General features: G+C 39.9%; 3 protein-coding genes across 4 annotated transcripts; 2 read left to right on the top strand and 1 right to left on the bottom strand.

Annotated features, from left to right (window-relative positions):
• Nucleotides 1–9350: 9350 nt before the first annotated feature.
• On the bottom strand, nt 9351–18501 carry cckar (cholecystokinin A receptor; the record flags this gene model as incomplete). Its single annotated transcript, XM_083910379.1, has 5 exons — nt 9351–9922; nt 10743–10870; nt 11552–11813; nt 16534–16785; nt 18375–18501. 5 exons carry the CDS (start codon nt 18499–18501, stop codon nt 9351–9353), a joined length of 1341 nt encoding a protein of 446 aa, XP_083766505.1.
• Nucleotides 18502–20775: 2274 nt separating this feature from the next.
• tbc1d19 (TBC1 domain family, member 19) lies at nt 20776–39492 on the top strand (the record flags this gene model as incomplete). The annotated part of the gene is made up of 21 exons (XM_083885873.1): nt 20776–20871; nt 21588–21660; nt 22521–22566; nt 23677–23752; nt 24192–24266; nt 24633–24696; nt 25932–25978; nt 27015–27125; nt 27233–27305; nt 27674–27712; nt 28437–28549; nt 30675–30749; nt 31037–31099; nt 33763–33847; nt 33985–34029; nt 34691–34723; nt 34817–34926; nt 35027–35118; nt 35906–36021; nt 36133–36203; nt 39418–39492. 21 exons carry the CDS (start codon nt 20776–20778, stop codon nt 39490–39492), a joined length of 1578 nt encoding a protein of 525 aa, XP_083741999.1.
• A 6319-nt stretch (nt 39493–45811) lies between these two features.
• stim2b (stromal interaction molecule 2b) lies at nt 45812–82812 on the top strand. 2 transcript variants are annotated; one of them, XM_083910869.1, is made up of 13 exons: nt 45812–46487; nt 46584–46829; nt 65474–65604; nt 73958–74069; nt 76110–76221; nt 77475–77590; nt 77685–77862; nt 77957–78134; nt 78553–78714; nt 78940–79040; nt 79468–79706; nt 79802–80045; nt 80454–82812. In XM_083910869.1, the coding sequence occupies exons 2-13, from the start codon at nt 46694–46696 to the stop codon at nt 81076–81078; spliced, it is 2334 nt and encodes a 777-aa protein (XP_083766995.1). In that variant the 5' UTR covers nt 45812–46487; nt 46584–46693; the 3' UTR covers nt 81079–82812. The 2 variants fall into 2 exon arrangements, with proteins under 2 accessions (XP_083766995.1, XP_083766996.1); XM_083910870.1 differs by having other exon boundaries at nt 45812–46829; nt 79802–79991.
• The last annotated feature ends 24259 nt before the right edge of the window (nt 82813–107071 follow it).

Here is a 107071-nt window from a genome sequence, read left to right on the forward strand (position 1 = left end):
TAGTGGCTGTAATGGAATCTCGAGTCAGACTCGCTCCATTTCAAAAATCTGCTCTCCAAAAGAACCCAAAAAAACCTTTCTAAGATTCGTCTTTTTTCTTTTCTGTCTTCCGCCTGAATCCAAACGTCTAAACGCTCGTCGTGGACAAACATTCAAAGGCAATACTTCTGACCGTCGTCTTACAGTGTGACTGTAAACGCTTCCGTAAAAAAAACAAAAAGAAAACATGTGAATGTCTGATTTGATTGATGAAGAATTTTTCTAACAAACAAAAACAGGAACATAAAAGGATTCTCTTGCTCCCCCCCCCCCCCAGTCGCCACATGTCGATGTAAAAATAAGAATAATAAGTTATGCCCCTGATTTCACCACCTGTCCGTCATTAATGTAAAATATTTTATATTGTAATATTGATATTTTTTAAATTATTGGTACAAAGTCTCCCTCTTGTCTTATGTCAAAAAAGAAAAAAAAAAGTAAAGTGCTTTATTGCCCATGCTGCCTAGATTTGGCCTGGGAGTGTAATTTTGTTTTATTTTTATTTCCACTTCCTGTCTGCCCTGGATGTTGTGGACGAGTTGGTGCTTCAGCAGCTGTTCATGTAGCATCTCCAAAAAAAAAAAAAAAAAATGTTTTTTTTTTCTTTGGCGCTGAACTGAATGAACCCTTTACTCTGTCACAAAAAATGGCGATTTCTAACCCTTTTTATTTCTATGTTTACTATAACTGTAAATTACAGATGGCTCAATATCACTTTTTCACGTCCAATATTGATGTCAAAGCCTCGAGTATCTGCCCATATCAGTCCGATACGGTCTTGTTACGGAACAACTTTTTTGTTGTTGTTCTTCCATTTCACTGTGCGCTGTGACACAAAATCAAGGATTTAACCGACGTCGTGTCACTTGTCGTTTCTCTGCGACGCCATTTTCTACTTAACTTAAGACATTCTCCTCTGGCGGGAAATACATGGGCTTCCAAATTATACAGAAATGCGATGGATAGTTCCATGTGATCGCACGGTTTAAATCCGGATTTGGTGTTTTTACTTTTTTTCTGACGTCCAATCAGACCGATTGTAGCACGGCTCAACTCTACTCTGTTTGTTTTTGCTTTTCCATTAGCGCTAGTAGCTGGTGCTAATTTTAGTACCTGCTCTGTCGAGCTTCCAACGAGCTGAGGCGCTGATTGGTCAGAGAGTGTTGTCACCAGAAGAGTCATGAGCTCTGACACAAGAATCAAACCGAACAATGCCAAACTGTAGATCAGTTAAACAAACGTAAAAATCCTGAAAACATGCGCTAATCTCCAACAATTAGCACGCAAAATGTCTACAATCTCAATATTCTGGAAGTCTGATGTTTTTAGCGACAGCAGTGGATCACATGTTCAGCCGTCTGCGGACAACTAATCTTTTTTTAATTGACTGATTCTAATGATTCACTACACCGAAAATTTGGTTGTGTTGCGTGTGACATAACGTCACAGGTATTGTTGCGCAGCCGTGCTATGACGAACACCGCCCAATGGAAAACGACGTGACTGATACCAAACCGAGTTGAGCTCGAATATCGTATTGGACTGATACCGAATATCATATCGGCAAGTTTTTACCGTAGCCTCTATGTAAAAACGTCAAAACCCATCCCACCCTCCCCCACAAGCTTGGACACAATAGTGTTTAGTTTCTTCTACCTGTATTTTTTTTATTATTATTATTGTTTAGATGTTGAGCCGCTTCCTTCAAGCAAACCACCGCAGGCTTCTCGGGTCTGAACAGAGCAGCTTTTGTCACATTTACTCGAGCTAATAAAAGGGGGGGGGGGTGGTGATGGGGGAGGTGGATGCATGCGTCGCCTTGACAATCTGAGCTGGTTTACAGTTTTTTTTTTTTTCCTTCTCTTTCTTGAAACGTCTGGAATATCCAGAGTCTTGATAACAAACTGTCAACAAAACAAAAAACGGGGTCAAAAACGTTACATGCCTTCGAAAAATAAAACGTTAACCTGGCGACAAAGCTTTGAGAGAACGGGGAGGGGGGGATGCCATCACATGAACTTTTTCTCTCTCTTTTTTATCTCAACTGGTTTCTTTCTCTGTCTGGTCATCAATGTTTTACTCTTCCAAAAGCAGCTGGTTTTTTTGTTTTGTTTTTATAATGAGCTCTGAACAATGTATGTATCCTCTAATATGCCAAATGTCTTTTTTATAATGTAGTTTTCATGCACTGCTAAAAAAAACAGGGCAGAGTGAGAGGCAGCTTTAAACAAACTGAATAAACAAACGTGAGTGTGGAGCCCCTTCTCTGTCGCACTCAGCCTTACTTCTCCTTCAGACTATTTGGCTGTTTGCACTACAGAGCGCTAGAACCTTTCTTTTCTCTCTCTCTCCCACATTTCATTCTCACTCTTCATCACTCGTGTTTATGTACCTACATTTTTCTTTTTCTCTGGGTTTACCTGACAGCCTGTTATGCTTGGCTTTGCTTCAGTCGGATCACATTTGTTTTTTTATTATTGTTGTTGTTGTCATTCCCCCTTTTCTTCTCCTCCTCCTTCACATCCTCCCACTACCGTTCACTCTCACTGTATCTGTGTATTATTCTAGTAAGTGGTAAGCAGAGGTGTCATTGTGGTAGTATACTCAGTGCTCAAAGGGTTGCTGATGGTAGAAACCTGTGCCGTTTGTAACATTTAGCAATAACGTCAAAAAACAAAAAGGGGGGAGGGTTTTTTTGTTTTGTTTTTTTAAATAACATGCGTTAGTTTGGATTTTTTTATGTACATATTGCAGCTCCAGATCATGCTCAAATCTGTATGTCATTAAAAAAAAAGAAGAGGAAAAAAACGTGAAAAAAAACTTGCAATATTGGCATAAAAATGAGAAATAAAAAAAAAAGTGATACAAAATCAGGTTTTGTGTATTTTTTTTTTAATCAAAGCCAAAGCATGTACATTTTTATTATTGTTATTATTACACGTGAAACTCCAAAGCTCAAAGAGCACAAATGAATAAGCAGCGACATTTTCCTCATTCTTTCTTCTTCCCATTCACAGGTAAACCTTTCCTGGTGGCTGCAGAGTGAAGGCGCACAATGTTTGAAGTGAAGAGCGTCCACAAAGCCCAAATGGACCTCTTATCCACAGATTTCCCCCCTTTTCTTCCCTCCACTTTAGTAACCCTAATGCCTTCTGTCCTTCTGTTAAAAGCTCCACCTTGTTCTGCCCCCAGGTCTTAGCACAGTGGGCGTTCAAGGTCTTTAAATTGTCAGCAACATGTCGGTTTGTTCAGAGAAGAACACAATGCTGCCGTTTCCAGAACCGCTTTTAAAATGTGCACAGCAACTTAAATCGGCGGGATTATATTTTTACATTCAACAATGTTCCCACACGTCTAACAGGACTTTCTAGGCACATTATCACGCAGTAAAGCAGAAAAGGCCCAGTATGTGAGGAATAAGGACCTGATATACCGCACTTCGTACTGACCCTCTGCCCCACCAGTAGATGGAGTATAAGCCCCGCTCACCACGCAGAAAAAACATAGCGAGTAGTGAAGCAGGGTCCGCTTAGCGCGAGAAGTATACCAGGGTCCACACGGCGTGAGTAGTATACCCAGGTCCACTTAGGGCGAGTAGTAAAGCATGGTCTGCTTAGCGTGAGTAGTATACCAGAGTCCGCTTATCGCAAGTTGTAAACTAGGGTCCACTTAGGGCGAGAAGTAAAGCAGGGTCCGTTTAGCGCGAGTAGTATACCAGGTTCCGCTTAGCGCAAGTAGTATACCAGGTTCCGATTAGCGCGAGTAGTATACCAGGGTCCGCTTAGCGCAAGTAGTATACCAGGGTCTGCTTAGCGCGAGTAGGATACCAGGGTCCGCTTAGCGCGAGTAGGATACCAGGGTCCGCGCGGCGCAACTAGTATACCAGGGTCCGCAATGTGCGAGTAGTATAGTACGGCCCACGCAGCACGAGTAGTATACCAATTTAAAGAAAAGTTTTATATATTATCTCCGTGTGCCGCTGTTGTATGAGAATTCCTCAAATATGGTCTAACTCTTGTGTTCCTTCTATCTCCCAGCTTGCCAACAAGATCGCATGCGGATTTCTGACCTCAGTGTGGCCCTGTGTGCCTTGGAAAACTTTGCAGATGTCCTTGCTGTTGTTTCTGGTGACTTAATCAGCCAACCACTCTGTCTGCTCTGCGCTTGAGGTTACGCGAGGAGGTGAACACATGAACAAAATCCATCGCACCAACATGACAAAAACAAGGGCATAGATATCATACTATTGATTGTGACATTAAGTGACCTTCAATTTAGTATGAATGGAACAGAGTGGTCATGTATGTGTACACAAAAATACTGAAAGTATGCACACTGGACCTGTCTGTTCCAGCGTTGTCCATTAACACATCAAACCTAAAAGTTACATAACAATATTTGGGTCATGACAACATATAATATTGACACAACGAAAAACAAAGCTGTTAAAGTGACGCTGCTATTCTTAAACGGTATGATTAGGCGATGTGGGCGGGTCATGCCAGGAATCCACTCTTTGAAAAGGCAGCTGCAGGTGTTTAAGGTCCCACACAAAACGATAAGGCTGCTCCAGTTCCCACCGCGCACAAACAGAACAGGAGGTCAAGGATGAAGCGGAGAAGTTTGTGTGCGCCGCAGGACTGATTTGAAGTGAGGGTTACATCACAGCTACTGCAGGAAGTGAGTCCGTGTAAACAACCATACGAGTGATTTTACATGCTGTCGCCCATTTTCTGCAAATCGAGTCATTTATATGAGTGAAGACTGCTTTGTCCTCAGGTATCTTTTCTGCACAGAAAGGCAAATATTTCAGGAGTTGACTACACAAAGAGAAACAACTAATCTACACATTGCTCAAAAATCAAATATTGATATATATACAGTCAGAATATGAAATGATGCCTCTGGAGGTACAGTATGTGCTAGGGTTTTTGAGTTATTAACAGTGTAGGTTTCACAAGACTGGCTTTGCAAATGTTTTCTAATGAAGGAAAAGTACAGTACATTCAACAGGTGTAAAAAAAAAATACAAAAAAATAAAAGGAATGGTAAACAACATGAAATATTATGGTTTCATCACGCCACCTCTTTAGGTGCATTTCCACCCATAGGAACCAGGAACTAAATGTACTTTTGAGGAACCTTCTGGATGGAGCTACAGCACCTAACATACCTTGTTGTGCTCCAGTGCTTTTATTTCTCGTACCAAAACCCTTTTCCAGAACAGATCGAGTTTGAATTGATTATTTAAAGCAACAATGGTCTGCTGGAACCATTTAGTTCCTAGAGAAGGTTCATGGTTCACAGACTACAAGACCACCACCAGCACATCAGTCCTACAGACAACCTGCCAGAAGACCTCAACACTTTCTACACCAGCTTTGAGGCTACAATCAACAACACAGAGACACACACACACACCTGGACCACTGGACCCCCCTCACCACCACCAACAGTCTCCTCAGGTCAGGTACACAAAGTCCTGAAGAAAATCAACCCCCACAAGGCAGCAGGACCAGACAACATCCCTGGCTGACGTCTTCACCTCCATATTCAACCTCTCCCTAAGCCAGAGCACCGTTCCCTCCTGCTTTAAAACCACAACCATCGTCCCCCTCCCTAAGAAGAGCCCACCCACCTGCCTGAATGACTACAGACCAGTAGCACTCACTCCAATCATAATGAAGTGCTTCGAGAGAGTGGTGCTGGCGCACATTCAGAGCAGCATCCCGGATACACTGGACCCCCTGCAGAATGCCTACCGACCCAACAGGTCCACCAGCGACGCCATCACAGCTGTCCTCCACCATTCCCTGTCCCACCTGGAAAAAAAAGAGTCCTACATCAGGATACTCTTTGTAGACTACAGCTCGGCCTTCAACAAGGTCATCCCCTACAAACTCACCCACAAGCTGTCCACACTTGGTATCCACCCCACCCTCTGCGACTGGCTCCTTGACTTTCTGACTGGCAGACCCCAGACTGTCAGGATCAGCAATAGGACATCAGCCAGCATCATAACAAACATTGGCATTCCACAAGGATGTGTCCTCAGCCCCATCCTCTACACCAGGGGTCACCAACGTGGTGCCCGCGGGCACCTGGTAGCCCGCAGGCAGCCAATACGGTGCCCGCGGGCTCACTTCACTTCACCTCACTTGCATGTATCCTTATGATCGCTCAGTAAAATATCTTTGATATTGTTTATACAAACTGATAATCGTTAGGAGTAAGCACTGGAATGAATGTGTATGCAGTTGAATGCATAATATTAATCATTTAAATGGTAAACAAACAAAAAAATATTATATGGTAGCCCTCCATATTATTTTTTACCCTTAAGGTAGCTCTCTCTCTCAAAAAGGTTGGTGACCCCTGCTCTACACCCTGTTCACACATGACTGTGTCGCCTCCCACAAAGACAACACCATCCTGAAGTTTGCTGACGACACTGCAGTGATAGGATGCATCACCGCGGCAGACGAAGCGGCCTACAGGATGGAGGTGGCCAGTCTGGTTTCTTGGTGCGAGGACAACAACCTCACCCTAAACACAGACAAGACGAAGGAGATGATAGTGGACATGAGGAAGGAGAGGAGACCTCACCAACCACTGTTTATCTGGGATCTTGAAGTGGAGCGGGTGAGCAGCTTTAAGTACCTCAGGGTCCACATCACTGAGGACTTCACGTGGACCATCAACACAACACAGCTGGTCAAGAAAGCACAGCAACAGCTGTATTTTCTGAGGAGGCTGAGGAAGTTTGGCATGTCGACAAAGATCCTCAGCAACTTCTACAGCTGTGTCGTGGAGAACAGTCTGACCAACTGCATCACCGCGTGGTACGGCAGCACTACGGCCATGGACCGCAAACGCCTGCAGAGAGTGGTAAAGACAGCTGAGAGGATCACCAGGGGCCTCATGTACGAAGGTTGCGTACGCACAAAAACGTGGCGTACGTCCTTTTCCACGCTCACGTTCAGATGTATGAAACGTGAAATGACCGTGGAAATGTGCGGTGCCCACGCCAACTTCATGGCTGGCGTACGCCCGTTTCTTCAGCTATTGTTCCTTTGGCGACACTTACTGGTGATGCTGGGAAACTGTTAATAATGTGAAAACATGTAGTCATCAGAGTGATGTGCACATCAGAGACACATTTATGAACAATCTGACGTGAGCGAGTATTTAGGGAACGCGAGGATTTACTTGCAAACAATGATAATTGGCTCATAAGCCGATGCGGTCACGTGTGCCAGTCAACCCTGAGCCGAGCCATGCCAGCTGTGTGGGATGGAATCATCCGAATATCATCCAGGTACATCACACTCCCATACAATGCTGTTGAACAGGCCAACATTAAAGCGCAATTTTCAGCGAGAGCCGGTTTCCCTCATGTAATCGGAGCTATTGACTGCACACACATCGCTATAAAAGCGCCGTCACAGAATGCGTTTACGTTAATTGGAAACATTTTCATTGCATCAATGTTCAAATCATAATAGAATCACATATGTGATATGAATTTGCGCGTCACATAATATTATTATGTGATGCGCAAATTGAACAGGCTGGAGGCTGGAACAGTGCGCGATGGGTGGCTTCTGGGTGAGTAAATAGTTTATTATTTTAATTGTCCCGTGTGATGAAAACCAGCGCCATGCACATTTGGGCATGTGCGCATTCACATATCATGTTTTGGTTTACTTTGCTTTTTTCTGCTGGTGAAATAAGAGCTACAGAGCTTCCTAACAAGCCCCTGATTGTCTCTCTGTGTTCAGTATTCATGTCAGTAAAAGCGGGCGTAAAGTTGCAAATGTCAGCCGCGGCGCACTTCTGCATTCTTTAATTGTGCGAAATTAAAAAAAAAAATTAAACATGAGTCAAAGTGTTTAATGTCCTGCCATCTTTACGCATGAGCGATGTGTATTGTGAGTGTATTGTGTGTGTGTGTGTGTGTGTGTGTGTGTGCGCGTGTGTGCGTGCCTGCGCGTGTGTGTGTGTGCGCTGCTCTGATCCCACAGACTCACACACACTCCCACTTACGTCTTTTTTGTCACATTTAAACCTGTTGACAGGGTGTTAAACAAAATCTCCCTGCGCGTTTTCATTCACTTTTTTCATTCACTCTTGAATCTCTTGCTCAGACTGTGTGAAATTCCTTTACTTTTCTCTGTTCAGTGCGTTATTTGATCAAAGAGGTGAATCGCAGGACCTATTTAAATTGATTTGCATATGTAAATGGGGCGTGGACAGGGAGGAGTTTGGCACCTCTGCATGTGCGCTCAATTCCACGTTGATTTGGGATGTACAAAGGAAACGTGCTTGGATCCATGCGTACGCACATTTTGATACATCTGAATTTATTTGTGCGTACGACAGTTTCTGGGTTTTGGCGTACGCCAAGATTTAGTAGGAAATCCACGCAAGTCTTTGTACATGAGGCCCCAGGTCTCCACTGGCCTCTCTGCACAGCATCTACCACCACAGAGTCCACAGGAGAGTTGCCACCATCATAAAGGACAGCACCCACCCACAACATGGACTGTTTACACTCCTGCCCTCAGGACGGGGGTACAGGAGTGCCAAATGCAGAACAACCCGTCTAAAGAACTTGTTCTACCCCACTGCCATCAGAATCCTGAACAGCTGAGCAGGACTACAATTGTCACTTTAAACCTGACACATGTCACTTTAAATCTGTTGCAAAACATCTTGCACAACCAGTGTGCACTTTATGTACAGTTCTTCTTGCTCATGCACATGTTTATACTTATTTCATGCATATATATTATTTTAGTTTTTTGGTAATATTTATTTACTATTTTTTCTTATGTATATTATACTTTTTAAAACATTTCTTTCTACTTTATGCTGGTATTTTTGAGTGGACAGCAAAGTAAGAATTTCATTGTACAGGGAAACGTGTTTCTTTACTGTGCATATGACAATAAACACTTAGAATCTTTGAATCTTGAATCTCTGGTACTTAAGGTTCCAAGGGGTGGAAACGCACCTTTTGTCAGATTTGTGGCCCTCCACAGCGTTATGTGATCGGGCATTGGTCAGCCGCCCTGGATGCAGCAAGCTTTCGGGAAACATCAGGCTGTGTTGCTCTGCTGTGAGAGCACTACATGTACACTTCAGACTTCAGTTCACCGCTCTTGAACTGCGAAGCCCGTGTCATGTCGCTCTCCACGATAAAGCAACACAGCTGCTCATAAACTGGATCTACAAGCACTGCGAGGGCTTAGCTACGTGAAAACAACACTGCACAGATTCCCGACATGTCCTCTTTCGTACAGTCCGAGTTAAGTCAGCTCGCTCCAGGCTGACGCACGGATTCCGGTGTAGGTGAAGTGTGTGTTGGCCGTGCTCGGCGAGGTTTGACCGTTCTGCTTATTTGGCGCCGCTCTCGGTCGGCCCGCGTCCCCTTTAGGCGTCGCGATTTCGGCCGACGTCCCCGAGCCGCCGCTCCTGAAGCAGCTGCAGCAGCTGAAGGTGGCCAGCATGCCCTGACGGAAACGCTTGTTCATGAAACAGTAAATGATGGGGTTGACGCAGGCAGAGATGTAGGACAGCAGGTGGATGAAGGAGATGGGCGCACCGGTCAGGCGGTAGGCCGAGCGCTGGTCGAAGGCCTGCCACGCGTTGACCACAGACAAGGGCGTCCAGCACAAGAAGAAGAGGAAGACGATGACCAGCAGCATGCGGATCACACGTTTCTTGGCCATGAGGTTGGCTGTAGAGCTGGTGCCGCACACTCGGCCCACCACCATGGGCTTGCTGCTGGAGTTAGTTCTACTCATTGTGATGCTCTTCTTCTTGGACGGCTGCATGTAGCAGCCATCACCGTCACCTGGCTTGATGCTGCCAGAGTCTGCTAGGGTGAAGACAATAAAAAGAAAAGACTGGAGATTAAGAGTGAAATGTCAACGACATAAAAATCAAGGAGCAAAAAGCCTCCATGACTCTTAGAGCAAAAGTCTGGCGCTCGAGATCCAGCGATGGAAGACATCCAAAAAAAAGCAAGGGTACTTTTTAAATATTAGGATTTTAGTCAACGATAAAACTTATGAGGCCATAAGTCTGATGATAATTTATGTCTCTGTTATTGCCAAAAACCTAATGAAAAGAAAAACCCAAGGTGAGTTATTCTCTCGACCACGTACTGTCTGTCTGTGCAGCCAGAAAAAAAAACTGATTTGTACAAAAAGGAATTAAAATCACATCAGTGAGTCACAGCTCTGCTCTGACTGAAATGTTCCCTTTGTCCAGTGGACAGTGTATTTTATCTGAAGTTAATCTCTTCAAAGTTGTATGAAGCCACAGCTGGAACTAGTCCTCAGAAAATACATCCTTTATTGTTTTGCATTTTATTTGATAGTATAAAGATAGTATTTATTAGCAGAATTTGAATAGACCAACCATAAGTGTTCGTATACGCGCATTTGCAAATAAAGATAGTGAACCTTTTGTGGCCTTAGAGTAAGACTTTACAATGGCCACCATGTTTCTACAGTGGCCCAAATGGACAAACCAGCCAGCACAAGTTTTTATATCTTGAAGAAGAAGATAAACCAAGAATCTGCAGTCTTACCATTAGATGTCACTAATTCTTACATTGTTACATTCTCCGAGAGTATTGAGAATTGAATCTGTACATTGTTAACGTATTCTTGTTTGTTTATTTGCTTTCATACCTCGACTGGATTTCCTGCTGGACAGCTCAAACCGGATGCCCCTGTACAGCTCCAGTGAGATGAGTCCATAGGCGCTCAACATGATGATCCCGGGGATTAGGAAGAGCAGCAGCAACAGACACACATACCTGAGTAAGTGGAAATAAATCATCATCCATTGTATCTAATGTGAATCTTCACAGGCCAGAGACTTAAAGGTGCATTATGTAATAAATCTAAAGCAACTGGCCATACAATCCTCCTAATATGTCACAGAGACTCAGGAATAATGTTCATATAACAAACTGAACTCACCAACAACAACAGTACAGACAAAATATTTGCATTAAAAAAAATATTTTGCAGACTGCAAATCATGTTTATGTTTTGAAATCATGTTTTGGCATGTGGTGCCACCTACCGCCGTCTACCAATCATTGCAGTCAGTAGAGTCTCAGCTGCGGAGCAACCACGGGTTGCCATTTACGTCAGAAAACGAAACCTAAAAGACCTCTGTATTTTGAATTTGAATGTAGTAACTGTTTTAGGCCACATTCTTACATATGGCACCTTTGACTAGTCACGGCTGAGACAATACAGTATTTAGAATCAGTATGATACAGGTCAAATCCAATGGATAGGATATTTGTAAAACACTTAAAATCTGATAGGATCCAAAAATCACATCAATGATTAATTCAGCTCAATCTATATCAGTCCACTATACTGGACTGATATTAGTATCAGTATCGGACATGAAAAAGTACAATCAAGCCATTCCATTACTATTATTAAGGCAGATCGTCTCTGCTCGGCCAGACCAGACTCACCAGGACTGCTGGATGGTGGCGTTGGGCCACACCAGGCGACACATGTGCCCGGTGCTGTTGTTGAGGCGGGTAAACGGCTTGAGCGTGCTCGAGATGGGGTAGGGCAGCATCAGGATGAAGGAAACCACCCAGGTGGCCGTGATGACCTTGGCAGCATGGGACTTGGTCTGCCAGGTTCTGGAGCTCAGCGGGTTGCAAATGGCACTGTAGCGCTCCAGGGAGATGGCCACCAGGTTGAAGGTGGAAACACTGACCGAGACACCTGCACATAGAACAAAAACACAGTTATTGGCTGAGATTGTTTTAATGTGGTCAAAATGTTATGTTATAATATCACCAGAGGAGCAAATGATGTCCCTGTAAAGGTACACACAGGTGTGTGAGAATGTGGGAAATGATATACAACAGTGACAGTGACACCAGCCCCACAGTAGATGCCATTTTAGTTTTCGCCCCTGCCCTTCGTCTGCTGAAAAAAGCCACAGAAACCATTAGGCAACCATTAGGCAACCATTAGGCATATTCAAATGGTTTCTAATGGCTACATATGTTTTTCTAATGGGATTCTATTATCTCCTACACAGATATACATGACTTTAACTGGTCTCGGCTACTACTACTAACAATAATAATAATAAAGAGGTCCCTAATAATAATAACGCCTGACTCATCCATCCAAGAGGAGGGAAAAGAACACAACCTGATGGAGATGCTAACTATGGTAAGAGAAAGATACTTGCACACAATTACAATTACATAGTTATACATTATGTCTCTGGTGCCCAGTGTTAGGACTCTGCTATAAATTTGTTGGTTTCTCATTATGTTTTTCTAATAGTTTTAGATCCTAATGGGACCAGTTTTCTAATGCTTTTAGCTCCTAATGAAACCAGTAGCTTTCTAATGGTATCACATTCTAATGGGACCAGTAGGTTCCTCATGGGTTCTTCTTATGGTTCCTAATGGGGTTCCAATTCCCATTAGACCACTAGGAACCATTAGAAACCTAATGTTTCTTTTCTCATAGTATTCTACTGGATTTTTCACTGAATATCACACATACTGTACAAGCTATAAAAATACAAGTATCTTTACCAGAAAATGACTTTGGTGTAAGTTACTTTTTATAATATTACCAACGTAAATGTCTAAGTATATGACATTTACTGTACTTAAGTATCAAAAGTAATTTTCTGATATGTACTTAAAGGTGAAGTAAGTAGTTTATAGTGCCATCTAGAGGAGAGGCTGAAATTTACAACAATGAACTGCTCCTCTGCTCACCCCCTCCCTTCCCTGAGCGCTACGGTATCCTCAGCTGGTCAAATGTCGTCCTCGTCGTCTTTCTCCGTGTCAGCAGATGAGGTTCGTGAGGCGAGGGAGAGGGCGAACTACCGCGGCCGTAGCAGAAGAAGCAGAGAGAGAGGAGGCGGGACATCCGCTACAAGTAAAGCGACGCTTGATTTGTTCTCTCGCGTTTGTCTATACAGGCTCCCGTAGAAACATGGCGTCGTGGCCATGCAGTAGCGGCCCGCGACCATGTTATTTTACATGACTTTTTGAAACACTACGAAAATGAAACAAAGAATATTATACAGCGTCTCGACAATGCAGGAGCACATAATATGTATACAAATGTGGATTTTGGGTCATAAACCCATAAATACTACACAGTGTCCCTTTAAGCGTTTGAAGTAAAAGTATTAAAAAAGTGAGGGGTTAGGATTGAGTAAAAGTAAAAGTTTGTAGAAATACAAATAAAGTAAAGTAGTACAGATAGGCCTACGTGAATTTTGTATTTAAGTACTTTGTTACATTACAACAGTGGATAAATATGAAGCTAGAGCCTGTTAGCTTGCTAACTAACCTTAGCATAGTGACTGGAAACAGGGTGAAGCTGCTAGCTAGTCTAATTAGCAATGTCTCTATGGCCCACACACCAAAAATTAAAATTGTCTTCAGAGAAAAAAAAACAAAAAAATACATGGTGCTTAAGACATTTTGGTTAAGCTGGTTAGACTCGTCCTGGTACCTGACGCAAAAATATTATTATTATTATTATTAGAATAATTATTAACTTTATTATTATTATTATTATCGTCGTTTAGCTTAGCTTATCCTAGCTTAACAGCCATATATTAAGTCAATTGAATTACGTCCTCCTGCACTTTGTCTGTTGATAACTTAATAATACTCCAGAATGATCAGCACTGACAAAAACCACGGCCAGTTAACGTTTGGTGACATTATTTGGTCACTTCATTCATTTGCAGGGTCGTGACAGAGCGTATCCTGGACTATGTGTTAGCCGGACACGATTTACACGCTCATGAACAATAACAAGAGGAACCATTAATCCATTTGTGTTATTATCACTGTGTTCAATCCAAGTGCAGCCACACATATATAGATGGACACGTGGACAAATGAGCTAATAATCCCGTAAAGGACAGTGTGCTGATCTCATTCTGTGGCTAAAGTGAACGACAGGAAGTAAGAAGAAAAATGAAAATCATATTAGCCAGCGGAGTTGTAATTAAATGAAAATGAAATATCGGCAAAGGTGCAGCAGTGTCTCTAACGACTGCACTTTATTACACATCTCACATGAGCGAGAACCCTGGTGCATTTATCAAAAGCACGGGAAATAAAAATAGTAATAATAACCCAGAGAAGCTGTAAATATGGAGGATTTAGAATGTCTAAGTAAACGCAAATCAAACTGGAATAAAACATGAAGAAGAGGAGTCTGGACACAGTCGATATATTTCTCCTGAACAAGTTCATTTTGACCTTTGTCTACTCGATACGATTCTTAATTACTTGACTTAAATCTCTAATCTGCCACATATTTTCTGTGTGTCATATTTCAACCTCAACTGCAGGCCAAAGTTAAATAAAGCCTAAAATAAAAGCCGGCAATTTGATTTGCCATGTTCTGTTCAAATCTTCGCTATGTTTAAGACAATTATGCCTCTTCTTCTTTTTAAATGAAGGAAAGAGAATAGATTTTCCTCAAAATGGGTTTGTTTGTTACATTGAATGAAGTCACGCTGTTTGTCTTTGAATACATTTTCAGATCTGCTGCGGTTTTTCTAAGAAAAAAAAAAAACAATCAAAATGACATCTGCTTCTTTCTCACACACACACAAAAAAATCCAAACACAATTAATATCCAAAATGTAAAGTTTCCACATCTTACCTGTGTGAATCTGACCAAGACTGACCTCCAAATAGTTGCAAATGATTTGCAATGAGATTTAGGGTCACATCGGACAAGTTTTTTGTCCAGTTCACGGACAAATCCATAGACAGTCGATTATCACTCAATGCTCACTTTTCAAGATCCGTCCTTTCTGCACCCTGTAATTGTTTGTTAATGTAGCTGTTGGAAAAAAAAGAGAACGGCTTCTGCAAACACGAGCCTCGGGTAAATCAACATTTTCCAATAAGACGTTCGCCAACAGCTGCCGTTTTAGCTCATTTTGTGTCTTGCTCTCATTAAAGGGTGAGGACAAAATGAACATCCAGGGAAATTAACTGATTACAGACACAATAAAGCGCAATAATAATTCAACATGGACATTTTGCGGCAGGCGAGATGGAGATATTAGACGATGGAAATGAAAGTCCAACTGAGAAACAGTGCTGCTGTACTCATGACCAGTCTTCTCTCATTAAGGACTAAGGGTTTTAAACCCAGACCTATCAGGAAATCTATCTTCAGTGGCAGCCGCTAATCTACTGTAAGTAGACACTCTTAGAAATAAGGGTTCCAAAAGGGTCCTTCTACAAGGGCTGAGGTTCTACCTGGAACCATTTGCTTCTGAAAAACCCTTTCCAGAAGAAAACCCTTTAAAACCTCTTTCTTAAATAAAGGGTTTTAAAAGGGTTCTTGGTGGAACCCTCCAAAATGGTATAAAAAGGTTCTACCTGGAGCTAAAACGGGTTCTCCTATGAGGACAAGCCGAATAATAGCTGTCGGCCTCATTAGATAAATTAAATTGGGTTCATGGGAACAAAAAGACGCTGCATGTTTGTTTGGGAGGTGAGACGTCGCTAAATCATCTGTGACCACAACCACAAAGAATATGTAAAAGACAACACACGTGTACCACTCCCTCGCTTACGCACAACTCTGATTCTGTGAAACAATGGAGAGCCTTTCACTCAGGCAGATTGTAATCACGCAGCACATCACTCTGTTCTTGCTAATTCTGAGGCCAGCGACACAGTTACACCGCAAACAATGCAACCTTTTCAAATCCTTGTGTCCAATGCAATTTCAGGCCCAGCACGAGACGTGGACTTCAATTCTGTTCAATATTATCCTAACACTGTTACTGGACTTCAGTATATGAAATCCTTTTATGACAAAATATGAAAATGGCAATTTTTCCAAAAAAAAAAAGGATTGTGTTAATAAAAGATTACTGTTGATTTGTGAGAAATGGAGCTTGTATATTACATACTCTATGTAGTCTGGGCTTGTTTTGATCTTGCACTGCCCTAGTCTTGATTTGGGCCTGGTCCTCAAAGACCAGGCCCAAATCAAGACTCTGTCTTTATTCCTTAAATGTTCTTGACACAGTCTTGATCTCAGTCCTTTAAAGTCTTGGGATTGTTCTTGACTTGATCAAGTACTTAAAGTCAGTTAATGTGATTTTTACTATGAAAATATCAGACTGATGTGAGATGTTTTTGGTTTTAAAGAACTATATGTTACTGGTCATTTACAATTCTTCTGTTTCCAGTAACTTTTTTTGATTTTTACACAATAAAAGTGAACTGTTGATCAGTGAAAAAAAAGAGCCTGACCAATTATACTCTCTATACAGTGCAGTGATCTTGGATTTGACTTTGTCTCTGTTCCTGAAAGTGTTGGTCAGCTTCTTCTCCAAACTAAAACCAAGTCATTTAATCTGTTAGTTGTTTTTATGCCAGATTCAATAATAGCCACTTCTCTGTCTCCATTGACTCACCCATGAAATACATGACCAGCTTGCAAATACCGGCCCCAAAGATGAAGTCTCTCATGAGGTTGGGGATGAGGGTGAAGGGGATGCAGACCAGGGACACCATCAGGTCACTGACGGCCAGAGACAGCAGGAAAAGGTTGGTGACGGTCCTCATGCGCCGGTTCCTCACCAGGACGGCGATGATGAGGCTGTTGCCCAGGACGCTGAGGAGGAAGATGAGGCTGTAGAGGACGATCCTCACTGTCTGGTTGATGTCTGAGAGAAACACACACGCAAACTGGGTCATTCTTAAAACATGACCTGACTCATCCTTTCCCCTCTCCTCTCTACTCCCTCTTATTCTGATTATGCTCCTATTATTCATGCAGTATAGTTTGAAGTGTGTCAAATAACGCAGCATTTATTGGTGAAATTACACATTGCAGCTGAACGTCCCTCACCTCGTCTTTGTCGAGCTGACCCGTCTCCTGATGTAAATATAAAAGTCTCATTCTGGGCTGATGAGAAACAACAATTCATCAGGTCATTGTACTCACTTCATGTCTTTTGAACAAATGAACAGGCTGCTGGCTGTTCTCATGTCTAAAGGGAGGCTGCTCTATAGTTTAGGGGCATAAAAACAGAAGAAGAGATTTGAAAGAAAGGCAGTTAAAACTTAATAAAAAGAGAGATAGTCACTAATATAAGAAGGGGGCTGATTTAATAACAGTTTCAACAACAAGGACGTTGGATGACAGCAGTTTTCAATCCGTACACAAAGTTCTTATTGACAAAATGACAGGGTATCTGCCTCGTCTCCTTAGTAAAGAATTTCAAAAATGACACAGGAATATAGAACAGCTGGTAGAAGCATGCAATTTTGGACAAGTTGACTGCTTTCTAACACCTTTAATCAGTCCTGGAGAACCAGCTTTGTTGTTTCTGTGTCTGCCAAATTCTGTGCTCACTGGCATTTGGATTGGAATTCTATGGCTGAAAGTCCATCTTCTATGTAAGCAAACTGTCACAATGTACGTGTGTATTAAGCTCAAGCATGTCTTGAATAAATCTGTCGTGTTCAACCTTTTTTCACAGCAGATATTTGTTGACATGAAAAAGAAAGACAAACACAGGTTTTACAGGTTGTTCCACTCCAGGGTTGTGCTGTTGTTCAAGTTTAAGGGCAGGTTATATTCAATTCAATATATATTATTATTATTTTGCAGGACAACTATAAATGAGAGCGCTTGCTTTCTATGGATAATGATGATATACAAGTAAAATAACTAAAATCAAGTATGAAAAAGATCGTTTTGATAGAAAAAACAATAGATTTTATTTGCTCCTGTGTTCTTACTGACATGCAGTAAAGTTTGATGTTTTGTCATTGCGTAAAAATGTATTTTATAGCTTAGTTTTACGACATAAAAAAAAGCAAACATTGAAACTATTAATCTGTTGCCCGCTGATTTTTTAGTTTTATGCGCAAAAATGGAACAAATGGTAAAGTTCCAAAAATAACAAATTTAATTAGCTCATTTTGTGGCCATAAAGTGACAACATCGCTTAATACCTTAAGGCCGCTATTAACTGACTGTTTACTTGACATTAGCAGAGCGAGAGAGAACAGACGTAGAATCAGCCTCATGGAGGAGCGCCCGTGCCAGGTGCGTAATGCGCACTGACGCATAACCAAATGCCCAAAACGAGTCGCTCTTTTGGCACAAATGTTTTCATTTATATAAAAGCAACTCAAGCCAAAGGCAACTCATTAAAAATAACATTTCTCTAGTGCACAGCCGGTTTTTACTATATGGAGAGTTGCTTAAAATCATCATAATAACTGTTGTATGTAATACACTAACCTTGAGGCTCGGGTGATGGATCCTTCTCCACCTCGCACTCGGAAAAATTCTTGATCCCAAAATTGCACAGAATCTTGTTGAGATCAGTGGAGTTAATGAGCATGTCTTGGATGGTGAACGTCTCCATGTTCAGGTTTGTCTCCTACTGAGCCTCAAGTCTCAGCGCGCGGCATTCGTCACACACCCTTGGAAACACGCGCCAAAGGGAGAAACACATCCACACTGCACATTCACTGAGTTTTTTTTTTCTTTAAATAATAATAATAATAATAAAAAGAAGTAGAGAAGTAAATTGATAATTATTATTCTAACAGCAGCAGCAGTCTATTGCTTGTAAGTTCCCGCGCGATCTCAGTGTGTTGCGCTGCGCGCCAGAGCAGCATTTACAGCCACTGACAACATGTGGACTGCTCACATTCTTCAGAGCTCAGTCTCCTCCTCTCCTCTCCCCTCTCCCCTCCTCCCTCCTTTCTGTCTGTGCAAATCAGCATCTCACTTTTTCTTTTTTTTTCAACCATGCCATCATATATTATTGCGCAAATGGATGTCATAATTAACCTTCACTGACAATACAACTTATTGGGTGCACTCTTCACTTGGTCACTCGCTCATCCAATCAGACATTCATATTTCATATTCAACATTTATTTATCACACATCTAACAACTTTGGTTAAATTGAACCAGTGAACCACAGCTGTCCACTCAAATAAATGTGTTTACTTTTTTAAACATGATGACTTAAAGTGATGTGAAGCACTTTTGTCATGTTCAATTTGTGAAAACTGCCATACAAAGTAACGTGTTTACTTACAGAAAAGCCTGTCTCACTGTTACTTAAAGGTACAGTGTGTGAGAATTAGTGACATCTAGTGGTGGGAGTGCAGATCGCAACAAATACAGGCCTCCTACACTCACCTCGCCCTTAATCAAGTGCGTCAGGGAACGACAGTGGCCTTCACTTACCAGAAAGGATATTATTATTCTTTGTGTATTAACTCTTATGAGTTCCTTTAAAAAAATGACAAATTTGTTCCTTGTGGCAGAAAATGTCACCTTCCCAAAAACTATTTATTAATATTTTTTTCCACTTTAAATGAGTCGCCCTTTTAAAGCTACTTCAGCCTGAAATATACATATCAAATATTAATATTAACTAAAATGATAACCCTTTAAACTTCCATGCAGCATCCCCTGTAAAGCGAGGCCCAAGAAAAGGCTTATTCTAAACCAAACTATTTTGTTTTTAAAGCAATTATACACTTGACAAATATTCATATGGGTGGTAAATTCAAGTTCTGTCAGCAAACCCTCCAGCAAATGCTGAAACCTGATGTTCAAGGTCTACCCTAAGGCTGCTATGCCTGCAATGTTTGCAGCAATGTGCTAGTTGTCTCTTAAACGTGATGTTGTGAAAGTTCACATCATCATGTCGGCAGCAGTGTGAAAGCTTCCTTAATCAAACTGTACTAGTGAGATATTTGTGATGGCTGTATTGGGGCACGGGGCCCAAATCCAAAACGGCACCAGCTCCATCAGCCCAAAAATTGGAAGATTATCCTCAAGAACAATGACCTGTCACTTATTATGATTTTTTATTTTAACTATTTTAGCATTATATTAAGAGGCCAATGTGACGCAGTTGATACATAAACTGTTTAAATAGAATACAGTGCAAACGCATAGTTATTCATGAACCAATTGACGCCATTGCAGTCTAATATGAGAAAAATAAATAGCCTACATGCCAAAGTGCAGTATCACTCAATAAATCCCAGTCCTATCAGTAAGAAAACATACTGAAAATGTCACTAGCCGTTACTGATCATGTGGTTCTGTAATCACTGTAATCGTCCAAAATGGCTTTGCTCATGCTCCAATCCACTTTCACCAAACAAAACAATTTTGGGTAGAATTTGGATGATTTCCAGTTGAGTTTATGAGTCCAGAGAAAACCAGATGTGACTTTTTTCGTGAGTAATGTCAGGGACAAAACAGAGGCAAGAGGACACAGATTTGATTAGAAAAAAATATGATATAATTTTGGTATAAGGCAAGAATTAAACAGGTAGACGTATATAGCCACAGTATGAACTCATTCGGCCCCTTTGAGTATTTCATGTCTATTATTTATTAATTAATTTATTTATGTATTTATTTATTTAATTCCCCGTTGTGCTTGATTGTGCAGTTCGCTTTGTGGAATGAGAAACATATTTTCAGACCGGAACCATTACCAGGTCCTTTGTTTCCGCCCGCCGCTTCCCACCTGACTGTCCAGCGCAGTTGCTAACGGTTACTTTCTATGGGATCACTGTACTGCTGGATGCTGTGGATGCTGCTAACGTTAGCTGCGACACTGTTTTAGACTCGAAAGCCGTAGAAAACTTTTTTGTAAAAAGATGAACGAGGGCAGCGACTTATCACTGACCATCGCTCACATCGTGCAGCGACTCAAAGGAAGTCATTTACACTCTCAGATAGAGAGGCAAGCCAAAGTGAGTGGCTAACTATGTGGCTAACTAGCCGGATGTTGTCATTCTGAACTGGGATTGTGCTTCTACTGTAAAGGTCGAGTGTGTTTAGGATTTGCAGAAACTGAATAAACGTGTTTGTTTAAGGTTAAATCACAGTAAAGATAAGGATAATAAATAAATATACATTATCAAAAAAGTACAATACAAAAAGATATTAACACTGAGACTATATATATATATAAAAAAGTTAAAATAGACAATTTCCAGTATAGATACAGAATGGACTAGATATTTACATTATAAACAGAGATTGAGCATGATATTATATGTTGTAAGTCTAACATACAGTTACAGATTTTTCCAAATCAGTTTTTACTAGTCAGAATGATGTCACGTGCCATTCATGTGTTTGGGCTTCGGGCTCATTATCTACAATATCAGTAACTGAATTGTAGTTATCTCTAATACCACTTTCAGATATCTACCACAACATTAAAATGAAAGTAGAATTCGAGATGTATACAATATCTGCAATTGTATTGAATTAAATACTGAATTACATATATCTGTAACTGTAGTTTTCACTAGATCCTGTCTACCGATTCAATTGCCATGGGAGCGAGCAGTTGTATCCTTATCTCACCATTAGATGTCACTAATTCTTACACACTGGAACTTTGATGCAAGAAATGGCACCTAACATACTAAAACTGCTCTTTCTCCTCCTGTAAATTAAGGAGTGTTTACATCAGCCTGAGATTAAATTGGAGACTCTTAAGGAGGATGTGCGTAGTTTTCTCAAATCATCAGGTAGGCCTGTCTCTTACTTATATCACTATTTGTCAATGTGGTTTTAGTTTGGCTGCAGTTGTCTGTTTGTGAGCAGTTAAACTTAAAGTTTTAATGATTGCTATCCCCCCAAAAAATGTATAATTATTATTATTTTTATTCAAATTACATTTTTTTGCGTGTGTGTATTTTTAATCACTCACTGTAGTTGTAGATTTATTCATGTTTTTAATTCGAGTTCAAATTCCCCTTTGTAATAGATTCAAGACGATGATTGAGCATTACCGTGCAAAACCATAAAATTAATTAAAGGACCAGTGCTTCTTACACAATCGTTCTTACAGTTCAGGTGATGATAAATGAAGGAAAAGATAATTTTAAATGTTGTATTCAATGTCAGTTGATAAATCTCTCCTGAATTTTATGAATTGCACATATAATGACTTTATACACCGAAAAAAGGTTGAGAATTTAAGGATAGGAATTGTGTTCAACATGCGTATATAACCTTTTTGGTATTATGTTGATTTCCAGTCCTGTTTTTTGTGGTCAAATAGAAATTTGACCAAATGAGCATAAATCAGGCTGATGGAAACCCACTTAGTCTGTTTTTGAACAGCATCACTCAGAAAGTAAAGGACAGATTTCGATGTATTATTGTTTTACGGCCCAGTGAAGAAATTATTAGATTTAATCACAATCCACACACAGATCCGGATTCAGGATTTGATTAAATCTATTGTTAACCTCACATGATAGTGGAGTGTACTCACTGTCACTGTGGGAAACTGAGTAGCCGCCTTGGCAGACATTTGTGCTGACTGCTTTTACTGGTTGTTGTTTTGTTTCTGTGTTGATGATTTAAATGTCTTGTTTCACAGGCTGGGAGAGGAAGCTGCAGAATGCAGTGTACAGAGAACTTCATGTGTGAGTTATATTTTAAATTTGAAGCACTGACATCAACTGTCAACAAAGCATTTGCAAATGGGCTGTATTTAATTACTGTGGATCAGGTGATAATTGGTTAGTAAATACTGATGGGAATCTTCTGTGTGAGACAATAAGAGAGAAACCACACACGTGTACACATTTTATTTTAAAAGAAATCGTGGAAAACACTCATCTTGGTCATTAGTCTGTTATGTTAGATTATGATATTACTATACAATGCAATATTGTTTTGAATTATTGCTCCTGATAAAGTACAGCTATTTAAAAATAGTGGAAACTAAGGAAGATGCAAACTGCTCACAGTTTTAAACAGGGACTGGAGCACAGGTCCACCTCTGTGCTCCCACAGCAGTGCAGTCTCTACCGGACTTCACATCTTGTTTCGTTTACCCCCCTCTTCATTATTATTGGGTTCATCTGTTTTACTTTGTGACGAGAAAATCCACTTTACTTCTGACACTGACATTTGACCTGCAAACACAGCAACTGAGGCTCTCGAGAGATTGTGACACTGGGATTGACTTCAAACGTGGCTAATCGCTCAATAATAATCTGGATTTATGTTCCTTTTAGTTTGGGTCTTGTCTTTATTGGAATCAAACAGGTAAACAGCAGGAAAAGTCTTTGTTCTTCAGTAAACATAGTGTCTGTGTTCTCTTACTTTAAAGGATGACGTACCCTCGTTTCTCTCCTGAGGCTTACATTGAAACATATGATGAGCAAAGTATTCCAATTAAAGGATGACATTGACTAATGCTCCCTCTGTTTTCCATTAGTCAGCCATATGAGCACTTACAGGTGTTTAGATTAGGTTGAATGTGGTTGAGCACACTTAGTCCTTGAGTCATTCAATATGCCCTGAAAAGCTGAGAGTGAGGGGCAGAATTGGTGGCGTGTTTTCCATTAAAAAGGAACATTTAATTCTCTTTCCGTTTGACAGTGTACTTCTTTTAAACACCAATCTTGTCAGGATTAGCTGCCTGTGTCTATATTGGCTTCACTCCCCCTAATTTACTTGATCCATCCATTCTCCTTCTATTGTATTAAAATACTCCTCACTCCTGCTCTTGTGTTTGCTTATTCTAGCCAGCTGCCCCTGAGCCATCCCACAGCTCCTCCAGAGCATCTCAAAGAGCCACTGGCCTATATGCGCAAGGCACAGGTTGGTCTGTCTCATCTCATCTCCGTCACGTCTAACTCGCGTATCTTCTACTTCCATGACTCTTGACACAGGCCTCAGTTCAGAGAAAAGTAGTTCTGGGCGAGAGTTTTGGACACATAACTAACTGGTCTTAAATCACAAACATGCATGCATATGTTATGTTATCAGTTTGGAACTACTTTCTGGCCCGTATCACTACGCTGGGCAGCAGAAGTTGCAGCGGTTCACCTGTTTTAGTCGGAGAGATAGGGTGAAATTGAGGGAAATTAAACAAACAAACATGTCTGACTATGGAACTGGTGAAGATGAACTGTGTAATATATTGAATTTTTACGTTTTTAATATCTGATCTGGTAATTTATTTTTATTTTCTTACCAGGTATTGAACAATATTGTATTGGCTCATCCCTTGTGTGTGTGCGCGTGTTCTCTTCCACAGGCCAGCTGGGAGAAGCGTGTCCTCAAAAGCCTGAACAGCATGAGCTCAGAGTTGGGAGTGCCACTGGCTCGAATGGTAGCTACAACTTACTTACTTACTACATCAAGTTTTAATTCAGGATCTCTGCTAGCATCACACTGGCGTTTCTATCATTGTCATCTTTTCTTATCATATTTTGTTATTATGTCGTTTTGTTCGTGTTGCCGCATAGCATTTTCATCCTGAGCTGACTGATCTCAGAACTCAACTGTACAGTAGCAGAGTGAAGCCATTTGCCGCAAGAGTTAGCAATAATTTATTAGCTTAAACTGATTAAAAGCAGGCTGTATTTTTTTTATTTGGGTTGTGTGCACACATGATTGCCTCTATGACCATTTTAAAAAAAAACAAAGAAGCACTTTTTTTTGATGTGACATTTGTCTGCGTCTGTTTGCTCCACAGAGGCCTGCAGCAGAGCAGAAGGAGATCACTAACAAATGGAACGAGATGGGCACAGATGAACCAGGTCTGGAGACATTTACCCAGGGACTTTGGCCCTGAGCAATCTGCCTTTTTATTTTATGACAGATTTCTGTTTTAATAACTAATTTTTACTTGCACAAAGTAGGCGTTGAATTAGAGGTAGACCGATTCAGGTTTTTCTATGACTAATGCTGATCTTTAATAATCCTGATTTAGATTTTTATTTTTGACAGTTATGTCTGGCCACATTTAAATGAACCACATTTTTTGGCTAAGAATCGGCTCATAAATGAAACAATAATCAGTGCTTATTATGAAATACAATGGTACATTTTGTCTCCATAACTTGATCGACCTCTTCAATTTGCAGCTTTTGGGTGACAATAAAAGTTTCTTGCGTAGAGCAAACTAAAACCACAGTGCTAAATATTACCTCCCATTCTCCAGTGGTATATTCAGTGTTCCTCTTTGCAGCTGAGGTATTTTAAAGGAAGTTTTAAAATGGAGTGAATGCAGTATATTTATATCCTACCTTGCTGTGTAAATGCACTGGTCTTATCGACTTTAAACTAACTCATACAAAGGACATGATAATCTTGTTTCCTAGCAATGCTATCACGGGAGATTTGCGCAGAATAACATTTAGAACAGTGCGCTGTCTCGCGGCTATAAACACTGGGCTGTTAACATAGAAACTGTCCAGACTACTTGGACGTGGCTGCGATAATAATAAAGGAATCCTGCTTCCATCCAATCGTGCCCTCGCTCTGCACGGGGAAGACACGAAACTTGGTTTTACTGCCGCTTTACGCAGAAAGCAGATGGAGTGTCCCACTTCAAACAGGCTGAATTAGCCTCATCTGTTCTTTTGTTGAAGCTGCGAGCAAAACTTTGAAGTTAACTGTCACAAATGCTCAGTGCTCAAGTTCAGCCGGATGAAATGTATGTTGTGGTTGCATTATGTTTGTAGTTCTGACTTGAATCTGCTGAACCTGTTCTTTAAACCACACAGGTAAATTATATGAACATTGATCTGCTGTAGAACTGTCATGTTGTATAAGAATATAGTTAAGTGGAGGACACAGATGGATTTGAGGGAAAAGTGGAGCAAAGCAAAGGATATGATTAATGTAGGAAGGGTAAACAAGCGCTCACTGACCTTTTATTTAACTACAATTCTTGAATCCTGTCATTATTATTCATTCTTATATTGAATGATAATAACTTAAAAGGAGATTTTGGGCTCCGCTGTATTGAATTATTTGTGTCTCCCTGCAGATTTAAGCCGCTTTAGGCCCGTCTATGCTCCCAAAGACTTTCTAGAGGTAAACCCATCCTTTAATGCAGCTTTTTTCAGTTGAAATGTTAAGTGTTTGTGGTTGTACGTATTGACAGTCTTTCAATACTGATTTCGTGTTGCTGTTTCCATGCACCAGCCAGGAACCCGGACACTTGCACACTTCCAGCATTGACCGACAAAGAAACTTATTTTCACAATTTACTAAAAAGTGTCACCTAATTACATATTTGAATGAATGAATGAATGAATGAATGAATGAATGAATGAATGAATCGTTTATTTCGGGCATGACAAGTAATCAACATCTGCATACATCAGCATTTACATTCATACACATGACCGAAAGGGACAGCGGGAGAAGCAAAGCTTATCTAGTCCCGCCCCCATTACCCATACAATTTTATTACTTCTTTTTTTTTTTTTTTTTTCATGTTAACTTTCGACATTTTGGACGTCGCAGCAACAATAGCATAAGGCTGCAGTTCATCTCAAGTCAGTCAACAGACTACATGCACGGCCGTACATGTGTCCCTGTCGAACCATCACGAGCGATCACAGTCTCAAGTTGTTGCCTCGGTTCCGCCGATTTATTCATCCCTCTCTCGCATAGCTCTCACCACGCTTAGTTTCACCAGCTCATCTCGTTTGGCTGCATCCACTCCCATCTGCACCACGCAGTCTCGAATTTTGCCTGCTTAAAACTAAGATATCCTAATAATATTTATATAAAATAATATATTTTTCTCACTGTTTACCACCCCTTTCTGGCTTAAAATGTCTGTTCACTTTCTGCACCAAAGTCCACAGAGAATTTTACATCACAGCAGGCAAGAGAGTTATCTAATGACTTCATTGTTTGAAATCCTTTGTTTGAATTTACCTGTGTCACACAAACTTAATAAATGAGGCAGCAGTTAACCAGCAGCATCCCTGTGAGTTAAAATTCTCATGAGTAAAATTCTTCATGAGTACAAATACCTCTTACAGCCAGACAAACAGAACTAACTCTTCAAGTAAGAGAACTGAACTCTGTGATGCTTCATTAAATCTTCCCAACACAGGTGCTGATCGGTTTGCAGAACCCTAACTATGACAGTAGTGATGCTGTCAGCTCCAGGAGCCACTGGGGCCTCATACACTCTCCTCTCAACGTCAGAGACATCCCACAGCTGGTAGGGCTTATTCATCGTCTCCATTTTGTGTCCATTAGTGACTTTTAACTCAACTCTATAACCTACATATTGTCTGTGTTTTTTTTTTTTTTTTTTTAAATGAACAGAGACGTTCTTTCTCAGAGCTGAACCTGACCACAGGGCAGTTGGGGATTGACGACCACGCACACATACATCCAGGTAGTCTTTTAAAAGAAAAGTGCTTAAAATAACCTAACAGCAGCTTCTAATATTAAACCTGAACATGTCTTTAGCTGCCAGCAATTCTAAATAAACACAACAGAAATAAATGTGTTTACCTTACAATGACTGGATTTTATTGGTATATAAACCACACTCGACTCCTCAGCAGCGCTGTCTTCCTTTCCTGCGCCACATGGCTGTCTGGAGCCTCTGTGTTGAGTCCACGTATTAACATTTTTACAGTCTGGTGTTTGTGGCTTAAATAAACCAACATTATCTCTTTGATTTTACAAAAACAGAGTCACGACCAGAGCACAACTGATAAATCTGTTTTGTTCTCTCTCTTTTTTTTTTACTTTACACAGACTTATTTGAAAGTGACTACGTACAAATTGGGAAGAAAGGTAAGTGTGTGCCGCTTCTTTTTGAATTGTATTCATGTTTCTGTTTAAATTCTTTCATTTAGGTATTTAAATATAGAAATACATTTACTTCAGAACCAGAAGCTAACAGACAAAGTGCTACTCCATCACCATTATTATTAATTATTTAGTTAGTAGCATTGTGACATAGTACATTTGTGGGTGCTTTATTTAGTTACCTTAGTCAGTAGCTATTAACTGTAGCTATTAAGCACTTAAATATGAAATTGTAGAGTCGAAAATAGTGTCGGTTTATATAATGACTGTCTAGCACCTTAAATCAAGGACCGTGTGTTTTCAGCTACTTTCACTGCTTAGATTTGGGGTCAAATAGAGATGTAGTAGTTTTTGGGAAACTTAATATTGATGTATCAGGGTTAGGGTTAGGGTTAGTATCACTTAAATATTTTTTATCCAAGATAGACATTTTATTTTATTTTATACATTTTAGTGCAAGCACAACATGTAGGTTGGAGAGACAGAGCATTTGTGTTTTTCAATAAAGGTTTATTTCATTTATTAATAATCTTTTAAATGTTATTAGAGGGATCTGTTTCTCCATGCTTACAGTCTTTATGCCAAGCTAACTAAACCCGTCCCTCCAACTTCATATTTAATGGACAGACATGATCTTCTCACGTATTGACAGCAAAAAAAATACGATTAGGTTTCTCTTTCTCTCTGTGTCGCTTTCTCTGATATCCAGTGGTTGAAGATCAGGACAGTGCAGCAGCTCAGCAGTACAGCAGGCGAGGCTGCCCCACTGGGCTCAGAGCAGATCTATGGGCCCTCATTCTCAACTCCACCAACCAGCCACAGGTACACACACACACACACACACACACACACACACACACACACACACACACACACACACACACACACACACACACACACACACACACACACACACACACACACACACACACACACACACACACCCACACACACACCCACACACACACACACACACACTGTTCAGACCAGATATTGTCCGTCCCACACATGCCCACAGATGTTATCACAAAAACCATGTTTGAGGGTGGTTTGAGGACACACACGTGACCATATTCCAGAGCTGCATGAATACAAACACCCCTCAGCTGACGTATGTTTTTTACTCTAATCAGTATCGATAGGTTGATTTATTTATTGCCACTGCTACGTTATTAACACTGGTTGTCATGCACTTACTTTTGTTTAATAGTAAAAATCTTGTTTCATGTTTCAGCAGGGCGAGTAGAGCAGAGCTTTACACAGACACACACAAACACTGTGACATCACAAAGTCTTGGGAAGCCAGATCTGATCTCACGTGGTTGTAGGAGAGCACACATGTTGATAGCAGGTGTAAAGAGTTGTATTTAGCTCTGTTGACATGCGATCAGATCAGAGGACAGATGTGAATACCAGGTCTGAACTGGGGCCACAAATGCACGACTGAGTTGCAGCCTTGTGGCGTCTGTCAGTGTTTGTTAAAAAAAAGCAGCAGCCGTGCACTCACAGCTGCATCGATTCCCATGTCGCACTACAAGCCAAAGTTTTCAGCTGTAGCTACAGTTGCAAACATAATCAGACGGCTGAGATTTAGCACAGTTAGCCCAAACAGACCGTCGGCCGGCCAGTGAGGCAAAAGTGCTGTCTCCTGTTGAGGTCAAGTCAATAAAACAATACTTGAGATGGGAAGATTGATTTGTGAGGGAGAGAAACGTGGCAGCAGGCTGACGTCTGAAGAGTGTCAGCCTGGCTCTGAACGGCACAAGGGCAAAGGCATTAAACAGTCTGACACATCACAAGGAATTTAACGTGCAAACACTTATTTCTGCAGGCAATATCACAGAAAGCATAATATTTAATGAGAAGAAGTTTGATTTATAATCTTTTTTGTTTTTGTTGCATTTTTTTTTCATGCCTCAATTCATATTGACATTATTCATTAGAAATGCACTCAATTGTCACTGACACTTTATGATAAGTTTAATATAAAAAAGGTATAAAGAATTCAGTGTAACCTTGGTTATCATGATATTTGAGTTACTGTTGCCTTTTGACCATTTTGTGGACTGCTGCTCACTAGATATATATTTTTTTTGGTCCGTTCTCTGTTAAAACCAGAGATGGATGTGATTATAAAGCAGTTTCTGAAATACACAGACCAGCCTGTCTGGGCCAAGTTCAAAGTCACTTATATCTAGGGATGAGCCAATAAGATAATGAATGTCAGTCTCTCTCAGATACTGGTCAACATCACTAGATCAAGCTCAAAGTGCTTCACAATAAAAGGAAAATCTAATTTAAAAAGCAAATAGAACAATAAAAGACAACACAGGGTGGAATGAAAAGGAAATGTCTTAAGTTAAAAAGTAAAAAATCCTGTTTTAACTTTGAAAAAATGCAAATAAAACAATAAAATACGACACAGGGTGGAATAAAATCCCTACTTTTAGCACCTGCAGGTGTACCTAATAAAGTGGCCAGTGAGTGCATATCCACAGTGAACTGCTGTGACCCACATTTCCCTCAATAACAGCAAGATAGAGTTTGAGGTCAAATATTTCATCAAAGTTTATTTCATCCTCCTTTCATTTATTATTTTTTTTCCACAGTTGTTTTAATGTCAGCTGTCAAAATCTTGATCTCTGTTTCTGTTCTCCTCACATCCGCAGAGCTGATCATCGTCAGGCTGCTTCCCTTTTTTTAATAGCTCCATCCACACTGTTGCCTGCTCTTTAACTTCATTTACGATTACCTGTTCAGCTCCGGAGACACGTTTGAGTTTAACCAAGTGGTCGGAAACGCGACACTTAATTTTTAAAGCTCGGTATAATCCTGCTGTCATAACTGTCCGATAATGTTGACGTAAAAATGTGATTTGTTAAAGTAATAAATGAGGGAAAATTTAACATATTCTTCAAAAATCATGTTGGATTTTTGTCCTTTCTAGGATGTCATGCATTATGAACAGCTGAAGGCCGGAGTCATACAGCATGACCTGCTGGTGGATAACCTTATCTATAAGGTATGAGGTCATGTTTGTTTCACACACTGTTCTGTGCCCAGGGGAGGATATTACAGTCATACATAACGCTTATGATTTGGGGTGAATTGTGTCGTTTTACCACGAAAACATTTATCCTGCACGGCATAAACATCTGATGCCAAAGTTGTCCCGTGTTTCTTTTCAGAGCAACTTCACTGTGTTTTTATACATTTATAGTCACTAGTGAGTTATCAGCCGTACAGTTAATGTACTTGTCCTTCCATTATGAAATAATGAAATAAAATTACCCATATCCTGCCCACCAGGATGTGAAGCTCACCGCCAGTAATGACGACTACTACTTTGTGTTTGAAGACTTCCTCTATCAGGTGAGCGTCAACGTACTCTTGCTTTCAAATATTAGTTTTTCCATCAATATCGCAGGTGAAATGATAAACTCGGACAATTTTCTATAACGAGACTCTGTGGGTGTGGTTTTATTTGATTTTTATATCCGTCTATTATTCTGCCTCTGTTTGGCCTTTGTAAACAGAAATGATGTAATTGTGATAGTAGTACACAGCCTTATTTGTATGGTGCAACTATCAGACCTGACAGCAGCAGTGCAGGGATGGGTGGAGTCAAACTGCTTAATGACTGGGGTTTTTTGAGCAGTAGAATTCACTTCTGAAACGTTTCGTGGACACTTCTTTGTGTTTTTAGTCAAATCTGTTTGAAGCCGACTCGCTTTACTCGGTGAATGTTGTTGTTGCCGCCGTCTGTCTTGACATAAAATGAATCTCTTCCTGTGTGCAGCGTGGGAATATCGCTGGGCAATGCAAGATTTAAACACATCAACATTGTGTAAACCTATTTGACATGGTTACTCATACTTTTACATTTGTGTACACTTCAAAGTTACGCACAGCCGTTTTAATCGTAGTTTAAAATGGTGTAGTTGATTCTTGCTAAAGTGGAACTTTAACTTGACCTTCCCTCCTAACTTTGACTTTCATCAATTATGCTCATGGTTACAAATCAGCACTGGTAATACTCCGTCTCTGTAAACATGATATTTCTTACCGTTATCTTCATCAGGGAACAGTAATACATACAACCTTTGTTTGAAATAAACACTTTTAAGCTCTTGTCAGGTCACTGTCACCTCAGGGCAGTTAATGTATGACAGCATTCCTCTTTATCTACTGGTACATTTTCAGCCCCAGACAAGGATACGGATCCAACTTGTTATTATTAGTTTCTGTGTTAGTCACTGCTCTGTTTGCCTTTGGTGTTCAGCTGATAAACACATACATGCAGCAGGTTTATTCAGCAACTTTTAGCCGCGTCGTGCATGTTTGTGTGTGGCAGCTCCTCCGTTGGCCACGCCCCCTTGTGTCTCAAAGCAGAGAATTTTGTTGAATATTAATATGACTTGTTGAATCATTCAAATTTGGAAACCGGTTTATTCAGCGACTGTCAACAAGTCGCTGACCGATGAGTAACCAGGTGACGCAAGTGCAATACCCAGCCTTAGTAGTCAATATTGACCAACGGTAAACTCATTTGGAAGTGAAAGTATTCTGAAGAATTCTGGTTGAACGTTCAGCGAACAGGATTCTCACGGTTGCTGTTGTTAAGATGTTATCCAAAGGAAAATAAAGGGAGTTTCTTCTACTTTCTCATATTTGAAGAAACAAGGTCACTAGGCTTTTGGTCCCCACTGTGTGTGTGGCAGCTCTTCCAGAAGCCACACCCCCTAGTGTCTCAAAGCAGAGAATTTTGCTGAATTTGAAATGATTTGAAAACACTAAGTGAACCTTTTATTCACTCAAATTTCATCAGTTTATTCGATGCCTGTCCACATTTTCCTGTGGGGATGACAAAGTCAGAAAAATATATATTATTTTTATCACTTTTCAGGCACTTTAGAGTAAATACCCTTCAGTGCCAGAAGTCTGACAGTAGCATTGAGAGAACACCTTGTGGTATATAATCTATCCAAACAGATAAAACCTCTCCACATATGACTGCAGACCACCCACTTTTCATAACCAAGGTCAGATGGGAGCTGTTTGAAGCACACACTAGAGTCCTCATCTGCTGTTTGGCCAGACGGATGATTTTCCCCTCCTCTGTAATTCATCTTAAGAGGTCGGTGGAAATGGAATCTGTTCTTCAGAAAAAGACGGAGAGATTGGACTGTAATGGAAAGAGTCACCACTTACGTGGTCATTTTGTGAAACAAGAAGCCACTTGAGGCTCGGTTACAGCCTGGCTCCAGGTGTGCTGTTTTAATGGCATTCTTACCCCAAGAGGGAACTGTGACTCCTCCAGGCCTTGACTGACTTTGAGACAAATACGTCCATTAACTACTCTTGCTTCTGTCACATGTCACCAGACATTGATAATATTACCTGTTGAGCATGCAATCTATATGAAGTCAGAGGCGTTTTAATGACTTTTGGTTCCCCAGGTTAATGGACCTGACTGGATGGTCTACTGACAAACTACTTTCTGTTAACATTGAATTGGCAACCAACCGATTTTATTGTGCTAGTACTTATACAATTATCTATTTGTATAATAGTATAAGTACTATTAAATAAAAATGTTTGGTTTTAGCTAAGAAAAAGCCTTTTATATGCACTTTAGGCAAGGGCTTTGCTTTACAGATGTTGCCATCTTGCACCAACAAGTTTCTACATGTTTCAAATTTTGAAGCTGAATCTTACCACACAAACAATAAACAAAGACAACATTTATTGTATGTTAAGGACCTTCAACTTCCAGGTGATGATTCATTAATTTAAACAATGTTAAATATTGTGTTTCATTTGTTTGTAGACCCACACAAACCTCCACACACTGGACCTTTTTTTGTCTATTTTTAGGGTCTGAGTGCCCAAGGTGTGGAAAGACCCTATTGAAACTGAAGGAATAATTTGTGTTCAAAGTTAAAGAGAAGGGTCGTGTATGTAGCATGTAAAATCGTATACAATATGTGTGTTCATTTAGTTCAGAGCCTGTTTAATCCCTGTGTTTCTCCCAGGTGCTGCTGTGTTTCTCCCGGGACACCGCCGTGTTGGAGCACTTCAAATACAACAGCGCTACTCCTCCTAAAGCCTACGTCCAGGGTGAGATGATGCGTCCTTCATCAAGGACACACAACACGCACACATACATACACATCGTAACATAATCACATGTCTGTGACAGTGATGATTAAGAAAGCACACACACGATGCTGTTCTTCCCCCTGTTTGTCTCCCAGGCAAAGTGGATGACGAGGAGTGTGCTGTTGTTTATCCTCCCAACGGTGAGCCTGCACTTTAACATGAATGCGATTATCATTTAACCTCTTCTTCCCTGACCCTCTTATCTTGGTATCAAAATAAAGATAACACTTGTGATATTCCACCAGAGGTGTAAGTTTCACTGTAGATGCCACTGTGTCAGAGTAAATGCACATACACACAGCATAAATGACCTAAATCATCTAAGAAAATATTGCATTTTAAAATAAATATCACCTTTAAAATATGCATTAAAAGCTTAAAAACACATGGAGGTCATGTAACAACATGTGGACATGAGCTGTGCAAAGTCTGATGCTGCTGAAGTGAAGCAGAGTGAAATTACAGAGGTTTTAGTAAAGAGATGTCTAGGCGTTCTCTCTTTTGGCACAGTTTGGCACCATCTGTGCCATTTGAGATTTCTTAGGTACCAAATTATTAAAACCCATGTAATTTTATTTACATGTCACTATTGGTCTAAAAAGAACTTATAAACTTATTTATACATTCAATGTGAAGATAAGTAATGTGACTAGTACATACAGTACTAGTACTAATACAGCGCACTCTATGGTCTATTTTGACAGATATAGCAAGATATGGCTGGCAATTTGAACAAGACCTTATACATTTGTTCCTTAATGTCTTTCGATCACACTGATTTTGAAAATATCATTTAAACAGGTGTAATCCCGTTCCATGGGTTTTCAATGTATGGTGAGTACATTTTAATTCTCTATTAATGCTACCTTTCCAGGAAGAACACAGTGATGAACAGTGTGTTTGTGTGTGTACACGTTTGTCTCACAGTGGCACCTTTGTGTTACTTGTACAATGAGCCATCCAAGCTGTACAGTGTCTTCAGGGAGATGTACATCCGCTTCTTCTTCAGATTACACGCCATCTCCTCCTCTCCCTCGGTAAGCTCCTGCATCATTGTGCTCGGCTGCTAAACATCAACAAAATTTTAATTGTACCATGCGTTTTACTTACGTGTCACATGCACATGTGCTCCTGCAGGGTATAGTGTCTTTGTGTCTGCAGTTTGAGCGGCTGATCCAGACCCACCTGCCTCAGCTGTTCTACCACCTCCGACAGATCGGTGCACAGCCGTGAGTAGCTGATTCTGTAAAATGATACAGACATGAACTTAATCTTGCTCACAACAACATTATTGACAGAAAGCCAAAAGAGTAGTACATTTACTTTCATTGTAATGGGAAAAGTGTTTCTTTTTCTAAAGCTGCAGTATTGTTGATGTTATTCTGCCCCTGTTAAATTATTAGAACGATGGTTTGTCCTTCAAGTAGAAAAGGACTCAATTGGCAAACAATACTATCAGACCTGACTGAGCGAGCGTTTGTTTGTATGCAGCTAAAGCACGTTTATCCCATCAACTTTTTTTAGCAGTAGAATCCACTTCTGCAGTTTAATGTTTTTGACTGACATGTTAAATGTATAAAATAAAATAAAATAATGTTTAACAGTGAAATGTATTAGTTTCCAGAGGATCAGCGAAACTAAAAAGGTATTACATGTTGTTTGAGCAATTATTATTGCTATGGAAACTTTTCAATTCAATAAATGCATATACTCTGTGTTAAAAATACTTCTTTAAACTGTCTTTATCTCTCTGGGGCATATAGTTGTAGTAATATTTACATTTTTAGCTGTTGGTCGTATCAGGTATGACCCATAAACACATTGTACACAGATTTGTCTTCTGATACACTGCTGTTTTGTTTCAGTCCTGCAGTAAAGAGCTACTGCCATCATGTGGTGGTGATTGGAATCACACTTTTTCAAAACTGGCATTTCAGGCCTCTGTTATCTCTGTCAGAGTTTTTGTTAGAAATGAATGTGGACCATGAAAAAAAGACGTGCTGTTTTTGCTCGTAGATTGCGTATCGCCTTTAAGTGGATGGTTCGGGCTTTTTCTGGTTATCTGTCGACTGACCAGCTGCTCCTTCTCTGGGATCGAATTCTGGGCTACGACTCACTGGAGATAGTCGCAGGTGGGTTCGTATTTCACTCCCAATCAATTAAAACTGTAATAAGAGGTAACAAAATACAATTCATTCCTTTGTCTTTTACATGTCCTTCTCTATTCCGCACACGACATCCAGTCCTCGCAGCTGCTGTGTTTGCCTTCCGTGCTGAGAACCTGATGGAGGTGACGTCACTGGCCTCGGCTGAGGTAAGGCCATCTGACTTCTACAGAGTGTGTTTGAAACCCTGATTCTGGCCCCGTCTCGGTCCCCCACATACTCCCGATGTATAAGGCTGTAAATAGCTGTAAACAGCAACCGATTCCAGTAACCCAGTCTCTACTGCGTGTGTGTCTGAGAAAAACTAGACTTTTAAGAACCCTCGCCCTCTCTTACCCCGGTCCTGTGTGTCACCCCACCAATACTTACCAAGTCATCTGTGTGTGTGTGTGTGTGTGTACCTGTACCTGTACCTGTACTTGTCAGGACCAGTAGTTCTGATGGAGACAAAACTGACAACTACAGTGTTTTGTTTTTTCTCTATAAAACGTTTTGTTTTTGTTCATTTTAAATTGTTAGTACACTACTTTAACATGCAGTAAATTTTAAATAACTGCCAGATATTGAAAGTTATTCTTGAAAAATGGGCAAAGACACAGGCCCTTTTATGGTTAAAATAAACACACACAAAAAAAGTCCAGATAAACAATTAGGTGTTAAAGGGTTAATAATTAAAACAAGCTCCCTGGTTTCTCAGGTGCTTAAACGTGAATGTTTTCTGGTTTCTTTGCTCCATATAACAATAATAATTTTGTTTTGTAGACAAAACAAGACATTTAAGAACATCATCAGTTCAGTTTCTGACATTTGATGGCCTAAACAGGTAATCGATTAAATGAGAAAATAATCAACAGATTAAATAATGTGTGTGTGTGTGTCTGAGAGAGAGACTGGGGAGTGGCAGGGGAGGAAAAACTAGATCACTCAGGAACTCAGTGTTTTGCTAAGTTCACAGGGGGCGATAGAGGTTCTGTACTGGAGCTTGAACGTGACTCACAACACGAACAGCAGGTGGGGGGGGTTTGCACTGTAACTTGACTCACACACACACACAAGGAATGACATTATTACTCTTATCATGAGTCACTGAGGTCGATCAATCGTTGTGTTGCCTGCTGATGATGTCTCCTCCACTGCTTCACTCAGGTGGACCTAACCACTAAGGTGACAGTTGAGTCAGCACATTTCTTCCTTACTTTGCCTGAAGTACTTCCACACGCAACTTTTCAGAGACGCTTTGGTGTTGTTGTAATTGTCCACTCTGGAGGACAGTTTAGCTTGCGTCCTGTGTTTTCACAGAAGAACAACAAAACATTGCTGTCATATTTTTCTCATGGGCCAACCGGGCATTCAAAAGGGAGTCCAGACAGTCATCCAGTCTTGGAGTCGCCATAATAACAATGGCAGCCATATTTCTGCGACTCTGGGTTAATAACTGTGATATCTGCCACACAAATTATAGATAGACGTGTGCATCCTGTGTTGTGTCCCACACTGTACCTCGTGATATATTATTACAGTAATCAGTAATGTAATTCTTGAGCATGCCTGCACTTGTGTGTGTACTGAGGTCCTACTATCATCTGACCTGTGTAACCCATACAAAGACTGGCCTCTCTCCCTCCCCCTTTTCACCCCCACTTTTCCTGAGGGCAATGGGTTAAACTACAGTGTGACGCATGGGGCACATGGCTGTTCTGCTGCTCCAAGATGCTGGCCGGCACTATTTGCTCGCTCATTTGCCACCTGCCCCAGGAAAGCGAATCATAACACACTGCTCCTTATCTTATATTTAGAAGCTCAGGCCCAGTGTTGAAATATTAAGCCCCTTCTCTTAACATGATCGGGCCCCTAAATTTAATCCCCACTGATCTGAAATGGACAGGGTGGGTGAGTGGTGGACTCTTTAAGCACAGATCATCGCTTCCCAAGAATCCCGCATCATCATTTTTGCATTTCGAACGGTGTGTGTGTGTGTGTGTTCTTTTTTAAAATCCTTAAATAGCCCCTGTCCTGGACTTGCTGGGCAAAGGTAAGATCACTGTGGTCAGGAAGTGGCAGGCAGTTTACATGTCCACTGTAGTGCCATCTAGTGGTGAGACTGCAGTTTGGAGTAAACAGAGAACTTCCCAGCTCACCCTCTCCCTTTTCCTAGCATATCTGGGAACGATGTTGGCCTTTACGCACGAGAACTGATTATTATTATTATCCCATCCATCTCTGGTGTTATAACCCTTGGTTGGTTGCCAGGTTCGTACAGAAGCGTGCAAAATCAGGGACTCGATGTTCTCTGTGTATCCAAAGCAAATTGCAAAGTAAAGAGACACACCGACACAATCAGCAACACATGAGGCAACATTTTGCGTTTAAGGCAATCAGAGAAGAGAGAAAACATGAACATGTAAATTCACAGTCATTTTACTCTAAGTTGATCAACGTTAAGCAAGCAAGTCTTGAATCCTCAGATTTGCGACTTAAGTCGGACTCTGATTACAGTTACAGTTTGTTCACTAGGGGTAGGGAATCACAGGGTACCTTATGACACGATACATGGTCCACAATACCAGTAATATCACAATATGATGCTGTGATAATCAATTATAAGACAATCATATAGCGATGTATCAAAGTTTATGTATTGAACGTGGATGGGGTATCCTTTTACATAGCTTTCTCTGTCATTATCCCACTGTAAACTCCCTCTTCTTCGGGCCTGGTTTCCCTTTTTCCTTCATTTGAGCAGTAGTGACGCCCGGCGAGTGAAACTGGCACAGACTTTGAGCAATCGATATTTTACCTGGCATATTGATTATCATATTACATGAGGAAGGACAACGATATATCACCAAATCGATATTTTGAGCCACCCCTATCGTTCGCCATAGGTTAGCTTAGGGCTGGGCGATATGGACCAAAAGTAATTTACCAATTTATTAGCTAAATATGACATGTCACAAGTAGTTTTATTGAAACCGGCTATTTACCGGTGAATAAATAATAAACACAGGTTTCTTCACCTGGTTCATGAATAAATCCTCAGCTGCTCAAATAATAAAATGTAAACCATAAGGAACTATATCGATATATGCGATATGGTCCAATTCCATATCCTATTTAAAAATCGATCGATATATTTTTTATATCGATATATCCCCCAGGCCTAGCTTAGCTCCTGAGCTTTGGTCAGGTCTCCATTATACAGAGGATACAGGAAATGGCAAATATATATAAAAAAAGTTATATTTTAGCATTTTATTAACCAATCTTCCATATAAATAACAATATGAATGTGCAATTCAATTTTCCTAAATGTTATACACTGCACCTTTATTATGACTAATCTCTTTTGGGTTTTGTTTGCAGGCTGTCCTCGCTGACCTTTCCACTCTGAAGGTCATTCCCCTCATCCAGATCTTCCTATTTGCCACTGCCATCTGAGGAGCACCGGATCTACAGTATATGAGTCTGTGGTACCTACAGTACGTATAATATACCACACGCTGGAGGGTAAAGAAATTTGAAGAAATTGCCTCTTTGCTCTGTCATAAAAACCACATCCAGTATATGACGAATGATCTACAGGAAAGCACCAGATCATACTGTGAAATATCAGTGTTACGAAATTCACCCTGCAGTGATTCAAGCATTAGGCCAAACCTGTCTTTAGCATGTATGCATTCACAAGTAGTGAATACCTCATATCATGTTGTTAGATACAGTATTATACGTTTAAGTGCAGACGCTCACTCGGATCAGCTGGATCAGAAAATATCATTTCCTTTACAATGCATTTATGCTAAGAGATTTTAAAAAAAAAGTTCTCCTGCTGCCTCAAGCAAGTAAACTCAACTGCATGGTAATTTTACAGTACACGACATGTTAGTTTAAAATATGTAAATGTGCTCTATATGGAAGCACCAGATTATACTGTGAAATATCAAGGAGTAAATCCAACACTGGTGTTATGAAATTCACAGTGCAGTGATTCAAACATAAGGCTAAATCTGTCTTTAGCATGTATGCATCAAATATAGTCAGTGTTCAATATTATACATGTGTATACATAGTAAGTCTACAGCCTACAGGTGAAGCTAACCCCATATGCCAATCCAACTTTATTTGTAAAGCACTTTAAAACAACCACAGTGAACCAAAGTGCTGTACAGAAGAATAAGTAAAAGAGGTGATAACATGGATCTAAAACAACAAGACTTGAATGGAAATATCATCAACAACTTAAATTGTGTCAAAAGCCAATGAAAAGAGGTGACTTTTAAGAAGAGAGGTAAGGCCATGAAGGGATTTAAAAACTTCCTAAAATGTATGGCAGCCAGTGGAGTGAAACTAAAATGGTCCATATGCTCTGAAGGAAACTTGATCCACACACCAGCGCTCTCTTGGATCAGCTGACGCGCTCATTAGGAGAGGAGTTGTGTGAAGCAGTAATTATATTACAAGCGGGAGAACAACGCTAACGTCTCCGAGCTTGGCTAATGAAGTGTTCATGCAATTTATTTTGCTCTGTGGCTCCTGATTGTTATAAACCCATTAGGTTACCGATGAACGGGGAGATTAGGAGGTTTAGTCTGGGCCGGCATGTTGAGAGAAATATACTCTAAAGAAATAAAGTGTAGCTGGTGTGATTAGAAGCTGCCGTGTATAAACATAATTTATTATGAAGTTATGAAGGGAATGAATAATTCTGCTCTTTAAAGAACCTTCACGCACCTTTAAGCACCTTCAGTGCCACTATTTATTTCATTGTGAACGCTTCATGGTTGTTTTTTTGATTTTTAAATTATGAATTCAATGCCTGAATGTATTTATCTACTCATCCTCTTTTTTTTTACTTCTGTCATGTTGAATGAGAGCTGCTGAGTTTTCTGTTTTTGAAATAGTTGTTGATAATGTCTTAAAAACAGTTGTATGGAACTATCAGTATTGGCTAATACTCAAGGTTATGATATTGATATTCCCTAGTTTAACAGCAACAGAATTGTTATTTATTATTAGGGGAATGCTTTGCCAGTCGGTGCTAACGTCTTTCATCCCAACACATTTTCATGTTTGACGCGACCTCAAATAACATCTTTTTTTTTTTTTTAAATAAATAAATGATTCAAAATAAAGCTGCTCAGACCTTGACTTGTGCCACACTTTGGTGAGACATTCTCACCTGACTAGATGCTGCTTGATCTGTCTTTCTCTTTGTGTGATGCTACACTCGACCAACGACTCTACTTTTTAGTGGAGACAGCATTGGTAAATGACAGGTAGCAGCATTTTGGGTGTCGCCTGTCATGACTCTTTCCCCTCTCAGTCGTCCGCCTCCATGTAGCATCTGCTCTATTCCTCCCACGTTTGTTGGCTGCCTTCCTCCCTGCTGCCCCCTCTGTGGGCTCATATCGAATTCTGCTGCTCTTCTCTTTCGTCTCCCGGTTCCTGCTACATCTGCCACCTGTTTACTCCAACTCCCACGGCTTGACTCTTCTTTACTAGTCATGCACTGTCTTTGGTTCCTCCTGAGACAACTAAAACTCGCCGCATACTTGGCTCCTGCAGCGGTTCCTCCTGGTGGCTGATGTGAAACACTGCAGGATGACGGGACTTCACAGGCCATCAAGACTGCGAACTTGGCTTTCACATCGAAAGCTGTGTCAAACATAGTGGCCACAGTAGTTATTTGCTTTGGGGTACGAGCTATCATTGCTGCTGATATGAAATGGCACTAAAACCACGTCAAAGTTAATCTGTGCAGGACTCCAATGTATGTACTGTACAGTAGATGGCAGACATGGACGACTCAAGTTACACAACTTGAGTCCGACTTAAGTCGCAAATCTGAGGATTCAAGACTTGCTTGCTTAACGTTGATCAACTTAGAGTAAAATGACTGTGAATTTACATGTTCATGTTTTCTCTCTTCTCTGATTGCCTTAAACGCAAAATGTTGCCTCATGTGTTGCTGATTGTGTCGGTGTGTCTCTTTACTTTGCAATTTGCTTTGGATACACAGAGAACATCGAGTCCCTGATTTTGCACGCTTCTGTACGAACCTGGCAACCAACCAAGGGTTATAACACCAGAGATGGATGGGATAATAATAATAATAAGCTAGTACCTCTTCCCAGGCCCTTTTTGAGCACTGGGGATAATATGAGCGCTAACATCAACTTTGAGGTATGTTAGAATTGGCTTCAATTATGGATTTAACTAAAGAACATTTACTTACTTGGCTTTTATTCTCTCTGGTCTGAGTTATGAGAAATGCTACGAGAGATTAAAAACTGCCAAATGAGGGATATTAGCTTTTTCAAAAGTTAGGTGAAACTCATTGAACCGCAGTTATTGGACTTAAATACCGATGTGAAATGTGAAATTCTTAATTTTCTTACCTGAGTGTCTGACTGTTGTGAATAATGTCCCAGTAATATTGTCTGCAGTCCTCAGATTGACTGAAGCTATTAATAATATCTAATATTGGTTGGATAGGTTGATTGCTTTTATAAGTTGCAATGAAAATATGAGCACATATTTTTTCCTATTCTCTTTTGCTTAATGTTTGAAGTGTACATCCATAAAGCGACTTTTGTCAGCTTTAATCAGCCTTCAATCTCCCAATTTATGGAATGGAATGTTCAAAATGAATATAGTATAACAGTAAATAACAGTCTACACAGTGAACGCAAATATTTGCAATGCCTTTACCTTTTTATTTCACGGTTGTGTCTGGTTGAACTAGGGAAGAAAGGTTCTCCTGCCGCCTTAAGCGAGTAAACTGAACTATATGTTTGAAGTACTGTAAATTTCAATATAGAATGTTGAGTCGCTTAACATATGAAAATGTGCTGTTTGAACTTGCTACAGCTTACCAAGCAATCGTACGCTTCCATCTTTGTGTAAGTATATTCTGCGCCTATGTAATATTTTAATTCTATTATTTACAGGTTTGCCAGTCGTCTTAACGCCACGTTGGATTAACGTAACGATAACGTTTGTTTTACCTCCGTATATAGAGACCACTTTTAGTCAGGACAATAGATAGCTGTAATTTTATGGATATATTTGCCAGAGTGGACATGTAATCATGATCAAGAGCAGTTTCTCAAACTTTTTTTATTAGAGGCTCCCAGTTTGTGCATTATAAAATGTATACCACAAATATCATTTTGAATACAAGGCATTTCCAAGATATACATGTGAAATGAATGGATCACAACTTTTTTTATACACATTTTATTTTCATGGCGAATGACCAATGACTTAAAGGTGAAGTAAGTAGTTTATAGTGCCATCTAGAGGAGAGGCTGCAATTTACAACAAATAATTGCTCCTCTGCTCACCCCCTCCCTTCCCTGAGCACTACAGTGTCCGCAGCCGGTCAAATGTCGTCCTCGTTGTCTTTCTCCGTGTCAGCAGATGAGGTTCGTGAGGCGAGGGAGAGGGCGAGCTACCACGGCCGTAGCAGACGAAGCGGAGAGAGTGGAGGCGGGACTTCCGCGTTTGTCCTTACAGGCTCCGGTCGAAACATGGCGTCTCGCTGCTAACAGTGGCAATGCAACCGCGGCCCGCAACCATGTTATTTTACATGACTTTTTGAAACACTACGAAAATGAAACAAAAATTATACAGAGACTAGACAATGCAGGAGCACATAATATGTATACAAAAGTGGATTTTGGATAATATAAACCCATAAATACTACACAGTGTCCCTTTAAAGGCAACAATAACTCAAATAACCACTTGTTACAGTCAAGACCACCAGGAGACCATCTCTGAACGTCAAACCTGAAGCAGATGAGCTACAGACCACGCCAGGTTCTACTTCTGATACTTCTGAGGTGTCCTGTGTATATCATAAAATGGCCTGTAAGTGTTTTTTTTTTAATTCACATGTAAAAAAACAAAACAATTCATGCGCGAATACCCTCTGAACAAACCTTTGAACAAACTCTGAGCTTCCTGTGACACGAGGCTCCTTTATTTGTTTATCTCATTTCAACAGTAGGTCAATTCAGAGTTGTTTGCATAAAATAAAGGCAGCACAAGGAAACAAGACATCCAATATTGAAATAAGGCTTAACATAGTTTGCGTAGGATGTCCCAGACACATGGTACAAACGCAACACACACAAATAATATCATGGGGAACCCTGGTGTCGTGTGCAAAAAATAGCTAATAAGTGGGCCCTTGAATTATTATGTCTTTAAAAAAAAAAAAAAAAAGCCTTATCTTAAATCTTAAATGTTGTGTTCCTTACATTTGCTCAGTGATGCAACAGGAATATGATAAGTAATAAAATTAATATTTAAAAAAAAAAAAAATCATATTGTTATGAATAATACTTTTTAAAATTTATAGTTGTCTGTGCCTTTGTAGTAAAGAACATTCAAACAAGAGAGTTGCGACAAAAAATAAATAATTCCTAAAATATTCACAATCGTCCTTTAAGGTCATTTGATTTCCAGCTCTGAGCATCTTGAAGGGATGAAGGGAGGAAGGGCGGGTGTAGGCGCTGTCTGAGTCAGCCAATCAGGCTCTGCCATGTTGGGACAGCTCAGCCAATGAGAGCCCTGAGTCTGCAGGAGGAAAAATTCAATGACCCAGAGTGAGGAAGTGAAGGAACAATCTGATGTCATCCAGAACCCCACTCTCCTTTTACTGTTTTATACTGTATTGTTGTTGTTGAGTACAGTACATAAAGAGAAGTGGACTCAAAAGTACAAAAAATGCATTAATAAATTCAAGTCTTTCCTTAAAATAAATAAAACTATAGTACTATACCTGAAGATGAGAGATGAAACGTCTTCATCTTTGCTCAATACTCAGTATAGAACAAAATATGGAAATATAATGTAATTTAGATTTTTTTCAATATATAAACGGTAAATTGGTACATTTGTTTACCGTTAGGCCAACCTGCAGTACCACCAAGGGCCACACTGGAATGGGCAACTACAGTAAAATAAAAATAAAAAGATAACGATAGAAGGTGCAAGTATTTTCGTAGTGTTATGATTCCACAATGTTCTACTAGACTTTGCTTGTGTTCTAGAGTCTGATTTGATTGAGTTCATAAGAGGTCGACTGGTATGGATTATCTGTGGCTGATGCTGCTGATGTTAGTTTTTTTTTTAGTCCCCCCCAACCGTTAAAATAAATTAAATATTTATTGGCCCCCTCTTTTGGTCTGATTCTCCAATTTGGTTGTCAAATAGCTTTTGGATGGACAATGAAGTTTTAGTGCACTTGCCTACATCAAGGACGTTTTTCAGAATAAAACATTGTAAAATTAGTTTACTAAAATAAATGTATTTATTATTTTTTACAAAAATGTATTTATTTTATTATTAAATGAAATCAGGTGTATATATGTATATACACACACACACACACACACACACACACACACACACACACACACACACACACACACACACACACACACGCACACATATATATATATATATACACACACACAGTATATATATATATATATACTATATAACAGTATATATAGTAATCAGTCAGCTTATTTAATATTTATCAACTGTGCAAATTAGTTCAATAAATGGCTAAATTAATGGGTCATATCGATTAACCGGTGAGTTTTTAAATCGTTCTGTGAGATGTTATATTTTTGTATAGTCGTCTATCCCCCCCCTCCCCCCTCCCCTTCCTCTGTGTGATGTCAAACTGCCTCGCGCACTGTCTGACTTCCGCCCGGCTCGTGCTCTCCTTCCCCCTGCCGCTGGTGAGCAGCATCAGCCGGCGGAGCAGCAGAAATGACGGGGGAACCCGGCAGCAGCAGCAGCAGCAGCGGCTGACTGAGAGCCCACGACATTTTTCAACTCCCCCACGTCCACGGAGCAACGCAGACGTCGTCGTGAGGCGAAGGAAGAGCCTCGGAAAGCGAGAATGTGCGCGTTCTTCGACGCGCCGGGATTTGCTACTTTCGCGTGAAGAGGCGGACCCACAGGAGACGAGTTTCAGTATGCTGAGGCTGTCCCCGCTGTTTGTGTACTGTATGTGGAAGTACACGCACTATTTGCTTCCAACTCGCAGGCCCACGTAAAAAAGGAATTTAACAAGAGACTCTTCTGTGTCGGGGATTAATTTACCACGCTGCAACATTTGAGCTCTCAGTGTCTTTTTTGGGGTCTGTTTTTGTTTTGGAAGCAGGGGGAAATTCCTTCAGACGTGCTTTAGCCGCCACACATAACACCCCAGCGGTGTCGTCTTCTTATTATTTTTCTGCTACTATTTTCTGTTGAAGTAGTTTACCCCACGATGAACTCTTATTTAGTGGGGATTTTCCACGCTCCGGTTAGGTTCTGTGTTGTCACAAGCCTCTGCTCCAGCTGTTAGCCGCCGGTGCGTTTGCCAACAAGTCTACTGCGGGATTTTTCTAAGTTGCTGCAATTTCCAGGTGTCTCTTCAGCTCGTGACACCACCATTTCACTCTAAAAGGACTGATTTTCAATTAATTAATTTAATTTATAATTATCATTTTTTTGTTAATTAGATCCGCACCTGACGTATCTGCCCTGTCCGCTGCGCCTGTCGGATCCTCACCTTTCCCGGCAGAGACCCACGGATACGAACGATAAAGAAAACCCACTCCAGATTTTCACCATGAGTTGCGTCCACAAGGTGCTAAATGTGTTGCTACGTGGACTCGTCATCTATGCGGTACTGGGCTCGGGGTGCACTTACTCGAGTGGGCAACCCACCAGCCCCACGACTGATGCTGCAAATGTAGCCACCACAGGTAAGACACAGCCGCCACCACCACACTCTATGTTTTCAATTGATTCACGCGTGTCATTCCCTCCTTCCCATCCCTCCATCCCTCCATAGTCTTCCCCCCATTATTGGCTTCCACTGAGGGGAAATCCCTGCGTGCATAAGGGTTTAAACTGAAAGTGATGCATTTTTCACGTCCTCCTCTTCCTCTCCATCCTCCTGTATACGTTGCCAATGAATGCGTGACATGACAGGAATGCAGGAAGCACCAGGAAGTATTCACTGTAATGGTTGCACAATGTCATCATAGGGATGCTAAATAAAAATGCATCATTCATGCACACAGGTAGCCTTTTGGGGGAGACGTCACATTTGTGCATGCTGACATCAGGGTCACAGACTCCAGGAGGGGGTGACTGAAATATTGTTAGGAGGCGACTTATTTCATGGAATAAAATAAATGGATTTAATTGTATAATTAGCCACAGAAAGGTGTGATAACGTCTTCAAGTTAAAGCTGCACTTTTTAAATATAAACAAATGTCCCTTGCATTTAAACCAGTGTCAAATAAGTTCACACGATGCAGATCAAACCGATTAGCTCAACACGACTCGCTCTGTGTTTTGCAGTGTAGCAGTGTTGAGATCTTGTGTCACCTGGCGACATTCCCGTGCTGTCCACAGGAAGTGATTTTGATTGATGTTTATATCATAAACAGAGGCAACAGCAACATTGTAGTTAAATCCACAAAAAGTTTCAGAAGGCAATTCTGCTGCTCAGAAAACCTGATTGTTAAGCAGTTTGACAATATTAAGGTCAGGAGTTATTAGTTATTTCTGCACAGTGTTTTTTATTATTGTCTGTCCCCCAGATCATTTGAGTTTGAGACCCCTGAGATAAAGGGTTCTTTTCCCTGCCCATTCCTGTTCTTCCATTGTATACACACAAATGCTCCCTCAGTCAGGTCTGACAGTTTTGCTTAAGAAAGCCCGATTTAAGATGGAGGGTGCAGCATACAAATAATGTTACATCATGTCTTTTCATGAAGAATAAACAAAGCCAGAAGAACAGCAACAAAGACAAAACATGCAAAGTTACACTCTGCAGCTTCAAATGCATGACATGGATAGTTAAGACTTTCTGAAGTGTGGTTGTATGGAGTATTGACTGTACAACACTGAGCATGATGCCAAGTGTGCCGGTTTCATGAACCAGCCTGGGCTCACCTAGTATAATCTGTACTTGCCAAGATATCTCTAAAAATATTTTTGCAGCATTTTCTTGCCATTAGGCTGCATTTTCTGGTTGGATATTGAAGTTTGTTTACTGCTTGTTTGTTAAAACGTTGACACTCCAACAACAGTACTGCAGCTTGTATGTTGTTTCCTTCTACTTCCGTGTCAGTGACTGGGAAGGAAGTGTTGCTGCATGCGTAGAACACCAGGTCCAAGTAGGTATGTTAGTCCGATTAAGACTAGCTCGATTTTAGCTGGACTAACTTTAAGACAACCTAATTATTGTCTAAGTCTGACTAAAATCAGACTTTTAACATGCATGTGAGAGCAAGTGTCCAGATCCCAGGGTCTTGAGTGAGGAAGTAACAGCATAGCAACTTCATGAAAAAAAATGTGATTCCTAAGTCCTAACATACTACTGCAGTTTTCTTTTCTATAGTTAAATCAATATATTTTATTTTAAGAAAAATAAAAAGAGGCCAATATTCACCTATTTATGTTTTAAACCCACACAGTATTGAAATATAAATGATCCCTGAATTTTGATTCTGATAATTGGGATGTTACATGTTGAAGCTTTACAACAAACATATGGAATACTACGCAGCAGGTTATAACATTTTGTTGACATGTTGATGCATGTGTGTGTATATATGTAAGCAGTGGAGACTTTAAACACTATTTCAGTGTGCACACATTTGTAATGGTGGCATTTTTTTTTTACTTATACAACAAGTGATGTTTTCTGATTGGCTTCTTTTATATTTCCTCATGCTTTCATCCCAAGTCAAACCCTGTCACTAACAGACTGTGCAGCTGAGTGTCAATTTTGGATAAATTAAAGCGATAGTCTCTTTTCAGTGAAGGAGATGTTCATAGACCTATTATTAATGTAGCATTCTTATTTAACAACCTTGCAGGGAGTTTCCTTCTCAAGCCCTTCTCATGTACCTGACATTTTAGTTTTAAAGATACTTTTCCTGTAAATTCAAAGTAAGATTCTAATTTCCTGTTGAAAGTTCAAGTGGCCTGTGTTCGCTGTTTAAGCTCCAGTGTATAACCTCTGTTCCATGGCTACAGAGAGGGCTCCACATTTGCAGACTTTACGCTATTGTCTGCCCATTGTAGCTTCATTTTGTCTGGACAGATAATAGTTATGATCTATTTATTTTGCTGAAATGTCAAATATCATCCAGTCCAGTGTTGGGGAAAGGTACAGGCCAATTTGACAAAAAAAAAAAAATATATATATTTTACATATCGTAAAATGTCCCTAGTTCTCTGCTTGATCTCATGGCCTTCATCAGAGGTATAGTTTGCTCACTTTGCCTTGACAAATTAATATTCAGCAACTGATCTCCATGACAACAGAGCTAACTCCATCTGCTGATGAAGGCCCTGAAATGCTACAGAAAGCCCCACACTGTACCAAGTCCCAAAAGCTCAAACACATCCCGGTGTTCTTCCACTTACAACTTGCTTTATTTTGTAATGTCTGGTCGACAAATTAGCTTGGATGATGTAAACGAGGTTAACACTGATGATAATATTATCATTCATCTTCTATAAAACCCCCTGAAGAGTAATTTAAAATGGTTATTTCACAAATGTACTTTATCGCTTTGGACGTGTGCACGGCTTTGTGCTGGCAGAAGTGACTGAACACAGTTCTGCAGCTGAAAGCTTCAATGAAAGCCTGTGGGCTCATCGATATATTCATGTTCATCTAGCACATCCACCGCAGCTGCAGAAAGTAATCAACCTCTTGCTAGACAACAGTTAAGCATTCATGACTGTCTGTTAACAAGTGCTAAGCAGCGCCTGAAAATTAACTGCTGTTATTGAATAATAAGGCAAACGCAACACTTGGCCTTTTCCACAGCAGCAGCAGCAGCAGCAGCAGCAGCAGCAGCAGCAGCAGCAGCAGCAGCACACCAGCATGAAAATGAGCCAGGGGACGATGTCATCCCTCTCTGCCTGCAAACAATGAAAGGCAACTGGATACAGATACAGAGAAAGGGGTGACTTAATACAGTGTCAGTAAACATGACCGCAGCGTTGCCTGTTTCATAGGCATCTCCCTGCAAAGGTCAGCAGCCTTTTCACTGACACATGGAAAACACATGTCTGAGTGTTCATGCTGCTCCTGAATATGCTGCGTTTCTTTTAAAGAGGAACTGTCACTTAGGTGATTCATTTTAAGCTGTAATGAGTGATGTGTGATGTTCACACAAATCAGAATCTGAATAATTGGTCTACCTCTACCTCCTAAGTAACAAACATTCCTTGTTTTTGTCTGCACTTGCAGTTTTGAGCTTGTTATTATTTTACTCTATGAGCTGCATCTTCTGTAAATTTAGTTGAGACTTCTGGTCTTGTTTTTGACCATGAAATGAGATTCGTCATTCAGCTACCTATTTAAATGCGATCATTCAGCTCAGCTGCTGTTGCACAGCAACTCCACGGGCATTGTTTATATTATGTGCCAGCTGATGGTGCTGAAAGTGCAATGCAGCCAAATCAGATTTGTTCCTGATCTTTTTTTTTTTTACTAATATTTTACCAGAGGGGATACAGTGATTATATATTTTGATAGTATGATCATTGGCATTTCTGTTCACTACCAGCACTAGGTTCAATGTCACTTTGGAGGTCATTCGGTGCAATGCTTCTTTTGCTGCTTTTGGTTTACAGTGCTGATAATACGACTCTTAACTCATGCAATTTTAGCTAATGTAGATGGTAGATGGTGTAGCTCTGCGGCCATCAGCTATGATGCTAGAGTGTGATACTTTAGGGTGGTACACAAGATGTTTCAGTTTACTGGTTCTACCTGCAGTAACTTGTCATGTTCCTCACTGTCCTGTTGTTGTCTGTAGAAAAATACTGCACTAAAATCTATATTTTGAGAGTGGGAGCCGAACACTTAGTGTAGTCTTTCATGTTAAATAACAGACTTTTTTAATGGGGCTGGTGTAGTTGTGTGGTGTTAGCATGGCTTTGTTCATAGTTCTTATCATGGTTCAATTGAGGATCTTTCTGTCTGGAGTTCTAATTTTCTCCCCGGGTGTAGTTGAAGGTGTTCTCTGGTACTTCCACAGTCCAAAGACATGCAGTAGAAATGCCACTTTCTTTTGAAAAATCACGTTAGAAGAATATTTGTGACCTGTCTTCAGATAGCCTGATGTGCTACTAGGCTGTATATTGGGCTGACCAATGTGAACTGGATTTCAGATCACTTTTTGCACTTTGCATTTGTAAATCTCCCTAGTGTGTATTAAGTAGTATTACCATTGCTAGACATCTAAAAATTATTTTTGTTTACTCATTTTTTTTGTATTTACTCCCACTCCTGTAGCTGTGTGCTGTGCAATTTGAACAAGCAGTTCACCCACAGGATCAATAATATTGTTTTGATGCTCTGAATGTGAATCTAACAGTATTTGTTCACTGACGTTTGGGCTCCTCCATGTTCTCACTACTTTTACGGTTTCTTATAATTTTAGCTTAAAGCAGAACTCGACTTTATCAGGTATCTCATCAGTAATAGATTGTTACACCTTATGTTTGTACCAACGTGAAAGTTAAGATGTTTGCACATCAATTAAAGAGTTTACATTACAGACTGTAATGCTTGTCTATGGGAATGTAATTTTTTTTTTGCCTGAAGGTTTAAATGCCCATATGAACATTTTCCAGTATTAAGGCTTTTTTTAAAATAAGGACCCAGGCTGGTGTCGTTAACGCAGTCGAGGGTTCAAAGCTGTACAAACATGCTGTGAGCAGTTCCAGGGGATGAGACAAGGGGGTTGGTTTAAACATTTGACTGCTCATACGGTTCCCTTGTGATTTAGAGACTTCAAAGGACCATGTCAGAGTTAAAGAGGGGCAGGCATTTTAGTTTCTGAAATAAAGCAGGGGATGATGGTGGAGGATGTTTACATCATTTTTAGAATGTGAGCAGTCACCTGAGTCGTCTCTCTTTTCTACTCGGTTTGGATATAAAAATAGTCAAACAAAATATTTAAAATACAGTTTATAATGTCATTAGTTCTGACTGTTGACATCCCATTATTCATTATTTGCCGACCCAAGCCAGTTCTTATGTGAGGTTGAGGAAAGGTACGACGGTGTGAAGTTATTATTTTCAGACTTAAAATAACATCTGTCTAGTTTTCATCAACACCGACAAACACTTTTTTTTAGTGTTTTTAGTTGGTGCTGAGCTCCTTGTTTACTTGCATATGTATGAGGTTCATTATGAGCCTAATTCTTATGTAAATGGGTGCTTTTATGTGATGATCGGCACATCCTGTAGAGAATAAGTAAGTAATAAGTAAAGGAGGGATTGTGGTGTTTTGTAAAGGCCAACAGTTGAATGAGGTGACGTGAACGTGGTGGTCTCCTGTTTTAATTGTGTGTTAGCTTGTTTAGCATTGTAACAAACACAGTTCTTCCTCCTGGCTGCAGCATGCCGTTCTCTGCCTGAATGATAAGTGAGTGAGTAGAGGTTTGCCAATATGGGCTTTTCTTTGGCTGATGCCGATCTTTATACGTTAGTGTAGCGGATGATGATTATTTTATTTTATTTGTTCTATTTCATAACAAATGATTAACAAACTGACTTGAACAGCACTTGTGGTCTGTCGCGTATCTGCATGTTGTGTCTGATCTGCGGTGCACTTAAATAAAATGAATAAGCTGTATGTTAAATACATGAAACTGATGATCAAAAATATTTTACTTTGTCAAAAAGTAAAATCTAAAAAAAACAACACTTTACATTATATGCTTTATATGACTCGCATATGTGGCTTCTGTAGGTGAAACTGCAGGCCCAAATGTGACAAAGAACCTATATTTTTGTGTCATTTGTCTCCAGTTTTTGTTTCCTGTGTTGTCTGAGCCTTCCAGCAAGTTCAAGATTTGCAAAAGGTGCCTGAGTGTGTGTGTGTGTGTGTACTCACACATAATAGTGTCTCACAGTATCCTGCTTCTGTTGCACAACAGCTCAAATAGGCAAAACTCATTTCCTTTTCTGAGGATAGATAATTAAATGTAATTATGACTTTGTGTTTAACTAAACAAACTAAACACATCCAAACTATATGACATTTTTCATTTTTTATTACATGATTAATTGCGTTGTTTTTTTAACCATGCTCATATTTTTCCTCTTAAAGTGAATATTCTCTGGGTTGAAATGATTAAAACTTTCATTTTAGGCTGTGGACAAAACAAAGCAATTTAGGAGGAAATTGTTTCAAGGTTTGAGACATTTTATGGACCATGTTTGAATATTTCGGAAATATTATGGAAACAAACAATTACGTTAAAGCACAAACCGAAGACTCCAGGCGACTGTTTTGTCTATTGTCTGTTCCCATTATGTTAACTTTTATTTTCTCTCGTTAGTCGCCCTAGCTTGGCTCATTCCGTTTCTGTGATTGTATTGCTGTAGCTGCGTTACAGCACCACATACAGGCCTGGCATATGTAGTACAGCGTCACGAGTCGTTTTAATGTGCATGATGAGGACATATCTTGAAATGATTACCCCAAAAGAGTACATGTGCAGTGTCATTCCCTGCACTCTTACACTGTTTCCTGTTTATCCTCCACTGTCTCTGTTAAATAAATGCAGCCACACGCATGTTTACAGTTTAGTCTGTTGTCCTAACCCTGCTTGGAGGCAGTATTAATACGCTGCCTCCAAGGAAAACTCAAGTCTCCCAAAGGAGAGCATGGGGTCCAGTTGGACATCTTTAATAACCTCAGATGATAAGCTGGTGTTGCATCACTGTCCCCACTGACCCCATTCAGTTTCCTTGACAGTTTCCCCCAAAAGTGGACAGCTGCTGTGCGTCTCGGACAGAGGCTTTACGACTATGATCCAACCTTAATGAGCTCTGCCATCTAACACACTGACCCCCTTCAGTGTATTTATAAAGCGGCAGGTGAAAAGTTTCCATTTTTCCATTGCACGCTGCTGTTGCTGCTAACCCAGTTTTGACATTGATGCGGCAGTTCAAAGCCGTCAGTGTCTAGCGCTGGTAGCTTGGCTAATCAGGGAGAGAATGGTGCTTTAGTTTAACAGTTTACTCCTCTGTACCCATTGTCACCGGCCATGACTGAGAGAAGAGATGGGATTTTAAAGTGCTGAGGCACTCGATGACCTACAGTTTAGTTGTGCTTGCACGTATCGTTCTGGAATTTGAGTTTGAGCAGAATTGTTTATTTAGACCCACATTTTGTTTTCATCTTTGGAATTAAACTAGTTATCTAAGTAAGTCTTACAAATTTATATTTATTAAATAATTAATTGATATTTTTTTGTGGCTGATGCCAGTCTTTAGAAGTCAGTGCAACCAAAGGCAGATATGGCACTGTTTTTTTTCCAATCATCTGATAAATATAACTTAAATAATAACAAATAATACACAACATTGACTCATGGTCTTACCTTTCAGTCTGAAGTGTGTCTGCAGTGCACTTGCATATTATGAATAAAATGAATGCATTAAATGCGAAAAGTTTTATTGCGTTATCAAGTGTCTCAGAACAAATATTTGTAATCTTGTCATAATTGGCTGGTTAAATAAATAATAAATGGCCTCTCCCTGTTTCCATTTCCTCATGAGAAAAGTCAGCCTGTTTACCCTCTGTAATGTTTACCCTATCAAACAATCATACATATCCATTTTTTATTAATGATTATCACTCATAACGTGCACAAGTGAGCGTCAAATGCTGCACATTAATATACAAAAGACAAAAATTAACCATCTAAAATTATTATTTGGCCTTTTGATAGAAAACTGTTTTGATTTGAACGATCATGAATCTTGGCCTCCTCACGGACAAAGCGGCGCATCAGCATCGCTGCTGAATAAAAATTTTCGGGGGGGAAACGCACAATATCAGTACCTTCAAACTTGTGATGAAAGAAGCCTTTGTTTTACAATCTCGAATGGCCAGTGCACAGCAGACAACACTGGCTGTAACACAGTACGCTGATTCACTCATGCAGAAAGCACAGTCTGAGTAAGAGATGTAGGTCACTGTGCTCAGCTGTGCAGTGTTTCCTGCTGCGAGTTGTCTACAGTAGCAGAACTGTCGGCCCTCACCCAGCATAGGAGGGTTGGGAAGGGAAGGCTATTGTTGTCCCCCTCTGACACACTTGTAGGTGTTGATCCCCTCTGCTGGTAGTGCATGGACCATTGGATGTTAAGGCCTTTGTGACAACTGATTTACATGATAATTGGCAGAAAAATAAAGCCTTTTGCAGATTTTGTTCTAGTTTAAAATACTCGGGTACAAACCCTGACGCTGACAGAAGGTCAGTGGTATTGTTACTATTTTTCTAATTCAATTTTAAAGGAGAAATGCAAATAAAGTGAAAACCTGTTGCCTTTGTGTGATTTAATTAGATGAAAAGTCAAGTTTTTTGCTGTTGATTAGTTTAGTTTCATGCTTTTGAACTACTGACACTGTATCCCCAAACCATAAAAATAAATCCTCTCTTTCAACCTCCAACACAGTCAGAATAAAGGCTTGACACAGCGGAGTCCTTTTTTATGAGGGCCGGATCCCACTGCGTTAATACTCGTCACCTTAACACAGGAAGGAGCCAATGCCATGCCCTTCACAGAGGCCTAAATTGTCTCCATGTCGTTCTTCTCTCACGTTGCTCGCCATTTCCTACCTAATCAGATGTACTTATTTACAGGAGCATTCGTTTTCTCAGTGCTGCAGGGGTGAAATCACACATTTTATTTGCTATAAGCTTCCATGAAACTTGATTCTGGAATATGCTACTGCTGGAATCCAGTTACATTCTATGTAGTCATGTTTAACTATAAGTACAAAGTTGATCTCCCAGAGCTGTTAAGTCAAGATTTGTTTACAGTTGACTCTTAAATTAATTTAAGGCAAATATATTATCTATATATGTTTTGAGAGAACTTTCAAAGTTAGAGTTGAAGGTGAGGTGAAGCCCCCTCTATTTTCAGGGACTTTCCCTTGGTATTGGGGCACGTGATGTGGTGGTCTGGGCAAGCGGGGCAAGGAGCGGTGTGGATTTCTTTGGTATGCTGTCCCCGCTCATGTCTGTCTCCACCAACATCCATGCTCTGACCTGCGCTCGTAACAAACTAATTTACAAGTAATTTACAGCTAATTCAGGCAGACACAGGGGCAACTAAATGTAATCCATGACAAAAATTATTAAAGTAGCATATAGATATAAGAAATAACTACCAACTCCTTTTGAAACAAACTTGATGCTTGTGAGAGCGTTCTTTTGGATTTGAGACTTAATTCAAACCTGCAATCATTGGTATTTTTGTATCAACACAAGATCAAATAACAGCATGTAATATGAAAGGGGTCACTCATAGTGACAAAACTACAAAAAAAACATTCCTCAGCTTCCCTGGGAACTTCAGTCAGCATGTTTACCTCACATTAGAAAAAGGTATTATCTAGTTATTACTTCTGACTGTCTAAATCCGCACTTTAAAAATTTATGTAAACAAGTTAGTAATAAAATGGCGCCCTCCCCAGAGCTGTCCGAGGTCCTGATATAGATATAAAAGGCTTATTCTGTCTTCATTAAAAAAAACACATCAATATAAGTATCCCTGACATGTTAAATATTTGTGTTTAACCTAATTTGAAAATGGTTCGAAAATGATTAAAAAATTATAAAATGATTTCCATCTGTATGGATATATATATTATATGTTTTATTATTTTTATTTAATTATTTGTCCTAGAGTAAGTTAAGTGTTCAGTTGCTCATAAGTTACAGTGACTATTTTTTTTTTTTTTTTTTTTTGGTTTACCCATCTGGCTTCTGTTGTGTTACAATTATTTATTTTTATTTGTAACATGGTCACAGGACATGGGGAAATATACCAAAACATAGTGTTCACAAGCGCGGTGGGAAAGTCTTAACCCTTAGCTTTCCTTCCCTGAGGCCATGGAACAGGGACTCCTAGTCCTCCTTGGAGTTGCCCAATATGTATCTCCTGTGCACTGTTATTCTTTTATCGATGAAAATATGTATATTTCTTTTCATGTTCATCAGATGGCTGCAGTGCAAAGGACTGATGAGGTCACTCTTTGTAACTTTGTTAAAGTCTGGCATGTGATCTTTGTCTTTTTCTCTCTCTCCGCCTTGCCCTCTCTGTGTCAATAGACATAATAGCTGTTAATATTATATATACAAGAGTCAGAGAGCAAGACGGCTCATAGAGCTGCAGGTTTTCTTCATCCTCTTCTCCTACTATTTCCTCATATTGTACATCACCATGTCCCGTGTTCTGGATTGTTGCTAAAACATTCCAGGGACGCCTAGGTGCAAGGAGCCTCTCCTTTTCTGGAAGTTTTTCCATCAGATTTGGTCGGCTTCCACACGCTTTGCTCTAGTTGTCTTTCCACTCTGCTTTTGCCCTCCTGTGGCCTTAGTAGAAGATTTCCGGTGCCCTTGAATGGGGTTTGGTTGAGTTAGGTTTCAGTGGATTCAACAGGTCCAAGACAAACAGCTTCCTTTATACAGAACTAAAATTAAGAGAGTAGGAAGACCTAGGTCTGGTTTACGGTTTTTGTTTTTTTAATAACAAATTAGAAACCCACTCTCCGATACACTCCCCCATATATCCATATTTTTTAACACTCAGGTGTGTGCTGGGTAAGAGGTTCTTTTCATTTTGATCCGGCATTGTCTTGTATTTTCTTGCAGCACTAGCTCAAGTCGGCAAAGCTACAAAAACACTTAGCCCGAGTGTATTTATTTTCTAACAGTAAGCTTACAAAAAAGACAATTTGTTTGTGCATGTTATGAACCACTGCACCATTCAGTTAAGATAATTTGATTTGATTTTAGAAATATGACTCATGGGTTATGTCAATTTCTGCCCACAATTATTGCCTTTATCAATTGCAATAACTGCAGAATCTCAATACTTATCTAATCGGTAGCGTGACACAGACGAATCATAACAAAAGTATATATCGTCCCAGCCCTCATGAGGACTAGTGATCGAGGAACACAATCACATGGAGAGACTTTGGAGAGCTGCAGCAGAGCCAACATGACTCAACTCTTTGGAAACTCACATTAGTTTTACTTTGCTGCGGTTACCTGAGCATAATCCACCTATGCTTTACTGCCTATTGTTTGCATAATTTGTTGTTGACAATCATCAGTTTGCAACAGAGATAATTCCCTTTAAGGCAGATCAGGTTCAGTTAAGACATGTTCATGTCTGGGACCTGGATATATGTGTGTGTGCGTGCACGTTTGTGGGTGTGTTTGATTGAGGCAGAACCTGAGGAACTGGTTAAAGGCTAAGATTTAAGTTATGGTTAGGTTAAGGTCGAGGTTAAGGATGACACTAGGGTTAGGCCAGAAGTCAGTGCAGTGTCTTAAGAATAGCTTCTCAAAGCCGTGTGTCTGTGTGTGAAAAGGGTTTGGGGGAATTGGGTTATTATGCTTCTTGTTCTACTGTTGTGTGTGCATATTGATGATTGCAGCTTGCCTTGAAAGCCTACTGGTACTCTGCAAAGTTAGAAATCTCACTGGATTGGACAGCAGTGTCACAAAGAACATGCAATGTTGACAATATGGGTGAAGCAGCTTTTGGTCCATTTTTCTTTTAAAGATGCACGACTTGTGTGGTGTTGCTGTAGGAATAACGCTCTTCCCCTGTGCTCTAAATTCTTAACCTCTTTCATGCTGAAATGATTGGCTTTACCCAGGTTAATACAAACATTGATCAGAGCTGAAGCTGATGAAAAACATGGTTTGCAGAATCATTTCACACTGGGGAAGTGAATGCCGATTTAACAAACCCTGTCTTGTAAAATTCACATTACAGGGCACCAATCTTATGAAATGTAAATGTTTTTTTCCATTGCGCTTACACTGCAATCTGTTTCATGACACATTTAAGCCAATAAGTTGTCTATTACTTCATATTTACCGCAGTTGTAAGCAAAACCAGAAAAGTCTGTTTTTGAATTTACGCCTGTGACTTTGTCCATTTTAACAGCTTGTTCAAACTGAGAGTAGCACAAACACTTTCTGTATCCTGTTCCTTCCTCTTCACCCAACTCTGCCGCTCTCTCTTCCTCTCGCTGCACAAGCTGGTGGCATTTGTAGGCAGCTAATGATATTTGTGTCTTATTAATGGCTGCTGATGAGCTGAAATGGTAGACTCTCCAGAAGCTTTATTTACTTGCCTTTAATACTGACCCGTCAGCTTGACTTATGACACTGCCATATGGGCACTGGTTACAGAGGGGGACACTGGTGCTCACTGACATTGCAGTCCTCTTCCCTCTCCACACTTTCACATCATTTTTATCGTCTCTTATTGATGTATTGAATGTGAACGCAAACAAAACATAATGCTGAAATTTGTTAGAATACGCTTATCCTCTCATTTATCATTCACATTGTAAATTCATGCATTGTAAACATTTGAAAGCTGATAGGAGTTTGGCACAGTGCCAGTGGATATAATGCACTGCTGACATGGCTGATGCGCAGTGGTAATATACTGTAAAGAGAAAGGTGTACCGGGTGCACTGTGCTGTACAGAATAGCTAAAGAGCCGAGTGACATTCAAGCAGGCCGTCTTGTAAATGTTGTCGTTACATGACAGCAGCGAGCTTCAGTAGGCAGTCTGTCTGACATATTCTGTGTTACAGTAATAGAATGAGAAGTTCTTTTCTCCAGGAAGTTTAAAGGTGAAATTGAAATCTTAATCTTTTTCGAGGGTAACATTTAAAATGGCTTGTCTTTGTTACCCATATAGAAAACTGCAGTATTGTACATTTAATCAAAAATAAAATTTTAATAGAATAAAGGTGGAGTTTTGTGTGCAAACCAATAAAGGATTCAGGGATGTCCATTTGAGGCCTAACAACAGGGTCCTCATAACACTTATAACGAATGTTCTGTAATCTGGGAAAAATGTGTTCCTTACAAGATGTAGTTTTAGAATGCCATCGTTATTTTTGGACAGAGTTGAAAGAAAATTGTGCCTCAAATAGATCACTATTGTGATAATATACAATACAATAAAAATAAATCCTAATCTGGTAGAAAATGTGTTTCTTTTGAAAAGCAATTTAGAATGGCAATGTACATTTTAGACATGGTTCTCTAAGAAGGTCGCAGTACTTAAAAAAAACAAACAAAAAACATATTAAATTGATTAAAGGTCCCCTATGGAGTTTTCCTGATGTTTGTTGTTAAACTGAACAGTTGTCAGTTGCTTGGCGGACTATCACCGATTGCCACATCCTACGGGGTGCCCTGTAGAAGGCTCCACAACTCCACAAACCAACAGCAAATTTCCCATCGTTTTTGGCAACCGTTCACTGGCGGATGTTGAGCTTTGTTTACGCTCCATCGCCAACCCCACCTCCTTCAGGTGCCCTGTGGACTACTGTTCACAAACTACTGAAAGTTACATTTTCCTTTCCTCAAGGCTGAATAAATTATTTTTTTTAAGGACATCTCATAAACCCGCAACAAATCTTCCCGTTTTGTGTCAACTGTTTTCTGGAAGATCTTGGGCTTTGTGACACGCCATTGCCAAATCCACCTCCTTCAGGTGCCCTGTGGACTACTGTTCAAAATCTAATGAACGTTAAATTTTCCTTTCCTCGAGGTTGAATAAATGTATCCTGATAACATCTCAAGAAACCACAAAAACTGTGAGATGTTTGGTGTGAAATTGATCTGTTGCATGGAGGATGCCTTGTATTATGTTGCTCTTGCACCACATCACCTCTTCCAGATGCCCTGTGGAGTTTTGTTGGCAAAACTAATACAAATACATTTTTTTGCGGTTTCCCCTCCAGGTCATGACTAGAATGTTGAAATTTTTTTTTCCACGAGCAGAGTATTGAGTTTTATTTTAAATAACCAATATGCCCGTTTGAATCTTCTTTATTGAAACACATCCCAGTTTGAGACTGTTGAACCTTTCATGTTCCGTGTTTGCACAGAAACAGTCATGATATTTATGGTGACGTGCTGCAGATAAATACAGTTTGGCTGTCCCCAGTCTTTGACCTGGTAGAAGGAGACAATGCTTAGATTGCAGTGCTGTTCCTGGAATTCATACGGCGCCGTTGGCTTCTTTTTCGCACAACAACCACAAGAACTGCGCTCGATCTCATTTGTATCATGTTTAACATGTACATAAGGTACGGAATATACAGAACCAGAGCACAATCCATCTATCTCGCCATTCGCTGTTTGATTGTCTGTGACATAGCTCGATATAACATGTAGTCATTGAACATACACTTTACCACTTTGAAAAGTATTTCACTTACTGCAAGTGTATGGCTCAAATATTCATCCGTTTTATTTAATATTTAAGACAAATTTAAGGGATATCTTTTCATTTTTGTCAATTTTTGATTGTGGAAAATTGACAATTTTGTGAAATTAGAAATAGAAGTTTTCTCTGAGATCCATTGGGGACAACAGTGCATCAGTGTTTTATGTTTACCCCAAACATTATAGTTTAATTGTCCAAATCTTTTAGAATTAATCTATATATGTATGTAATATAGTACAGTATATTTCCTGAGCTACAGTAGGCACATTATGTGTTATTTACACTGGCTAATTTATATTTATTTAAAATACCCTGAAGGTACATGTGTACCACGGTTTATATGTTGTATTTGTTCATCTCTTTAGGATTTTTGAGTAGACGGAACACACAAGAAAGCACTTAAGTGGCTGTTAGTCATGCACGCTACTTTGTGGTCATATCTCAATGTTGACATTTTTATAATGAACCAGGGTTAAATTAGTTTATTGTACAATTGACTTTAAAGTGTCTCTCATATTGAAGAAAACTAGAATTTCCCAAACTGAATCTTACATTAAGCTAATTTAAGTGTGTCCTTGTGAATCACAACTCAATATGTTTGGGAAATGATTGGCAATAGCCAGTCTTCTCTGTCAGTTTGGTCTGCTGCAGGGTTATTAAACAAAATAAAAACTACAATGAGCAAAGCGAACTAAAACTAAACTGAATTGTTGATAAATTCAGCTCAAAACTTAGTTCTGGAATACAGACCATTTTTTACTTTTGATATACCTGCAGGTGTTAAAGGTTAAAGAATGAAATTAGAGAATTTGATAATTCACACTAAGAAATCAAAGTACGAGACTGTACCTAAAAAGGTTAAAATGCTTTGTCACTCCAGTTGTACCCTATCAGGGTACAAGCACTGTACCTTTCAAATTTGTACCTTTAAAGAAACACTTCTGCACCCCTAGTGACAAAAATGTACCTGTACACACACTGATAGAGTACAACTGGAGCGACGGCCAAAGGTACAGTCTGGTACTTTGATTTCTTAGTGTGTTCATATTTTGTGTCACACGTTCTTTCATCCTTTTCAGCGTCTACAAGTCAAGGCTTTCTCTTAATACCTGAAAAGACTAAAACTAAATAAAAACTAAACTGAAACTACGAAATTTGTTGAATTAACTAAAACTAAACTGAAATAAAAAAGCAAACTGAAAAACTAAATAAGAATAAAAACTCATGAAAATTCCAAAACTATAATAACTTTGGTCTGCTGTATCTGTCCAAATGCATTCACAACAGTATCAAAGGACCTGGTTATAGAAAGTCACAGTGAACACATCATACACCACACACCAATTCTACTGCTTCTCCTGTCAGCTACTACAACAGTGTTTTGTAAAAAATAAAGACAGGAGTATCTTAATGACATAGGTATACTGTGCAAGTATTACTTTGAAGTGACGGGATTCACTTTAAAGGAAGCAACTGACAGCAATATGCTTTTGCTATCGGATTCTTTTTGAGCCAATCCTGTCTTTACTCCGTGACAGCTCGTACTTGTAAGTTACAACTAAATGTGTTGCTGTACAACTGTTTTTCCTGCTTGTGTCTTCCTGCTGGGAGAGTGTACTTAACATCTGTGTGTGTGTGTGTTTGAGAAAGGGAGACCTCTGCCATTGTTGAGCTTTTACATCCTGACAACTGGAAGCCTGACGTGCTAAAAATAAGCCAGTGCTTTCCAATTTTGTCATCTTTTGGGACCGCTTCTCCCAGCTGTTTTGATTTTCGTGTGCGTCCCCCCGGAATGCTGGGGGTCACCGACAGCCACTTCCTGTCACATGGCTCCTCATTGTAGTGCTTGCTAGTGCCTCTTAATGTGCTAAGACACACTCCAAAATGGGACACCTGGGAAGGAAAGGCTTTTGCTGTCATATTTTTTTGAATCGCACACCAGGTGGGCCATCCCAAAGACTGTCAAAAAGGATGAATTGTTTTTTTTGCTCCTTTTTTGTAATAAAAGAATTATCTTTTCCTATATGAGCTTCAGATGTTGCTTCATGAAGGTGTCTGTGCACACGTAGAACAGAATTAGGCCACTCTTAATATGGAAAGAACTGGGGGAAAAAAAGATCAACATCATCAAAAGTTGTTTTGTGAAAATTAAATAATGAAGTCTGCAAAACTGATACTCAAAGTTAAACTGGGCCATCAGAGTGCAGGTAAAAAACACAAGTGAAGTAGGTAAGTTTTCTCCCTATTTAAATAACCAAGGCAAATAAATATGCATGCTATGCAAACAGTAGTCTATGTAAACCGCCATGGCAAGCAAATGCATTATGTAACTTTTGATGGAACACATCAGACACTGGTGTAACGAGACAAAGTTAAGAGTTTTAATACTTAAACCCATCTGGTATCGTCATCTAGGAGTGTATTTTTGCAGTGCACAGTTGGGAAAATTCCCAGTGAGCTTGTATAATGTATGATTCAAAGAGCTGATTGGTGTTGTTATACCAAAACATTTTTATAATAACAATTTTAATTTCTGTCTTTCTTCCTAATTGCAGCTGCTTTGTCCAAATCATTATTTTTTCAGTGACACTGAACATGGAGGACGTTGAAAGCCACATTGGTTTCATTCTCTCTGTCGAGTTGTTTCTGTTTACGCTACAGTGAATGATCACATTTCAGTAACTACAGAGCTTTGTCCAGTTGAATCCATTTGCCAGTGCTGGTGTCTTCACTGGACATCATCCCCAGTGTCTTCTCATCCAAACTTAGCCCAGGCACAGGTCCAGTCTAACAGCTCATTTAGCTTCTTGTGCGCGACGCCAAGTGGCAACTCTATAGGTAATGTGTTGAGTCTTGTTTCAATGAACAAATTGAATATTACAATCCCACAGAAAAATCAACATTACTGAATATGACTTCAAATGATTGTCAATATAAAAGCTGGAATTCTTGTGGATAGAAATTTTTACAATAATTAAAATTGAATTGTCCTTATTTGTTTTTGGAATTTTGCAAATTCTTTTTTATATAAAAAGTGAAAGTGAAGTAGAGGATGCTTTCACAGCCAGTTGTAGGTGGCTATTTGCCCAAATAGAGTGCTTTGCTTAAAAAAGGAGATTGTGTATGTTAATACACATGATTTGGTGTATGCTGCTGTCTTGTCACGTGGGTGATGTGTCAATATTAGTTGTGTGATGTTATGTTTGGTCAGGGAGCATCCTAAAGTCAATGCACAACCTGCTCAAAGTTTTGGAAAGTTGTCCGTCCTTGTGTATTTAGTGAGACTTAATAAAATGTGGCTTAGGGTGTGTGTGTTTAAGTTACTGTTTCTGTGGTTGTATAAATCTGTGTGTGTGTGTGTGTGTGTGTGTGTGTGTGTGTGTGTGTGTGTGTGTGTGTGTGTGTGTGTGTGTGTGTGTGTGTGTGTGTGTGTGTGTGTGTGTGTGTGTGTGTGTGTGTGTGTGTGTGTGTGTGTGTGTGTGTGTGTGTGTGTGTGTGTGTGTGTGTGTGTGTGTGTGTGTGTGTGTGTGTGTGTGTGGGCTATTATTATTTATTTATTTATTTATTTATTTTATGTCAGCGCAGTGAAACCGTGGTTAGCACAGGTGCCTCGCAGCATGATTGTTCAGGGTTCGAATAACAGAACGCATGGGGCCTTTCTGTGTGAAGTTTTCATGTTATCCAAGTGTCTGCGTGGGGTTTTTCTCCATGTGTGTTTTAAGACACTCAAACATGAAACGTGATTTTGAAATTCTATGCTATTCTTCGAAAATTGTTGTTTATTAATGTGTTGGCTTGATGCGTATTATATTGCCAATAATATTGTTACACTGCATTTCTGTCATGTGAAAGAGTTAAACTACCCTGGAAATCACATTAGTTGCCCCGATTCTAGGTGTACGTATGTTAACATTGACAATCGATACATACGAGTAAAGGATTGTGTCTGCCATTCACACTCATCCCGCTACTGCACTCTTACCTCATTTCCTGGTTCTTTGTCTCTGTCCAAAATTAAGGCCAAAACAAACCCCTTTATCCTGTGTTTCTTTTTGGGTTCCCTACAGACCCCTGTCTTATGGTGATGCCGCCGTGCATGAGCGAGGCCGACCGCTTCAGCCTGGAGGCGCTGCGGCACATCCACAAACAGCTGGATGACGATAATGACGGGGGAATAGAGGTCAATGAGAGTGTGGAGGTAAGCTTCATAAATGCGTTTATGATTTGCGGTGTTGCTTCCACAGGACATGGGCTTAAACGGACACTGTGTAGTATTTATGGGTTTATATAACCCAAAATACACTTTTTTATACATATTATGTGCTCCTGCATTGTCTAGTCGCTGTATAATAGTTTTTGTTTCATTTTCAAAGTGTTTCAAAAAGTCATGTAAAATAACATGGTCGCGGGCCGCGGTTGCATTGCCACTGTTAGCAGCGAGACGCCATGTTTCTACCGGAGCCTGTAAGGACAAACGCGAGAGAACAAATCAAGCGTTGCTTTACTTGTAGCGGAAGCCCCGCCTGCACTCTCTCCACTTCGTCTACTACGGCCGCGGTAGCTCGCCCTCTCCCTCGCCTCACGAACCTCATCTGCTGACACGGAGAAAGACGACGAGGACGACATTTGACCGGCTGAGGATACCGTAGCGCTCAGGGAAGGGAGGGGGTGAGCAGAGGAGCAGTTCTTTGTTGTAAATTTCAGCCTCTACTCTAGATGGCACTATAAACTACTACTACTTACTTCACCTTTAAGTGTCTACTTTTAAACAATACTGTAAATCAAAGTGGATGATCTTAAGGTTTAAGTGTCCAACATGGGGTTAGGGATGGTTTCTCATAGTAAATCTGAAATTAAAAAAAAATATGCTTTTGGAAGAAAAAGATGGACTTTTTGGAGAAACTACTCTTGTCTGGCCAACCTCTACACCTAACCCCAAGGAACAAATATTTATTGCTTTGCAAACCTTGTGCAGGCATAATTTGACCCTTAATCTGTTGTTTTAACAAAAGCAAATGCTTTTTGATAGTGGTAGTTCTGAACATGCAAAATCATGTCACGAGAGAGTCTCATAAGTCTTTCAATCCTAACACAACAGACGTTCGTGAGAGCGTCCTTCAATTTGTTATTAGTAGCTTAACCTCTTCTTCCCTGACCCTCCTTTTGGAGTCCCTGCTCGAAAATGACATGCCCAAACTAAATAGAGTAAACCTATGCAGTTACAAGCTCTATGTGGATTATCTTGGTATCAAAATAAAGATAACACTTGTGAGATTCCACCAGAAGTGTAAGTTTCACTGTAGATGTCACTGTGTCAGAGTAAATGTACATGGAACACAGCATAACTGAAGGATTTTTTTCTCTCGCCTAAAAAAATATTGCATTTTAAAGCAAATATCACCTTTAAAATATGCAGTAGGAGCTTAAAAACAAATGGAGGTCATGTAACAACATGTGGACATGAGCTGTGCAAAGTCTGATGCTGCTGAAATAAAGCAGAGTGAAATTACAGAGGTTTTAGTAAAGAGTCTGGGCGTTCTCACTTTTGGCTCAGCTTGGCACCATCTGTGCCATTTGAGATTTCTTAGGTACCAAATTATTAAAAACCAATTTAATTTTATTTATATGTCACTACAGGTCTAAAAAGAACTTGTTTTGAAAAAAAAAAAAAAAGTATAATAACTCGCCTAAAATCGATGCTCCCTGTGCGGTGCGTAATAATAACTCTGTGGCTCTGAAGTGTCTTCAGTTACGCAGCGCCATAGCCCTGGCTTACCTTGGTCAATTACGGTGATTGACAGCTCGTTTTAAACCTCTAAACCGGTAGAATCAGACCCTGGTCTCCAAATGCGTGTGAATCACTTCATTTGCGAGTCAAAAGGACCTAAATGCATATGACGCATTTGGGCGGACATTCGCCCTTCTCTAATCAGAACGATCTAATGTCGCTCTGTAATGATCAATCAGACCGGGATTTGTCCCCAAAGCATGCTGGAAAGTGTAGTTCTTCATTAGAAGGGGTTTTGTTCCGGTGGAAATAATTTGTTTTGATAAACAGCAAAGGTAAGACAATATTTCTGCTTGTAGTTCTTGAAAGTCAGTTGTTGTTTTGCTCTTATTTTGGGGCTGGATCCGTGAATCTTGGTCGTAGAGTGATAAAAATTGTACCGCTGGAATCTGTAGATTCTCCGCTGTCCAGCTGACACGTGTTTTTTTTGTTTACATAATCACGCTGGCGCTCCGGTGCCGCTTTTCAATGTGTGCGCTGTGACGTTTTTTTTCCGCTCCTGCTGTTTGATCAATCGGTGTTTTAACTGTGTTTTGTGAACATAAGAATGATTTATATGAGCTTCTAGCTGAGTTTCTGACCTTTCTGTGGGTATGCAGCATGTCTGTGTTTGTTGAAGTTAGGTATGGTTTTATGACGCTTTTGTCGCTGCGTCTGACGTGCCCAACCGTGAAGAAGAGGTTAAAATGCTCACATTAAGTGTTTTCTGTTTTTTTGTGTTTAACTATAATAATCCGGTTCAAAACCAAGAGCTCACTACAAGTGAACCAAGTTCTGGACCCCATACGTTTAATTTGCTGTTTGAGGGTTGTAGGGTTAGGGTTAGGTTTAGGGTTTAGGAATACAGTTGTGATGGTCAAGGTTCATGTTTAGGGGTTAGGGTTCATGTTTAGGATTTTGTTTCATCAATGATGGGTCCCCATGAATATAGTTAGGCGTGGATATTTGTGTGTTTGTGTGTGAGAGGGGGAGTCAACAGGACTGACATCTGAGCGCTCTCTGACCTGCCTCTCCTGCTGCGTCTCTTGGTAATCAACGACCTCTTAGTTTCAAAAGAAACCACTCAGGACCCTGGTCACATTTTCTGTGTGTGAGTGTATGTGAGTGTGTGCTAGCAGGAGTCATTTTTAACTGACTGAGAAGTACTGGTGTGAGAAACATTTATACCCTGCAGCTTTGCAGTAGCTGCTCACTAAAGAGCTGCACCCTATGCCCAAAGACCCCCAGAGGACTGCAGCATTCAGCTACATCCCCATTACTATATTCTCATTTGAAAATGAACCAGATGAGCATTTCAGTAATCTGCATTCATACTAATATGCCTAAAAACACATGTAACCATTCAGCACTGTATGTGTGTGCTGGTGTAAACAGGAAGCTGATTCTGTCCTCTTACTGGCAGTGTTGAGTTGAAGTCAATGACACAGTTATGAGTACTGAAAGATATTGGAGAGGGTAAGGTGTCTTTGGGGGTCAGGTTATACGTCACGCTTTGTGTGGCCTTTGGGGGGCAACATCGTCATCACCTGCTCACCGCCATGCCATTTGGCTGAAACCTTACACCTGGCTCACCAAAATCCCTGTGGTACTTCCCGCTTTTCCCCCTCATTCTTGTTGGCCCATCTAATATTTAAGAAGATGACTGAGGCGAGTCTTATTTGAAATGATAAAGATGTGGTCAGGATATCCAGTTTTTCATGACATGTATTTCAAAGACACCTCCCTGAGTAGTAATGATGAGGTCTTGTCACAGAAGTAGGGCAGATGCACGGCAGTGACGCTTATACTGGGAGTTATGTTTGTCCATTTTTGGGAGAGCATGTTGTTGAGCAACCCAATGTTTGGGGAAAATAGTTACATATATTTTGCGGAGTCCGCTGGATTTAAAAGTAAACAAATGCTGATACTAGCTTGTATCAGATTTCGTTTTACACATAAGGAAATGCATATTGATGGAGGATTGAAAGGACAAAAGTGTGTCTATGCAATATATTTTGGAATTGTACCCACCATGATGAAGTGGTCACTACATAAGCTATAAAATTTACACTGCCGTTTAAAAGTTTGTCGTCACCAATACAATTTTTTTGTGCTTTTCATTAAAAGTCACATCATTCATCGCAAGAGTTGCAAAATTAATAGAAAATATAGTCAAGACAGAGAAGATTAGAAATAATGATTTTTATTCAAAATGCCCTTCAAACTTTGCTTTCGTTAAAGAACCAGCAAAACCTATTCCAGCTGTGCTACCATAACTGCACATGGGTTTTCAAGGGTTTTCTAATCATCCAATAGCCTTCTAACACTAAACCTGGAGAGATGGTTGCTGGAAATGGGCCTCTATACACCTATGTACATATTTCATATAGTCGTTTACCACACTAACGTGTATAGAGTGTATTTCTGATTCATTTAATGTTCTATTCATTGGAAAAAAGCGATTTCCTTAAAAAATACGGACATTTCTAAGTGACCCCAAACTTTTACATTCAAATTATTAGTTTCAGTAAAAATGACTATTTGCTGCTTTGCAGAAAATGTAGGTATGTATGTGAAAACTTAAGCTTCACATGTCCTCAGGGTGTATTGATAGCAAATCATGTTTATAAATGAACCATTTGCTTTTGTTGTATTATTTCCTGGGAGCTCTAAAACACTGTCACCTTATTTGTCACAGTAAAGCTGGTTTTAGTGATCATGATCCCTTTGTTGTTGACATATGCTTTAAAGTAAACCAACCTTATCGGTCATGTATGAGTCTGTTGGTGTAGGTGAAATGTATAAAACCATTAGAATTCCTCTGTAACTTGACAACAATCAGTGTCGCTTGGTTACAGGGACATTAACCAACCTGTGTATTACAGCTTGTATCACCACACACAGATGATTTAGAGGTTGATGAGTCATTGACGTGAGTGACCACAGAAAAATAATCCAGAGCTATAAAAATGCCTCCACCTCATATCATTATGTGATTAACTTCCACAAACTGGATGATCTGCTGCTATGTGTAACATGTCACACACCCATGCAAAAACTAGATTCTAGTGCGTATGAAGTTACTATGGTTGTTTGCAGTAAGAGAAAACAAGGAAGCGTTTGGGCCAACCTCAATTATCTTACTTTCCTTAACGACGACAGTATTTACTGACGTGTTGCATCACAAGAGTTATCAGTCAGTGTGTTGATCAAAAAAGCTTTGGCTGTTTTTGAAGTTGATATTTGGAGCGGAGAGTCGTCGCAGAACACCGACGTCCCTCGGGGGAGGCGAGCCGATAGATCTTTGTCAGATTCGATCAGTTTGATGGGAGCAAAAGGTAGATTTTGACAGTTTGAGAGTTGCACAGTGTAATTCTGTCATGAGTAAATGATGGTTTGAGTTGTGTAAAAGTATTTGCTTGCCCTGAAGCTGGTCTCAGATCTCTCATCCTCCCTATCTACAGCAGCCTAAATAAATACAAACAGGAATAGTGGACCTCTTGATGTGTATTTATAGTCTGAGAAACTTTTTCTTTCTGTCTTCCAAAACGCATCTGTAATTTGACCATACTGGAAGGGATCAAATCCAGCTTTATCCTGTTAGACATAATCCCGTCTGTGATTACTCCGTGAGTCTGGAAGTTTGTCTGTCCGGGGTCTTGAATGACGTCTGGTGGTCTGTTGCTGAGCACAGTCACTGGGGACGGCAGGTGCATGTCCTCTTCTTATGGTGTTGGGCTGCGTGCTGCCAAGCAGACACTTGGCTGGATCGCGTTACACCACTTGAAAAACTGCATCAACTCAACCCATGCCGTGTCACAGCAGGAAGTGGGGCTGTCACTTCCAAAAACCAAGTTTGATCAAATATTGCATGACATGCTTTTTTTCAAAGTCATTCGGATATTCCCCGCACTTACCATTAGTCACTTAATTGATTGTTGATTGTCTGCTGCTTTACTTGGGTTGAGTCTGCAGATGAGTTCCTTGCTTCTACAGTGTAGAATCTAAAAAATACTGTACGCCACCTGCTGCTTTTCACACCCTGGTCTTGTGATTGTACACTCATGACTATCTTGCATAGTTTAATTTGCTTGTGTTGTCAATTTTCACAGCAAAACTTTAGGTTAAGAAGTTCATCCTTAGTACAACATAACACCGCTCTTATGTTTTTGATGGATTCAAAGTGGACGTAGTTGAGCTACACCATCTGCTGGCCCACACAGTAATTACTTCAGACTGTGTGATTGGCCTATAGGCTCTGTGGGGTACACAGCCCTAGTGGGGAAGGATGGTATTGCTGTTCTGTGTATGTTTGTATCGTTAGTCCTTGACAGGCCAAGAATGCAAGTTCTTTGTCCACCCCATGTTGTGTTTGGTTTAGTACGGTGAGATGGAATTTAGGAAGCTCATGGAGCATCTCTGGTGTATCTATAGAAAGGAGAAATCTTGTACATCTTTAGTACAATCGCTTTACAAATTTACATGAATGATTTTATTTTCTTCGCTCACTTGCCGCACAGGCTGCTTGTTGACCACCCAGACTCAGCTGAAGAATGTCCCGATGCCTCCCGGTGTGAACATAAATCAGCTTCAGGCGTGTCATGTTCACTGGGAGGGGCAGTATCACCCTGAAGGAAGTGTGAAGGAATATGATTCAGATTAAGCTCTCGTGTGCATGAACAAAGGAGACATAGCATGTTGAATACTGAGCTATAAAGACGCTAGCAGGCATAAATTATTTACTCTACAAAATGTAGATACAGTTTGTGTTTTTGCATAACTGAACTAATCATATCTTGCTTAAAGCTTCAACACAGACGGATGGTTTTAAAAAAAAAAACAAACACATATTTTTGAAAAATGACTAAAATGTGACTCAACAGACTGCATGGTTTGGGTAAAGCAATGGTATTAAGGCACACTTCAGTTCTGTATTTACTTTTTTAGATTGTTGCATTACCACTGATGCCATCAAATATTAACCACATACTTGTATAATAGCAGTTAAAGATAAGAATAATTCCTAACATGTATGTATTGCATTATTTTAAATTGGCATAAGAAAAGAAAACTGTCAAAAATAGCATTTGTGAGCTGCTGGAAATCATGATTTTGATTTGAAAACGATCAATTATTCAGCTCTACTCGCTTTTGTTTCTATTAGCAGTGTTTTCGACGGTCATTATAAATAAGTGAATTTATCTGCTCTATCTACAGAGATATTAGATGTTTATAATGTTTGCATCAATTTATTTATGAATCAGTTGTTTCAGTTGCTTAATTTTGAATTTTAACCTTAATCAAAACCCAGATGAATAAAATAAAAAACTATTTCAAAGATGAGTTTATCATAATAATGGAAACTTTAAGAAAAGAAAAAAAAACGACACGCGTCTGCAGCGCTCAGAATAACATGGTAGAGTTCAGTTTGATTTAATTTCTATTAATAGAGCGAACTGTTATGCAAAGACACCCTCTTTGATCTCGGGCAAAGTAACATCTTCACCAAAGCATTTCCGAACACTCTAAATGAAAGTGCGAGTAAGATTTTGTCATGCAAGTGATGGTTTCACATCCGTGGCAGCCTGGCTGTCATGCGTGATAAATAAAGTGCGCTTCATAACTTAAATTCAGGTACTGCATTCCTTTTGTCCAACATTTAGAACACATTATTAAAAATCTGCAGTTTCACATACCTCATGGATTTGATTAATATGGAGGGAAATAGTTGGGTTGAATAGAAAAAGATTATTGATGATAAATAGGGGATGTCCTCACTCTCAGTATATTAGTAGATGTGCACAGATAGACTGCTGCAAGAGATGTCAGGTCATAGTCAACTGGTCTTGAGTGCAGGGGCTCATGGGTGTAGAGTAGACTCAGACTCGACAAACTACCCCCAAATCCGATTTCAAACAATTATGTCTCTGTTTGCCATATTCTACATCAAATTCACACCGTTTCTGATAGTTTTCTTTCCATATTGTTGTCTTTACAGTCTTTATATGAAAGCATATAATCAATCCAAGAATACTATATCCGTTTCTCATGCAGGAAATCCGTCAGAAACCCTGAACAACAGAGGTTGTTACGGCAGCCGCACAAAGACCTATCTTTGTATGCAGCTCCCCGCATAATTTATATGACCAATAAAGCAACACAGCGTTGTCTTTGACCACAAGCTGCTTCACCACTCTGTCCGCAAGTAGACGCCTCATGAGACACTTTCAGTTAGTTTTTAGCACACGTAAGAAAGTGGAGGAATTACTGTTGCTCTTTTTAAAGATAATTGCCAATCATAATTAAGTATTTTTGAACTGCTGTTCAGCGAATATTTTCTCCTTTTCCTGACCATCCTCTATAAACCCTTGATGTTTGTATGTGAAAATACCAGGAGATTGGCACTTTCTGAAATAGCCTGGCACCAACAACAATGTCACGTTCAAAGTCCTTTAAATCACCTTTCTAAAAAGGGTCGGTGAGATTTCCTTCATCAGCCAAGTATCAGACAACAGTTCAAGACCAAAGATATGCCAAAAGGCAAGTTGAAGTTAACAATGGTTACAATACTTTTATGAAGAGGATAATTTTACCCTAAAATTCAAATGGCAATATCTTATTCAAATATTATCATATTATCAGATTTTCATGTGTTGTCACATTGTTGGAAAGCTTAGAAATCACACTTTTACAATCTGTAAATAACTCACAATCGGCCTACATGTTGCTGGTTTTGCCATGGCTGGACACATATGTAATGTGTTTTATTTATTCTTTTTGCCAGTTTATAATCGAAGACATGAAGCAGCAGCAAACCAACAAGCATAGCAACCTGCACCATGAAGACCAACACATCACTGTGGAAGAGTTGTGGAAGGGCTGGAAGACCTCTGAAGGTAGGAAAATGAAACGTCTCTGCAACAGAAGCTTTGACTAACGTGTAACTCTTCACCCCAGAAACGCATCAAACTAAAGAAGTTTTTCACATTCGCTTAAAGGGCCATGCTCATCTGTTTCACATTGTTACTCAGGTGTTTATGGTTGTTAATGTGCAATGTATAATGTCAGGAGTTAAAATGAGTCAGTCAGCTCATTGTAACAAACATATTGTGCAATTACTTCTACTTTGCGACACCTTAGAGGTGTGTGTGTGTCATAACATTTAAGATGTGTGATTACTTTTCAGATGAAGATTTTACATATATAAACTGCATACGCTTAGCAGGTAGAATAGCAGGTAAAACCAACCTAATGATGTAAAAACTCATCAACGTTTAAACGCATGCAAATTCATGAAGTAGAACCTTCTTGTCTTTTCATGGCCACATTTGTTTTGTTACCAAATTTGTTATCGTAACTATTATTATTCAGATACACTACCGTTCAAAAGTTTAGCAATGCCCATGCCACCTCACTGACTGCCTCCTTTATTATCAGCAGGTACAAAACCCATTTTAATACGTTGGGATTACAGAAAATGCCAAAGTAGTGTTTAACTTTTATATAAATATTAACAAATGTCAAATTTGTTTTTTTGCCTCGAAAAATTGGATCAATCAGCACTTTGACTGCTGTATTCAGGCAGGCGTTCAGGCAGAATAATAACATCAAACGACACAGAAAACGTTGTACCATAAATCTAAAAGATGCACACTGCTGGCTTTAGCTAAAACAGTGGGAGATATAAGTTCTTGCCAAAGAGAACAAAACATGAGGATATTTTGTTCAACCCTGCAGTGAACCATCGGACCAAGACTGGGCGCCCCAGCTACAGCAAAGAGATGCTGATTAAGCAACGGTGCGTCGGTATTAACAAATTAATAATTGAATGAATATAACTACAAAGGCCCTCAGAGAGCTGAACTCTGCCCAATTCAGTTAATATTGGGTTTGTGCCCATGTTCCAGTCCTCCATTAAATTCTCTGCCTTTTGTTCAATCAAAGATGCGTTAAAATAACTATAACTGTTAAAAATAATACATGTGCTGAAGAGGTTACAATTTACCCAAGGACACATCATCGACTGGCCTGAAGAAAAATGGAGAAACATTTTGTGGATTGATGAAAGTAAGATTGTTCTTTTTAGGTCCAGGAGCCACAAACAGTTTGTCAGACAACCCCCAAACACTGAATTCAAGCCACAGTGCACTCTGAAGAGAGCAAAGCATGGTTTGTGCAAGCCTATTTATCGCATACCAGCTATCATGGATCAGTTTGCATATATTAAAATACTTGAAGAGGTTATGCTGAAGAGGAAACGCCCTTGAAATGGGTGTTTCAACAAGACAACGACCCTAAACAACAGCAGCATCTCGGTCCCAGACCAACAAAATTAAAGTTATGGAGTGGCCAGCCCAATCCCAATCCCTTAATCTGATAGAAAACTTGTGGTGTGACATCACAGCTGCTGTTTCTGAGGCAAAACCAAGAAATGCAAAAGAATTGTGTCATGTTGTCAAATCATCCTGGGCTGGAATGCCTGTTCACAGGTGCAAGAAGTCGGTTGACTCCATGCAACACAGACACTGCTATTTTTTTGAACAGCCCAATGTTCATTTTTCTTTATTTTCTGTGAAGTAGTTAAAAAAAGAAAGAAAAAAAAAAAGATAATTTTTGATTATTTTGCCTTAGTTTTGATTTTAACTATTATAAGGATTTTGTGCTTTACTCACTGCTCTATGTTTTTAAATGCACTGCTATTATTTTGAACACAACTATATGTTGTTAATCTGTGTGCATCATCATTAATTATATTCTGGTCACACCAGTTCAAAAACATTCTGCTCTCATTTAATAAGAATTTTTGAATAACGCATAGTAAGTTCGTTAAATGTCAATGCCCTTTTAACCTCTTAAATGCATCAGAAAAAATAAAAACATACCAGTATGACATTATAACACAACAGTTTATTGTTCTCTCTGTCCACCTTTCTCAGTCCACAACTGGACCACGGAGGACACAGTGCAGTGGCTGAGGGAGTCTGTGGAGCTGCCGCAGTATGAGAAGAACTTCCGGGACATCCGGGTCACGGGGAACACCTTACCTCGGTGAGTAAAGCACCTTAACATGAAGAGTATCCCTGCTCTGCATCGATAACACTCCATCAATACCAACAAATATTTATTTCAGAAAAAACTGTATTCCAAGTACCATTATTTACCATTGTTTTGCTTCACCATTGGTGAGTAGAGGCAATATGTTGATCTTCAGTTAAACCCACAGGCCCCTTTTAGTTTTCTTTGTCCTGTTTAATGCTGCCCACTGCTGGTTGGAAGAGGCACCACAGGAAGAAATTTGATTTCTGAGAGCTTTGAGGCATTTTTATTCAAGGCCAGATCAGGTGAACTGTCACCAACCTGACAATCAGTAAAAGCTTTCCTGTATCTGCTGTGTTGTAAATATTTTTCGAAATATTCCTAGAATTCCTTTGTGCAGCTCCACAAAGATTAAAATGTTAACACAGTAATTTGGGAGTTGACATTTGAGAAGAAACTCAGAAGTCAGTGGGACACTTGTGGAATGTGACTCGCAGCAAACAGCATGTACGGCCTGAGTGGACAGGAGAGGGGTCATGGAGGGGTTTCATATTCCTCTGCAGGGGCGCTGACTCATGAAGTGATGTCACAGCAAAGGGGGTACGATTTCCACTGGCTGCCATGTTGTCTCAGCCATTCAAGATGGTGGTGGTATGTGGACTCCTCTTGTGGGAAAAAAACCGAGGACACAGTGGTGTCACGAGGTTAAACTAGGCAGCGTACACATGAGGACTCGTCTCGGGTCTGACTGTGCGCAGTCGTATGCGCGTCCTACCCACAGATGCATGTTCCCACCTGCAGTTCTGAGCCAGATTTGAGCGATTTAAGCACTAATACTCATATTTAGTCTGTTTAAGTTAAGGTCTCTTAGCTTGGAGCTGTGCTCACATTGTATACAGGGTATTTTTGTCTAGTTAATTTACCCCTGAGCTACGAAACTACAAATAAACTCATAAGAGACTTACAGTGACCTTCGCATATCAGGTTTTGGTTTATTTTGCCTAAAGACCATACAGATAGTCTACCAAAACATTTTATTTGAAAAGTGATTATACACTTGATAAACATATTTATGTGTACTATATTAAGTATCTAGTAATAAAACCTCCTAAATCATACACACTGGACCTTTATTAAAGCATTGAACCAAAAAATGAAGTAACTTCAACAGCCTTCTTACATAATCTTTAATCTTTGTGACACGTATGTAACACATGAAGAGCAGTGTTCAGTATTAAACGCTGCCTTGTCTGTTCATATTTCAGATTAGCGGCGAATGAGCCGTCATTTATGTCCATTCAGCTGAAGATATTAGACCCGCGGCATAAACAAAAACTGAACCTGAAGGCGCTTGACGCGGTGCTGTTTGGTCCTCCTCTCCGTAAGTATGCTATATTTTTTGTGACTTTTTTTTAATTCATTTTTTTATCAGAAACAACACTAATTCCTTCCCTCTTGGTGTTGTCGCGCCGCAGGTCCACAACATAACTGGATGAAAGACTTTATCCTGATGGTTTCCATAGTGATTGGTGTGGGGGGCTGCTGGTTTGCTTATGTGCAAAACAAGTCCAGCAAGGTGCACATCTCTCAGATGATGAAGGATCTGGACAGTCTACAAAACGCTGAGCAAAGCCTCTTAGACCTACAGAGTCGGTAAGACAAACAAAAGATAAAATGTACCGTTAAATGTGAAGATTGTACATATTTTATGTTAATGCATCTCAATTTGTTTCCTTTCTCCTCCCAGACTAGAAAAAGCTCAGGAAGAAAACCGGACGGTGGCAGTGGAGAAGCAGAACCTCGAGCAGAAAATGAGGGATGAGATCCACGGGGCTAAAAAGGAGGCTCACAGGCTTCGAGAGCTGAGGGAGGGAGCAGAGTGTGAGCTGAGTCGCCTCAAGTATGCAGAGGAAGAGCTGGTACAGGTAGGACTTTCTGCACTGCCACTGAACTTCTTTATTTCGGTTACATTCATATACATTTAATATTTGTTCTTGTTTAGATAGTTTCAAACATGAATAATCCTCGGAAACTGTAATTTCCTTCTCTTAATTTAAAGAGTCTTTGAATGCAAACAGGAAGTTCCCATAAACTGAAGTGCGTTAGGTTTTTCCTTCTTTATTTGTGCAGCTTAATTACATTCTATTCAATATACATTAGGTTACTTTACCGTTGCTCTGACTAATGAGATACCCGCAGGGCTAGACTTACACAACAACACAATGCAAACAAAACATTCAAATTCTGAATGTGTAACTAAATGTATTTGATCATGAGAGAACCAGTTATGTATTTGAATAGGGATTTTGCTAAACCCTGGTTATTATGTGCTTCCCTGTAAAGGTGCGCAAGGCTCTGAAGCGAGCAGAGAAGGAGATGCAGTCGGAGCGCTCGGTGCCTGAATCTCTGCAGAAGTGGCTGCAGCTGACACACGAGGTGGAGGTCCAGTACTACAACATCAAGAAACAGAACGCTGAGTTTCAGCTCTGTGTCGCCAAAGATGAGGTAACCTCTTTTTGTTTCATTGTCTTTCTTTTTTAATATAACACTCGGCATGTTATCAATCAGCAGAAAGAGATCGGTGCTTTTATTGACAATGATTTTAAATGCATCTTGCTCATGTTGAACTACAGTGTTTGTTTTTAACCGTGTTGTATATAAACGCAATCACTGTTAATTATGACAGTGAGTAAAAAACGTTAAGAATGTTGGACTTTTCTGCAATTTCAGGCAGAGAAAATTAAAAAGAAGAGAAGTTCTGTGTTTGGAACTCTTCACGTAGCCCACAGTTCATCACTCGACGAGGTGGACCACAAGATACTGGAGGCTAAGTAAGAAAAACACACACACAACCATCCATGTTAAATAAAAGCCTTAAGCATCAGAGTGTACGACTGCAGGTGAATTCATTGTCCTTGAGCGCTGAGCTTAAACGCGTGTGCTGAATATTGGTTCATGTGTCGCAATAAAAACTAGGTTATATCGGGACATATTTTAACATATGTATATCGACTACATGCTGTATTTAGACTGCCTTTAACAAGACAACAGGAAGAAAATGGCATAAAGGAGAGAACGAAGTAAAATATTCTGTGCTATTTTATGGGAACAAGTCCAGCATCAATCCAGCTCGTTTGCCAAAACTGACAAAGCAGAGGCAGCGTCTTACTGGGTTTGCCTCAGGAATTTGTTTGCCAGTTTGCCAGTTACGATAAAACATATAGTCCTCATCCAATATAATTTTTTTTTATTTTAAAGGAAAGCCCTGTCAGAGGTAACGGCGTGCCTGAGAGAGCGTCTCCACCGCTGGCAGCAGATTGAGAAGCTTTGCGGCTTCCCTGTCGTCAGTAACTCTGGGCTGCCGAGCCTCACGGCAAGTCTCTACTCGGACCACAGCTGGGTGGTCATGCCGCGGGTTTCGGTGCCTCCTTACCCCATCGCAGGAGGAGTGGACGACCTGGACGAGGACACGCCGCCCATCATTCCACAGTTCACATGTAAGCAAACTGCCAGCGCTAAATCGACGACTAAAACGTACCGTAACGTGACGTCTCTCCTGGCGTTTTTCTAATTCACCGTTTCTTTCCTCCAGCGACTACTATGATCCGGCCCTCGCTTACACGCAACAGCAGCATGTGTCGTTCCCGCCGGAGCCTGCTGAGCTCCCCGCCGTCCTCGCTGATGTCTCCGGACCCGGACCTGCTGTCCATGGCCAGCTCGTCCCTCTCCTATCACCCCGAGGCAGACGACGAACATATCATGTTCAGCTCGGATAGGAGGGGGTATGTAGCGGTGGCCGGAACGCTGCGGAATGGTTTTAAAGTTTGGACTCACAGGTGTTTTATACAGACCTTTACACCACTTGCTTGAAGCTTGGGGTTAAATGGTAAACCTTTCTCCTTGGGTGTCATCTAGTGTGTGGAGGATGCATGAGTTACCTCTACTGTAAGGCACACATGGCACGTCAGCTGAGCCTCTGCAGAGACTGGCTCCTGATTGGATGAAGGATTATCGTATACTCTTAAAGTCGTCCTAGATTTACTGACATATGGTCAAGATTGATCATTCAGCAGATCAGTGGTAGCATTCAGACTAAAAAGCAGCTGTAACATTTTTAGCATTAGTAAAAACAAAATTGTCTTCAAAAACATTTGTTCCTTTGTTCTTTTTTTTTTTTCCAATTTATGTGCACATTTTTGTTTCTTTCATCTGGGCCAACATTGAGTCTGCTCTCCTCTCTCTAGGGAACTGGCTCAGGAGGGCTGCTCCGACACAGACTCTCTCAACTCGTCCACGGGTCGAAAGCAGCTGCAGAACGCAGACACGTCGGGATTGGAGACCCCCTACCGCAAGATCTCCCGCGAGGAGCTGCTGCTGTTCAGCCAAAATCCAGAGCTTCCTGCATCCATTCACACCACCACCAGCAGCAGCAGCAGCAGCGGCAGCCTCAGGGACTTCACGCCTCCTCCTCTCCCTCCCACTCCAGCCACCACACCCTCAGGCCCGCCCTCCACCTCGCCCTCCCCGGCCTTAGAGCACCACTCATTTGCACACAGAGGCTCTCCTGACCTCACCAGCATCATCCCAGAGTCCAAAAGCGCCATCTTCTCGCAGGGGAACGTCATCACCTCTCAGACAGGAAAGGGCACGTACAACGGCATGTTGGAGAAGTCCTACAGCTACGGTCAGCTGCCTGCCAGCATGCTGCCCAATGTGGGCCGCTTCCCGTCTCTGACCTCCCTGGACTCGGAGGGCAGGAGCGTGGGACGAGAGTACAAGCTCCAAAGCACGTCCTCCCAGGAGTCCAGCGACAATGGAGAGAAAAAGCGCTCCTCTAAACTGAAAAGCTTGTTTAAAAAGAAAAAATAAAAACTAGTGAGAGAGAGAAATAGAGTTGTTTTAGCCAGAATACTAATACAATGGACATCACTGTAAAGCTAAAACATAATTTTCTCTCTTTGTTTTGGTCAAAGATGGAATGTAGCTCAGGCTGGATGCCTTTAAACACTCCAGACTGCTAGCCTTATTTTTCAATAATACCTTTTTTTTTTTGTTCACTCATAGCCTCACAGGGAAACCTGCAAAGGTCAATCAAACAAAAGGTCGTCATCCAGACAGCCAAAAAAAAAAATCCCTCTGTCTTATTTTGATGTTATTTTGTGTTTCAACCAAAAAGCCACTATGTGTAAAGGTCTAAAGGCATAGTTCCTAAATTTATGAGGCGAGTCACGTTTGTTGTCCTTTTTCAAAGTATTTTAACCGTACTTTACAGTCCCAACGACGACAGTTACTTCCCCTTCAGTATATTAATCTTTACACGTTGCAAAGTGTTTTGAGTCCTTAAATCATGCATTTGATTAATATCTTTTTGGAAAAAAGAAAAGAAATCTCGCTTAAAGTTTGTTGCACTACTGCTTCCTGGTTTGGAATATTAAATAACGGTATAAAGATGAGAGGAACTCATGGGCAGCAGCAGTGAAGATGCAGCACATGATGTCAGAGCCAAAAAAAATGATCTGATGCATTTTCAATGTCACTGTTAATGGTCATCTCGAAATATAATATATATATATATGTATATTTTTTTGGCATTATAACGTTCTAGAATTAGATCGGTGGGATCCCTACGAACTCGTCTTAACAGAAGGAAGTTGATTGAATATGCAGATTTAACCCCCCACCAGTCAGTTTCCCTGTTACAGCCTGGGTTATACTTCCTGTGTCCGCTTATTTTCACAAATTCTCTTGACGTAAATTTCGTAATTCACCGACTTCCTCTACAAACAAAAGTGAGCACACGCCCCCTAGCATGACACTAATTAGTTCAGTTGGTGACCTAAGAGATCGACTGCTAATCTTCATAATAATAATTATCGTGGCCCTTTTTTCCCCAAATAACACTTGAATAACCAGTTATTGTACAGCACTTACATGTCATGGCATGTCCTACGTTTATTATTTTGATTGGAAATACTGTGTATGATTTAAATGAGAGAAATGTGTAATTTGCAGATGACTGAATAATGACATAAATATTTGTCCACACTCTTATGGACAAAAAGACTAAGAAAGCATTGTCAGATACTGTCTTTGCGACTCTCCCGGACACAGAAAGTATGACCCGACTCTAATCTACTGTTGTTACTTGACAAACTGCGTTCTGTAGCCATACAATGTACCATTTCCATACCTGTTCGTCTTAAGTCCCTCGTCCCTCTGCAACACTTGGTGTCGCTAACAGATGTTTGGTCAAATTGTGTGTGAGTAACTGTGTTTGTAGATGGAGTCACATGCCACATGACATGACATGACACGACATGACATGAGTGCCAGGGAGGAAAGTTTTTTTTATTTAAATTACCAGAAAATGTCTCGACTGTACTGTGATGTTGTGGCCTCTACCATTGACGTTCACAGACAAGAGTTCGCCCATGCACTACGCTCGAAGCCGACCCACGCAATACAGTCCCTCTCCTCACCTCTGGGCCTGCGCCGAGTGCACTGATGTCAAAAGCTCCTGCTTCACACTGTGATCTTTGCCTTCTTTTACGTTCATCCTAAATCTGACCATCACCACTGATGCTTTAGTGAGCGGAGCGTCAGCAGTGGAAAATGTCAGGGAGGGGGGGGGGGGTTGATGCCATGCATGAGGTGTGTGTGGGAGATGAGATGATGTGAAGATCAAATGGCCTCTGTTTTTAAGAAAGGAGAATATATATGTATTTAAATATACACATTGGGACACAATGAAGGAAATTCAAGACAGACCTACAAAACAATGGGAAAAACGAATGTTTACGAAACACTAGGGGCTTTTTTTGGGAGAACATTTTGTGTGTGAATATTTATATACTGTAGAAGAATTATTAAAAAAAAAAAGAAAAAAAAATTTAATCATTGGAGATGTTTCATGAGTCATGATTGCCACGTTCATTTGAGTTCAATGTTTAACACCGTGTTTCCCAATCCTGTTCCTCTCAGGGAACACTACACTACATGTTTTACATGTTGCCCTGCTCCAACACACCTGTTTATTGGAACAGGGTTTTTTCACAGCTTTGTGATCGTTCCACAGCAGTTCAAACTGGAGGTGGTCAGGTAGAGGATGAAGACCACGCCAACTGTCTGTTTGAAACCACTGTTTGAGAGCACAAACGTGAGTAAGAAAATCATCAATTTGGACAACGTACTGTGATGCTGGCTGTTACTGTGACTGTTTTCTTATGGAAGCTGTCGGCCGACGCCAAGAGTTCCAGGATGCTCTGCTGTCGTATGGTGCCATGCTGGTTGGAAAAGTGGACAAAAAGAGGTATGTAATCCCCCCCCCCCCCATTTATATTAACCAATACTATCCAAATAAATAAACAAACCCGGACTGTATATTTAGTGGACACATTATTCTGTTTTCGACCATTTGAATCTCTTACCAAAGACCAGGTCAAACTAAACACTTAATTTTTAAGGCAACAGGGACAATGGAGGAAATGTAACCACAACATACAATATTCCTGATAGGGAAACATTTAATATTTGATATAAGTAGTTTAATAACTACAGCAAGACTAGCACCAAAAAAAATCAATGTCTTCCAAATTAGCAGCTTGTTGCAAAAACATGACCTCCAATCAGACACCAACACTGAACTTTGTTTAAATGTACCTGTGTACCATCCCCAGATTCTGATAAAGACAGAAGAAAAAAGGCCAATAAAGGAACACGGTACATTACAGTCTATCCTATGGCACCATCTTGTGGTAAAACAGAAAGATGGGATTTACCTGCTTTTCTGTCAGATTGTTGTCCAAGCGTCCACTGCTGGAGGAGAAGTCAAGAATCCTGAAAGAGAAAATACAAGTTAGTTTTTAAAAAAAAAAAAATCAATGACTTTTGCAGCTCATACCTTTGGCTGCAAGGACTTGAATAGATTTAGATAGAAAATGAATTACGCACATGCACATTACGCACATGCACATGCTGTTTAGCGACAGATTTACAACCATATTAACAATCGATATCATTTTTCTGAGAGATGTATGGTAAATGAATTAAAACTTTAAAACAAAATGTGAGTCATACGTGTTCAAGTTGTCACCAAACCATCATGGTATAGCTAGGCGTCAAAAATGTGATAGCATAGTAAGATGTCAAAAGTGTCCAATGTTACATCTGGCAGAGATTAGCTTTTTGTTAAGTGGCTAAAGGGGCGGGGCACTCGCAGCTTAGGTATTACTCATGTTGTGGGGACCTAAACCTGTTTACACAGTCATATTATGGGGACTTGTCTTACATTTTAAAATGAAGATATCTTTTAAGATCAGGGTTAGGATTAGGCCAGTCTCCAGGAAATTAATGTAAGTCAATGCAATGTCCCCTGAAGTTATGGAAACCTGGTGTGTCTTCTATCTCACCCTCCCAGGTCCTGACCCAATCAGTTGTGAACAGAGGAAGTCTTTCAGGTCACAAGGTAGTGCAGCAGGTGGAGAGGTGGTGTGGTGGACTGCCTGTGCATAGCTGGGTCTCTGCTGCTCCCATGGATTTGTGATGGTGATGGGCAAGTGAAGCCTTATGAATTCCTGTTGTGTTGGGGGGAAAAAAAATTCAAAGATTCAACGCTTCAGTGACGGTGACATCTGGTGGACAACTGAAGCCATAGCAACCTCTCAAGAGCATTGTTAATTTGTGGTGATGGATATGTAAGGTCTGACAAGACAAAAACATTTGAAAAACTTGTCTGTGGTTATGTTGAAGGTTTTTTTTTTGTTAGAAAATGCATTAAACTTAAAGTGTCCACCTGCTGCAGTGTGTAGTCCCTCATTCCATCTGTCTCAGGTCCATGGTTGCTCTTTGATTTACGTGAATTACGTGTATGTTTTCTGATTAAAGAAATAAACAAAATAGGTATGATGTTTTTGTCAAATTTTGGACCAAAAAACGTTTAAAAAAAATTGTCAGATTTTGGACGACACAATATAGTATGACATTTCTGACCATTTTTGGACGACCTACTAAACTATGGCGTTTTTGACAAATTTTGAAAATTTTTGGACAACATACTATATATGACGTTTTTCACCAATGTTGGAAGGCAAAATATTCTATGACATTTTTGACCATTTTTGGACAACATAGACATATGACATTTTTGACAATTTTTGCATGACATCACGTTTTTCACCAATTTTGACCATTTTTGGACGACATACTATACTGTAACTTATTGGTCAAATTTTGGATGACATGCATGACTTTTTGGTAGAAATTTGGACTACATGCTATACTATGACTTTTTGGTCAAATATTGTATGATTTTTCGTGAAATTTGGACTAAATATCATGACTGATGATGTTTGATTTGCGTTTCTGTTGTGAGTTAATGTTTTCACATTTTCTGCTTGATGTCGGATTTGAACCTGCAGCGTTGTATGGGTTTTTGACCAATTTTTGGACGACATACCTTACGAAGAGGTTTTGGTCAAATTTTTGATGATAGTATAGTATGTCATCCAAAAATGGCCAAAAATGTCATTGTATAGTATGTCGTCCACAATCTGACAAAGAAGTCATTGTACAGAAAAGCTCTGCCCAGTGTGGGATTTGAACAGGGATTTGAACAGGGACTCCTGCAGTAAGGACTGTTGCCTCAATATGGGATAGCAGCTCTACAAATTGAGCTAAACGCCAGTTCGACCTTCATCTAAAATTTGACCAAAACCTCTTCGTATGGTATGTCGTTCAAAATCTGACATTTTTTTTGAAAAACATTTTTTTGGTCCAAAACTTGACAAAAACGTCATACTATACTATGTAGTACGTCATAATATACTAGGTTGTCCAAAATGTGACAATAACGACATACTATACTATGTCGTCCAAAATCTGACCATTTTTTTGAAAAATAACTTTTGGTCCAAAATTTGACAAAAACGTCATACTATACTATGTCGTCCAAAATCGAAAAAAAAATTAAAAAATGTTTTTTAAGTGTGTTTTATGTGTTGTGAAAGTCTTAAATAAAAAGACCTTGTTCAAAAAAAAAATGTCATACTATACTGTCGTCCAAAAATGGTCAAAAACGACATAGTATAGTATGTCGTCCAAAAATGGTAAAAAACATAGTTTAGTATGTCTTCCAAAAATTGTCAAAATTGGTCAAAAAAGGTCCGGGTACTAAAGTATAATCCGTTTTTTTCACAATACCAACAAACGAGAGAACGGAAATTTCCTTGTTTCGTATTCAACCCAAATATGAAAAAAAAGGAAACAGTGCTCCTTTTTCCTTTTTTCGTATTTAACCAAAATACGGAAAAACGAAAGAAACAAAACAAAATAACGGCCCAAATTTGTTTTTTGCAAATTCCTTCTTTTGATTTTTGTTCCTTAATTCTCGAGACGGCGGCTGACAGACCGGAAGCGGAAGTGAAGTGTAAAAACTTCAAAATAAAAGCGTGCTAATTTATTTTCATACAGATTATATTATATTCTCTTTATACACTGTAATGTAGTACATGTATTTGTGTGAAAAGTGAAACTATAACAGCTGGTTGTTTGGGAGAAGGACATGTAGGCTATAATTATTATTTTAGCTGAGTGTGTGAATGGATATTGTAGAAAACGTTTACCCTGCCGAAATAAGCTAGCATCTAATGTCACCAGCAGAGGTCGCCATCAGCCGCAGTCAAGACAGACATGGCCAATAATAGTGTTAATAATTATTTGAAAATCAAAACTTGTGATTAAGTTCTAATGACTTCAGCGTCGATGTTTAGCCACAAGGTGGCGCCCGCATCCACCCAGGGATTTATTATGTTTTGTCTTATAGCCTATAACCCTGTATGATTTGGTATACAAATATGCTGAGATGGAGCTATAGTATGTAAGTGTATGTGTATAGCATGGCTCTGACATGTTCACTCTTAACTGTATGTCAGGTGTATTTTACTGTAACAGGCTCTCAATACCATCATGTTTTGAGAGCCCCTTGGCATTCTGTATCACAGTATGGTTTGGGACCTGAGACCAACAGGAAGGAGGCTTCAGGGTGTAATCAAAGCAACACTGAAGATTGTTGGGTTCCCTCTCACCTTGTGTCACACTCCAGTGACACAAGGTGACCTTTTCCACTTGACTTCTGTCTAAAAGTGCAATTGTCAAATGCAAATGACTGACTTACTTAATTACTGAACTGATCACAACACAATATTACCAATTGGAAGAGTTTATAACAGAGGGAACAAAACTGAACTTGAGCGTGAATAAGAAAACCCTTAATTAAATAATAAAAACATTCAATAATTAATATGCATCTAAAGATATATATTATTACATTACTGTATTTTGCCCTGGGACGACAATACAAGACTACCATAGATGTTGATCCATTTGAGACAGGTACGTTTGATTTGTATTCCAGCCAGTTTACATACTATAGCTCCATCTCAGCATATTTGTATACCAAATCATACAGGGTTATAGGCTATAAGACAAAACATAATAAATCCCTGGGTGGATGCGGGCGCCACCTTGTGGCTAAACATCGACGCTGAAGTCATCATAACTTAATCACAAGTTTTGATTTTCAAATAATTATTAACACTATTATTGGCCATGTCTGTCTTGCTGCGGGTGATGGCGACCTCTGCTGGTGACATTAGATACTAGCTTATTTCGGCAGGGTAAACGTTTTCTACAATATCCATTCACACACTCAGCTAAAATAATAATTATAGCCTACATGTCCTTCTCCCAAACAACCAGCTGTTATAGTTTCACTTTTCACGAAAATACATGTACTACATTACAGTGTATAAAGAGAATATAATATAATCTGTATGAAAATAAATTAGCACGCTTTTATTTTGAAGTTTTTACACTTCACTTCCGCTTCCGGTCTGTCAGCCGCCGTCTCGAGAATTAAGGAACAAAAATCAAAAGAAGGAATTTGCAAAAAACAAATTTGGGCCGTTATTTTGTTTTGTTTCTTTCGTTTTTCCGTATTTTGGTTAAATACGAAAAAAGGAAAAAGGAGCACTGTTTCCATTTGTTCATATTTGGGTTGAATACGAAACAAGGAAATAGGGGCGCTGTTTCCGTTTTTTTCGTATTTTAGTTCAATACGAAACAAGGAAATTTCCGTTCTCTCGTTTGTTGGTATTGTGAAAAAAACGGATTATACTTTAGTACCCGGACCGTTTAGCTCACCACATAGAACTCCTGTCCCATGTCGAGGTTACGCTGCAGGTTCGAATCCGGCATCGAGCAGAAAACATTAACGCACAACGGAAATGCAAATCAAACACAAATGATGAAAACTCAAAATTGAAATACAAAAGCAGAAATCATAGTATTATAGTATGTCTTAAAAAAAAAGTCATAGTATCTTGTCCGAAATTTCACAAAAAATTCATACAATTGTACGTACAATATTTGACCAAAAAGTCATAGTATAGCATGTCGTCCAAAATGAGACCAAAAAGTCATGCTATAGCATGTCATCCAAAATTTGACCAAAAAGTCTCAGTATAGCATGTCGTCCAAAATTTGACCAATAAGTTACAGTATAGTATGTTGTCCTAAATTTGACAAAAGTCATACTATAGTATGTTGTCCAAAATGAGACCAAAAAGTCATAGTATAGTAACTCTTCCAAAATGAGACAAAAAAGACAAAATTTGACCAATAAGTTACAGTAAAGTACGTCGTCCTATAGTCATACTATAGTATAGTATGTCGTCCAAAATTTGAGGAAAAGTCATACTATATTGTGTTGTCCAAAATGTTGAACTTTTGGTTCAAAATTTGACAAAAACGTCATACTAAACTATGTCGTCAACCTCAATGTCATACTACACTACTTCGTCCAAAATCTGACCATTTTTTTTGAAATTTCTTTTTTAACCCAAAATGTGACCAAAACGTCATACTATACTGTGCCATCGACCGCTATGTCATTCTTCACTATTTCGTCCAAAATCTGACCATATTTTTGGAAAAAGAAATTTGGTCCAAAATTTGACAAAAACGTCATACTATACTGTCGTCAAAAATCAGATTTTTTTTTTGAAAAACATTTTTTTGGTCCAAAACTTGACAAAACGTCATAATATACTATGTCTTACCAAATGTGACCATTTAAAAAAAAAAATTTGGTCCAAAAAATTGTCAGATTTTGGACATCATATGACGTTTTTTTTTTTTTTTAACCATTTTTGAACGACATACCATACGAAGAGGTTATGGTCAAATTTTAGATTAAGGTTGGACTGGTGTTTATCACACTGCTGTCCCATATTGAGGCAACATTCCTCACTGCAGGAGTCCCTGGTTCTATTCCCACACTGGGCAAAACTTTTCTGTACAATGACTTCTCTGTCAAATTTTGAACAACATGACATTATTGGATGACATACTATACTATGAAGTTTTTGACCGATTTTAACCATTTTTAGACAACATACTATACTATGACGTTTCTGACCATTTTTGGATGACATACTATACTAGGACGTTTTTGGACGACATAGTATACTATGATGTTTCTGACTTTTTTTGGATGACATACTATACTATGACGTTTTTGGACGACATACTACACTATGCTTTTGTATTACCATTTTGAGTTTTCATCATTAGTGTTTGACTTGCATTTTCGTTGTGAGTTAATATTCTCATGTTTTCTGCTCGATGCCGGATTCGAAACCTACAGCGAGGAGTGTAAGCTCCACATGGGACAGCAGTTCTACATTGTGAGCTAAACACCAGCCCCAATTTTTTGTTTTCTGTATTGTGATATGTGTTTATGTTTTTGCGTTCCATTTTAGGACGACATACTATAGTATGACATTTTTGACCATTTTTGGACGACATACTATTGTATGGGTTTTTTGACCAATTTTGAAAATTTTTGGATGACATACTATACTATGACATTTTTGACAATTTTTTTAAGACATACTATACTATGACATTTTTTTACCATTTTCGGACGACATGCTACAGTTTGACGTTTTTGACCATTTTTGCAAGACATGACGTTTTTCACCAATTTTGACCATTTTTGGACAACATACTGTACGTTTTTCACCAATTTCGACCGTTTTTTGAAGACATACTATACTATGACGGTTTTGACAATTTTTGGATGACAGTATAGTATGACATTTTTGAAAATTTTTGCACGACATGACGTTTTTCACCAATTTTGACCATTTTTGGACAACATACCGTACTATGGCTTTTTCACCAATTTTGACAATTTTTGGACGACATACTATACTATGACGGTTTTGACCAAATTTTGGACGACATACTATACTATAGTATGACTTGTCAAATATAGGACCACGTACTATACTGTAACTTATTGGTCAAATTTTGTCTTTTTTGTCTCATTTTGGAAGACTTACTATACTATGACTTTTTGGTCTCATTTTGGACAACATACTATAGTATGACTTTTGTCAAATTTAGGACAACATACTATACTGTAACTTATTGGTCAAATTTTGGATGACATGCTATAGCATGACTTTTTGGTCTCATTTTGGATGACATGCTATAGCATGACTTTTTTGTCTCATTTTGGAAGACTTACTATACTATGACTTTTTGGTCTCATTTTGGACAACATACTATAGTATGACTTTTGTCAAATTTAGGACAACATACTATACTGTAACTTATTGGTCAAATTTTGGATGACATGCTATAGCATGACTTTTTGGTCTCATTTTGGATGACATGCTATAGCATGACTTTTTTGTCTCATTTTGGAAGACTTACTATACTATGACTTTTTGGTCTCATTTTGGACAACATACTATAGTATGACTTTTGTCAAATTTAGGACAACATACTATACTGTAACTTATTGGTCAAATTTTGGATGACATGCTGTACTGAGACTTTTTGGTCAAATTTTGGATGACATGCTATAGCATGACTTTTTGGTCTCATTTTGGACGACATGCTATACTATGACTTTTTGGTCAAATATTGTACGTACAATCGTATGAATTTTTTGTGAAATTTCGGACAAGATACTATGACTTTTTTTTTAAGACATACTATAATACTATGATTTCTGCTTTTGTATTTCAATTTTGAGTTTTCATCATTTGTGTTTGATTTGCATTTCCGTTGTGCGTTAATGTTTTCTGCTCGATGCCGGATTCGAAAGTCATACTATAGTATGTTGTCCAAAATGAGACAAAAAAGACAAAATTTGACCAATAAGTTACAGTATAGTATGTTGTCCTAAATTTGACAAAAGTCATACTATAGTATGTTGTCCAAAATGAGACCAAAAAGTCATAGTAATGTCAGGAATGGCTGCCAGATTGCATAAAATATCGACACAGAACCTTGCAGAGAGTATCTTATTTTTTCCAGCTTTAGATATTGCATAGTCTCTTTAATCCAGTGGGAGTACAAAGGAGGAAGAGGGTCTTCCCATCTGAACAGAATCAGTCGTCTGGCCAGCAGTGTACAAAAGGCCACCATATTGGATTTACTACCTAAATTCACAACCTGTGGAGTGACACCAAATAAAGCAGTAAAAGGGGATGGATCTACTGGCTGCAGTAATATTTTAGAGAGAGTGTCGAAAATGGACTGCCAGAAGTGGTGTAATTTTGGACAAGTCCAAAACATGTGTAATAGAGTCGCAGGGCCTTGCTTACATCGATCACAGATAGGGTCAAGCTCTGGTCTGATTTTAGACAGCCTAACCTTCGACCAGTGAAGTCGATGTAATATCTTAAATTGTATAACTGTATGTCGTTGACAAACAGATGATGTGTGGATCCTCCTGATAACTTTCTGCCATACTGCATCTGGAATCTGTTCGTTTAAATCCTCCTCCCATTTGTGTTTAAGACCAACTAGAGTCGACAACTGAAACAGATTGAGAAGGCCATATAGCTTCCCTATGAATGAATGAATGAATTGTTTATTTCGGGCATGACAAGTAATCAACATCTGCACACATCAGCATTTACATTCATACACATGACCGAAAGGGACAGCGGGAGAAGCAAAGCTTATCTAGTCCCGCCCCCATTACCCAGACAATTTTATTACTTTTTTTTTTTTCTATGTTAACTTTCGACATTTTTGACGTCGCAGCAACAATAGCATAAGGCTGCAGTTCATCTCAAGGCAGTCAACAGACTACATGCACGGCCGTACATGTGTCCCTGTTGAACCATCACGAGCGATCACAGTCTCGAGTTGTTGCATTGGTTCCGTCGATTTATTCATCCCTCTCTCGCATAGCTCTCACCACGCTTAGTTTCACCAGCTCATCTCGTTTGGCTGCATCCACTCCCATCTGCACCACGCAGTCTCGAATTGCGGAGTTGTCGGTGCGCAACCCCATCACGGCACTCTTAATCGTGACGATGTCCACCCTCGTATTGAGCTGCTCCGTGGAGACCTTTCTCTGCTTCCGAATTAGGATGTACATTCCACATGCCAAGGATAACATTCCAATTATCATGAATGTGAATATGTACACATCTTCTACATCCTCTATGTCCAGTGCAGCCAGGCATGAGACTTGCCATTTCCCCCATGCATCTCTAGTGTAGCCAGCAGGGAATGTCCCTCCAGGTCATTCAGGTTCATCAGAGCCCGCTTTTCGCGTAGAGAAGATCCGGTCTATTGCGTTCAGTGACCAGCTCAGCAGCCTGCTATAACCTGCTTTAAGTCTTTCCCTAGCTTAAAAATAGACTCCAACAAAGATACTGAGGGGCAGAGGGGAAAGCAGTTGGAATGTGAGGCTATAAAACGAAAGTTACGAATGTAACTACGGTTCTATGAATCCTGGATGACCGCCAGAGGCGGTGCTTAAAGCACTGGATAGCTCCACCTCGCGCATGCGCATTTCGAGTACCTCATATCAACATAGTCACTTGTGACCCTCCCCGTGACACCGGGAAGGCTATAACTTCCGGTGTCATTGGAGGCTCAGTTCCCAGGATCTTCTCGCGAGAACACAAGGATTCTGAGTGACTGGACGCTCTGGCGGTCATCCAGGATTCATAGAACCGTAGTTACATTCGTAACTTTCGTTCTATTTCATCCTTACTGACCACCAGAGGCGGTACTTAAAGCACTGGATGACTCATACCAACAAGGTCACAAAGAATCCGACACCCACCTCACTCATCAGAGACAGTAGAGCTCGGACGTAGGATCACATCCATCGGATGGGGAGCAGCGACGTTGACACGATAAAACCGTGCAAATGTGCCAGGCGACGTCCATGATGCTGCAGCACAGATTGACTCCAAGGGCACCCCTCTCAGCGCCGCCCATGATGTAGAGACACTTCTGGTGGAGTGGCACCTCACCCCGGATGGCGGGGGGCAGCCACTGGCCTTATAGGCTTGCATGATGGCATCGACAACCCAATGGGACAGCCGCTGTTTGGAAAGTGCACAACCTCTGTTAGGGCCACTATGACACACAAACAGCTGCTCCGACCACCGTATACCGGCCGTAGCAGCAACATAAGCTTCTAGTGCCCGGACCGGGCATAGCAGCTCCGACCTACCCTCCTCAGACAGGGAGCCAAAGCGTGCGAGCTGAATAGGCTGGTTGAGATAATACGTGAAAGCACCTTGGGCAGGAACGCCACATTCGGCCACAGGACCACACCTGAGCCATCAGGGTTCCATCGCAGGCAGGTATCAGCCACTGACAGGGCATGTAACTCCCCGACCCTCTTCGCGGAGGTAATGGCGAGCAGAAAAGCAGCCTGCATTCTCCGAGGGAGGGCCAGGCTGTAGCCCAGCCAGCACCCCAGTAGTCCCAGGCTGAAGGGCCAGGAGGAGCGACTTCATCTGCTCCATGTCAGCCGCCAAACCGTCCACCTTGGAGGACAGCCCGCCCCTCCCCTTTTTCTTGGTGGGGATCACCTACCACCGCAGCTCCCTCACGCCGACGCCGAGAATGGTCGGGCTGATGTGGGGGGAGACCGGTTAAGGAAGAAGGGTCGTCAGCCATCGCCCGCTCCATCTCAGCCACCCTAGCCACCCTGAGCCCCCAGGGCAGGAGGCCACAGTTCATGCAGGCGCTGTCAGTGAGGACCTCCCTCAAATGCTCGAGACCGAGGCAAGGAGGGCAGTGGTCATGACTGTCCTCGGGAATAAGAGGAGCCGCACAGGCTACACAAGGATGGGCCATCAAGAAGGCAGCCGAAGCAGCGTTGCTGGGAATGGGAGCGAACACACTCCCTAGCAACAATGAACAGATATAAGGAAGCCTGCGTTGTTTTTTTAAACAACGGCAATGAGGCAGCGAGCGCTGGGAGCGGGAGCGAAAACACTGCCTTCACCAGCAATCGGGAGGAGACAAAGTATAGAAACCAGGCTGAGCGCAAACGCTGTCGCCAACAGAATATAAATAGATTATAGCGTTACGGGGAGCGGGAACGAAAACACTACTGTCACCGGTAAGGTCAACTAAATGTGCTGATATGTGCTTCCGGCGCCGACGCGACAGCATCCCAGACGCTAACGTGGAGCTACCGGAGTTCAGCACAGTCAGAGCGGACAGAGCGGAGGCTGCGTGTGACGTCATTCACAGCGCTGTGGCTAAACTACAAACACAGCATCCAGAGGCCCTTGTGTTAATCTCTGGGGACTTTAATCATGTTACTCTGGACAAAACACTGACTGCTTTCCACCAGTACGTGGACTGTAACACCAGGGGGAATAGGACTTTAGATCTGATGTATGCAAACGTGAAGGATGCATACACAACCACCCCCCTGCCTGCACTGGGGAAAGCTGATCACAATCTGGTCCTGTTAAAACCTCACTACATCCAAAGAGTGAGGAGGCTGCCTACAGTCACACGCTCATTCAGAAAGTGGTCTCCGGAGGCTGAACTGGCCCTACAGGACTGCTTTGAGACCACAGACTGGGATGCTTTGCATGGATCCCACAATGAGAACATTGAGGCGGTGGTTGACTGCACAACTGAGTATATCAACTTCTGTATGGACGTTGTTGTTCCAGTAAGAACTGTACGCTGCTTTGCTAACAACAAGCCCTGGATTACAAGCAACATCAAGGGTCTTCTGAACCAGAAAAAGAGGGCCTTCAAGGATGGTGACACCCAGGAGCTCAAGCGGATACAGAAGGAACTCAGAGTCCAGCTCAGAGAGGCGAAGGAGCAATACAGGAGGAAGATAGAACAAAAGATGCAGGAAAACAACATGAGGGAGGTGTGGGAGGGCATGAAGACAATCACTGGCTGCAGCTCCATGAGAAAAACCCCCATGGAGAGCGATGTGGGAAGGGCAAACCAGTTAAACCAGTTCTTTAACAGGTTTGATCACCCCATCCCATTCACACATCTGAATGCAGCTGCCCTCACCCATCACCTCACCCCCCAACTCACACAAGCCTCCACAAACACAGATGAGGACAACTCCCAACCCCCCACCACACCACCAACGATCACAGCAGCTCAGGTATATGGAGAGCTGAGGAGGCTGTGCCCTAACAAAGCTGCAGGTCCAGATGGAGTGTCGCCTCGACTACTGAAGGCCTGCGCGCGGGAACTGGGTCACCCGCTTCAGCACATCTTCAACCTGAGCCTGGGACTGGGGAAGGTTCCCCAGCAGTGGAAGACATCGTGCATCATCCCAGTCCCAAAGAAACCCCATCCTGGAGAGATGAACGACTTCAGACCTGTGGCCCTGACGTCGCACGTGATGAAGACCATGGAAAGACTGGTGCTTCATCACCTCAGGCCACAGACCTGCCACGCCCTTGACCCCCTACAGTTTGCTTACCGGGAAAAGGTGGGAGTGGAAGATGCCATCATCTTCCTGCTACACCGATCTCTCTCTCACCTGGACAGAGGCAACGGTGCTGTGAGAATTACATTTTTGGATTTCTCCAGCGCCTTCAACACCATCCAGCCTCTGCTCCTGAGGGACAAGCTGTCTGGGATGGGAGTGGGCTCACACCTAGTTTCCTGGATAAGTGACTACCTGACCGGCCGACCCCAGTATGTGAGACTGGGGGAATGCAGGTCTGACACGGTGGTCAGCAACACGGGGGCGCCACAGGGGACTGTGCTCTCTCCTGTCTTGTTTACCCTGTACACATCTGACTTTCAGCACAACTCAGAGCTCTGCCATGTGCAGAGATTTGCGGACGACACAGCCATTGTTGGCTGTATCAAGAGCGGAAAGGAGGATGAGTACAGGGAGCTCATCCAGGACTTTGTCAAATGGTGTGACACCAATCATCTGCTCCTAAACACCACCAAGACCAGGGAGATGGTTGTAGATTTCCGGAGATCCAGGGTGCACCCAGAACCAGTTCTCATCAAGGGGGACTGTGTGGAGGTGGTGCACACCTACAAATACCTGGGAGTACAGCTGGATGACAGGCTGGACTGGACCACCAACACAGATGCTCTGTGCAGGAAAGGACAGAGTCGTTTGTACTTCCTCAGAAGGCTGGCATCCTTCAACATCTGCAGGAAGCTGCTACAGACCTTCTACCAGTCTGTGGTAGCGAGTGCCCTCCTGTACTCAGTGGTGTGCTGGGGGGGCAGCCTAAAGAAGAAGGACGCTTCACGCCTGGACAAACTAATAAGGAAGGCAGGCTCTGTCGTAGGCACAGAACTGGACAGTCTGACATCCATAGCTGAGCGACGCACACTCAACAGGCTCCTGTCCATCATAGACAATCCACACCATCCACTACACAGCACCATACACAAACAGAGGAGCAGCTTCAGTGACAGACTGCTGTCAATTTCCTGCTCCACAGATAGACTGAGGAGATCATTCCTCCCCCATGCCATCAGACTCTTCAATCTACTTCATACATGACACATACACGCACGCACACATGTACATGTTCATCTCATTCTTTTTAACGTCTTTATATTTTTTATATCTTTTTGATTTTTTCTTTTTAAACATATGTTTCAGTTTATATTTAGACTGTACATATAATTGCATGCCTCTTATGTTTCTATCTTGTAACATATTCTGGAGCTGCTGAACTGTGAATTTCTCTGTGAGATGAATAAAGTATCTATCTATCTATCTATCGATCTATCTATCTATCTATCTATCTATCTATCTATCTATCTATCTATCTATCTATCTATCTATCTAAATAAATAACGCTGTAGCCTAGCACCGCTAACGCAAATCAATATCTGCAACGAGCACTGGGAGCGGGAGCGAACACACTGCCTTCACCAGCAATCAGAGGTGACAAGTGCATTAACCAGGCGGAGCGCACACGCTGCCGCAAACAGAAATGACAGATTATAGCGTTACCGGGAGCGGGAGCGAAAACACTACTATCACCGGTAAGGTACAGAACAAATAAATAATTAAAGCGGTAGTCTTAAACCGCTAATCTTCTGCAAAATCAATAACGCTACGAGCGCTGGGAGTGGGAGCGAAAACACTGCCTTCACCAGCAATCGGAGGTGACAAAGTACAGAAACCAGGCGGAGCGCAAACGCTGCCGCAAACAGAAATAACAAATTATAGCGTTACCGGGAGCGGGAGCGAAAACACTACTATCACCGGTAAGGTAAAGACCAATTAAATAATTGAAGCGGTACTATTAAACCGCTAACGCAAAATCAAAATGCTACGAGCGCTGGGAGCGGGAGCGAATACACTGCCGTCACCAATAACTACGGCGATAAAGCATATCAATCAGGCCGAGCGTAAGCGCTGCTGCCAATAGAAGCAATAAATGATAGCGTTACTGGAGGCGGGAGCGAGAACACTACCGTCCCAGTAAGATACACAGAGCGGTGTTTAGAACCGAGCAAAGCTAACGGCTAACACACCAACGATAAACACACCAAACATTGAGAGCAATGAGGACAGCGAACGCTGGGAGAGGGAGCGAACACGCTGCCTTCGCCAACAAACACCGACACAGACCTGCTACTCTCTTCTGTCGTCTGGTTTCAGATGATCAGCTGGCCACAGCCTCTGGAGGACGGGTTCCCCGCGGCTCTGACTGTCGTCACAGAGCTGCACGCAGCCAGCTGTAAACGAAGTTTTCCTATTCCTTTCTCTCAGCACAAAGTGCAAGACGGTACATGCGCAGCGAGAAGATGAAAGGAACTGAGCCTCCGATGACACCGGAAGTTATAGCCTTCCCGGTGTCACGGGGAGGGTCACAAGTGACTATGTTGATATTAGGTACTCGAAATGCGCATGCGCGAGGTGGAGATATCCAGTGCTTTAAGCACCGCATCTGGCGGTCAGTAAGGATGAAATAGAACTCCGCAATAGCAAATATCTAAAGAAGTGGGATCTAGGGATATAATATATATATCAACCAGTTGTTCAAAAGACGCAAATTTTTTATCTACATAAAGATCCTGTAATGAATGTATCCCACTACTGAGCCACACACCAAAGGCTCCATCCGACATTGAAGGAGGAAACATATGATTTTTCGTTATAGGAGCAAAAAGGGAGAGGCTGTTAAGAGCAAATGATCTCCTGAACTGAGTCCAGATTTTAACCGAATATGCCACAACAGGGTTAGAGGTGTAATAAGACATGGGTTTTACTAGTGGGAGCTCAGTGCACAGTAAAGCTGACAAGAAAGAGGGTCCACAGGAAGTATGCTCCAAAGTTAGCCATTTAGGAGTATTTGAGTTGTCAACATCTGACATCCAAAACAACAGTGCTCTAATATTGGCTGCCCAATAATAAAACAAAAAATTGGGAAGTGCCATGCCACCCTGGAGACGCGGTCTATGCAATATGCATTTCTGTATGCGTGGATTTTTTTTGTTCCAGATAAAGGTTGATATGAGTTTATCTACGGAGTTGAAGAAGAACTTAGTCAGAAATATGGGAAGGTTCTGAAACAGATACAGGAACTTTGGCAATACATTCATTTTGATGGTATTGATCCTTCCACAAGGAGAGAGACATCAGATCCTAACGTTTAATATCCTGTTTCAGATTATCTAACAGGGGCAGAAAATTTGCCTTAAATAAATCTTTAAAGTTACGTGTAACCCAGATTCCCAGATATTTGAACTTTTTTGCATTTGTTTTAAAAGGGGTTGAATTAAAAGAGATGTCCTCTGCAGATGTGTTGACTGGCACTAATTCACTTTTCTGAAGATTTATTTTATAACCTGATATTTTGCCAAAAGCTTTCAATGTGCCCAGCAGAGTAGGGAGGCTTGACGAAGGGTCTGAAATATATAACAACATATCATCTGCGTAAAGCGATACCTTACACTCTAATCCCCCTCTGATAATTCCCTTAATAGTAATATCCTGTCGGATAGCTAATGCCAACGGTTCAATTGCAATGGCAAATAAAAGTGGGGACATTGGGCAGCCTTAACTAGTGCCTCTTTGCAGTTTACAATAGGGAGAGAGATTATTGTTGGTACGTACTGCTGCCATCGGGGAGGAGTAGAGAGCTTTAATCCAGGATACAAATTTTGGACCAAAGTCAAATTTCCTAAGAGTGTAAAAAAGGTAGTCCCACTCCACTCGGTCGAAGGCTTTCTCAGCGTCAAGAGATAATAAAATCTCTGGAGTGTCGGATGGAGAGGGACTATACAGGATGTTAAGAAGGCATCTAATATTAAAAAATGAATATCGGTCTTTCATGAAATCTGTCTGATCAGGTGAAATAATTGAAGGGAGAGCCATCTCAAGACGTTGAGCCAAGAGCTTCGCAAGAATCTTTACATCTGTATTTAAAAGGGAAATTGGGAGATATGAACTACAGTGGAGGGGATTTTTATCTCTCTTTAAAATAAGGGAAATGGTTGCCTCACGCATTGTTGAATAAGTGAATTTAAAGAAAATGACTCCTCGAAGACAGATATAAGGAGAGGGGCAAGCACTGCTGAAAATGTCTTAAAAAACTCTGACGGGTAGCCATCAGGCCCTGGAGATTTGCCCCCTTGCAACTTCTTAATCGCCTCTGTAACCTCTGCAATGGAGATTTCATCCTCTAGCACAGTGGCTAGCTCTGGGTCTATTCTGGGAACAACGAGATTGCAGAAAAACTCGTCTAATGTCAACTCATCCTCTAGTGATTCAGAGGTATAGAGGCCGGAATAGTAGCGAAAGAAGCAAGAATTAATCTCCAAATGATCATTTTCATCGCTTACCTCGGATATGTACTGATTAGCAGTCTTCTGACGTAATTGGTGTGCTAGAATTTTCCCCGCCTTTTCTCCGTGCTCATACGAGCTATGTCTGCACTTTAAAATTAGATTTTCTGCTTGGGGCGTCGAGAGGAGGTCAAACTCTGTTTTAAGCAATAGGCGTTGTTTGAGTATATCATCCGAGGGCGAGTGACTATATACCATATCAAATTTCAGAATATCATCTGTCAGCTGCTTAAGACGCTTGGTGTTGGCTTTCTTCCGCATTGCACAATAAGAAATAATCTGCCCCCTTAAGTATGCCTTCAGCGACTCCCACACCATAGAAAATGACATTCCCGGTGTCTGATTGTGGGTGAGATAGAATTTAATTTCTGTGTTGATAAAGTTTACAAAAGCGTCTTCTGAAAGGAGTAGCGGGTTAAGTCTCCATGGACGATAGCCACAATCCGCAGCGGGAATGCGTAACTTCATATTCAAGGGAGCATGGTCAGAAATAACTATGGACTGATATTCACAAGCAACTACTATTGGAAGGAGTTTCTTATCAATAAAAAAATAATCTATCCGTGAGAACGTTTTATGTACAGGGGAGAAAAATGAATATCCGAGACTTAGGATTGAGGAAACGCCAGACATCGGCTTCACCATAAGTCTGGAGAAAGAGCTTGATTGTTCGAGCGGACTTTGATTCAAATGAAGTTTTAGAGGAGCTACGGTCCAACTTTGGGGAAAGTACACAATTTGTATCCCCACCTAGAACTAAGTGATGTGAATCCATGTTAGGGATGCGAGAGAAGGTATTAAAAAAAGGCATGATCATCCCAAATAGGAGCATAGATATTAGCTAAAATAACTGGGAATCCGTACAGTCTGCCCATCACTATAACATATCGCCCTGCAGGGTCCGATACTGTGCCAGACGGTACAAATGGAATATTCTTACTAATCAGGATTGCTGCTCCCCTTGATTTAGAGCCAAAATTGGAGTGATACGATTGTCCTATCCAACCACCTCTCAGTCTATGTATATCAGTAGTGCGGAGGTGAGTCTCCTGGAGGAATGCAATGTCAGCTTTAAGATTACTAAGATGTGTTGATACCTTCCTGCGTTTTACAGGATGGTTCAAAGTTTTCACATTCCAACTTACAAAGTTAACCATGCACCCCGAGATCGTTCCTACATTACTCGTATTAACCATCAGTGTTCATAAAGGACAGTATTCTAGAAATACACCTCGAAACATTTTTTTCAAAAAAATTGTAAAATTTAGGACGACACAATATAGTATGACGTTTTTTTTTTAATTTTGGAAGACACTGTATAGTATGATGTTTTTCTCAAATTTTGAAAGACACAATATAGTCTGACGTTTTCCTCAAATTTTGGAAGACACAGTATAGTCTGACGTTTTCCTCAAATTTTGGACGACAGTATGATGTTTTTTTCAAATTTTGAACCAAAACATTTTTTTCAAAAAAAGGGTAAAACTTTGGACGACACAATAAAGTAAGACGTTTTCCTCAAATTTTGGACGACAGTATGATGTTTTTTTCAAATTTTGAACCAAAACATTTTTTTCAAAAAAAGGGTAAAACTTTGGACGACACAATAAAGTAAGACGTTTTCCTCAAATTTTGGACGACACAGTATAGTATGACGTTTTCCTCAAATTTTGGATGATATAGTATGATGTTCTTTTCAAATTTTGAACCAAAACATTTTTTTCAAAAAAATTGTACAATTTTGGACAAAACAATATAGCATGACGTTATTCTCAAATTTTGGACCACATAGTATGGTATGACATTTTTTTCAAATTTTGGACGATGTACTATACTATGACTTTTTTTTTAAATTTTGGACGACATACTATATTATGACTTTTTTTCAAATTTTGGACGACACAATATAGTATGACGTTTTCCTCAAATTTTGGACTACACAGTGTAGAATGATGTTTTCCTTAAATTTTGAACCAAAATTTTTTTTTCTCAAAAAATTGTCAAATTTTGGACGACACAATATAGTATGATGTTATTCTCAAATTTTGGACCACATAGTATGATATGACTTTTTTTTTCAAATTTTGGACGACGTACTATACTATGACTTTTTTTTCAAATTTTGGACGACACAGTTTAGTATGATGTTTTCCTCAAATTTTGGACAACACAGTATAGTATGACGTTTTTTCAAATTTTGAACCAAAATAGTTTTTTCCCAAAAAATTGTCAAATTTTGGACGACACAATATAGTATGATGTTTTTCTCAAATTTTGGAAGACACAGTATAGTTTGACGTTTCCCTCAAATTTTGGACGACAGTATAGCATGAAGTTTTCATCAAATTTTGGACGACACAGTGTAGTATGACTTTTCCCCCAAATTTTGGACGACAGTATAGTATGACATTTTTTCAAATTTTGAACCAAAACATTTTTTTCAAAAAAATTGTAAAATTTAGGACGACACAATATAGTATGACGTTTTTTTTAAATTTTGGAAGACACTGTATAGTATGATGTTTTTCTCAAATTTTGGAAGACACAATATAGTATGGCGTTTTTCTCAAATTTTGGACGACACAGTATAGTCTGACGTTTTCCTCAAATTTTGGAAGACACAGTATAGTCTGACGTTTTCCTCAAATTTTGGAAGACACAGTATAGTATGATGTTTTTCTCAAATTTTGGAAGACACAGTATAGTTTGACGTTTTCCTCAAATTTTGGACGACAGTATAGCATGAAGTTTTCATCAAATTTTGGACGACAGTGTAGTATGACTTTTTCCCCAAATTTTGGACGACAGTATAGTATGACATTTTTTCAAATTTTGAACCAAAACATTTTTTTCAAAAAATTGTAAAATGTAGGACGACACAATATAGTATGACGTTTTTTTTTAAATTTTGGAAGACACTGTATAGTCTGACGTTTTCATCAAATTTTGGAAGACACAGTATAGTCTGACGTTTTCCTCAAATTTTGGACGACAGTATGATGTTTTTTTCAAATTTTGAACCAAAACATTTTTTTCAAAAAAAGGGTAAAACTTTGGACGACACAATAAAGTAAGACGTTTTCCTCAAATTTTGGACGACAGTATGATGTTTTTTTCAAATTTTGAACCAAAACATTTTTTTCAAAAAAAGGGTAAAACTTTGGACGACACAATAAAGTAAGACGTTTTCCTCAAATTTTGGACGACACAGTATAGTATGACGTTTTTCTCAAATTTTGGATGATATAGTATGATGTTCTTTTCAAATTTTGAACCAAAACATTTTTTTCAAAAAAATTGTACAATTTTGGACAAAACAATATAGCATGACGTTATTCTCAAATTTTGGATTACATAGTATGGTATGACATTTTTTTCAAATTTTGGACGATGTACTATACTATGACTTTTTTTTTAAATTTTGGACGACATACTATATTATGACTTTTTTTCAAATTTTGGACGACACAATATAGTATGACGTTTTCCTCAAATTTTGGACTACACAGTGTAGAATGATGTTTTCCTTAAATTTTGAACCAAAATTTTTTTTTCTCAAAAAATTGTCAAATTTTGGACGACACAATATAGTATGATGTTATTCTCAAATTTTGGACCACATAGTATGATATGACTTTTTTTTTTCAAATTTTGGACGACGTACTATACTATGACTTTTTTTTTCAAATTTTGGACGACACAGTATAGTATGATGTTATTCTCAAATTTTGGACCACATAGTATGATATGACTTTTTTTTTCAAATTTTGGACGACGTACTATACTATGACTTTTTTTTCAAATTTTGGACGACACAGTTTAGTATGATGTTTTCCTCAAATTTTGGACAACACAGTATAGTATGACGTTTTTTCAAATTTTGAACCAAAATAGTTTTTTCCCAAAAAATTGTCAAATTTTGGACGACACAATATAGTATGATGTTTTTCTCAAATTTTGGAAGACACAGTATAGTTTGACGTTTCCCTCAAATTTTGGACGACAGTATAGCATGAAGTTTTCATCAAATTTTGGACGACACAGTGTAGTATGACTTTTCCCCCAAATTTTGGACGACAGTATAGTATGACATTTTTTCAAATTTTGAACCAAAACATTTTTTTCAAAAAAATTGTAAAATTTAGGACGACACAATATAGTATGACGTTTTTTTTAAATTTTGGAAGACACTGTATAGTATGATGTTTTTCTCAAATTTTGGAAGACACAATATAGTATGGCGTTTTTCTCAAATTTTGGACGACACAGTATAGTCTGACGTTTTCCTCAAATTTTGGAAGACACAGTATAGTCTGACGTTTTCCTCAAATTTTGGAAGACACAGTATAGTATGATGTTTTTCTCAAATTTTGGAAGACACAGTATAGTTTGACGTTTTCCTCAAATTTTGGACGACAGTATAGCATGAAGTTTTCATCAAATTTTGGACGACAGTGTAGTATGACTTTTTCCCCAAATTTTGGACGACAGTATAGTATGACATTTTTTCAAATTTTGAACCAAAACATTTTTTTCAAAAAATTGTAAAATGTAGGACGACACAATATAGTATGACGTTTTTTTTTTAATTTTGGAAGACACAGTATAGTCTGACGTTTTCCTCAAATTTTGGACGACAGTATGATGTTTTTTTCAAATTTTGAACCAAAACATTTTTTTCAAAAAAAGGGTAAAACTTTGGACGACACAATAAAGTAAGACGTTTTCCTCAAATTTTGGACGACAGTATGATGTTTTTTTCAAATTTTGAACCAAAACATTTTTTTCAAAAAAAGGGTAAAACTTTGGACGACACAATAAAGTAAGACGTTTTCCTCAAATTTTGGACGACACAGTATAGTATGACGTTTTCCTCAAATTTTGGATGATATAGTATGATGTTCTTTTCAAATTTTGAACCAAAACATTTTTTTCAAAAAAATTGTACAATTTTGGACAAAACAATATAGCATGACGTTATTCTCAAATTTTGGATTACATAGTATGGTATGACATTTTTTTCACATTTTGGACGATGTACTATACTATGACTTTTTTTTTAAATTTTGGACGACATACTATATTATGACTTTTTTTCAAATTTTGGACGACACAATATAGTATGACGTTTTCCTCAAATTTTGGACTACACAGTGTAGAATGATGTTTTCCTTAAATTTTGAACCAAAATTTTTTTTTCTCAAAAAATTGTCAAATTTTGGACGACACAATATAGTATGATGTTATTCTCAAATTTTGGACCACATAGTATGATATGACTTTTTTTTTTCAAATTTTGGACGACGTACTATACTATGACTTTTTTTTTCAAATTTTGGACGACACAGTATAGTATGATGTTATTCTCAAATTTTGGACCACATAGTATGATATGACTTTTTTTTTCAAATTTTGGACGACGTACTATACTATGACTTTTTTTTCAAATTTTGGACGACACAGTTTAGTATGATGTTTTCCTCAAATTTTGGACAACACAGTATAGTATGACGTTTTTTCAAATTTTGAACCAAAATAGTTTTTTCCCAAAAAATTGTCAAATTTTGGACGACACAATATAGTATGATGTTTTTCTCAAATTTTGGAAGACACAGTATAGTTTGACGTTTCCCTCAAATTTTGGACGACAGTATAGCATGAAGTTTTCATCAAATTTTGGACGACACAGTGTAGTATGACTTTTCCCCCAAATTTTGGACGACAGTATAGTATGACATTTTTTCAAATTTTGAACCAAAACATTTTTTTCAAAAAAATTGTAAAATTTAGGACGACACAATATAGTATGACGTTTTTTTTAAATTTTGGAAGACACTGTATAGTATGATGTTTTTCTCAAATTTTGGAAGACACAATATAGTATGGCGTTTTTCTCAAATTTTGGACGACACAGTATAGTCTGACGTTTTCCTCAAATTTTGGAAGACACAGTATAGTCTGACGTTTTCCTCAAATTTTGGAAGACACAGTATAGTATGATGTTTTTCTCAAATTTTGGAAGACACAGTATAGTTTGACGTTTTCCTCAAATTTTGGACGACAGTATAGCATGAAGTTTTCATCAAATTTTGGACGACAGTGTAGTATGACTTTTTCCCCAAATTTTGGACGACAGTATAGTATGACATTTTTTCAAATTTTGAACCAAAACATTTTTTTCAAAAAATTGTAAAATGTAGGACGACACAATATAGTATGACGTTTTTTTTTAAATTTTGGAAGACACTGTATAGTCTGACGTTTTCCTCAAATTTTGGAAGACACAGTATAGTCTGACGTTTTCCTCAAATTTTGGACGACAGTATGATGTTTTTTTCAAATTTTGAACCAAAACATTTTTTTCAAAAAAAGGGTAAAACTTTGGACGACACAATAAAGTAAGACGTTTTCCTCAAATTTTGGACGACAGTATGATGTTCTTTTCAAATTTTGAACCAAAACATTTTTTTCAAAAAAATTGTACAATTTTGGACAAAACAATATAGCATGACGTTATTCTCAAATTTTGGATTACATAGTACATATTATTTTCCCAAAAAATTGTCAAATTTTGGACGACACAATATAGTATGATGTTTTTCTCAAATTTTGGAAGACACAGTATAGTTTGACGTTTTCCTCAAATTTTAGACGACACAGTTTAGTATGACTTTTTCTTCAAATTTTGAACCAAAACATTTTT

Source organism: Microchirus variegatus (assembly GCF_963457635.1).
Source record: "Microchirus variegatus genome assembly, chromosome: 2".
In the NCBI taxonomy this organism is placed as follows: domain Eukaryota; kingdom Metazoa; phylum Chordata; class Actinopteri; order Pleuronectiformes; family Soleidae; genus Microchirus; species Microchirus variegatus.

Bases quoted from the DNA above. Each gene is read 5' to 3' on its own strand.
- stim2b (XM_083910869.1), top strand. From the start codon at position 46,694: ATGAGTTGCGTCCACAAGGTGCTAAATGTGTTGCTACGTGGACTCGTC. The intron at 46,830-65,473 runs GTAAGACACAGC...GGTTCCCTACAG, and splicing joins TGCAAATGTAGCCACCACAG to ACCCCTGTCTTATGGTGATG. The intron at 77,591-77,684 runs GTAAGTATGCTA...GTCGCGCCGCAG, and splicing joins GCTGTTTGGTCCTCCTCTCC to GTCCACAACATAACTGGATG.